Source organism: Sinohyriopsis cumingii, unplaced genomic scaffold (assembly GCF_028554795.1).
Source record: "Sinohyriopsis cumingii isolate HCF-2022 unplaced genomic scaffold, ASM2855479v2 utg000958l, whole genome shotgun sequence".
In the NCBI taxonomy this organism is placed as follows: Eukaryota; Metazoa; Mollusca; class Bivalvia; order Unionida; family Unionidae; genus Sinohyriopsis; species Sinohyriopsis cumingii.
In genome coordinates this window covers 30946-175124 of record NW_028315948.1, presented here as the reverse complement: position 1 = coordinate 175124, position 144179 = coordinate 30946, and the positions used below count along the sequence as shown (strand labels likewise).

The window sequence follows — 144179 nt, the reverse complement described above, 5'->3', positions numbered from 1 at the left end:
CAAGTAGCTTATTATCGCACTAGTGATAGGAACACTTGCCATATTTCCATGACAGAAATATCAGTTTTCAAGAAAGTCACGAATTAGAAAATTTGCACTTCGTTAAAACTGTACCCAGTAGGCCTGCACTATACTGCACAGTATCGTACCAGAACGTTTTCCAAATTATAACTGATGAAAGTTACAATTTAAGCGTATACAAGTTATTAATTACTTATTTTACATTTTATATGGCATTTGTCGATTAAATGTGATAATACAGTCATAATATAAAATGTTTCTATGTTTCTATGTTCTCATGCGTAGAATTTGTGTGCTTAGGGTCGACAGGTCACCCCATTGCCGCTCATTAACACATTTATATTAATGGGCGGTATTTATGTAAACAATAGCACGTGGCTCCAATCCGCTCGTTGTGCAATACTTCCAATACATAACAACTGTATTTTTTCCTTTATTTTTTTATTTTCTAAGAGTGGCATATATAGCTAGATTCTACTTAGATAATTATTCATGTTTTCATACAAGAGAATAAGACCCGATGACCTTGATAAAGTGAGAGGCAATAACAGTAGCTCATTAATACGATATGTGTTGAATTTGTTAACTATATATGCATGGTTATTTTAATTTAAATGGAAAACAACTGTATGAGAAAAATAGTCTATGTCAGTGTTTCTCTCAAGACAAGGAAATCCCAGTCGCGGGGTAACATTATTTGTCTCCATAAGAAGCATTAGCGTGTGCCTTTAAATTATTGCGATTGACTGGAGACGTGGAATTGCGACAAAGATAGATTGCCTGGGTGATATATTTCACTCGATCACCGCGGTGATATAACATCTTACACAAAATTGTTGGATCTGACAGAGTACTGCAACCGTACACTTTATCCAAACCAGTATTGATATCAGTCTAACAACACCTTGAGAGAGCCCGAATGTTACAGTATGCTATTTGAACAGTGGCACAACTGTCCTTCTTCTCCAACTTTTTTTACATCACTAACATTTACCGATGTTTCGTGACACGCATATATTTGCAGATCTCTGGCGCGCTACGTGTGCATCTGCATATCGTTTTACAGGGTATTATTTTGTACATCTATCGGCAATACGGTTATACTCAGGTTCAAAGGAACAAAAATGTTATAATAAAATATTCGGAACTTTTAAAATACCACTCGTAAAATACCCCTCCATATATATTCTAGAAAATTGGGGGAGGGGGCGCTTACATAGTACTAACTATACATGCATAGTGTCTAGCGAGATATACATCTGAAAAGGTGAATACTTATATGGACAGACACGTAGAATGGTAAACAAATATTAAATCCCCACTGGGAGACAGAAAGGATGATTGAATATTAGATATATGTATGTGTACATACGTGTCCTTGTATACAAAAATGTCAGAGACAGGAAACATTAGCGTCAAGAGTGATTAAAATCTAGTATTAAGGAGAGAGAGGGGGAGTAGTACTGTGTTATAATTTAATTTATTATATACACATTTAAAATCTCAGAGCTAAAGAGTAAGCACATATATGAAAGCAATGAGACTGGTGTCTCAACTGTACAATATAAAAATACATCAAGGCTTTACCCGGCTTACGTGCATGGCAATTTTTTATAGGGTTGTACAATATATTTCATAAAATGCCAAATGCCAAATCCATTTTTTAAGTATACATTAAAGAATTAGAAATGAGTGTGTGCATAAAAGGGGATATTGATATGTATATCTATATTGTGTATTTAACTTTTATTCATGAGTGTAGATTGTAACGATCATCTGTAAACACCATATTACATAGCTAATTATTTCCATGATTGCAGATTATATTTTAAGATAATGATCATATGTGAGCAACTTGTTTCCATGGATGTGAATTGAGGACATTGAATTATCCCTTGGAAAAAAATGGTCTAATTGATCTTTGTGAAGTTATTTCTTCAAATTTAAATAAACACGTGCAGTTTTGCCTATATACATTTTAAATTATTTAAAATGTTAACACGCGTTTGTAATGTAAAGAAATGCTGTCATACTGGGTGAAAACGGCTTTTTTGCCGCTAGGAATAATGGGTAAGTACAGTAAGTAGCGACGAGAAGTGTATGGGCATTTCACGGTGTCTACCGCCAAGAAATTAGAGTTAGTTGGGGTTGACAACAATATTTAGAGCAGAATATTTGACCAATGAGTTCTCAGATGAAGCTGGTGTGCACAGAGAGAGAGAGAGAGAGAGAGAGTACTTTGCCGCTGAAATCTTGTATTGTTAGTTTAAAAACTCATGACGAAGATAGAAAAACTAAGACAGCCAGGTCAAGGTTCAAGGCATGGTTAGAAATTCTCCACTTTCAGAACAAAATTTACCGCGTGTTTAACTAGACAAATTGGTGCCTGTCAGGTTATTCTAAAGAAATCGAATTGTTTGTACATAAACAAAATAGTGATATCACATATATAAACAGATAACTAAGGGACACGCTCTACGGCTACAATATTCGATCTATAAATAAATTTACTAAATGTCACAAAGTGGTGAATTCTTGCTGCAACGATCATACACAAAAAAGGTCTAACACATTGTAGAACAATACTTCTAAACCGTGCATGTTTTTTTATGTTTTAAATTTTTGGGACGGTTCAAGTAGAAAATAAAAAGAAGAACACAGAACAATATTGTTTAGAATTTTCTTTTAAAAATATCCAAGCGATTGTTAACAATTTTGACCACATGTTTAATCTTCGTTTGTTAAAGTATATGCTTCAGTTGTTACCGTTAAGTTTAATACATCAATACTGGCAGACCCATTCCATGCTGGTCCGTTCCAGGTGCAACACGCACACGCACTTCCAGCCAATTGCCATTTTTTTACTGGCACAACCGTTGTGCGTTCTGGTGGCCTAGTACCCTTTCCATTTAAAATCATATCGATTACACCTCTAGCTAATGTCTGAAACCATTGTTCTCGTCTTCGCTCAATAATTGTTACATAGACAAGTGCATCCTTGGTCAAGAACAGTTTAGATCTTTCTTTTCCCAAATGAGTCAATGTTAGTGTAAAATATTCGTTGTTGAATTAATGCAACCGGGGTGGATACAGTGGTGAATTCCACACTGACATTTTAGAAACACTTCCTGAGTCTTTTCGCACTTTGTGGTACATATTTTTGTTTGGCGTTTTCAAGTGCTAATGCGACGATTCCAAGTCTGCACAAATTTGATAGTTTTTCATTAGGATGGTCCCAACGGTCAATATATATTTTAATTTCATCAAGGTTATATTTCAGTGTAAAAGAAAGTGCTATCGATGTTAGCATTTTTTTTTAGTTCATCAATCTCTTGGTCACTAAATTCTGTAATCTCTTCACCGCGGTCAGATTTCATCACGTATATAATTAAACATTTTAATCTTAAGTCAAACATAAAAGATAGTTAAGTCCCCTTTCATATAGGTGTTGAGTCACTGGAACTAAATTTCAGATCTGCCTACTAATAACAATGATACCGTATATATGAAACTTCTTTAGTGTTTTCTTCTGATAGACGTGCCAGAATTGTACGGTGGTGACAGCAAATTCACTTTGATACCATTACATTCACAAGTACACGTTAATTCAGAACTGCTTTCAGCAGCACAAAGCAGTCTCAGCACGACAAGCAAAATGCATTTGGTGTCCATTCATTGAGGATAAAATAATTATCTGAGACAGTGCTTGCGGAATTGTACGATTATTAAACTATTGTCAAAGCACCAGTGATGAAAAGGAGCCAACCATTTATAATAATATTTTTCAGATCCTTTTTTGATTAATATTCCACTAAGTTTACACCACGAATTTACTACGTGTGGTGGGTAGGGCACTTTAGAGATTTGTTCATCTACATATTGTTTTGTTGGTGCATAAATATCATCAACATACTCTTTGATATAAGCAACCAAAATACGACAGCATATCTAATTCCACCGTTTTCAATTTGAGAATAATATAATGAATGACAATATTCGACGTTTTAAGTTTCACAGTTAGATCTTCAAAAAAACAAGCTCAGATGAATTATTACCAACAACGACATATAAACTCAGACAAATCCGCTTTGGTGACAAACCTGCTCAGATTCTCAACAGCACCGTGTCGACGGGCTGAGTAACGTCCGTAAATGTTAATAGACATATGTATAATATTAAACATACTTTTATGTGAAATCAATAAGTGCATGTGGGGTTGGTGAACGTTCGAAAGCACGTAACTAGATCACCGAATATTGGTCCATCCAACCGAGTTTGTACCGGTATAATCAAATAAATCAGTGGTTGTCGTTCGCGTAGTGCGCTAATGTTCTTCGCTAAATAATTAATAACTTCAGCTGGTGGTGCAAGTCCATACGAGTCAAAATAAAAAAGATATTGAACTGTCACCACATATGCAACCCAATGAATGCCAGGTCCTGTTGTCGAATCCAGGTTGACAATACCGGTTTCTAGTTTGTGTGGTCCAATCGATGTAAGTTCATTTCACATAAGACACCACGAGCATGTTTATTGGGTTTGCCACCGCAAGTAAATCAAGATTGATCAACGGCGTGATCTTGTGAGACCGAGTAGTCGAAGACCTCTGCCCGATTGTACTCGAGGACTTGTTCCTGGTAAGTTTAATTGCGCTTTTATTTTCACAAGTTAATGTTCGCTAAGACCGACCTTCACTTCGTGATAGGTCATTGTTATTTCAATACGTAACACGTTCAATTAGGAATTTTCCACAGGTGCGTCAATGGCCCTCATTCGGCCACCAGCACTATCGGATAACAGAGCATTGTCGGAAAGAATCACAGCATATCATCAATAACCCTATCTGCGTTACATACAAACAATAAATGGAGTACAGTGTCATGAAGTTATGTAAGCAAATCTGTAGACTAGTGTCATTGTTTTGATTCCGGTTCATATACAGCCACAGATTGTGATAAGCACGTACAATATGATTGGTTTCAAAGTTTAGCCGCACTTCATCAGCGTTTCGTAAATGATGTTAAGGTCGCCTAATTGTATATGGTTGGTAATCCCAATTATTAGATGCATCCTTGATAAACATCATAGTTGGACCAGCGGTTCTCGTTTAAATATCACTATATCTGGCAAGTCCAATAATCGTCGTGGCTACGTCTACATTGTCAAGAATTTATTCAACTTCGCTTCCATCAATGGAATAACGTTGATAACAAATTCATCTATGGTATTGACAGGGTAATCAGCCAGCTTCATGTTTGTACAAGTTTCCTTCAATTTCCAAGAATGTCTCACATGCAAGAAAGAACGAAGATGTTTCCTGCACTTGCAATTCTTTTTTTAATTGATTGGGGTCTCTGCCTGGGTAATTGTTACTGAAAATCTAGTTTGCTTCGATCCACAAACGCAGGAGTTCCGGTGTCAAATGCAGGATCAGATATACCTTTGAAATGAGCTATTGTTTATACCTTATTGATTTTGTCTAATACCTTTATAGAAAGTTCCGCTTTCCGAATCCACTTCCCATTAATAGATTTCCAATTAGTGAATCAGACAATCGTTGCCGAGCGGCTTCATTAATGAGTTTACCAACCGCAACCGGCATAGTTTCTGTCGATGGTAGCGTAATCGCATTTTGTGGTGCTAAAGTCACTAATTGTTGTGGTCTATCTGGAAGCGATGGAGCCGCTTGTAGTTTCAGTTGTTTTATCAGATCCACAGCAGCTTTTTTAATGATATCAACCAACTGCATTGCACTTTGTTTAGCGATTGGTTCAGCGCTCAAATCCAGAGCCCAAAGCACTTTTGGTGCACCTGTGAACAGTCCATCAACAACAATGAAACCAGTTCTGTAATATGTCGCATTTTTTCGCGTTAGAAACATGTATGAGTTTCATGTTTCCATGTACGACTGACATTTATACATTTATATTTAAATATCAGATCGGTCTCTAAAAACCATTTGTAACGTTAATTTTTTATCTCGCAGATCAATCACGTACCCGTGTTGATCCACAAGGTTAAAACGAATATGTGAGAACCGATTATTACGACATGAAAAATTCACAACTCGAGTTCAAACTGGTAATGGACGAGAAACGGTTACTCGAACTTGTGTTCAATATGGTGCAAAGAAGTTCACGTTTATTAGACCTTCCAGATATATAGATGGACGCAAACGTGCTGGGTCTGGCTTTAAAAAAAAAACAACGGTGGTATCGCTGCTGCATTAACAAAATTACCAGGAACACCGTGGAGTAAATACCCTGGTGAAAAAGCACATCCCGGGATACAAATAATGTGGACACGGTACAAAGTTGGGCATAAGGCTTGATTCTAGCAAGGTGCCAAAGTCTGGTGAAGCACCTGTAAATCGTGTAGATGTTGCATGTTATCGACACGACGCGCCGATGTCCATCTTATCCAAACTTAAATGCAATTACGGGACCAGGTGCTGAAGAACGAATCACAAGATGGATCGTCAAAGGACGAATGATGGCGAAAATTGCACTCGGTGGACAGAGTCCACTTATTAAAAGTAAATTATTTTAAGACAAACAAACAATCAAATAGACATAAAAACCGTACATTAACAAAAATATTCTACAGTTCGAGTGGGTATTGGAAAGGTGAAGCCGCCCTGGAACAGTTAGCATGTACGGAAAAGGTCTCCCATGGCGTTGCTCGAACATAGTTGTTCAAACAAGCGTTGTGGCAAATTTACCTACAAGTACCAATAAATATTTCACGTGGTTGGTTTGATATCTAAGCACCTAATGAGGTCCATCAATAGGTCGATCTCTTATTTCTTCCAAGTGTACGTAATCGTTTTGCACAAGTGCGGGTATACAAGTGTGCGATAACCATGGTCGATGTTGACCGCAGATGCAAAGAAGATGAGCCGTTGACGTCAAAAGATTATACAGATGAACTTGAACACAGTTATGCACACGGGGTATTAACGTGGCAAAGATTGTTACTAGTGGGTCCTAGTAAAGAATTTATCTGATCTGTTGCTGCGTTGTTCATCAAACATCGAGTACGAATTTGTATTGTACATATAAACATTCATTGCGACCAAACCATTGTGATGCGATTTAATCGCACATATGCAGAACGGCTATTCGGTCATCAGCGTGCTCAAAAATTGTTGATGAGGTTTAGGAGTCCTAGCACTCCAAAGCAGGGAACTAGCCTCTCGAGTGCTCGACGATACGATTGGGCAGCATGTCTTCCATTAGTCATAGCAGCATTAAACAATGAACTCTCACGCACGATTGGATTAAAAGCAGCTAATGCAATTCTCCAAAAGACTGTCATTATAGGAGATAATCTCAGAGACAGCATCGTTAAAACCACTCGGAGAAAAATTTGTTCCGTGTCTGTATGCACCTGGAGAGTTAAAATTTGGCATCTTTGTGTTACTGACCCGGTGTAGTGCGTGGATGTATTTTCTATTTCGGATCGGATTGATACTCCTAGACAACCTGTTTGGGGCCGTCACCGGGTGGATCATAGCCACCACACCTGCGAGAGGAATTGCATTTAATTCCAGCAAATATGGAACTACCACCAAGATTTGTGCTAACACGTTCATGCACAACAGCATGATGACCAAACGCATAGGTTGTGATCCCGTCGGGAAGTATCCATCGCTTGGTATTAGACTGTGACAAACTAACTTTAGTGCGCCGGTAAACATGCATGCGATGTCCTGACCGCATCATATATGCCGTGTGTGCTAATTCATGTCGGTCTCGAAGACATTCCACGTACAGTTCGTGTTTGAGATCTTTCTGCACAATAACTCATGGAACACATTTTGCTATCATTTTTTTCGGAGGCGTGAGGTCCAACGGCAGTCGAGTACAATTTAGGTCGCAGTCCCACATATTCTTCGACTGATTTGCCACAGGATTCGTCTTTGAACTTACCAACAACATTTTTTATAGGTGTTACTAAACAATATATGATCTTTCGGATAGTCGCTAGTATTAAATTCTTTTACCAAAACCATGGCTGTACCATGTCAGCGTACATATCGTTGATTGTGTTATGCATCAGCAGCGAGTTAGTGTAGGTGTACAGCAACTTGACCCGAATACTGGTAAAACGGTTTGATCTTGTCACAGTAAAACTCGTAAATGAGCAACATCGATAAGTCTATGACCGATGAACAACATTAACCGGTTTTGACGTTTACTGAGAACGGCAACAAGCTTCAAAGATCTTCCGAAATTCAATGGCTGGGTTAGTTCGTCTTGCTCTTTATCGCGATTCTCCATTCTACGTTTTAGTACGGAATTGTTCATGAGCTTGAAATAGTCCTTCTCAAAATCATTTGTGGTCTTTGTTCTCATATCCATATTCATCTGGGTATACCATGCCACTGAAGCGTGCTACGAAATTTAAACACTCGATGGATCTTGGTTATACGCATAAACAATCGTCGATACGGCTGGAGGTTTCGCACGTGCAGTACATAATTGTTTTTCGTCCTAAGACTTTTTACGAGTTTGGTGCATTTGTGTATTTACATCCGGATTCATTGACTATCGAGAACTGATAAGGCTACAACACGTACCAGGCACCGACAAAGCTTCTGGTGCAAACGGATACTCGTGTGTACACATGTAAATGTTCAGGATGTTCTAGATCAACTTCAAATAATTATCCACGGTCGCTGTTGATGTTGTGATCGCTTACGTGTTTCGTACCTCAATGTATCTAGAATCAGCCCACCGAAATCCACTAACAGGCAACAGTTGCATCATTGCCTGACCATAGAGTTTATTTGTATATAGATACATGATGTAACTGTTGGGCCCAGCGGTGTCATGCCCGTCCACATTTGGGTTGTTGGCTCGCGCATATAAGTGACTCGCCATAGATATTCCACCACATAGTGATCACTCGTTGATTTCGGCAAGCAATTCCAACTCGATTTTGGTTTTGGACAACAACGCATCCCAAGCAATTCCCGGTGATGAGAAATAACGTTCTGGATCGAGATAGTACACGTGCATGGCAGTGTCATGAAATTTCTCAAACACATCAGCGAGCATAAGGACATCACTGCACAGAGACAGATCCTGATAGTCACCCATGTGTTTGCACTCGAATGCGGACCAAACCTTGTTTGCGTGCTCGTAATCTTTTTCTGAGATACATTCGTGATTCAGTGACTTATAAAACGCTTTGATCGGTGGCAACTGAGATTCAGCAAATTTGTCTAAGTCACTCATGTACTCGTGCGGATACAAAATTTTTCGCATCAGTAGGTTTGTGTTAGTCTGACAATAGGAGTTATTGCGAAGTTCTTCCCTACTAGATTGTTCACTAACTTGTTCAAGGACGAAAGCATAAACTGTAACGAATCGACGAACTGCAGTTGGCCCGACCGAAACGTTATGTATTTTTCCATGTGTTTTGGAGACCATGCTTATCGATGAGTTTGATGTCGTGGCCGCTGCTTGCATTAGTAAGTGGATATCATACCCACACATATTGTGAATCAATACAGGGATGTTTGTTTAGTTTGGTTTAGTTTGGTTCACTTCTCAGCTGTAGATTGCATGCTTTGTGTGTGGCTTCTCTGCATGCACCTGTGATGCGAGAAAAATCACGAACTTTGGAAATTCCAGAGGAAGGGCCTTACCCTTTAGTGGAGCTGAATGCTCCTTCACAGATCCAGCAATGTGTGTCTGCGGAAAACGAATATTATCGTGAGTCATAATCATGTCTGCTGGTGAATAAAGCTGTTGTCGAATCCATTTCTCTGTAACCTCGAGCGAATTAAGAAATACCTCAACCGAGTCCTTGCCACGATGCAACAATGTTGGCTCAGTGCTCAGTTTGCCCATCTCACCTATCTGTTTTGTAACAAAATCCGCATGGTGGATGGTCGGCAACTTGTTTGGTCGTTGTTGGACGCGTTCGCGTCTTTGAAAGTAGATCTTAAATTGGAGTGGTGACACATTCAAACTCCTCGCAGATGATATAAGGGATTTTCATATTTCGTTGCGCTGTAGTGAATTTGGGAACGGTTTGCCTGGTTCTGGCATTATTGTTCGCTGATGTTTTTTTTTTTTTTATACTAATTTCACTATAGTAAAAGTCATAGTCGGTAAGCAGTTGTCGGGTGTTAAATACATGCATGCAACATCTGCAAGGGCATTTCTTACTTGTGTTCTTACTGTGTCGGTTAAGCAACATAGCAAGAGTCTTGATCCATACATAGTGCGATACCGATTCTGATTCTTTTGTTTTACTCAGCAACAGCAAATCAGTCTGGACTCGTTCATGTTGTCCATGTGGGAATAGCACCAGCGGAGAAAAGCCTTTATCGTAAGTGAACAAATTAACAGCGATAACAGGGTACAGTGTTTCAAATTTGTTCAGAGTGGCCTTAGCAACCTGCATGGAAAATTCAATATTGCCAAATCTGAGTTATCCAACGCGCTTCCGGTATTTTAGAGGCTTTAATTTCATGAAATGAGTTCAAATGATGCATCTCTGAGTACTGCATCAACTCCATACAGCCGTTTTGAGCATCAAAACCTATGATTCTAAACGTATTGTAGCGTTGCATATTTCAGATATGGTTATTCTTTTCTGGACTTAGAAAGGGGTTCATAAAATCCCGAACATGGGTCATTGGATATCACTGATTATTTCAGTCGCCAGCGTTGTATATTGTTATAATTCTGCATTGGTATTTTGTACAAAAACCCGTTGAATTCCTCAAGCAGTGACACTAAGTTACAAATCAGCCCTGATCAAATAATTAAGTATAGCTGTTTTAGGGTTTTCGTGGCGAAATTCCTTTGCGGCGCTAGATAAAATACCTTTCAGAAAGAATTCCACGTAAATAACCTCAAATGACCCACAAATGAATACAATGCCAGCAAGAATTTTGTCAGACTGTCGTACGTACCCAATATTGTCAAATGTCTTGTAAATATCATGAAAACGTTTGGATGGTTTATGTTCGACAACTGACATTGTTAATCTCCTCTTATGCTTGCGCTGCTCCTCGTCTGCATCGTGGTATATTATTTTATAAAACAGTTCATTAGTGAGTGTAGATTTTATTCCTATACACCCCCATCAAAAAATAAACACATCAGTTTAATCGACCTACTCTGGGATGTATTCGTCATTATAGCTAAAACATTCGCTAAAATCATCAAACGTTTCAGACGCTTCAGACGTAGTGGACGATTAGTCAGCGACTATACTTTTTCCTACACAATATTACTTAAATTTTTCTTCTTGCTTTCTTCAAAAGTCTGGCCGAGTCTATTCCGTTCCATCTAACGTTACCCCCAACTTAATCAATTTATCAATCTGCTCCAGCGTCTACGTAAACTGATACAACATCTGTTGTGCCTCTTTAATAAGTCGATATGATGCATTCAAACAATACAGCGATTTAATTGTCTCTACTTTATATCTCAGTCGTTTGGTAGTTTAATACCATTTTTAGAGATCTCCCGAGAGTAAATCTCTTCAAAATATTTGGAGAGTCAATCTGATTTTTTTGCCGTGGTATACCACAGTTATTCTTTAATAGAAAAGGAGAATTCTCCCTCCAAGCTGTGCTTTTCAATTAGTTCTTTAAAATTTTGGCACACCACTAATTGTAAGCCGTTTATGTGAGATTTTACAGTCAGCTAATGTGCGCAGTTCAAATCAGTTTCAGTTATGATTCAAATATTATGTGTACCACATATCCATTACTGAAATCGACTTTACAGCATCAAATTGACTCTCACTTTCACATTTATTTCCCAAGCTAGACCCGGTAGTTTCCTACATATTCAAGAAAACTGGTGTCCAAAACATGGATTTTAACCAGCCTTCTTTTGTCTGATAGTATGGCGCATTAGCTGTAAGGGATATGGCCTGTGTTGAGAGTGTCAATGAAAACCACTTATTTAGTGTAAAGAAACCGTCTGGAAAACACATGATGGGCACCTCCCTTTGCCAGCTAATATCGAAAAAATACGCCATTGCTATATATGCTTCGTGTAATATTAAGCATAGCTAGTAATTGTAGGCCAGCCGGATATTTCTAGCTCTTTCAGCTTAAATATTTCAGTTAGTTTTAAATATTAGCAAAGCAGATTAAATCAAAATACCATATCTCTCTCTGAATTTAAGGCACGTAAAATCTACCGCTTTGATAAAATATGCGTCTGTTGTGGATGATGTAATCACGCCGCTAGCTTATACAGAATGGGAAATGTTGATCCAGCACTTTCTTCCTAGCATCCGTATACAGCTACTTTCGTGAATTAAACCATCCATGGTTGCACGTTATATGTATCTTGCTTATTAAATATGGGGGATAGAGGCTGTGACTTTGGGTCACGACCCAAAGGGGGAAAAGGCATAATAAAATATGCATATGACACTACTCAGGTTTATAATATATACTTATCTTTTACAGATATAACTTTAAGGATTATACAGCAAACGTGTAGTAGTAAGTAACTGATTCTCAGACTCATTCTTTGCGAGCATGCTTCATTTGTTAAGCTTTTGTTCTCTTTTTGCTTAAAAGTATTCGTTGAATGTTTATTTTCTGCCTTGTATAAATTCAGTTGCTTTTAAAGAATTATATTTCTTTTGAAATATTTATGTTATTTTGTTATAGCTTGACATTTTCAATTTGCTGAATGCAGCCATTTATTAAACTTCATATCATTATGAACTTCAATCTTTATATATTAGAGTTCGATTTAACTGGCTGATCCATGAATATGATAACGATGAAATAAGTTGTATATTGATTATACCTTTAGTATGAGTATTTTACCACGTTGTTTATGACCTCATCATATTGTTCGTCACATTTGTACAGCTGATTTTTTTTTCTTTTCTGCGTAGCCGTAAATTCTTGTATCTTGAAATTATGAACTATAATAGTGATTGGGTTACTACATAAATTATGTTTATTATTGCGGGGTGGGTTGGGGTGGCTTCTTTCTTTATTAATACCTTCACATTGACAAAGGAAAATATCCGCCTCTTTTAAAAAAAAAACAACTTTGTCTGTATCTGAGCAAATGATGTTTTTTGACATTTTTTGTTTTTTCTTGTTTTCTCTTTTCGTTCTTTTATTCAAGTGGTAGAAGGAGAGAGATGAAAGTAGTGAAAGGGGTGAGATTAGCGTCAATGGGAATTAGCATTACAAACACCCCCTGGGCGAGATTAGCGTCAATGGAAATTTAATATTAACCACCCTGGGCGAGATTAGCGTCAATGGAAATTTAACATGGGCAAAAAACCCTGGGAAAGATTAGCGTCAATGGAATTTAACATTGGAGAAAGGAAAAAAAGGAAATATTGAGATTAGCGTCAAAGGCATTCGAACAATGGAAAAAAAAAATATCGATTCTAGGGACAAAGGCAATTGAACATGGGGAATAGAGTTTGGGTCTGTCTAGGGACAAGGGGAATTGAACATGGGAATAGAGTTTGGGTTTGTCTAGGGACAAAGGGGAATTGAACATGTTAGAAAAAAAAAACTACTTTAGGGACAAGGGGAATTGAACATGGGATTTTTTTTTAAAAACTTTTTTATAAAGGGGTAGGCAATCGAAAGGCTATCTCTTTTCGAGAAATGTGGGTGGCCCTGAAAAGGGCCTTTGGGTTTATGTTAATATTAATATTAACATAGACGGCATCTGTCATATCTCCTTCTTCTTCTTAAACTCCTTCTAACTGCAGGTCCATACACAAGTACCCTCTTGAGGCATCCTTGTCTTTCTATGTAAACTCTTCTTATCCATAGACTAGTATCTGTCCTATCAACAATAGTCCACTTGGACCGGACATACATGAGCATGTCCGTCCTAAACATCATGGAAGACACAAGGGTGGATGATTCAACTGTGGTCCACATCGTGAGGCGACGAGAACAGGTGAATCAATGCAGTGAACTGCGCTTATTTATAGGTAGAGGAAGGATTGAAACGGATTGAGTTCATTCACCAATCCGAACACGCGTTACAAAATTCAGTCAGTCCGCATCCAATCCGAAGAGAGCAGTCTGTGACGTCATGTGGTCTATATAGATTCGCTAGCGCCTGTGTGCTGTCAATCTATGCGACAGTGATTCAACATGACGGAAACTCAGAAAACGATCCATTGGGGTGCACCAGCAGTGGAGACCACCCAAGGGAACCCGGACTTACTTTCAGAAGAGGTACATTGGGATTTTGTGGATTTTCTTACCTCGCAAGAATTTGTTCCGGAACCTTCGTTACCTTCTTCATTACCGCAAGTGGAGAATTTTAGACAGAGACAGAAAGAAGAATTGGAGAAATTTATGCAACGACAAAAGGAAGCGGAACAAGCTTTTCTCCTACAGCAACAGCAACAGCAACAAGAAGAGGTAAGAAAAAAACAACAACAAGAAGAAGTAGCAGCAAAGAAACAAGAGGGTGAAAATCAAACGGCTACGGTACTGTTGGACATTTTAGCGGAGTTAAGAAGTCTGAAACAGATGTATCAGACTTCTTTATCACGACCGAAGAGAATACGACCTTCCCGAGCTAAACATGCCAACCCTGTGACTAAGCCTATCGTACCACCCTTAGTGATTTCAACCCAATCATCAGAAGTAGGCCTCGGCCGTGGCAAAGGCTTAAGGCAGTTAAAGTTGATTGCTTAAACTCACCCCCTACACCAAAATAAAAAGGCCCTTTTCAGGGCCACCCACTTCTCTCGAAAAGAGATAGCCTTTCAATTTGCCAATAACTCAAAAATCAACAACAAAAAAAAAAACATTTTACCCTTATAGTACATGTCTGTGTATGAGTGCGTGAGTGTAGCTTCTTATTTTAAAATCAAAACTCTAAGACACTTACCTTATATAATTAATGTATTCTTTTCTCCATAGTTACAATCCAATTCACAATTCACAACAGAACACTTTATAAATTGCATTCACTTCTTCTGTTTCTTTCTTTTTTACTCTCTCTTTTTTTCAATTTCTTCACAGTCACAGTCTTTTCCTCCTCTTTCTCCTCACTTTCTTCCCTTCTTCTTTTCTTCTCCTGTTTCTTTTTCTTCACCTGGCTGCTTTCTTCCTCTGAAGAATCTCTCTCTCTTCTTCTGAAGATTCCCTCTTTTCTTCCGACTCCTCTTGTTTCTTTTTTGAGCAATCTGGAGACCAATGTCCTTTTTCTTGACAATAATAACAGGTATCTTGACTTTTGTCTTTTCTAGCCCCTTTTTTTCTTTTTTGACGGTCTGGACACTCTGAAGACCAATGCCCTTTCTTCTGACAGATATAGCAAGTATCTTGACTTTTATCTCGAAAGGAAGGAGAGTAGTCCGTCGGCTGGTCTGAAGAGAATTTTCTAATGACCCCTCGCAAAGCTCTGATGAAACGTTCCATCTGGGTAGTCTCTTCCATCGTTGTGCTCGGTTTGAGAGTGAAATGAATAGTGAAAGGACAAGACACACACCCTTTTTATATACGCTGGTTTGTCATGACTATAAAGTAGTCTATGGTGTTTAAACTTGAGTCATTTGACGTTTTGCACTCAAGATGAAACGATCCTATTCATTCGAGAAGAAAGAAGAAGAAGAAAGTAAGAGGCAGAAACGTGATCTATCGCCTCGTACCAGAGCTGAAGTCTTGGCACAAATTCATGCCAGTGATTTTGAAGAGGACATGAGTGAACCAGAATCCGAACCCTCTAAACAAAGTTCACCACCCTTAGTTAACCCTGAAAAGTACTATTCCATTCGAGAGACGGAAAAGCGCTCCTCTAGAAAATTTAGAACCACGGCTTACAAATACACAGTGAAGTTTAAAGATTTCAAGTCCGACGTACCATTGGAGAAAGCAGAAGGGTTTATCACCGATATGTGGGATTCTTTGCTCACCACACTCAAGCGACAATGTCAACCCAAAGAAGACGATCGCTTTACACTATCCATAGATCACGACAGCTTGAAATCCCCTGTTTGGATCGAGTTTAGCAGACCCGCAGAACTAACCCCTTCCAAAGTCATGGACAAGATTCAACACGTACAACAATCTAATGACCAGTTTGACATCACCGATGGTAAAGCCACACTGAAAATGGCCCACGTCTCTCCTCCTCAAGGGACCGGACAACGCAATAAGGTGTTATTGGTGAACGACCTTAGCAGCACCAAAAAGAGTCTCGTCCAAATTAACAACCCTCAAGACCAGATATGCTTAGCCCGAGCCATCGTGGTGGGACGAACCTATGCCAACAAGAACGACACGGCAGAATGGAAAAGAACCTGGAAAACTATTCAACAATCGGACCGAGCCAAACAACGAAACGAAGCAGAACTCCTGTTACAACAAGCTGGCCTGTCCAAAGACACACCCTGTGGCATTCCTGAAATGCAAAAATTGCAAGATGTCCTAGCTCCACGCTACACCTTGAAAGTGCACCCTCAAGAAGTGCGTGGGCCTCTGTTGTTTCGAGGGAAAGACTTTAAGGACGGAAAATACATTCATGTCTATTATCACGATGCAAGAGACTGGCATTCACATTCCTAATTTCTGCGTGGCTCATCGAGCGTGCGAGAAGTGCATTCAAGAACCTATCTTCAGTCATTGCCCTCACTGCAGCAAGATTCCCGGAGGGCGTGAAAAAATCTTTCGAGGACCGAACACGTTAGCCGATTTTGCCCAATGGGTCTTAGATCCCATCGACAAGACGTGGAGCCAAGAGGACATCGAACGTTACGGAGATTGTCATCGTCATGCCACAGTGATGGCTCACAATTTCTCCGGATACGATGGACAGTTTCTTCTCAGATACTATACGGAACAAGGCACCGAACGTCCTAAAGTCACTTTGAACGGAGCCAAAATCATTTTCATGCAAGTGGGACAAGTGCAGTTTAAAGATTCGATGAGCTATTTGGCCATGCCTTTGAGTCGAATGCCTAAAACGTTTGGAATGACAGAAATGGCTAAAGGGTACTTTCCACACTTTTTCAATACGGAAGCCAATCAACACGCCGTTCTACCCCATTTGCCTGAGGCTCACTATTACGACCCCGACAACATGCGTACCGAACAACGAGAAGCTTTCTACGCTTGGCACCAGACTCACGCCTCCGACCCTTTCGACTTTCAGGAAGAAATGCTAAAGTATTGTCGTTCCGACGTGGACATTTTACGGCGTTGCTGTGGAAAATTTCGAGAACTGTTCATGGAACACGGAGGGGTCGATCCTTTGAAAGAAGCTTGCACCATTGCCAAAGCGTGTTCCTTAGTGTATCGACAACGATTCATGCCTGAAAATACCGTGGCTGTCATCAGCCCTCAAACGACCAACTTTGTCAAACGTCAATACTCGGTCAAAGCCCTACGTTGGTTACATTACTTGTGCGACAAGGAAGACAAGTGGATTCAGCATGCCCGCAACGGAGGGGGTGAAAAGACCATCGGAACGTATTCGGTCGATGGCTGGGACTTAGAAAACCCCAAGATCGTGTACGAGTTTAACGGTTGCTTATTTCACGGATGTCCCGTCTGTTACCCTGATCGTAGCACTAAAAATCAGTTTTTACAACGAACCATGGAAGACTTGTACCAGGACACTTGTCAGCGACGCCTAAAGTTAGAACAGCAAGGATACCAAGTGGTGGAAATGTGGGAACACGAGTACGATCACCGTATGAAAACCGATCCCGAGTTTAAACGTGCCGTGGAAAGTTACAAGCTGATGGACCCCCTAAACCCGAGGGATAGTTTGTACGGAGGAAGGACCAATGCCACCTGTTTGCTGTACCAAGCCGACGAAGAGAAAGGAGAAGAAATCAAATACTTGGAAGTGTGTTCGTTGTATCCTTACGTGTGCAAATATTGTCCCTTTCCTGCAGGGCACCCACAATTGTTCACGGAACACATCGACCTGAAAAACATTCGACAATACGAAGGCTTGATCAAGTGTAAAGTTTTGCCTCCCACGAACCTATACCATCCCGTCTTACCTCACCATTGTCAAGGCAAACTGATGTTTCCATTGTGTCGTACTTGTGCCGAAACGTGCAACCAAGACCAACCTTGTCAGCACACCCAGGAAGAACGTGCCTTGACGGGAACCTGGGTCAGCGTAGAATTGTTCAAAGCTCTGGACATGGGATACCAACTGTTAGAAGTGTACGAAATTTGCCACTTTCCCAAGACACAACAATACCACAAGGGTGACCCCAGTCAGAAAGGCATTTTCGCCGACTACGTGGATGCCTTTTTGAAACTGAAGCAATAAGCCAGCGGCTATCCTTCGTGGTGTCACACTTCCGAAGACGAAAAGACATTCAAAGAGAAATACTATGAACAAGAAGGCATCTCTTTAGACCACATCGAGAAAAACGAAGGCAGGCGGTCGTTTGCCAAAGTGATGTTAAATTGCTTGTGGGGCAAAATGGCACAACGACCGTGTTTACCCAAGACGGAATATTTGACAGAACCTTCCCGCTACTTTCAGATGATTCACGACAAAACCAAATACATGAAACACGTGGACGTCGTTCGCGAGGATTTGATCTTGGTCAATTACGAAGAAGATCTGGACTTTGTACAAGACGACCCTTTTGGAGATGTCATCATTGCGGCTTAAGTGACAGCTCATGCTTGATTAAAATTGTACGAAGCTTTAGAACTGTTAGGGGAACGTGTCCTGTACTTTGACACGGACAGTTGCATTTACATCCATCACCCGAGTCAACATCACCCTGACATCGAAGGAGACCGTTAGGAGCCTGGACAGACGAACATCCCGACGACAAGATTCTAAGTTTCGTCAGTGGTGGTCCCAAAAATTACGGCTACGAATACCGGGACCCACAAGGAGAATTGCACACGACGTGTAAAGTGAAAGGATTGACTCTGAATTATCGTACCAGTCGTGTGGTGAACTTTGCGGTATTGAAAGAAGCCTTGCAATCGGGAGAGGATGCAAACTTTAAAGTGACCACCTATTAACCGAACAAAATTGTACGTTTACCCACTCACCACATCGTCAGTCGACCCTTGGAAAAAGTCTATCAAATCGTGTACCAGAAGCGAGTGCGACTTCCCAATCATTTCACCTTACCGTATGGACACGTCGGTATTGGTCTGTATATGAAAGGGAACCCTAGGCAAGATCGATAGTTCATTGTGACTACCAAGACCGAGCGAACAAGATGAATACTTTCAGAGAGACACAAAACAAGTTTAGACAGGCACAATTCAAGTGTGGGGCTTCTGAAGTGGAATGCGATTGTGAGCCTTGCTACTTTTCAACCTGTGTTAGTGACGGTGCCAGAAGAACCCGTCACCCAGGACGGGACTGTCGTGGACAGGCCTGAAAAACCCTTTCGGGAGGACACTTGTGTGACCTTACCCCCTACTATAGAACTGGTTAGAACATTACCCAAAACATGTTGTACAGACACTTGTGTTTATTCCACGTTGATGGTTATCATGTGCCTTTTATCCTTATACTTAAGCCTTTGACTTTTATGTATTTTTGTCTTTCGTATTCATGTTTGAAACATTCAATAAACGTGTTCTGAAAAAAAGTATATAAACTCTTGTCTTGTTTGTTTTCGTGTCACAAGTGACATTTCTCACACTATGGCTACCTCTGCTGTCTGTGCTCCCTCTTCCTCCACTGTCAAAGTCATCGACGAACACTTAGATCGTGCCAGTTGGGAGGCTTTATATCTTCGCCATCCCTTTACCATGCTCATTGCTGGACCTAGCGGTTCAGGCAAAACCGAATTTGTCAAACGTTTGATCGAACATAAACATCATTTGATCGATCGACCACCTCAACGGATCGTGTGGTGTTACAACGAGTGGCAATCGGCGTACAGCCTCTTGCGAGAAAGTCAAGGCGATTCCATCGTGTTTGTGGAAGGCATTCCTAAAGAAGACGACGGCATCGTCTCTGACTCCCGTCAAATCCATTTGGTCATTTTCGACGACATGTTAGGAGAAGACGAAGAAGAAATTAAACTGTGGTTTACACGCAAAGGGCATCACCGTAATGCCAGTGTCGTTTACATCACCCAAAATTTGTTTCAACAAAGTAAAGCCCATCGCACCATCAGTCTCAATGCGCATTACGTGGTCTTGTTTAAAAGCCCTCGAGATAAATCGCAAGTGCAAGTCTTAGCCAAACAGTTAGGAACGCCTTGGCTGACTCAGGCGTACGACGATGCCACTCAAACTCCACACGCCTATTTACTCGTCGATTTGAAACCTACGACCCCCGAGGATTTGCGATTTCGTACCCACTTGTTTCACCACTGGTGCCAAGACGGAGGGCCTGTCCTGTACACGTCTCTGTCCTCGACTTCATTTCAGTCCACATCAAAAAATCTATAAAAACCTCAGACTCTTTTTCATCTGTCTCACTCACAGTGCGAACATGACGTCCCTTCAGTCGCATCTTCCCGTCAAATTGATTCGTGCCTTGTATGGCATCAGTCGAGAAAAAAATCCACAAATACGAGCTCATGTCTTAGAAGCTAGTCTCAAAGAAGTCTTACGATGGTTCACGGTGACGGCACGTCAAATACTCCAAGGAATCATTCAGACTCCTCATCAAACCAAACGCTTTTTCGATCGAAACAAAGTCGCTTTGGTCCAACTGGCCGATCCCCGCATCGACACTCAAACCAAAAAACAAATCATTTTGAAACCTGGAATGACTGGTACTCTAGGAGGGGTCATCATTCGCTCACTCTTAAGATGGGATCCTAATGCCCCCAAAGTTATCCCCAAGAAAAAAGTCCAACGAAGCCCCAAGAAGAAAAAGAAAAAGACCAGGTCCCCAAGAAGAACTTCTCCAGTGGCGGGACCCTCCTCTTACCAGACACCACCCCGGGAAAAGAAAAGAAGCCCCCAGGAAAAGAAAAGTCCACAGAAGAAAACTAGTCGCAAGAGAGGCACTTCGGCCAGGACGCAACCTTACACCCGCAAACCACGAACTGCCACGGCGGTGACCGCATCTCCGGCAGCCTCACGTTCATCCACTTCTCCGTTGATGACACCAAGAACTCAAGAGTACTTGGAGACGTTGATCACACCAAGAACTTCTCCGTTGATGACCCCAAAAAGAACTTCCCCAGTGGCAGGACCCTCCAATTTAGTGGCAGTGGCTGCTGCTCACAAAGTACCTTCTCCCAAAATCAAAGTCCATGAAAGATCGGGTATGTTACAAAGTTTACTGGATTTGTCCAAGCAAGAACTGGCTCGATTTAGTCCGTTGCGTACCCCTCCACGACGTGTCATGCCTGTCCTCAAACTGATACGCCGTAAAGACAATCAGTGGAGACGCGTTCCAGTATAAAAAAGACCTGTGACCAAGTCGAGGGTATCAGTGTTTTTTTGGTGCTCCTGAAGACTCAAAGATGTCACCCTCCAGAAAACCCCAAGGAAAGAAAAGGAAAGGACTACCACCACGTTTAGTCAAACATGGGGACATATTATCTGTCGTCTCCAAAGCTTCTTCACCTCTACGAAAAAAACTCATTCAATCGGCCTCCAAAGAGGTCATCGATACCGTGTGCGAATGTTGTTTGAACGTTTTGAAAGGCACGATCCCTTTGTCCAAACACCAGAAACAATGCTTAAGCAAACATCGTCACGTTCTTCGCCAAATGGTTCGAAAGAAAATTCCCATTCGTCAAAAAAAGAAGATGTTGGTCCAACGTGGAGGCATTTTGCCTCTCTTGTTAGGCCCCATACTGAAAGGAGTCTTGGGAACCATGTTGGGAGGACTGGTGGGAGCAAGATAAAAAGGCCCTCGGAAGTCCCAAGATCTCAGAATTGACCCCTGACAACCCTATGGAAGGACGAAAACTAGCTTTAGTGCCTTACAAACGATGGATGGAATACCATCGGTGGCAAGAACAACGCACCCCGCATTTACCTCCCAATCCCCATTTGAGCGAGATGTCCCAGTTACAATACGAACTGCAGTCCTTAATGGATCGCCAAGATTTGTCCGAAACAGAAAAATCGCAAAAGTACGGTCAACTCTTGCAACGACTGCAACTCTTTCACCAGAAAGCTTGAGACGAAACAGCTCTACCCACTCTGAAAGATTTTAAGACCTTGATGAAAAGTCCAGCACCATCACCAGTACCAGTACCAGTACCACCACTACCAGTGACCAAGACAGAAAAAGGAGAAGAAGAAGAAGAAGGTTTTCAAACGCCACCAGAAAAAGTACGCAAGTTAACAACACCACCTACCTCCAGAATTGGATGGATTAAAAAGATGATGGCCACCTCTTCTTCATCACAAGAGAAAAAGAAAGTGAAGACAGAAGTGAAGACAGAAGTGAAACAAGAACCGATATCCCCCGCTCAGATATCCTCCTCTTCAACACCTATTGCTGGTCGCACACGCAAAGCATTGCAATCCAAAAAAGTACCCCAAGAGAAAAAGAGTAGCATCTTCCAAGAGTGGGTGCCTTATTAACACACCAACCAACACAAAAAATGGAAAAAGTCTTAGCCAGCATTTACTACGATCCCTCGCATCCTGCAGGTTACGCAGGAGTTCAAAAATTGTATCGTGCTGCCAAAACTCGACTGAAAAGTCTCCGTTTACCTCAAGTGCAACGATGGTTACAAGAACAAGCTACCTACACTTTACACAAACCCATTCGACGCAAGTTTGCCAGAAGTCGCACCCGAGTGGAAGGCATCGATCATCAATGGCAAGCCGATTTAGCCGATGTCTCTCATTTGGCCAGCTACAATCGTGGCTACAAATATTTGTTTTGTGTCATCGACGTCTTTTCCAAATTTGCCTGGGTCGTGCCCTTGACTTCCAAAATCGAGCAGCGAGTTAGTGCGAGCCCTGCAACGGGTGTTGAAACAAAGCGGTCGTCACCCTCTTCGATGGCAAACGGACAAAGGCACCGAATTTCTGAACCAAGCTTTCCAAAAAGAATTAAAGAAACCTGACATTCATTTTTTTACCACCGAGAATCCCGAAACCAAAGCCAGCATCGTGGAACGTTTTCAACGCACTTTGAAAGAACGCATGTGGAAATATTTTACGCATCACCACACTCTGAAGTACATCGACATCTTACCGCACCTGGTGCAGGCGTACAACCAATCTTACCATCGAAGCATCGGACGTGCCCCGCAAGACGTGACTCCCGACAACGAAGTGCTGGTGTTTGAGCGTCTGTTTGGTACGTCCCCGACGAGGGCTGTCCCCAAGAAAAGTGGAATGTTGGCCGTAGGAGATTGGGTGCGCATTGGCAAAACCAAACGCACTTTCGACAAAGGTTACTTACCTAACTGGACGACCGAATTGTTTCGCGTCACTGGACGAGTGCATGGCCGTCATCCTGCCGTCTATAAATTGGAAGACATGAACGGAGAAGTGCTCAAAGGAACGTTTTATTTGCCCGAGTTACAACGTGTCACCAAAAAAGAAGACGACGTGTACGACATCGAAAGCATTCTCGAACGCAGAACCCGTAAAGTGGGCAAACGACGTGTCAGAGAAGTCAAAGTACGTTGGAAAGGATATCCGCCCAGTTTTGATTCTTGGATCGACGCTTCGCAAGTCATCGACTATAAAAAGAAGTGACCATCATGCCCTTTCACACAGACGCAGCTACGTCGACCACTCCTCCTTCACCTAGTTCTTCTGTGCAAGATTTACAAAAACAACCCTTGTGGGTGTGGTGTGGAGAACGTGTGCCTAAAACGCAAATCGTCTTTTTCTGCCAAATCTTCGTGGTGTATTGTGTCATCGGGGCAGCCATTGCCAATTTGAGTTTGCAACAAGGAGACAAACAATTGTGGACCATTTTATTGAGCAGTTGCATCGGTTACCTGCTTCCCAATCCGTCCCTGAAATTCTCCTCGAACGGGAACCACGGGAACCTTGTATCCAGTGCCAGTGCCAGTCACCACTCCAACAACAACCACAACCAGAACCCCATTTTGGGCGGAGACACGCCTCTGACATCCACTAACCCCTCGGACAGCCACAGAACTCTGGAATTATGAGTCACGAAAACCAATTTTACTTAACCTTACCCAGTGACAGTTCCATGGAGGTGTTTCCCCACAACACGTTGTGCTGTTACACGGCTAAATTAGTAGAAATGATTCACCCTACACAAATCCAAAACATCACCGAAAAGCAAAACACTTTTGAGGTCGAAATCATGAACCAACAATTACAAGAAGCCATGAATGACATCGGGTTTTCAGGGGACACAAGACCATCCAACAATTCACCCTTCAATATCTACACCTTGAAAATTCCGGCAGGTTTTTATTTTAGTGGCCAACATTTGGTGGACACCATTACTTCCAGGTTCGAGTTCGCCTTTGGCAAAGCCCTGAACAGAGTCAAAAAAGTGTCACCCTGGAGTACCATAAAGTGGCTGGTCGCTTACTGATGAAATTTCAGGATACCCAAACGTTGTCCATCAGCTTTAATCGTGACTTGTTTGATATTTTAGGTGGAGACACAAAAATGGCTCCAAATTTTAAACCGAAGATCAACAGCAATACGGAATTTTACAAGTTTTTTCGATTCCCTGTAGAACTGAACCAAGGACTGAATTTGATGTTCGTGTACTCCGATGTGGTGGAGTATAACGTGGTGGGACACACCTCTGTACCGTTACTGTGTGTCATTCCTTTCAAAGTGGGTAGTACCACGACCAGTGACCAGGAAGGTGGAAACACCTATCACGTCCACCGGGAATTTGTGCATCCTCATTATTTGCCTGTCAGCAAGTCGTATTTGGACACGGTCAACATTGCTATAAAAGGAGATTTGGGACAAAATATTCCATTCACCAAAGGAAAAGTCACGGTGAAACTCCATTTTCGAAAACGGTTCTCTCACGACTCGTAAGTCATGTATCCAGTGTATCGAGGGGTTGCACGACAGCGAGGACACGGTTTAGGAGATATGTTAAAATCGGCCTTTCGTTCGGTGGCCCCGGTGTTGAAACCGATGGTGACACGCGGATTGCACGCCTTGAAAGATGCGGCACTGACACAAGGCAAAGAATTTCTCCAAAATGTCATCATCGACAAACAAAACCCTAAAGAAGCCTTCATGAGGGCAGGCAAAAATGTCTTGCTGCAACGGGTAAAGACCTTTTGGGCCGACAAGACACACCTATAAATGCCCTGCACGCTACCGAGTCAAGCATTCAGCAAGGACAAGGCAGAAAGAGACGACGAAGAAAACACCCTTTCACCAAACTTCAAGCTAGAAAGGCCAAGAAAAGAAGAACCGTTCGAGACTTAGACGTTTTCGATTATTGAGACACTGCAACAAAATAATGATGCACCGAGAGTCTTGCGCCTGTTCCAAGACGGAACTGGATCTGTTTGCCATGCCCCCCACCATGATGACCATGCAAGAATCCCAATGGGTGGAATTTCATCCCGTCTCCTCATTGACCGATTCCGCTCCCATCGAGTTTGAAATCAAGGGACAGCCCGAAGATTACATCGATCTGAATAGCAGTTACTTGTACCTGAAAGTCAAAGTTCTAGATAAGGATGGAAATGCTATAGACACTGAGCCAGTAGCTCCCGTCAACAATTTCATGCATTCCTTGTTCAGCTCAGTGGACTTGTACTTGAACAACAAACTGGTTAGCAGCAGCATGGATACTTACCCTTACCGTGCCTACCTGGAAAATCTCTTGACGTACGGAATAGACGCCAAGAACACTCATCTCAATGCCTGCGTGCTATGGGAACCTGACGAAGCGGGCGAATTTGATAAAACAGGTCTTGAAGCTGACCCCAAATCAAAAACAACCACCAATGAGGGATTTGTAGAACGAAGAAAGAGAATCATAGGACCCAACCAAAGTTTAGAACTGATGGATCGTTTGCATTTGGACATGTGGTTGCAAGAAAAATATTTGCTGAACGGGGTGGATGTCCGCCTGAGACTGAATCGGAACAGTACCGCTTTCCATTTATTGGCTGATGCTGGCGAGTACAAAACCAAAATCCAAGAAGCCAGACTCTACGTACGTCGTGTGGAAGTGTTACCTAAAGTAGGTAACGACATCAGTCAGACGTTGAGCAGAACGACCGCCAAGTATCCGGTCCGACGCGTAGAAGTGAAAACTTTCACCATTCCTAGGGGACAGCGATCCATGATCGAAGATCATCTGTTCCAAGGACAGCTACCCAAACGTTTGATCCTTGGTATGGTCTCGAATGAAGCCTTCAACGGAGCTATCACTAAAAATCCTTTCAACTTTCATCACTTCAACGTGTCCAAGATTGAAGTCAGTCGCGATGGCAAGACCTTGTGTACCCGACCTTTCGAACCTGACTTTGAGAAGAAGAATTACTTGAGATCGTACTTGTCCTTGTACGAAGCCACGGGACAGTTAGGAACCAACACCAGTCACGGCATTACGTACGACGATTATGACGGAGGCTATGCTTTGTGGGCTTTTGATTTCACTCCAGACCAAGGCAGCGACGAGGGACATTTCCACCCTATAAAATCCGACCAGATTCGTGTGGAAATTCAGTTCGGAAACAGAATCGGTGATGATGATGTAACGTTGAACGTCATCCTGTATGCAGAATTCGATAATACCATAGAAATCAACAGTTTGAGAGAAGTCATTCTAGATTACTAGAAGCCATGGAAGACTGTTATCCCTCTTTACCTAGTGGAGAAGCTTTGAAGATGGAATGTGAGGAGACCGTGGAAGGAGAATCCCAACACAAAGACGAAAAGGACATCGTGATCAAGTCAAGATGGCCAGAACAAGAACAGCAATTGGATGAAACATGATTACTATGGATGTCAAAACATCAGTCAAGAAGAAAAATTCAATGAATATCTGGACGAAGCTTGGAGTCTGTTTAAAAAAGACGTGTTACGTTGGTGGTATAAAGACTTGCGTGAACATTTCTGTCCTCCATTAACGACTCGAGACATCCATTACATCAAAACCCTCTTTGACAAATTCAAAGAGAAAGTCGAGATCTAAATTGATCACTTATTATCAGCAAAAGAACATTTAGTGACTTATTTTGATCGTGATTTTTCTAGAAACGATGAGAAAGTAAATCGTTTATTTTTTTACTAGTATGCTTATTTTGTTGTCTTAAGCTCAATGACTTGCAACAGTGGAAATAACAATTTCATTCACAACTTTGCCAACCCTGTTTAAAGTAGAGTGTAAATTGAAAAAAAAATGTTTGATGTTATATTGTTGGATTATTGTTAAAAAATGTTAGAGTTGTTGGTTAGTGTTAAGTGATTTTTTAATAAAAAATGATGTGTTTTGAAAAAAATGCCTTTGTGATTTGTTTGGCTATAAGAATGTTTGATTCATGCTCTTTGACTTCTTACTATCCCTCTCATGACACTCATTGAACATTGCGGCTCGAAAACCGTGGAGGGATGTTTTCCTTCACGTCCGCGCTTTGACTTTAAGAACCGGGTTGTTTCCAGTCTAACCATCCATTGTCGACTCATCCTCCTACGAAGATGTGCTCCAAACTAGCTAAGCTAAACGAAGCCTACGTGAATTTGCATAGGGTCAGACACAGTATGACACCGAAGCCAGAAGAGATAGAGAATGTGAGAATGCTAAAAGTCACTGAAGACCTGATAGAAGAGCTCTTCAGAGAAGAAGTGAACAGGGAGAAAGAAGAATGGACAGAGAAGTACAGACTTCAGAGACAGCAGCAACAACAACAACAGCAGCAGCAACATCAGCAGGAACCTGAACCTGAGAGAGGCTTTGTCGATTGTCGTATCGACACCAAAGAGTTCTTCTTCTCTTTCCGAAGAAGCAGACCTATCGCCAGAAAGTCTATCCTCAGAGGACATCGCATTCTTAGAAACTAAAAGATTGCCATAGCAAACAAAAAAAAACAACAGCCCTTTTCAGGGCTACCCCAATACTCTAGAAAAGAAATAACAATCAATTTGCCAATGTGTGTAGGTAGAGTAGTGTGAATATAAACACTAACTCTTTTTTATAGTGTGAGGGTATGTGTTTGTGTGTTTGTGTTTGTAACATCTCACGTACGTTGGTGTGCATAGTAGATTAAGATCATGTTTTTTTGGCTGTTTGAGGTGTGGGGAGAGTAGATTTGGGGGGTTTGATTGAATTGCTTTGCGTATGTGAATAGTATATTGGAGTGATTAATGAAAAAAAATTTTAGAATAGGAATGGGTAGTATAAAAAAGTGAGTGAGTGTTTCTTTTAGGTCCGCGCGTTGTTTTTTGGTCATGATCGCGGTAAGATCAATTTTATGTTTTTTAGGGGATGTTTTCCTTCACGTCCGCAGTTTTAGTATAAATTGAAACTCGTTCGGCAGTCCAGCTACTCTTGTTGATTGATAACACCAGAATGAACACGAGACTGGCGAAACTGTTGGAACTTCATGTTCATCTGGAATATGCCAGGCGCCTGTTGAACGAACTGGCCGCGGAGGCCATTGTGGAAGAAGGAAGGATGAGAGAGGAGGAGGAAAGAAGAAGTAAAGAAGAGGAGGAGAGAAGATACAAAGAAGAGGAGGAAAGAAGACACAAAGAAGAGGAGAGAAGATACAAAGAAGAGGAGGAGAGAAGATACAAAGAAGAGGAGGAGGAAAAGGAGAAAAGAAGAAGAAATTTCAGAATCCCAGAAACCGAAAATTGGGATTCTGAAGCCACATATCCTGCCTCTGCTCTCTCCCCCAAAAAAGTAAAAAGCAACTGGGGAACAAGATGTGTATGTGGCGCCAGGCCTGGAAGGTGCCACCATTAACCAGGTGTCCATGAAGTTCCAAAAAAAACAGCCCTTTTCAGGGCTACCCAATACTCTAGAAAAGAAATAACCATCAATTTGCCAATGTGTGTGTGTGTGTGTGTGTGTGTGTGTGTGTGTGTGTGTGTGTGTGTGTAGGTAGAGTAGTGTGAATATAAACACTAACTCTTTTTTCATAGTGCGAGGGTATGTGTTTGTGTGTTTGTGTTTGTAACTGCTCACGTAAGTTTGTGTGAATGGTAGATTATGGGTTTCTTTATTGTTTCTTAGCGTATGTGAAGAGTATAGTTTGGGTTTTGTAACCCCTCACGTACGATTGTGTGGATAGTAGATTATGGATTTTGTTTATTGTTTCTTAGCGTATGTGGAGAGTATAGTTTGGGTTTTGTAACCGCTCACGTACGATTGTGTGGATAGTAGATTATGGATTTTGTTTATTGTTTCTTAGCGTATGTGGAGAGTATAGTTTGGGTTTTGTAACCGCTCACGTACGATTGTGTGGATAGTAGATTATGGATTTTGTTTATTGTTTCTTAGCGTATGTGGAGAGTATAGTTTGGGTTTTGTAACCGCTCACGTACGATTGTGTGGATAGTAGATTATGGATTTTGTTTATTGTTTCTTAGCGTATGTGGAGAGTATAGTTTGGGTTTTGTAACCGCTCACGTACGATTGTGTGGATAGTAGATTATGGATTTTGTTTTAATGATTTGCGTGTGTAAATAGTAGATTTGTGGTTTGTTTATTGTTGCCTCACTTATGTGGATAGTATATTATATGAAATGAGAAAAGTAGGGGATGTTTTCTTTCACGTCCGCACGATGTTAGGTCATGATCTAGGTAATATCAATTTTATGTTTTAGGGGGATGTTTTCCTTCACGTCCACGCTTTTCGCATAAGAACCCACAGTATTCGTCGTTCAAACCATTCTACAGAGAAGATGGCTTCGAACCACCTCGATAAATTTCAAACATTGCAAGACGTCCTTGACAATCTGGGCATGATAGAACAAATGCTAGTACGACTCAATGAAGACCACTATTCTTATAGTCCGCATAGAGTAAAAATGGAGATTAACAACTTAAGAAAAGCAAAGGACATGATAAGTGGTGGAGAAGAAGGAGGATGAAGAGGAAAGGATAAGAATACGAAAATGGAATGAAAAAATTGAAAAAGAAGAAGAAAATGAGAAGAGGAAGAAAGAAGAGGAGGAAGAGAAGAAAGAAGAGGAGGAGAAAAAAAAGAAGAAAAAGAGTGTAGGTGAGAAAATAAGAAGTTGGTGGAGAAAAAGAAGAAATTAGAAGCAGAAGAAGAAGAAGAAGAAGAAACCAAAGGCCCTTTTCAGGGCCAGCCATATTTCTCGAAAAGAGAATGACTTTTCAATTGCCTACCCCTTTATAAAAAATTTAAAAAAAAAAAAAATCCCATGTTCAATTCCCCTTGTCCCTAAAGTAATTTTTTTTTCTAACATGTTCAATTCCCCTTTGTCCCTAGACAAACCCAAACTCTATTCCCATGTTCAATTCCCCTTGTCCCTAGACAGACCCAAACTCTATTCCCCATGTTCAATTGCCTTTGTCCCTAGAATCGATATTTTTTTTTCCATTGTTCGAATGCCTTTGACGCTAATCTCAATATTTCCTTTTTTTTCCTTTCTCCAATGTTAAATTCCATTGACGCTAATCTTACCCAGGGTTTTTTGCCCATGTTAAATTTCCATTGACGCTAATCTCGCCCAGGGTGGTTAATGTTAAATTTCCATTGACGCTAATCTCGCCAAGGGGGTGTTTGTAATGCTAATTCCCATTGACGTTAATCTCACCCCTTTCACTACTGATGAAGTTGTTTCTTTTGTTTATGTATAGAATCGATGTAATTTTGTGTACATTTGAAAAATTTGGTTTTGTTTCAAAGTATTTTAAAAAGTCATGAGTGTAGTATTGTGTATGGTAAGACACGACTATATAGACTTTACTTTGTCCGGAGTTTACACCGTTTTAAATTAAGAAATGGAAAACACAAATATTAAAATATTATCTGCAAACAGCGAGACTGGGAAAAGTGCAAGGATATGTTTGACTACCTTACTAGAAAACAGTGTCATGTATATTGTTTACAGGAAACACATTTCACCAAAAACTAAAATATATGTGAGTGCTCAAAGGGTTTTTAAATGTTTCTTTATCAGTTTTGGTTCAATTCGAGAGGAGTGTACACTTTATTTTAGTAATAATTTTGAATACGATATAAAAGATTGTAAAAGGATTCTGATGGTAATTCGATTGCACTCGACTTAAAAATAAATGAAAAACATTTTCTCTAATTAATATATATCGGCCAAGTAACGATTGTACAGAGTTTTGCAATATGATATATGATATTATAAATGTAAATGAAAATGATTCCATTATCGCTTGTAGACCAATTTAGAGACCTAAACCCTAATCTAAAGACAAATACATGGCGGAGAAGAAAGCCTTTAAAAAAAATAGATTACATTTTTTAATTACAGTATCTCTCATGCCAACTGTGGAAAAATTAGCTGTATGTTAATGTGTTTCAGTTTGTACTTGATTAAAGTGTGAGTTCTCTCGATAAAGGAAATTTTAATAAAAACTACTTGACTAGAAATTTTGAGTCTGTTTTAAGTCAGACGGTAGGAGTTTTGTCCCTTTGAATAACTAGTGATTTCTCCCCCTCCCGACCCACCCACCCCCGCGTTTCCACTCCAGTCGGTCTCAGTGATGTTGAATAGTCCCGATAAGCCCTCCAGCATGTCCAAAGCGGTTATCATTCGAAGTAAGACCCATGCTAACGTGTCGGATTCGTTATCGAAAGAGTACAAGACGCACTCACACACACACACACACACACACGCACGCACACAAACATGTGTGTGTGTGTGTGTGTGTGTGTGTGTGTGTGTGATGACGCTAAATGTTGCAAACAGGTAAGCACTCCATGAATATGATGAAGAATAAGCTAAAGAATATGAACATCTGGCAAACGTCAGGAAAGAGATTACACATTGTGTCTTCTCTTGGTTATTTGTAAAGAGTGATATTTAACTCTTGTTTTCTAAGTGATTACCTTATTACATAATACATGTTTCATAAAACTTAGTATTTTTCTCCATGAGCGCGAAATTCAGCATATATAAATTTACACATCTACAACGCAATATCAGACCCAAAAGCCACACTAAAAGTAAATCATATTTTGATCTCTTATTTACAGCTGAATGCTAAAAATGGAATACTAAAAGCCAAGACATATGTTATGCTATATCACCCGACTGAGCTTTTACATGTATGGTAACGATCCCGACTATCAAACAATCCGGCAGTCACCCATTCAGATATATATTCAGTGGCCAGTTCATATGCACTCCAAGATAAATTGGCACACCACAGTCCTCTTTTTATACTCCATGTTACATTTGGGGTATATAACACGATCCCACTGAAGATAACTGTCTTTGCTAAACCTTGACTATATAGCACGATCCCAATGAAGATTACTGTCAGTGCTACATTTTGTGTATATAACACGATCCCACTGAGGATTACTGTACTTCATTTTGTGTATATAGCACGATCCCACTGAGGATTACCGTCTGTGCTACACATTGGCTATATAGAACGATCCCAGTGAAGATTACTGTCAGTGCTACATTTTGTGTATATAACACGATCCCACTGAGCATTACTGTTTGTACTACATTTTATGTATATATAGCACGATTCTATTGGGGATTACTGTCTGTGCTACACCTTGCCTATATAGCACTATCCCACGGAAGACTACTATCAGTGTTACATTTTGGGTATATAGCACGATCCCACTGAAGATTACTGTCTGTATTATACCTTGGGTATATAACACGATCCCTCTGAGGACTACTGCCAGGTACGTCCTTGTATTTGGTTTGCATCAACTTTTCACATAAATGAGAAGAAAATTTGCAGCATGGCCTACGCAACTGAAGAAACCACATAACTTGTCGCAACCCGCCAACTCTGGAAGGAAATCAATACTCTATCAGCACGAACTCTTTGATGGAGCAATATTTGCACTGATCAAAACACAAATTCTAAGGAGCAGATGAACTTGTTTTGTTATTCGGTCATTCATGCCACGTTTTCCCATCAGGCTTTGAAGCACTTTTTTGTCACGCCAGGTTGATACAGAAAATTTCAGCACGTCTTTCCCATTCGTAGCATATATTTTAGCACCTGAATTGAACTTGCACTAAAATTTATAAATGGAAAATATAGGCTTTCTTCTGCACAAAGCTATGTGGTTTAACTTTTTGCTTACTGGTCATGATATACGTTCCTCGAATGGCTTCTTATAATCATAAATGTATATTTACCAATCTTCTTTATTGAAAAAATTGATCTCAAAGAAGTGGGGTTGTTTCTGATGGATCTATATTCACCTGCATTCTTGGCAATGCCAGCAAAAGGCGTGACAAATACCTGTTCTCTGACGTCTTGATGAAATTATTTGTTCTGAGATATGATTTTAGTGTTCCTTGAATAAGCGTTTTATCCAGTTTCTCTTCTAGTATCAAAACTATGAGATGGCGTTCTCTTTCTTTCAGTGCTTTGTCATAGGCTTGCTGGAATTCGAACTTGCACCAATCACTCTCAAGGAATCTATTGGACAAGACTATTAAGGTAGTAAAACTTGAATCTATTCCGTGCAATATATTTTCGACAATAGGTACTCCGGGTACAAAATTGTCTTGCGTAAAAAGTCGAAATTCGTGCTTTTCTAGATTGGGGATGAGCACTTCTTGAACATAGATTTCGTCATGGCTACTGTAGGAGATGAAGATATCGAAAGGGAGATTGGTGGCAACCTTTCTACGAAGACATTGGCAGCAAGAGTAGTTTGCAATCAAGAAAACTTGAATCGGCTCTCGAAATATGTATATTGTAAACACGAATATCACTAGAGCACTGGCTCCTCCAAAACTTATCGCCAAAATAAGAGAAATATTTATGCCATCACAGACAAAGTCGGCATCTGATGCATCAACAATGGGCTTGCCTTTTGGCCCAGTATCACAAAGGACTTGGTCCAGGTCGGGAATCTTGCCCCCGTTCTTTTTAAGCCAGGATTTTATCCATCGTGTATGACAGTCGCATACATATGGATTGCTATGTAGATACAAAGAGGTAAGGTTTTCTAGGTTCACGGTCTGAATACTTTCGGGAAGTGTGGTGAGGGAATTGTCGGTAATTGTGATGGTACTCATGGTTTCGAAGTTATGTAGGAAGTTCTCATTTATTGATGTGATGGAACAGGAGGAAACATCTAAATCTGTAACGTTTTTAAAGTACGGCCTATCGGACAATTCACGGACATACCTATTGTGAACGAACATCTGGATTCGTCTTCCCTTGGGAATAACATATGGAATAGATACCAAAGTACCCTTGTCACAAACAACAGTTATCAAATCCAAAGAAACAGTTCTGGTGCAACGACATTGGGGTGGGCAATCGTTCTGAACTGAGCAATTGAAGTCTTGCGCAGGAACATCAAACACTCGTCGTCCTAGCAAAATAGATGGATCGTTACAGGTAAATTCAAATAAGTAATTATACCTGTCCATGAATCGGAAAAAATTTATGTAAAACGAAAATGGAAAAAGTCGACAATCACACACAAGAGGGTTAAAGCGTATATCGATCCCGGAACTACCTAGATTATATAAATCTGTAAGAGTCTCTAAATGTATCATTTGAAGAAAGTACTTGACGTCTACTGTTTCTATTTTGTTTACTCTGAGATCAAGGTAGAAGCTGTTGTTTATGCTGATATTTGAAAACCTAAACCCTTTATTGTTTGTACCATTCGATATAAGATTGTTTGACACATTAAGTGTTACAACAGTGCGCTCGTAAAATTTAGGAATGAACAATAAACCCAGGTCTATCGATTTCATTTGGTTGTATGAAAATTGCATATTGTATAGTGACTCTAACTTTGAATTTATCGCATCTAGTTCTATCTCTTCAAGGCAATTATACTCCATGACGATCTCTTTAAGATGTGCAAGCTTATCAAGGGTCCCATTTCTTAACACTGACACGTTGTTGTGGTTCATGATCAAAGCCTGAAGCGTGCCTCCAATAGAATTGAGTGTATAATTGTCTATCTCTTGTATATAGTTATGAGACAGGTCAAGACGCTGGACGCTGGTTAGAACATAAATAGATGACGGGATGCTTGTAAGGCCGCTTTTGATAATGGAGACATCGATGGCGTCTGTGTTGTTTTCCAGACATTGGCGAATATCCTGTTGGTCGGATTGTTTGCATTCTATATGCAGGTACTGGTTAGACCTTTGGCAAGAGCAACTGGCGCACAAACATAAACTGAAGTTGAAAAGAACAATGATATATGATAGTAATGTAATCTGGAGGGTCATTTTTGCTTCAATATGGCTCCTTCTGATGATCTTCTGGATTTACAAAGCTTTGTGTCGAATATTGTTCCAATATTCGTTGCACGTTCTTCCTTGGTTTACCACGTCTGTAAAACACATTTGTACAGCGTGCAAAGTTCAGGTCAAACGTTTTCTGAAAATCCAGAAATGTTGTTTATATTACTGAATCATCATAGTCACCCTAGGAAAATAAATTAATAATGCTGAAAAGGCGCATAACTGACCAGTGTCACACAATAATAAAGCGGTAGGTTGGTTAGCTGGTTTAACGCCATTTTTCAGTATAAGGTAGACTAAAAGAGGCAAAAATCTTGTAAATATTTCACATACAGTCCATTCAGAATATCTCAAATGTTTATGTAACTAATATGTCATGTATAACAGTCATTTATAACATGGAGCTCAATATTCATGGGGGTATTTTAGATTCGGCGGTAATACGTAAAAGTTTGTCTCTAATTGTCTTATGTTTCTTTACAGCAACATTTTATATCATCCAATAGGTTTATCAAATGCAGATGTTTACACATTCTATAAACTTCGATACAGCATCGTCTCGTTTTACGAATATTCCATGTCCTAGAAGTTCATTTCCAACTCAGGAATCTGCAATTAGAGATGAAACATTAGTTACAACACGGTTTTACCTACAACGCGGTGAATTAATCTAATTGTGTTCTGCACTAAATCTTCCTTGAATGATCCTTGCTTAAATATCGTCGACATTTATTATTACATTAAACGTATGAAAGATTTTTAGGGGCCGTTTCTGTCAGAACGATTGACTTTCAATTTTACAAAGTCTTACACATTTCAGAAACGAAATTTATGCAGGTCTTTTACTGCTGTATTTTTCTGAAAGAACATTTTCTTGAACAAATTTTGAAAGAGGAAATCATTATAGGACTCTCCTGATAAAATATGCTCATAAAATATATATTAAAAAATTAACTTCACCATAAAAATTGAGAAAACCTATCAGAACAGACTTTTCCATCATATGATCTCTGTAATGAGCGAAACCGAACCCTCCATTGCGCCCAGTAGAGTTCTCCATCTCACAAAACGAAACTTCCACTTCGCGTAATCTAACTACCTGACCAGCATCGGACCAATAACGTAAAACAAAAAAATCATTTTTAAAAAATAGTTTGTTTTTTTTAAAATTCAGACACGCATATTCAGAGCTCAAATACACGATCTTGAGAGATCTAACTAGAATGGTCATTTAAAGCACATGGTCAAGTAAAGCTCTATTTAGCAATCTCAAAAGACATATAGTTTTGTAACCATATGATTTTTCTCCTTATGGCGTATTTGAAGGGCGGCTCGCGCTTTCGACACTCGAAGTCCATTAAAGTTAATAACCGAGTTGTATATTCGCATATACGATCCTCGTGAATGCACATTCTTGTTGTCTCCCATATGTAATCCACGTGATCACGGCTTCAAAGAACTTCTTAGATATGGTCTCTCGAGATCAGGAATTTGAGATTTCAGTGTTTGTATTCAAGCTTCGAAAACGCGAAATGGTTTGCGCTATGGCCCTGTTATCTTGCAGGTAAATCGATTGCACGATCAAAGATAATATATTTGTTAAGTACTTTGTGATTGGCCTTCTCGAGTTTGCGTAATCTATCTTCGACGTCGCTAAGCAATTCAGCAATATGGCTCCAACGGTTTATCACAGTAGCTTATTGTTTATTAAAAGCGAGGGGTATCCCTTGCTCAGGAAGTGCCTGTCCCCACACTACACAGGACGACCAATTAGAACCCCCATGCAAGGACCAAGACGATTCCCGAAGACGATTTAAATGGAGGTTTTAGGTTACACTTGATTATGAACCTAGTACCATTGGCACATGTGACTAGTGTGCTACTACCCTTCTTCACAATATAGTCTCATCAAGTATTTTCAATTGAGAACATATATATATATATATATATATATATATATATATATATATATATATATATATATATATATATATATATATATATATATAATAAAGGTATACCAATATTTGAAATTATGTAATTACTTCAGTAAAATCCATTCAAGTAAATCACCACATTATGTATTCGGATATTTTTATTTCAACGCAAAAATGTGAACACATTTGTGTCGAAGGTTGCATGTCACTTGATTCACTTTGTTGTATGCATTCTCTTATTAAATATGACACAATGGCTCATCCTTGCAGCAAGAAGGGTTAGGGTTCAGGTTATACACTCAGATCAGCCAGAGGAGTCTACAGGCTGTGTCCTTGGGCAAAGCATTTTTTCTCTGATTGCCTCGTCAGTGAAGAATCCTCGAGTGATGCTGCGCCGTTAAACACCAAATCGAAACAGAAGCAACGTATTCTCTTCTTCTCTAGTTTACATGAGCACAAGATTACTTGATTCTACCATTCTCCCTTACCATAAGGACACATAGCTCTTCCGATAATGTCAATTAAGCTTTTGTTTCCAGAATATGAATCAGAAGATCTTACAGGATTGCCCATTTCTTTCTCTCATTCGGGTATGAAGTTATTACCTTTGGCACATGTGGCAAGCGTGTTTGACGAGCCAAAGATTGCTGTTATTCGACCAATTTCATTAATTTTATCTGAAATGAGCACCGTAACATTGTATTTATTGCATGACGAATATGAATGCTTATATTTGTCTACGCCGCAGACTAATGGGGAACAAACTGAAATTCATTCGGATGGCTTGCTCACTAAGCCTATGACGACAGTGGTCCATAAGGTGTTCTAGATTATAGCGTTCGCGTTGTTGGATATTTTTTGTTTGCGAGACCGAAGTACAACGGGACGAGGAGTGCGTGCACCGTGTACTTCAGGCGAGGCCACCATCATTATTGTTCAGTTTTGTTATATTATATTGTTATGTATATTTGATTTAATTTATATTTGATTTAATTTAATTGTTTGTAAGTTTTAAAATCATTTTATTTTTATTTCATTACATGTTAAGTAATGTAATTTTGTTTACTGGAATTTGATAATTTCCAGAAATTAGTTTGACCTGACTCTTTTCATAAACACCTTATAATAAACACCTTTTACTTAGTTCCCGACCTTGATCCACAAATCACTGAGAAAAGTAAACAACTTTCTATTTTCATTTTATTCTTGGAATAAAATGATTGGTTATCAAGTTCATACGTTACATTATATATGTAAACAGCCATTATTTTGTAATTCTGGGTTTTCCGAAATTGCGCATTAATTAGATTTAATAGTGATGTTTCCAGAGATATTTCTCTGTTGGGCCTTTACACTGGAAAGTGTTTGTTTGTGACCAGTTTGGAGTTACATTTTAAATTTTATTCAAATTATTTGGATTCTAAAAGCTTAATTATTTTTCCTGGAAATATTTGAGTGCTCATACAGAATTCTTGGACAAAGACATTTCTTGAAATTTTATTCGGAAATTCAAACACCGGAATATTGTATGTGAAATAACAAAGAACTGTAGACATAACAGCACAATACTTTCTACAGTATACGTCATCGCCTTCCATTTTGTAATTTTCATCGGGACTCGAACTTGAATTCATTAGAACATTTGATTATTAGGACTTCTAAAATTTAATTCGTGGATTATTCTTGGATTATTTTTGGATTTGATTCTTAAAACTGTAAGTTCTTAGTTTTTCATTTTTACATTATTTTTCCTGGGAAATAAATTATTTGTTAAATTTTTCAAAGTTTGTTGTTTTCACTCTTTCTTTGTTACTGTTTATTAAAGCCTAAACATGTAACATAAGAATATACTGATGACTTGAAAACTATATCTTTTCTCATTACTATTTCAGAATAGAAAATTATACATATTAACATAAATGTTATTTTAATGAAGAATACAGAACAAATCTTCGAGCGTATCGGAAATGAATAAGCCCCTAATAGTAAGAACAGTGTATCGGTTCTTGTCCGAGTTTGTTCATATTAAATCAAAACATTATAATATTAAATGATCAACACTTGATGTAATTTAATAAATAACAATAATAATCACCAATAAAGAAAAAAACTGCGGTGTTTTTGTCCGTGTACAGGTATATGTACACTGCTCACCTTCGAGTTAAAAGTACAGCATGTATATTTTCATTCTGGATCAATGTATAAACGGATGTATCTAGACTGATACAGTATGCATCATCCAAGATAAGTAGTTTTACTTATTTTGAAGTTATATTGAAACTGAAAGTGCAATTATTGATAAAAAGTACCGCTGAAAAGACGTCTAAAATTCAGTGTGGGGCACATTCTGTGTTGTCTGTTTGTTTTTTTAATTTGACCAAGATGGTACTCGTTGCTTTTAATTGAGGCGGCGCTCTCATTTAACGTTGATATGCAGAAATTCGTCTTGCTGAAGTAACACGTTATATGGCTATATAAATCCCTAAATTAGCGCCACCTCCATTCACTGTTAATTCTGATACAAGCTTTTATCACATCTTATGACGAAGGAAGCACATTTTGCACCACTATTTATAAGTTGGGCACAATAGCCTTAGTCGGGGTACACGATGGTGTTTGAGCATTTTTCATATTTCTTTCAAATGCTAATTTTATATTTCTTTTCCGGATTTTAATTATCTCATTGAGATAGATTAGCCTCACAGGAACATTGTCTTTAGAGGGCTAATTGGCAGCAATAGTGACATAGCTGAGCCAATTCGCGTGTCCTAGATGAAAATCATTCATGAAAATACTGCGTGTTTTCATTCACTGTCTAAACAAAGGTCTGATAAAAACTGTGTCAATTTCTTAAGGAGGTCAATTTGATAACCAATCCATCGAATCATCTGCATTGTCAACGAGCAATTTCATCGCGTCCACATTAGGGATGGCCGTCATTTTAAAATTACCGTCAAAAGTGGTTCATTTTTTTACGGTGAACGTGCCGGATTAAGTAGCAACGGTCTTACTGGGTCACGTGTTTGCCTGACATCATCCAAAATGTGCTTCAGTAAATTACAAATTTACTGGATGATCATACCACGCAACAGATTTGAGTAGAAAGTCAAGAAATGGGTGTAGAAATAGTGCCTGATATGGATATATTAAAATAAAGAGCACATTAGTCATGTGATAAACCCGTATATGCATGTAAAACGTTTCTTCGAGGGAAGATGACTTCATGTACTTCATGTATTCTCTTACTAATTTTATCAATAGTAATAACCAGTCTAAGTGATTCTGTTTGAATTAGTCCTGCTCAAATGTGAGTTACATGCAATTAGAATAAATAAAGTTTATCATATCGCACCAACAAACCTTGGTGCGAAGATGTATTCAACATAGGAATTCAAATAATATTTGCCACACTGATATGATTTCCGTAAAATCATACAAATCCCTGAAACACAAAGTCTTCAAAATATTTTATTGTCCTTTCTCGAACCGCTGCTATTTAGGGAGGCGTCCGAATATACACGACGTAATACAAAACGATTATTAACCCAAACGATGGAATGATGACTTCAAATTCCAAATAAGGTCATATTACATTAAATGATTTGAAAAACAAAAATGAAAGATGATTGCTGATTTCAAATGACTTGGTATTTACTGAACTGATTTGAAGACCAAAGCGGAATAATGAAAATTCCATATTCTCCCAACTCATTTCATGCTACGTCATTTGATTAACATAATTTTGGCGGTGACGGATGTCCATTGTTAGTAGTGAATGGGGATACCCTAGCGTCAATGGGAATTAGCATTACAAAACCCCCTGGGACACTCTAGCGTCAATGGAAAATTAACATGGAGAAAAATCGTGGGACAATCTAGCGTCAAGGGAAATTAACATGGAGAAAAATCGTGGGACGGTTTAGCGTCAAAGGAATTTAAACAGGGTGGGACTTTATAGCGTCAAGGGAAATTGAACATGGGATTTTTTTTTTTTAAATTTTTTTAAAAAAGGGGTAGGCAATTGAAAGGCTATCTCTTTTCGAGAAATATGGCTGGCCCTGAAAAGGGCCTTTGGGTTTTCTTCTTCTTCTGCTTCTAGTTTCTTCTTTTTCTCCACCAAGTTCTTATTTTATCTCCAACACTCTTTCTCTTCTTTTCTTTCTTTTTTTTCTCCTGCTCTTCTTTCTTCTTCTCTTCCTCCTCTTCTTTCTTCCTCTTTTCATTTTCTTCTTCTTTTTCAATTTTTTCATTCCATGCTCTCATCCTTATCCTTTCCTCTTCATCCTCCTTCTCCTCCTTTATTTCTTTCAACAGATCACTGATGATTACCTTCAGTTTTCGTAAATTGTTTATCTCCATCTTCACTCGATGGGGACTATAAGAATAGTGATCCTCGTTTAGGTTAACCAACATTTGCTCTATCATTCCTAAATTGTCGAGGACGCTTTGCAATTTTTCCATTTTGCCCATTTGGTTAGAAGCCATCTTCTTTTTTTATTCTTTGCAGAATGGTTTGAACGACGAATACTGTGGGTTCTTATACGAAAAGCGCGGACGTGAAGGAAAACATCCCCCCTACTTTTTCATTTCATATAATAAAACCCAAACTATACTCTCCACATACGCTAAGAAACAATAAACAAAATCCATAATCTACTATCTACACAATCGTACGTGAGCGCTTACAAAACCCTAACTATACTCTTCACCTACGCTAAGAAACAATAAAGAAACCCATAATCTACTATTCACACAAACATACCTTAGCTCTTACAAGCACCAACACACAAACACATACCCTCACACTATCTTAAAAAAGAGTTAGTGTTTATATTCACACTACTCTACCTACACATTGGCAAATTGATGGTTATTTCTTTTCTAGAGTATTGGGTAGCCCTGAAAAGGGCTGTTTTTTTGTTTGGAACTTCATGGACACCTGGTTAATGGTGGCACCTTCCAGGCCTGGCGCCGCATACACATCTTATCCCCCAGTTACTTTTTACCTTTTGGGGGGAGAGAGCAGAGGCAGGATATGTCGCTTCAGAATCCCAATTTTCGCTCTCTGGGATTCTGAAATTTCTTCTTCTTCTCTCCTTTTCCTCCTCCTCCTCTTCTTTGTATCTTCTCTCCTCCTTTTTGTATCTTCTTTCCTCCTTTTCTTTGTATCTTCTCTCCTCCTCTTTGTATCTTCTTTCCTCTTCTTCTTTATATCTTCTCTCCTCCTCTTCTTTGTTTCTTCTTTCCTCCTCCTCTCTTATCCTTCCCTCCTCCACAATGGCTTCCGCGGCCAGTTCATTTAATATGCGCCTGGCATATTCCAGATGCACATGAAGTTCCAACAGTTTCTACAGTCTCGTGTTCATTTTTGGTGTTGATCAATCAACAAGGGTAGCTGGACTGCCGAACGAGTTTCAATTTACAGTGAAAGCGCGGACGTGAACGAAAACATCCCCTAAAAACATAAAGTTGATCTTACCTAGATCATGACCATAAAACAACGCGCCGACCTAAAAGAAACACTCACTCACTTTTTTATGCTACCCATCACTATTTTAAAATTTTTTATAAATCACTTCAATAGACTATCCACATACGCAAAGCAATCCAATCTAACTCCAAATATACACCTCAAACACCAAAAAAAGACATCATTTTAATCTACTATCCATACCAACTTACTTAACCACTTACAAACACAAACACACAAACACATACCCTCACATTTTTTTAAAAAAGAGTTAGTGTTTATTTTCACACTACTCTACCTACACACATTGGCAAATTGATTGTTATTTCTTTTCTAGAGTATTGGGTAGCCCTGAAAAGGGCTGTTTTTTTTTTGTTTGCTATGGCATTCTTTTTAGTTTCTAAGAATGCGATGTCCTCTGAGGATAGACTTTCTGGCGATAGGTCTGCTTCTTCGGAAAGAGAAGAAGAACTCTTTGGTGTCGATACGACAATCGACAAAGCCTCTGTCAGCTTCAGGTTGCTGCTGCTGCTCTTGTTGTTGTTGTTGCTGCTGTCTCTGAAGTATGTACTTCTCTGTCCATTCTTCTTTTTCCCTGTTCATTTCTTCTCTGAAGAGCTCTTCTATCAGGTCTTCAGTGATTTTTAACATTCTCACATTCTCTATTTCTTCTGGCTTCGGTATCAGACTGTGTCTGATCCTATGCAAATACACGTAGGCTTCGTTGAGTTTAGCTAGTTTGGAGCACATCTTCTTAGGAGGATGAGTCGACAATGGATGGTTAGACTGGAAACAACCCGGTTCTTAAAGTCAAAGCGCGGACGTGAAGGAAAACATCCCCCACACGGTTTTTGAGTCGCAACGTTTAGTGAGTGTCATGAGAGGGATAGTAAGAAATGAAAGAGCATCAATCCAACATTCTTATAGCTAAACAAAAGACAAAGGCATTTTTTTCAAAACACAACATTTTTTATTCAAAAATCACTTAACACTAGACAACAACTCTAACATTTTTAACAATAATCCAACAATATAACATCAAACAATTTTTTTCAAAACACAACATTTTTTATTCAAAAATCACTTAACACTAAACAACAACAACTCTAACATTTTTTAACAATAATCCAACACTAAAAGTTTCTCCACTAGGTAAAGAGGGATAACAGTCTTCCATGGTTTCTAGTAATCTAGGATGACTTCTCTCAAACTGTTGATTTCTATGGTATTATCGAATTCTGTATACAGGATGACGTTCACCGTTTCATCAGGGTCTCGGTCTTTAAACTGAATTTCCACACGAATCTGGCCGGATTTTATAGGGTGGAAATGTCCCTCGTCGCTGCCTTGGTCTGGAGTGAAATCGAAAGCCCACAAAGCGTAGCCTCCTGCATAATCCTCGTACGTAATACCGTGACTGGTATTGGTTCCTAACTGTCCGGTGGCTTCGTACAGGGACAAGAACGATCTCAAGTAATTCTTCTTGGTAAAGTCAGGTTCGAAAGGTCGGGTACACAAGGTCTTGCCATCGCGACTGACTTCGATTTTGGACACGCCAAAGTGTTGAAAGTAGAAAGGATTTTTTTCGGCAGCTCCGTCGAAGGCTGTATTCTCGACGATACCAACGATCAAACGTTTGGGTAACTGTCCTTGGAACAGATGATCTTCGATCATGGATCGCTGTCCCTTGGGAATGGTGAAGGTTTTCACTTCCACGCGTCGTATGGGATACTTGGCAGTCGTTCTGCTCAACGTCTGACTGATGTCGTTTCCCACTTTAGGTAACACTTCCACACGGCGTACGTAGAGTCTGGCTTCTAGGATTTTGGTTTTGTAACCGTCACTATCAGCCATCAAATGGAAAGCGGCACTGCTACGATTCAGTCTCAGGCGGACATCCACCCCGTTCAGCAAATACTTTTCTTGCAACCACATGTCCAAATGCAAACGATCCATCAGTTCTAAACTTGTGTCGGCTCCCGTGATTCTCTTTCTTCGTTCTACAAATCCATCATTGTTGTCTTTCTTTTCATCAGTTTCCAATATTTCAAACTTGGTAGGTTCGTCAGCTTCCCATACCACACAGGCATTGAGATGAGTGTTCTTGGCGTCTATTCCGTACGTCAAGAGATTTTCCAGGTAGGCACGATAAGGGTAAGTATCCATGCTGCCACTGACCAGTTTGTTATTCAAGTACAAGTCCACTCCACTGAACAAGGAATGCATGAAATTGTTGACGGGAGCTACTGCTTCATCGTCTATAGCACCTCCAGTCTTATCTAGAATTTTGACTTTCAGGTACAAGTAACTGCTATTCAGATCGATGTAATCTTCGGGCTGTCCTTTGATTTCAAACTCGATGGGAGCGGAATCGGTCAGTGAGGAGACGGGGTGAAATTCCACCCACTGGGATTCTTGCATCGCCATCATCGTGGGGGGCATGGCAAACAGGTCCAGTTCCGTCTTGGAACAAGCGCAAGATTCTCGGTGTATCATTTTTTTTGTCTCTTTTCTCAATAATCGAAAACGTCTAAGTCTCGAACGGTTCTTCTTTTCTTGGCCTTTCTAGCTTGAAGTCTGGTGAAAGGGTGTTTTCTTCGTCGTCTCTTTCTGCCTTGTCCTTGCTGAATGCCTGACTCGGTAGCGTGCAGGGCATTTATAGGTGTCTCTCGTTGGCCTAAAATGTCTTTGCCCGTTTGCAGCAAGACATTTTTGCCTGCCCTCACGAAGGCTTCTTTAGGGTTTTGTTTGTCGATGATGACATTTTGGAGAAATTCTTTGCCTTGCGTCAGTGCCGCATCTTTCAAGGCGTGCAATCCGCGTGTCACCATCGGTTTCAACACCGGGGCCACCGAACGAAAGGCCGATTTTAACATATCTCCTAAACCGTGTCCTCGCTGTCGAGCAACCCCTCGGTACACTGGATACATGACTTAAGAGTCGTGAGAGAACCGTTTTCGAAAATGGAGTTTCACCGTGACTTTTCCTTTGGTGAATGAAATATTTTGTCCCAAATCTCCTTTTATAGCAATGTTGACCGTGTCCAAATACGACTTGCTGACCGGCAAATAGTGAGGATGGACAAATTCGCGGTGGACGTGGTAAGTGTTTCCACCTTCCTCGTCAGTGTTCGTGGCAGAATCCACTTTGAAAGGAATGACACGCAGTAACGGTACGGAGGTGTGTCCCACCACGTTGTACTCCACCACATCGGAATACACGAACATCAAATTCAGTCCTTGGTTCAGTTCTACCGGGGCACGAAATAACTTGCTAAAAGACTCGTTGTCGTAAACGATGGGTAATTCGTTTTTCTTGATCATGGTCTTTCTCATGTCCATATCTCCGCCCAACATGTCAAACAATTCAGGACAAAATAAAATGGACAGGATTTTACTCCGTTCAAATTTCATCAAGAAGCGACGAGCTGCTTTGTGGTACTCCATGGTGACATTTTTGTTGACATGCTCCAAAGCTTTCAGAAACACGACATTAAACCTGGAGGTTATGGTGCTGACCAAATGTTGACCACTAAAATAATAGCCTGGGGGAATGAACAAGTGATAGGTGGTGTACTTTTGTGTACGGGTTTTCTTGTCATATTTGACATTGCTATCCATCCACTGTTGCATTTGCTCGTCATGAACTTCCATATCAAAAAAATTTTGATTGGGAAGGACATTGAGGACTTGGGTCGGGTGAATCATTTCTACTAAAGCCACTTCCCAATGGGCTTCGTGATCTAACTGGATGGCCTGAGGTAATTTGGCCGTGTAACAGCACAACGTGTTCTTGGGAAACACCTCCATGGAACTGTCACTGGGTAAAGTTAAGTAAAATTGGTTTTGGTGACTCATAATTCCAGAGTTCTGTGGCTGTCCGAGGGGTTACTGGACGTCAGAGGCGTGTCTCCGTCTAAAATGGGGTTCTGGTTGTGATTGAAGTGGTGACTGGCACTGGCACTGGACACAAGGTTCCCGGGGTTCCCGTTCGAGGTGAATTTCAGGGAGGGATTAGGAAGCAGGTAACCGATGCAACTGCTCAATAAAATGGTCCACAATTGTTTGTCTCCTTGTTGCAAACTCAAATTGGCGATGCCTGCCCCGATGACACAATACACCACGAAGATTTGGCAGAAAAAGACGATTTGCGTTTTAGTCACACGTTCTCCACACCACACCCACAAGGGTTGTTTTTGTAAATCTTGCACAGAAGAACTAGGTGAAGGAGGAGTGGTCGACGTAGCTGCGTCTGCTGTGTGAAAGGGCATGATGGTCACTTCTTTTTATAGTCGATGACTTGCGAAGCGTCGATCCAAGAATCAAAACTGGGTGGATATCCTTTCCAACGTACTTTGACTTCTCTGACACGTCGTTTGCCCACTTTACGGGTTCTGCGTTCGAGAATGCTTTCGATGTCGTACACGTCGTCTTCTTTTTTGGTCACACGTTGTAACTCGGGCAAATAAAACGTTCCTTTGAGCACTTCTCCGTTCATGTCTTCCAATTTATAGACGGCAGGATGACGGCCATGCACTCGTCCAGTGACGCGAAACAATTCGGTCGTCCAGTTAGGTAAGTAACCTTTGTCGAAAGTGCGTTTGGTTTTGCCAATTCGAACCCAATCTCCTACGGCCAACTCTCCACTTTTCTTGGGGACAGCCCTCGTCGGGGACGTACCAAACAGGCGCTCAAACACCAACACTTCGTTGTCGGGAGTCACGTCTTGCGGGGCACGTCCGATGCTTCGATGGTAAGATTGGTTGTACGCTTGCACCAGGTGCGGTAAGATGTCGATGTACTTCAGAGTGTGGTGATGCGTAAAATATTTCCACATGCGTTCTTTCAAAGTGCGTTGAAAACGTTCCACGATGCTGGCTTTGGTTTCGGGATTCTCGGTGGTAAAAAAATGAATGTCACGGCAATAGGTGTCGAAGACGAGGAGGATGTCTGAGCGGGGGATATCGGTTCTTGTTTCACTTCTGTCTTCACTTCTGTCTTCACTTTCTTTTTCTCTTGTGATGAAGAAGGGGTGGCCATCATCTTTTTAATCCATCCAATTCTGGAGGTAGGTGGTGTTGTTAACTTGCGTACTTTTTCTGGAGGAGTTTGAAACCCTTCTTCTTCTTCTTTTTCTGTCTTGGTCACTGGTACTGGTCGTACTGGTACTGGTACTGGTACTGGTGATGGTGCTGGACTTTTCATCAAGGTCTTAAAATCTTTCAGAGTGGGTAGAGCTGTTTCGTCTCAAGCTTTCTGGTGAAAGAGTTGCAGTCGTTGCAAGAGTTGACCGTACTTTTGCGATTTTTCTGTTTCGGACAAATCTTGGCGATCCATCAAGGACTGCAATTCGTGTTGTAACTGGGACATCTCGCTCAAATGGGGATTGGGAGGTAAATGCGGGGTGCGTTGTTCTTGCCACCGATGGTATTCCATCCATCGTTTGTAAGGCACTAAAGCTAGTTTTCGTCCTTCCATGGGGTTGTCAGGGGTCAATTCTGAGATCTTGGGACTTCCGAGGGCCTTTTTATGTTGCTCCCACCAGTCCTCCCAACATGGTTCCCAAGACTCCTTTCAGTATGGGACCTAACAAGAGAGGCAAAATGCCTCCACGTTGGACCAACATCTTCTTTTTTTGACGAATGGGAATTTTCTTTCGAACCATTTGGCGAAGAACGTGACGATGTTTGCTTAAGCATTGTTTCTGGTGTTTGGACAAAGGGATCGTGCCTTTCAAAACGTTCAAACAACATTCGCACACGGTATCGATGACCTCTTTGGAGGCCGATTGAATGAGTTTTTTTCGTAGGGGTGGAGAAGCTTTGCACAGGACAGATAACATGTCCCCATGTTTGGCTAAACGTGGTGGCAGTCCTCTCCTTTTCTTTCCTTGGGGTTTTCTGGAGGGTGACATCTTTGAGTCTTCAGGAGCACCAAAAAAACACGGATACCCTACTTGGTCACAGGCCTTTTTTATACTGGAACGCGTCGCCACTGATTGTCTTGACGTCGTATCAGTTTGAGGACAGGCATGACACGTCGTGCAGGGGTACGCAACGGACTAAATCGAGCCAGTTCTTGCTTGGACAAATCCAGTAAACTTTGTAACATGCCCGATCTTTCATGGACTTTGATTTTGGGAGAAGGTACTTTGTGAGCAGCAGCCACTGCCACTAAATTGGAGGGTCCTGCCACTGGGGAAGTTCTTTTGGGGGTCATTAACGGAGAAGTTCTTGGTGTGATCAACGTCTCCAAGTACTCTTCAGTTCCTGGTGTCATCAACGGAGAAGTGGATAAACGTGAGGATGCCGGAGACGCAGTCACTGTCGTGGCAGATCGTGGTTTGCGAGTGTAAGGTTGCGTCCTGGCCGAAGTGCCTCTCTTGCGACTAGTTTTCTTCTGTGGACTTTTCTTTTTCTGGGGACTTTTTCTCTGTTTCTTTTTCTGGGGGCTTCTTTTCTTTTTCCGGGGTTGTGGTGTCTGGTCAGAGGAGGGTCCTGCCACTGGAGAAGTTCTCCTTGGGGACCTGGTCTTTTTCTTCTTGGGGCTTCGTTGGACTTTTGTCTTGGGGATAACTTTGGGGGCATTAGGACCCCATCTTAAGAGTGAGCGAATGATGACCCCTCCTAGAGTACCGCTCCCTCCAGGTTTCAAAATGATTTGTTTTTTGGTTTGAGTGTCGATGCGGGGATCGGCCAGTTGGACCAAAGCGACTTTGTTTCAATCGAAAATGCGTTTGGTTTGATGAGGAATCTGAATGATTCCTTGGAGTAATTGACGTGCCGTCACCGTGAACCATCGTAAGACTTCTTTGAGACTAGCTTCTAAGACACGAGCTCGTGTTTGTGGATCTTTTTCTCGACTGATGCCATACAAGGCACGAATCAATTTGACGGGAAGATGCGACTGAAGGGATGTCATGTTCACACTGTGTGAGACAGACGAAAAAGGGTCTGAGGTTTTTATAGATTTTTTTATGGGGAGTGAAATGAAGTCGAGGACGGAGACGTGTACAGGACAGGCCCTCCGTCTTGGCACCAGTGGTGAAACAAGTGGGTACGAAATCGCAAATCCTCGGGAGTCGTAGGTTTCAAATCGACGAGTAAATAGGCGTGTGGCGTTTGAGTGGCATCTTCGTACGCCTGAGTCAGCCAAGGCGTTCCTAACTGTTTGGCTAAGACTTGCACTTGCGATTTATCTCGAGGGCTTTTAAACAAGACCACGTAATGCGCATTGAGACTGATGGTGCGATGGGCTTTACTTTGTTGAAACAAATTTTGGGTGATGTAAACGACACTGGCATTACGGTGATGCCCTTTGCGCGTGAACCACAGTTTAATTTCTTCTTCGTCTTCTCCTAACATGTCGTCGAAAATGACCAAATGGGTTTGACGGGAGTCAGAGACGATGCCGTCGTCTTCTTTAGGAATGCCTTCCACAAACACGATGGAATCGCCTTGACTTTCTCGCAAGAGGTTGTACGCCGATTGCCACTCTTTGTAACACCACACGATCCGTTGAGGTGGCCGATCGATCAAATGATGTTTATGTTCGATCAAACGTTTGACGAATTCGGTTTTGCCTGAACCGCTAGGTCCAGCAATGAGCATGTTAAAGAGATGGCGAAGATACAAAGCCTCCTAACTGGCACGATCTAAGTGTTCGTCGATGACTTTGACAGTAGAGGAAGAGGGAGCAGAGACAGCAGAGGTAGCCATGGTGTGAGAAATGTCACTTGTGACACGAAAACAAACAAGACAAGAGTTTATATACTTTTTCAGAACACGTTTATTGAATGTTTTTTTCAAACATGAATACGAAAGACAAAAATACATAAAAGCCAAAGGCTTAAGGACAAGAATAAAAGGCACATGATAACCATGAACGTGGAATAAAAACAAGTGTCTGTACAACAACCACATGTTTTGGGTAAAGTTCTAACCAGTTCTATAGTAGGGGGTAAGGTCACACAAGTGTCCTCCCGAAAGGGTCTTTCAGGCCTGTCCACGACAGTCCCGTCCTGGGTGACGGGTTCTTCTGGCACCGTCACTAACACGGGTTGAAAAGTAACTTTTTTCCTTGAATAACTCTCGTGCATACTGGGCCACCTCTTGTGTCCAAGCCTCAAAACCCTGGTCTCGGTGATGTCCAACATTTGACTCCTAACCAATCTGGTTTCTTCTTCGTCAACGACATGGTAAGTTACTTCAATGAACAATGAACTATCGATCTTGCCTAGGGTTCCTTTTTATATACAGACCAATACCGGCGTGACCCTACGGTAAGGTGAAGTGATTGGGAAGTCGAACTCGCTTCTGGTATACAATTTGATAGACTTTTTCCAAGGGTCGACTGACGATGTGATGAGTGGGTAAACGTACAATCTTGTTCGGTTGATAGGTGGTCACTTTAAAGTTTCCATCCTCTCCCGATTGCAAGGCTTCTTTCAATACCCTAAAGTTGACCACTCGACTGGTACGATGATTCAGAGTCAGTCCTTTCACTTTGCACGTCGTGTGCACTTCTCCTTGTTTGTCCCGGTATTCGTAGCCGTAATTTTTGGGGCCGCCACTGACGAAACTTAGAATCTTGTCGTCGGGATGCTCGTCTGTCCAGGCTCCTAAACGGTCTCCTTCGATGTCAGGGTGATGTTGACTCGGGTGATGGATGTAAATGCAACTGTCCGTGTCAAAGTACAGGACGCGTTCTTCTAACAGTTCTTAAGCTTCGTACAATTTTAAGCGAGCATGAGCTGTCACGTAAGCCGCAATGATGACATCTCCAAAAGGGTCGTCTTGTACAAAGTCCAGATCTTCTTCGTAATTGACCAAGATCAAATCCTCTCGAACGACGTCCACGTGTTTCATGTATTTGGTTTTGTCGTGAATCATCTGGAAGTAGCGGGAAGGTTCGGTCAAATATTCCGTCTTGGGTAAACACGGTCGTTGTGCCATTTCACCCCACAAGCAATTTAACATCACTTTGGCAAACGATCGCCTGCCTTCGTTTTTTTCGATGTGGTCTAAAGAGATGCCTTCTTGTTCGTAGTATTTCTCTTTGAATTGTATTTGGTCTTCGGGAGTGTGACACCAGGAAGGATAGCCGCTGGCTTCTTGTTTCAGTTTCAAAAAGGCATCCACGTAGTCGGCGAAAATGCCTTTCTGAGTAGGGTCACCCTTGTGGTACTGTTGTGTCTTGGGAAAGTGGCAAATTTCGTACACTTCTAACAGTTGGTATCCCATGTCCAGAGCTTTGAACAATTCCACGCTGACCCAGGTTTCCGTCAAGGCACGTTCTTCCTGGCTGTGATGGCAAGGTTGGTCCTGGTTGCACGTTTCGGCACAAGTACGGCACAAGGGAAACATCAGTTTGCCTTGACAATGGTGAGGTAAGACGGGATGGTATAGGTTCGTGGGAGGCAAAACTTTGCACTTGATCAAGCCTTCGTATTGTCGAATGTTTTTCAGGTCGATGTGTTCCGTCAGCAATTGCGGGTGCCCTGCAGGAAAGCGACAATATTTGCACACGTAGGGATACAGCGAACACACGTCCAAGTATTTGATTTCTTCTCCTTTCTCTTCGTCGGCTTGGTACAGCAAACAGGTGGCATTGGTCCTTCCTCCGTACAAACTATCCCTCGGGTTCAACGGGTCCATGAACTGGTAACTTTCCACGAGGCGTTTAAACTCGGGATCGGTTTTCATACGGTGATCGTACTCGTGTTCCCACATTTCCACCACTTGGTATCCTTCCTGTTCTAACTTTAGGCGCCACTGACAAGTGTCCTGGTACAAGTCTTCCATGGTTCGTTGTAAAAACTGATTTTTAGTGTCACGGTCAGGGCAACAGACGGGACATCCATGAAATAAGCAACCGTTAAACTCGTACACGATCTTGGGGTTTTCTAAGTCCCAGCCATCGACCGAATACGTTCCGATGGTCTTTTCACCCCCTCCGTTGCGGGCATGCTGAATCCATTTGTCTTCCTTGTCGCACAAGTAATGTAACCAGCGTAGGGCTTTGACCGAGTATTGACGTTTGACAAAGTGGGTCGTTTGAGGACTGATGACAGCCACGGTGTTTTCAGGCATGAATCGTTGTCGATACACTAAGGAACACGCTTTGGCAATGGTGCAAGCTTCTTTCAAAGGATCGACCCCTCCGTGTTCCATGAACAGTTCTCGAAATTTTCCACAGCAACGCCGTAAAATGTCCACGTCGGAACGACAATACTTTAGCATTTCTTCCTGAAAGTCGAAAGGGTCCGAGGCGTGAGCTTGGTACCAAGCGTAGAAAGCTTCTCGTTGTTCGGTACGCATGTTGTCGGGGTCGTAATAGTGAGCCTCAGGTAAATGGGGTAGAACGGCATGTTGATTGGCTTCCGTATTGAAAAAGTGAGGAAAGTACCCTTTAGCCATTTCTGTCATTCCAAACGTTTTAGGCATTCGACTCAAAGGCATGGCCAAATAGCTCATCGAATCTTTAAACTGTACTTGCCCCACTTGCATGAAAATGATTTTGGCTCCGTTCAAAGTCACTTTAGGACGCTCGGTGCCTTGTTCCGTATAGTACCTCAAAAGAAACTGTCCATCGTATCCGGAGAAATTGTGAGCCATCACCGTGGCATGACGATGACAATCTCCGTAACGTTCGATGTCCTCTTGGCTCCACGTCTTGTCGATGGGGTCTAAGACCCATCGGGCAAAATCGGCTAACGTGTTCGGTCCCCGAAAGATTTTTTCACGCCCTCCAGGAATCTTGCTGCAGTGAGGGCAATGACTGAAGATAGGTTCTTGAATGCACTTCTCGCACGCTCGATGAGCCACGCAGAAATTAGGAATGTGAATGCCAGTCTCTTGCATGCATTCGAAATCGAAAAAGATGAAATTGCCTTTCTTCTTGTGACCGTCCTCTTTCTCTGGTGGGGGTTGGTATTTTTGCACGTAGCATTGGTGTTCCAAGTCCACGATGTGGTGACAAATGTGACATTTTTTCTTTCCTGAACATACGTGTGCCTTGGTACTATTGGTACGTATGCCTTGTCTACACGCAGGGCACAATCTCAGCAGTTGACAAGCGCATTTCTTCTGTGAACCTTGTGTTTTCAAGTGTTGTTGGTAACAGGTAGGGGTGACAAACGTGCGCAGACAAGTTGAACAAGGCACTGGTTCTTCGCTCAGACAGGGTGGAGAGGCCAAACATCCTGAGCATTTCCATCCACAATGTTTGTGTTGCTCTCGATTGTTATAACCATAGTCACATTTCTCACAATAATAACCGTATGCCAGGAATCCAGTGATACTGGTAATGGTATCGAAATGGTCATCGTGATAATAGACATGAATGTATTTTCCGTCCTTAAAATCTTGGCCTCGAAACAACAGAGTTCCACGCATTTCTTGAGGGTGCACTTTCAAGGTGTAGCGTGGAGCTAGGGCATCTTGCAATTTTTGCATCTCAGGAATGCCACAGGGTGTGTCTTTGGACAGTCCGGCTTGTTGTAACAGGAGTTCTGCTTCATTTCGTTGTTTGGCTCGGTCGGATTGTTGAATAGTTTTCCAGGTTCTTTTCCATTCTACCGTGTCGTTCTTGTTGGCATAGGTTCGTCCCACCACAATGGCACGGGCTAAACACATCTGGTCTTGAGGGTTCTTAATTCGGACGAGACTTGTTTTGGTGTTGCGAAGGTCGTCCACCAATAACATCTTTTTGCGTCCAGTCCCTTGAGGAGGAGAGACGTGAGCCATTTTCAGTGTGGCTTTACCATCGGTGATGTCAAACTGGTCATTAGATTGTTGTACGTGTTGAATCTTGTCCATGACTTTGGAAGGGGTTAGTTCTGCGGGTCTGCTAAACTCGATCCAAACAGGGGATTTCAAACGTCGTGATCTATGGATAGTGTAAAGCGATCGTCTTCTTTGGGTTGACATTGTCGCTTGAGTGAGGTGAGCAAAGAATCCCACATCTCGGTGATAAACCCTTCTGCTTTCTCCAAGGGTACGTCGGCCTTGAAATCTTTAAACTTCACCGTGTAGGTGTAAGCCGTGGTTCTAAATTTTCTAGAGGAGCGCTTTTCCGTCTCTCGAATGGAATAGTACTTTTCAGGGTTGACTAAGGGTGGTGAACTTGGTTTAGAGGGTTCGGATTCTGGTTCACTCATGTCCTCTTCAAATTCACTGGCATGAATTTGTGCCAAGATTTCAGCTCTGGTACGAGGCGATAGATCACGTTTCTGCCTCTTACTTTCTTCTTCTTCTTTCTTCTCGAATGAATAGGATCGTTTCATCTTGAGTGCAAAACGTCAAATGACTCAAGTTCAAACACCATAGACTAATTTATAGTCATGGCAAACCAGCGTATATAAAAAGGGTGTGTCTTGTCCTTTCACTATTCATTTCACTCTCAAACCGAGCACAACGATGGAAGAGACTACCCAGATGGAACGTTTCGTCAGAGCTTTGCGAGGGGTCATTAGAAAATTCTCTTCAGACCAGCCGACGGACTACTCTCCTTCCTTTCGAGATAAGAGTCAGGATACTTGCTATATCTGTCAGAAGAAACGGCATTGGTCTTCAGAGTGTCCAGACCGTCAAAAAAGAAAAAAACAGGGGCTAAAAAAGACAAAAGTCAAGATACCTGTTATTATTGTAAAGAAAAAGGACATTGGTCTCCAGATTGCCCAAAAAAGAAACAAGAGGAGTCAGAAGAAAAGAAGGATTCTTCAGAAGAAGAGAGGGATTCTTCGGAAGAAGAGAGGGATTCTTCGAAAGAAGAGAGGGATTCTTCAGAGGAAGAAGAGGAAGAAAGAAGACAATTCTATTTAAAAGAGGCAAAGAAACAGGAGAAGAAAAGAAGAAGGGAAGAAAATGAGGAAAAAACGGTGAAGAAATTCAAAAAACAGTGAGACTAAACAAGGAGAAAGAAGAAGTCAATGAACTTTTAATTAAATTGTTCTGTGGTGAATTGTGAATTGGATTGTAAAAAATGGATAAAAGAATACATGAATGATATAAGGTAAGTGTCTTTGAGTTTTGATTTTAAAATAAGAAGCTACACTCACGCACTCATACACAGACACGTACTATAAGGGTAAAATGGGTGGGGTTTATTTTTGAGTTATTGGCAAATTGAAATTGTATTTCTTTTCGAGAAATGTGGGTGGCCCTGAAAAGGGCCTTTTTTCTTTATGGTGTAGGAGTGAGTTTAACCAATCAACTTTAACTGCCTTAAGCCTTTGCCACGGCCAAGGCCTACTTCTGACGATTGGGTTGAAATCACTAAGGGTGGTACGACAGGCTTAGTCACAGGGTTGGCGTGTTTAGCTCGGGAAGGTCGTATTCTTTTCGGTCGTGATAAAGAAGTCTGATACATTTGTTTCAGACTTCTTAACTCCGCTAAAATGTCCAACAGTACCGTAGCCGTTTGATTTTCACCCTCTTGTTTCTTTGCTGCTACTTCTTCTTGCTGTTGTTGCTGTTGTTTTTTTCTTACCTCTTCTTGTTGCTGTTGCTGTTGCTGTAGGAGAAAAGCTTGTTCCGCTTCCTTTTGTCGTTGCATAAATTTCTCCAATTCTTCTTTCTGTCTCTGTCTAAAATTCTCCACTTGCGGTAATGAAGAAGGTAACGAAGGTTCCGGAACAAATTCTTGCGAGGTAAGAAAATCCACAAAATCCCAATGTACCTCTTCTGAAAGTAAGTCCGGGTTCCCTTGGGCAGTCTCCCCTGCTGGTGCACCCCAATGGATCGTTTTCTGAGTTTCCGTCATGTTGAATCACTGTCGCATAGATTGACTGCACACAAGCGCTAACGAATCTATATAGACCACGTGACGTCACAGACTGCTCTCTTCGGATTGGATGCGAGCTGACTGAATTTTGAAACGCGTGTTCGGATTGGTGAATGAATTAAATCCGTTTCAATCCTTCCTGTACCTATAAATAAGCGCAGTTCACTGCATTGATTCACCTATTCTCGTCGCTTCAAGATGTGGACCACAGTTGAGTCATCCACCCTTGTGTCTTCCATGATGTTTAGGACGGACATGCTCATGTATGTCAGGTCCAAGTGGACTGTTGTTGATAGGACAAATACTAGTCAATGGATGAGGAGAGTTTACATAGAAAGACAAGGATGTCTGAAGAGGGTACTTGTGTATGGACCGGCAGTTAGAAGGAGTTTAAGAAGAAGAAGAAGATGTGACAGATGCCATCTATGTTAATATTAATATTAACATAAACCCAAAGGCCCTTTTCAGGGCCAGCCATATTTCTCGAAAAGAGATAGCCTTTCAATTGCCTACCCCTTTTTTAAAAAAATTTATAAAAAAAAATCCCATGTTCAATTTCCCTTGACGCTATAAAGTCCCACCCTGTTTAAATTCCTTTGACGCTAAACCGTCCCACGATTTTTCTCCATGTTAATTTCCCTTGACGCTAGATTGTCCCACGATTTTTCTCCATGTTAATTTTCCATTGACGCTGGAGTGTCCCAGGGGGTTTTGTAATGCTAATTCCCATTGACGCTAGGGTATCCCCATTCACTACTATTGTTGCTTACACTTCATGATCGTGTGCTGTTCCTATGGTTTTGATTTAATGTTCAAGCATTGACAATTTAATAAACTCGTATGGGTGGTGTGTAAATTCATTTCTTCAAATATAAAAAAAAACGGATGCCTCGAGCACTCGAAACTGAATCCAATGTCCCAAGCTCTTTTAATTAAAAATAATTCATCCACACTTCTACAACCTGCATTGGTACTGGAGCTGCGCAAATTTATAAGCTGTTGATAATACCTATTCAGTTAACTTCAATTACTTATCTATGAAGTAGTGTCTATGAAGCTATTTATTCAAAGAATTGTGCAGTTATGTCAAACTTATACGCTAGTACATACGACACTTGAAGAGTGTGTGCGTGTTTGTGTCTGTGTGTGTGTGATTTGGATTTTTAACGTAGCTCTTACAATTGTTCAGTCATATCGCTAAGATGTCTGCAGTGTGGCAGTTTATAGTGATGTCTAGCACTGGGGCATCATGCCACAGACATGTAACATGATGTCCCACCCAGTCACAATATCCCGACACCAGGCCGACCAGTCCTAACACTAACCTCTTAATGTTGATCGCCAAGCGAGGCAGCTCTTAGTACCATTTTTATAAGTCTTTGGTAGGACTCGGCCGGGGATCGAACCCACGACCTCCCGCATCCGAGGCGGACGCTCTAACCACTAGGCCAGCGGAGCGGTTGGGTACTTGAAGTAATAGAATATAGTTTTTACAGCTGTTACTGTTATGAGAAAACGCATATTACGCAGATAAATACGCATGTGACCAAGTTACCATAAAACCCCAAGCGACCATGATGCTAGCGGCAAGCAATGAAGACAAAAAGATGGCAATGAATAAAATATATAAACATATATAGATGGACACAACATGCAACATAGTATTCTCACAGTTACATATTCTTTCTAGTTTGATCTTTCCCACAAATTTGGGATAAAAAAATACATTATTATTTCAACGTGATAACTACCTTGTCATTTCGTTTCCACATCCCAGAAGTCGGAAGTCCAAAGTAGTTTCTTTCATAAAATATTGTAATTTACAACCAACTCTCTTCCTCGCAACAGCGGCAAAGAAAGTATCAACGTCTAAGGGCACGATCAAACCTACCAACCTACTAGCAGCTAGCTGGTTTTCTTCTATTTGCGTTTATCAAGGACGAGTGTTTGTTTCCGAGTATGAGAAATGTAGCAAACTATTGATTTTAAGAATGAGCCACTTAAAGGACTCATTGTGTCTTTTTCATAAACGGCATTAACAATGCATCGTCACGCGCTGATCATGAGGTAAACTCCCTCTACTTTCTTTTTCCCCGTCTTAGTGAATTTAACAAACTTATGGCCCTGAATAAATTGGCCTCAACTGTTGTTTCCATAAAGTACGTGTCCTCACAGGTTACAGTCTACGCATGTGTAAGTGATAACGAATTTGTAATTGCATTACAAAATGTTTTTATTATTTGATGTGGTTCATACTCCTTCAACTTCTTCGCCTCCTCTTTTTCATCATCATCGTCTTCTTCACAACGGTAGCTTTTCGATATACATTTAATAGCTCTCAAAGTCCTTTTTAATCAGTACTTAAAGACGCCCTTGAAATTTGTTAAAGTAACTACATATTTGTATTTTACAGAACGGAACGGAACCAAAATCGAGGTTATTTTATTTCTTAAAAGTGTTATTTACTATTCATCTATAAAGAGCATTTTCTATGTGCTCCCAATCTGAGTTATAACTGAATATTGATGTCTGAATGCTTATTCGATAGCAATTGCATAACATTAAAGATCATTTTAGGAATTTCATACTTTACATTAAATATTTGTAAGTATTCTGTTCCGCTCCACAAAACACAATTACTCTGAGGAATATTGATATTCAGTGTAAGTGAACGCCACAATGTACAACGAGGCGTTCGAACCCCGGCCAAGTCATACCAAAGACTTATAAAAATGGTACTAGCAGGTGCCTCGTTTGTCGCTGAACATTAAGAGGTTAGCGTTAGGACTGGTAGGCCTGGTGTCAGGATAATGTGACTGGGTGGGACACGATGCTACATGTCTTCGGTATGATACCCCATTGCTAGTCATCACTGTAAACTGTTACACTGCTGACATCTTAGCGATATAACTGAAAAATTGTTAAAACTACGTAAAACATCCAAACCACACACACACACACAAACGCAGGTACAACGAGCGGTTTTCATGTTAGTGTTCGCACCACTATACACTTTGTTTCTCTACACCCAACATAACAAATAGTTTATAAGTGTTAATACATTTTCCATGGAAATTATGTGATTCAGTTCTGTTCCAATGTTCATTGGTAGTTTGCGGAGCGGAACGGAATCATTTTAACAATAACATCTACGTCATGATATATTTATGTAAATGCATGTCTGATGCTCTGTCTGTATGAATTTGGAACAAATGATCAGTGGTACAAGTAGATTTTAACTCTTACAGATACTGTAAACCACCCACCCTAATCTAGTCTTAGCAGTACGGCCGTACCGGCAATAAATTACCGGACAACCCGGGTCTGTAAGAAAGATTACCAGTATTGTCAGTAGCATCCCGTGGGGCGGTGGCTCTCTCTTGGTTTCGTACACAACCAGGTATAGACGTCTGGCACTTCCAGTCAGCAAAATACCAATATCCAGGGAATACTGTTATTGAGGTGAACGAAACCAGTTTATACAGTGACAGTAAAGTTCTGTTATTTATGACAGCATGTATGTCTGTCAATTTATATAAACCGCCCTGGTTATAAAAATCGTTTAACTGTTGTACAAAAAATAAAAAACTTTCTAATTTCCATCCGTTACCTCAAACTATAAGTATCATCAACACCAATATTAAATTCACACAGTCAGTACGAAGCCTACTCTTTACAGCATCCTCTCATTACACCAACATGTCATGAACTTGCAAGGCTTCATATCCCTAGCTGAGACGTATGAGCTCCATTTGCAATTGACCTTAAGCGAGATGATAGATCGTTCCGCCTACCAAATCCCGTGACATGACGCCCTGCTAACATGCGGTATTTGGCAAAGAATATGTTTGTTTCAGCTTCAGTGAAATGTTTATTGAAATGATTTGTATAATTCTTAAAAATGTAAAATTTCAAAATTACAAAAATTATATTGCAGTAGACAATATTTATATTGGTAGTTCAAGTTCAAATAATAATCCAAATGTATTAATTCAGTAAATAATAAAAATCAATTTTAAAACTGCTCGAGAACTTATTCATGTACAAGGAAATTCACTCCAAAAGATGCTAATGTATTTAGCATATAATCTTATCCTTATTAATCTTATCTGGTTTATGTTCATGCTGCCTTGGAAGTAAATGAATTAAAACTTAATAACAAAATCGTAATTAATTACTGTTTAGAAGTATACTGTTGGAGATAATCATTTTAAAGTTCTACAATGTTCGTCAAATGGAATTTTGATTAATGATGTATGTTAATGTAAACATGCAAATGCATGCTTAATATATGGGACGATATTTATCTGAAAACATTGTTTTTGTATTTTTTTATATTATAGTTTTCTATCCCCACCCCTCCTTCAGCCCATTGAGAAAGCAGAGTCACTCAAGTATTTGAAACATTGAGACCATAAATCATTGCTTTTGGGACAAGCCAACATTAAAGTGTAAATTTTCAAACTTTAAAATAACGCAGTCAAGGGTTCAGTGCTTCCTATACAAGAAAAATAATATACATCAAAGCCCGAAAATTGGGGGGTTCTCCAACCATATTCTAGAATCGTTTATTTTTATATATATTTTTAAATTTCAATTTTTTTCTTCAAGCCATCGACGGGACATGTTTTTCTTTATACTTTTATGCAAACAAACATGTTATAATAGACATCAATTGTTTCTATATTCAGCTGATCGTACACTCTACCACATAAAAGTCTTTATCCATCTAAGTTTTGTCTATGTTTCTGGAAAGGAATATTCTAATTCCTCCATTTAGAAGATCTGGATATCGATAGTCAGAATTACATGGCTCACAGTGAATTCTTTTTTTACCCTTATTAATGGATAAATCACCAAATCATTTCAAAAACTTTAAATACTTATCATAATCAATTCATTATTGCCACAAGCAACTTGTCGGAGGAAAATTTGCTAACAATTCCTGCTTCATGCTTACACATGTCTTCTGACAGAATTCGTAATTTAAAGTACTTTGGGTAATGTCAATACGTGTTATATAATATTACGACTTTAGACCGATTCTGAAACAAAAATACTAACTGTCCGTGACTTAGCTATTGCGTCACAGTCACGTTCGCGGTTAATTCAAAGAGAACCTTGCCGCGGTGGTTTGAAACTCTGTTTGTTTTCCCATCAGCCAGTGATGTCACTGTTCGGCTTAGGCTTAGAGACCGGAAAACCCGACATTATAGCATAGCAGTTTTCAAAGAGACCACCGGTATCCAATCAGAACAAAGATAGTCAAATTTTGGGCGTGTTCCTCAAGGAGCTAGACATTATCATGTTACATTCCTTTTGGAATAATCAGTACAGGTTTTCATTTGACTAAAGAAACACCATGTACTCCGAGAGCAAATGGTGCACTCGTAAAAACAAAACAGAAGAAGTTCTAGGAAATTCGGACGAGATTTCGAACAAAGGCTTCTGAGGTAAGATATCTTAGCCGTATCTGTCTCACTTTCCTAACTAGGTGTTGTACGATTTATACCTTATTATGTGCATTTAAAATTTAGTAGAAATTTAAAATTTATATATATATATAGCTGAATTATCAACATGTCGTAATTTAGCGTATAGCGAATTAATAATATTCAAGATAAATATATGTAGTTGTTAGGATAGAATCGAAGTGGATCGTGTAATCTGCTACGATGTTGCATCGTGGTGCATAACTGAATTTAATAGTGAGTAGTGATAGAACTTGTACTTGTTTGTATTTGAATATATAGTTGTGGATTATTTAGAGTTAGGCATTGTTGGCCTTGTGCACGTATCATTAGGCACTTTTATATCTGTATGTGTCTTTTATAATTTGTAAGGTAGGAAATGTGTAGGAATGGTGTTGATCTTGATAGTTTACTATATCAAGAAGTAGGGACATGTGTGTATGTATCAGAAGCCGTGATATTATTGTTGTTGTTATAGCCTTTATTAGAGAACCAGCGTGTTTGGAATATTTGGATGTGGGTCTATGAGTTGACATAATGCTTTAATTTCCATTATGCTGATGAAAGGTCCGTGAGAGTGTATTAATTCTTGTGGCATTGAGTAGGGAGACAAAATTGTACGTTCCTTCTAATCCACAAGAAGCTTTCCGGGTGCGATAGGACGCCACCCGAAGATTAGAGAGAGGAGAAGACGGAGAGGGCACCTGAGAATATGCAGTTGTGTGAAGGAACAGGGCCGAGAGAATAGGCAGTTGTGCGAAGACGCAGGGCCGGAGAACGGAAACAAGGGTACCGGAGGTACGGAACCGGGATTCAAGGCGGAAGTTGCAGATGAGTATCATAGGAGGGATACGGGAAGGAAACTCTCCCTTTTAATTTCGCGTGATGAAAATAACTGGCAATTTGAATAGGTCTTTGTATTGATTGAGAGAAACTGCGTTGAAAACTTATTATGTAATTGTTGAATACCGGATATAGTTTATTAAATTTTTATACCTTATTATTTTTATATTTTATACATCTAGACCGTCGGCCTTGTTGACTGGTGTCTCGGAGCTATTTAATCTTTTAATTGTCCGTCCTTCTCCTCTGTCAGTAATGATACCGTAGGGGCCACGTGACACACTCATTGTCTCATAATACCCTCCTATCAAAACGAAGCCATACGAACTACGTTCTTTTGTGTTCCAGGACCCAGCCGGAACGAATTTCTTTTTGAACTTAGACACAACGACGCTGTGATATCATTCAAGAGTTTTATTTCGACTGCAAGAACAGGCATACGATTTACCATATGCAGTATATTAAATGAATAATTTAATGCCATGAAAAATGGCACCAAATGAAGATAATGTTTCTATTCCTACCGTATCTGGACATGATATGACTGTTGATATCTACATCTAGAAACCTGATTAGTACCTTAAGTACGAAAATAATGATGAAAACCTTTTAAAAAATTCCATCAGTTAAATTTTGAAATAATTTTTTTTTTCAAATTCATTTTGATTTTGACAAATAATTACAACGAATGGGAATTCCCATCATTTTTCAAAACTGCCATTGTAAAGCCTCTGCTGAAGAAACCAACACTAGACCATAACGATTTAAAGAACTACCGCCCAGTTTCTAATCTCCCATTGATATAAAAAAATCATAGAAAAGGTTCTATCCCAGCTTGTATCTCATCTAAATTCAAACAGTCTTTTTAGCAATGTATAATCTGCATATCGCCCTTGCCACAGTACTGAAACTGCTCTTCTAAAAGTAGTTAATGACATTCTCTCTGCGTTGGATAGCGGAAAGATTACAGTCCTCACCCTCCTTGATTTGTCTGCAGCATTTGACACAATAGACCATGATATACTACTTCACCGTCTCCAGCATGTATTTGGCATTCATGATACAGCCTTACTGTGGTTCAAGTCCTACTTGGTCAACAGGACACAAATTGTATCTGCAAATGGAATACACTCCAGCCCAGTTGATCTATGTTGTGGTGTTCCACAGGGGTCTGTTCTTGGACCTGTTCTCTTCATTCTCTCCACAGGGGTCTGTTCTTGGACCTGTTCTCTTCATTCTGTACACTCAGTCGCTCTCAAGTGTCATAGATCATCATCCAGTGTCTCACCAATTGTACGCTGATGACACCCAAATATACAAATCTATCCACCCAACTGAAGTTGTTGCTACCATCCAAGGTGTAGAGAGGTGCATTTCTGATGTGAAATCATGGATGACATGTAACAAGCTGCAGATGAATGATGATAAAACTGAGGCCATTTTGATCACAACACAAAGACTTTCTCATTCACATCAGTAGTGTATAGGGGCACCCTAGGGACAATGGGAATTACCATTACAGACACCCTTGGGTCACTCTGGGGACTATGTAAATTTAACATGGAGAAAAATCGTGGGTCACTCTAGGGACAAGGGGAATTAGCATTACATGGGAATAGAGTTTGGGTCTGTCTAGGGACAAGGGGAATTGAATATGGTATTTTTGTTTTTTTAAATTTTTTTTTTAAAAAAGGGGTAGGCAATTGAAAGTCATTCTCTTTTCGAGAAATATGGGTGGCCCTGAAAAGGGCCTTTGGGTTTTTTCTTCTTCTTCTTCTAACTCCTTAACTTCTTCCACCATCCTCTTATTTTTTCCATCATTCCTTTCTTCTTCTTCTTTTCTGTTTCCGGTATCCAATCCGGGTGACCCATGGCTCGGAACTTCTCTTGGATTTTTATCCAGTTAGCGTTTAGTTTCTCTAGTTCTTCCTTTTTCTTTCTATTTTCTTCTTCTTTTCTTTCCTTTGACCACTTTTCTTTGATCTTCTTGACCTCTTCGGTCAGCACATTCCTCATTACTTCTTCCGCTTTTTTAAGGTTGTCTAAGCCCCACTTCACAAAAGACCAATCTGTCCATTCTACAATGTCTTCTAAAAAACACCTTACACTCGTCACATAAACTATCGCTTCTTTCAACTTACCCACTTTCACATACGGTGGGTTAATTAAACCTCTGATTCTCTTCTCCTCATCCTCTATCATTTCTTTTACAATATCGATGGCTAAGTGGAGGCTGGTTACTTGTCTTGAGACGAAGTCTTTTGTCACTGCATGCCTCCATTCCTGTTCAAGCCTTTCTGCTACATTCAATCCATCCACCATCCAATACCAACTTCCCATAAGGTTGTTGTACAAAGCTGAAGCTGCTGGCATCTTCTTGTTTGCTTATTCCGTAGAATGGGCTCCAATGGCAAACATTGTTAGTTTTATGCTTAAAGCGCGGACGTGATTGAAAATATCCCCCTAAGACATAAAATTGATATTACCTAGATCATGACCAAACAACGCGCGGACGTGAAGGAAAACATCCCCCTACTTTCTCATTTCGTATAATAAAACCCAGACTATACTCTTCACATACGCTAAGAAACAATAAATAAACCCATAATCTACTATTCACACAAACTTACGTGAGCAGTTACAAACACAAACACACATACACTCACACTATGAAAAAAAGAGTGTTTATATTCACACTACTCTACCTACACACATTGGCAAATTGATGGTTATTTCTTTTCTAGAGTATTGGGGTAGCCCTGAAAAGGGCTGTTTGTTTTTAACTTCAGAGGCCCTGGTTAATGGTGGCACCTTCCGGGTCTGGCACCACAGACACAACGTCTACTCCAATCATTAGTCCAATTCACATGACTCGTTTGAAGAGCAGACGGGGGGTGAGTGGCTTCACTATCCCACTCCTCCGTTTGTGGAATAGTGAACACTTCTTCTTCCCTCTGTCTTCTTTGTCTTTGTCTTCGTTGTGATTGTGGTTCAGCTACAGGCTGGCGAGATGTCCTTGCCTCAGGTGTCACCTTGCACACAGGGTTCATCATAGGGTGACACCTGATCTCTCTCTTTCTTTCATTCTCTTCTTTCATTTTTCTCTCCTCCTCCTCCTGTTCTATTCTCACTTCTTCCACAAGGGCCTCCGCAGTCAGCTCGTTCAGTAGGTATCTGGCATACTCCAGATGCATCTGAAGTTCCATCAATTTAGTCAGTCTGCTGCTCATTCTACTCCTTTTTACTGTTGACCAATCAACAAGGGTAGCTAGACTGTCCAGCGAGTTTCAATTTATACTGAAAGCGCGGACGTGATGGAAAACATCCCCCTAAAAACATAAAATTGATCTTACCTAGATCATGACCAAAAAACAACGCGCGGACCTAAAAGAAACACTCACTCACTTTTTATGCTACCCATTACTATTCTAAAAAATATTTGTTATTAACCACTTCAATAGACTATCCACATACGCAAAGCAATCCAATCTAACCCCAAATATACACCTCAAACACCAAAAAAAGACATCATTTTAATCTACTATCCATACCAACGTACGTGAGAAATTACAAACACAAACACACAAACACACAAACACATACCCTCACATTTTTTTAAAAAAGAGTCAGTGTTTATATTCACACTACTCTACCTACACACATTGGCAAATTGATGGTTATTTCTTTTCTAGAGTATTGGGGTAGCCCTGAAAAGGGCTGGTTTTTTTTTTTTGTTTTTTTGTTTGCTATGGCAATCTTTTTTAGTTTCTAAGAAAGCGATGTCCTCTGAGGATAGACTTTCTGGCGATAGGTCTGCTTCTTCGGAAAGAGAAGAAGAACTCTTTGAAGTCGATACGGCAATCGACAAAGCCTCTGCAAGGTTCAGGTTGCTGCTGCTGCTGCTGTTGTTGTTGTTGTTGCTGTTGCTGTTGCTGCTGTCTCTGAAGTCTGTACTTCTCTGTCCATTCTTCTTTCTCCCTGTTCACTTCTTCTCTGAAGAGCTCTTCTATCAGGTCTTCAGTGACTTTTAGCATTCTCACATTCTCTATCTCTTCTGGCTTCGGTATCAGACTGTGTCTGACCCTATGCAAATTTACGTAGGCTTCGTTTAGCTTAGCTAGTTTGGAGCACATCTTCGTAGGAGGATGAGTCGACAATGGATGGTTAGACTGGAAACAACCCGGTTCTTAAAGTCAAAGCGCGGACGTGAAGGAAAACATCCCTTCCACGGTTTTCGAGCCGCAACGTTCAATGAGTGTCATGAGAGGGATAGAGAGAAGTCAAAGAGCATCAATCAAACATTCTTATAGCTAAACAAAAGACAAAGGCATTTTTTTCAAAACACAACATTTTTTATTCAAAAATCACTTAACACTAACCAACAACAACTCTAACATATTTTAACAATAATCCAACATTATAACATCAAACATTTTTTCTTCAAAAATGACAAACATTTTTTCAATTCACACTCTACTTTAAACAGGGCTGGCAACGTTGTGAATGAAATTGTGATTTCCACTGTTGGAAATTGTTAGGCCATTGATGGACACTACGTTTCCTAGCTTGAGACAAAAGATAAGCATAATGGTCACAAAACCATCGATCTACTTTCACATCGTTTCTAGAAGAAGAACGAGGATCAAAATGAGTCACTAAATGTTCTAAGGAATAGCCCAGGCTGCGATGATGCAGAAAATACACACAATATTGTCCACACACCAAGGAATCTGTGCCTTGTAATTTCACATTATTGAATCGGGTGGTTTGAGCATTTCTTCTCATAAAGTCAATAATATCGTCTTCCAAAGGGGGCAATCCGTACGAATCAAAATATTCCACACATCCTTCTTGAGGAAAGTAAACGGCTACCCAGTGGGTTCCTGGGAGATGACTGTCGTCCGTGTTGATCACGTAAGCTAGATGGTCTTGAGGTTTGCGATGAGGGAGTTCATCTTTAGCACAGACGACAGGATTCCAAGAAGCCGTATACGAACTGTGGTTCAAAAGGTAATGAAGTTCCCAGGTATCCATTTGTGTGTTGTTTTTATTTCTTCTTCACAGGTAATATTAAGTCGTCAATTCGATCCTGACTTTTTGCTTGAAAATGTCTGACAAATAACCGTTTCTTCGTTTCGTCTCCTCACTTTGATTCAGGAGAGCTTCGATACGATCGATCTCTTGAGGGGTTAATGGTGGACAAGAATGTTCAGGCAAGTCTTTATACCACTGGTGCAATACGTCTTCGTCCGAGATGAGACTCCAAGCCTCGTCCAGATACTCGTCCAATTTTTCTTCTTGACTCAACATCAGGCATTTATCGTGTTGAATTTGACTGGGATGATCGTTTTGACATCCATAGCAATTTTTCTTGATCAATTCCGTCATTTTTTCGACCAAGTGTTTGGCAAAACAGCAGACTAAATGGGCTTCTTGTTCTGGCCATCTTGACTTCATCATGATATCTTCTTCGTCTTCGTCTTTGTCTTGGGATTCTTCTTTTTCCACGGTCTCCTCACATTCCATCTCCAAAGTTTCTCCACTAGGTAAAGAGGGATAACAGTCTTCCATGACTTCTAATAGTCTAGAACGACTTCTCTCAAACTGTTGATTTCTATCGTATTATCGAATTCGGCATACAGAATGACGTTCACCGTTTCATCAGGGTCTCGGTCTTTAAACTGAATTTCCACACGAATCTGGTCGGATGTTATAGGGTGGAAATGTCCCTCGTCGCTGCCTTGGTCTGGAGTGAAATCGAAAGCCCACAAAGCGTAGCCTCCTGCATAATCGTCGTACGTAATGCCGTGACTGGTATTGGTTCCTAACTGTCCGGTGGCTTCGTACAAGGACAAGTACGATCTCAAGTAATTCTTCTTGGTAAAGTCAGGTTCAAAAGGTCGGGTACACAAGGTTTTGCCATCGCGACTGACTTCGATTTTGGACACGTCAAAGTGTTGAAAGTAGAAAGGATTTTTTTCGGCAGCTCCGTTGAAGGCTGTATTCTCGACGATACCAACGATCAAACGTTTGGGTAACTGTCCTTGGAACAGATGATCTTCGATCATGTTCCAACGTCTGACTGATTTCGTTTCCCACTTTAGGTAACACTTCCACACGGCGTACGTAGAGTCTGGCTTCTTGGATTTTGGTTTTGTAACCGTCACTATCAGCCATTAAATGGAAAGCGGTACTGCTACGATTCAGTCTCAGGCGGACATCCACCCCGTTCAGCAAATACTTTTCTTGCAACCACATGTCCAAATGCAAACGATCCATCAGTTCTAAACTTTGGTTGGGTCCTATGATTCTCTTTCTTCGTTCTACAAATCCCTCATTGGTGGTTCTTTTTGATTTGGGGTCAGCTTCAAGACCTGTTTTATCAAATTCGCCCGCTTCATCAGGTTCCCATAGCACGCAGGCATTGAGATGAGTGTTCTTGGCGTCTATTCCGTACGTCAAGAGATTTTCCAGGTAGGCACGGTAAGGGTAAGTATCCATGCTGCTGCTAACCAGTTTGTTGTTCAAGTACAAGTCCACTGAGCTGAACAAGGAATACATGAAATTGTTGACGGGAGCTACTGGCTCAGTGTCTATAGCATTTCCATCCTTATCTAGAACTTTGACTTTCAGGTACAAGTAACTGCTATTCAGATCGATGTAATCTTCGGGCTGTCCCTTGATTTCAAACTCAATGGGAGCGGAATCGGTCAATGAGGAGACGGGATGAAATTCCACCCAAAGCGTCGATCCAAGAATCAAAACTGGGCGGATATCTTTTCCAACGTACTTTGACTTCTTTGACACGTCGTTTGCCCACTTTACGGGTTCTGCGTTCGAGAATGCTTTCGATGTCGTACACGTCGTCTTCTTTTTTGGTCACACGTTGTAACTCGGGCAAATGAAACGTTCCTTTGAGCACTTCTCCGTTCATGTCTTCCAATTTATAGACGGCAGGATGACGGCCATGCACTCGTCCAGTGACGCGAAACAATTCGGTCGTCCAGTTAGGTAAGTAACCTTTGTCGAAAGTGCGTTTGGTTTTGCCAATGCGCACCCAATCTCCTACGGCCAACATTCCACTTTTCTTGGGGACAGCCCTCGTCGGGGACGTACCAAACAGACGCTCAAACACCAGCACTTCGTTGTCGGGAGTCACGTCTTGCGGAGCACGTCCGATGCTTCGATGGTAAGATTGGTTGTACGCTTGCACCAGGTGCGGTAAGATGTCGATGTACTTCAGAGTGTGGTGATGCGTAAAATATTTCCACATGCGTTCTTTCAAAGTGCGTTGAAAACGTTCCACGATGCTGGCTTTGGTTTCTGGATTCTCGGTGGTAAAAAAATGAATGTCAGGTTTCTTTAATTCTTTTTGGAAAGCTTGGTTCAGAAATTCGGTGCCTTTGTCCGTTTGCCATCGAAGAGGGTGACGACCGCTTTGTTTCAACACCCGTTGCAGGGCTCGCACTAACTCGCTGCTCGATTTGGAAGTCAAGGGCACGACCCAGGCAAATTTGGAAAAGACGTCGATGACACAAAACAAATATTTGTAGCCACGATTGTAGCTGGCCAAATGAGAGACATCGGCTAAATCGGCTTGCCATTGATGATCGATGCCTTCCACTCGGGTGCGACTTCTGGCAAACTTGCGTCGAATGGGTTTGTGTAAAGTGTAGGTAGCTTGTTCTTGTAACCATCGTTGCACTTGAGGTAAACGGAGACTTTTCAGTCGAGTTTTGGCAGCACGATACAGTTTTTGAACTCCTGCGTAACCTGCAGGATGCGAGGGATCGTAGTAAATGCTGGCTAAGACTTTTTCCATTTTTTTGTGTTGGTTGGTGTGTTAATAAGGCACCCACTCTTGGAGGATGCTACTCTTCTTCTCTTGGGGTATTTTCTTGGATTGCAATGCTTTGCGTGTGCGACCGGCAATGGGTGTTGAAGAGGAGGATGTCTGAGCGGGGGATATCGGTTCTTGTTTCACTTCTGTCTTCACTTCTGTCTTCACCTTCTTTTTCTCTTGTGATGAAGAAGAGGTGGCCATCATCTTTTTAATCCATCCAATTCTGGAGGTAGGTGGTGTTGTTAACTTGCGTACTTTTTCTGGTGGAGTTTGAAACCCTTCTTCTTCTTCTTCTTCTCCTTTTTCTGTCTTGGTCACGGGTAGTGGTGGTACTGGTACTGGTACTGGTACTGGTGATGGTGCTGGACTTTTCATCAAGGTCTTAAAATCTTTCAGAGTGGGTAGAGCTGTTTCGTCTAAAGCTTTCTGGTGAAAGAGTTGCAGTCGTTGCAAGAGTTGACCGTACTTTTGCGATTTTTCTGTTTCGGACAAATCTTGGCGATCCATCAAGGACTGCAATTCGTGTTGTAACTGGGACATCTCGCTCAAATTGGGATTGGGAGGTAAATGCGGGGTGCGTTGTTCTTGCCACCGATGGTATTCCATCCATCGTTTGTAAGGTACTAAAGCTAGTTTTCGTCCTTCCATGGGGTTGTCAGGGGTCGATTCTGAGATCTTGGGACTTCCGAAGGCCTTTTTATCTTGCTCCCACCAGTCCTCCCAACATGGTTCCCAAGACTCCTTTCAGTATGGGGCCTAACAAGAGAGGCAAAATCCCTCCACGTTGGGCCAACATCTTCTTCTTTTGACGAATGGGAATTTTCTTTTGAACCATTTGGCGAAGAACGTGACGATGTTTGCTTAAGCATTGTTTCTGGTGTTTGGACAAAGGGATCGTGCCTTTCAAGACGTTCAAACAGCATTCGCACACGGTATTGATGACCTCTTTGGAGGTCGATTGAATGAGTTTTTTTCGTAGAGGTGGAGAAGCTTTGGACAGGATAGATAACATGTCCCCATGTTTGACTAAACGTGGTGGTAGTCCTTTCCTTTTCTTTCCTTGGGGTTTTTTCTGGAGGGTGACATCTTTGAGTCTTCAGGAGCACCAAAAAACACTGATACCCCGACTTGGTCACAGGCTTTTTTTATACTGGAACGCGTCGCCACTGATTGTCTTGACGTCGTATCAGTTTGAGGACAGGCATGACACGTCGTGCAGGGGTACGTAACGGACTAAATCGAGCCAGTTCTTGCTTGGACAAATCCAGTAAACTTTGTAACATGCCCGATCTTTCTTGGACTTTGATTTTGGGAGAAGGTACTTTGTGAGCAGCAGCCACTGCCACTAAATTGGAGGGTCCTGCTACTTGGGAAGTTCTTTTTGGGGTCATCAACGGAGAAGTTCTTGGTGTGATCAACGTCTCCAAGTACTCTTCAGTTCTTGGTATCATCAACGGAGAAGTGGATGAACGTGAGGCTGCCAGAAACGCAGTCACCGCCGTGGCAGGTCGTGGTTTGCGAGTGTAAAGTTGCGTCCTGGCCGAAGTGCCTCTCTTGCGACTAGTTTTCTTCTGTGGACTTTTCTTTTTCTGGGGACTTTTTCTCTGTTTCTTTTTCTGGGGGCTTCTTTTCTTTTTCCGGGGTGGTGTCTGGTAAGAGGAGGGTCCTGCCACTGGAGAAGTTCTCCTTGGGGACCTGGTCTTTTTCTTTTTCTTCTTGGGGCTTCGTTGGACTTTTTTCTTGGGTATAACTTTGGGGGCATTAGGATCCCATCTTAAGAGAGAGCGAATGATGACCCCTCCTAGAGTACCGCTCCCTCCAGGTTTCAAAATGATTTGTTGTTTGGTTTGAGTGTCGATGCGAGGATCAGCCAGTTGGGTCAAAGCGACATTGTTTCGATCAAAAAAGCGTTTAGTTTGATGAGGAATCTGAATGATCCCTTGTAGTAATAGACGTGCTGTCACCGTCAACCATCGTAAGACTTCTTTGAGACTAGCTTCTAAGACACAAGCTCGTATTTGTGGATTTTTTTCTCGACTGATGCCATACAAGGCACGAATCAATTTGACGGGAAGATGCGACTGAAGGGACGTCATGTTGACGTTGTGTGAGACAGACGAAAAAGGGTCTGAGGTTTTTATAGATTTTTTATGTGGAGTGAAATTAAGTCGAGGACGGAGACGTGTACAGGACAGGCCCTCCGTCTTGGCACCAGTGGTGAAACAAGTGGGTACGAAATCGCAAATCCTCGGGGGTTGTAGGTTTCAAATCGACGAGTAAATAGGCGTGTGGAGTTTGAGTGGCATCGTCGTACGCCTGAGTCAGCCAAGGCGTTCCTAACTGTTTGGCTAAGACTTGCACTTGCGATTTATCTCGAGGGCTTTTAAACAAGACCACGTAATGCGCATTGAGACTGGTGGTGCGATGGGCTTTACTTTGTTGAAACAAATTTTGGGTGATGTAAACGACACTGGCATTACGGTGATGCCCTTTGCGCGTGAACCACAGTTTAATTTCTTCTTCGTCTTCTCTTAACATGTCGTCGAAAATGACCAAATGGGTTTGATGGGAGTCAGAGACGATGCCGTCGTCTTCTTTAGGAATGCCTTCCACAAACACGATGGAATCGCCTTGACTTTCTCGCAAGAGGCTGTACGCCGATTGCCACTCTTTGTAACACCACACGATCCGCTGAGGTGGCCGATCGATCAAATGATGTTTATGTTCGATCAAACGTTTGACGAATTCGGTTTTGCCTGAACCGCTAGGTCCAGCAATGAGCATGTTAAAGGGATGGCGAAGATACAAAGCCTCCTAACTGGCACGATCTAAGTGTTCGTCGATGACTTTGACAGTAGAGGACGAGGGAGCAGAGACAGCAGAGGTAGCCATAGTGTGAGAAATGTCACTTGTGACACGAAAACAAACAAGACAAGAGTTTATATACTTTTTTTCAGAACACGTTTATTGAATGTTTCAAACATGAATACGAAAGACAAAAATACATAAAAGCCAAAGGCTTAAGTACAAGGATAAAAGGCACATGATAACCATTAACGTGGAATAAACACAAGTGTCTGTACAACAACATGTTTTGGGTAATGTTCTAACCAGTTCTATAGTAGGGGGTAAGGTCACACAAGTGTCCTCCCGAAAGGGTCTTTCAGGCCTGTCCACGACAGTCCCGTCCTGGGTGACGGGTTCTTCTGGCACCGTCACTAACACAGGTTGAAAAGTAACTTTTTTCCTTGAACAAGTCTCGTGCATACTGGGCCACTTCTTGGGTCCAAGCCTCAAAATCCCATTCTTTCCAGGCACGGACATCTGTCCAATGGGGATGTAAGTCAAAAGCTACACACACATCGTCATACACGTCTTGGGTAGCTAAAAGTTGACGAATCTTTTTTTCCTGTTGAGGTCGAGAAGTATCCAGATGAAACCGCAAGACTTTGAGCAAAAGGAGTTTTTCGTGACCATTTAAGGCCATTGAGGTGGTAAGTACTGATCGTAAAGAGTCCACAAGGAATCGGCTGGTAAACGAAATCCCAGAAAACAAGTCACTAAGACACACACCACTTGTCGACCCAAATTGAATGGATACAGTTCTTGTAATAATCGATGGTAATGATCCACAGTTTGAATATGGTCATTGAGTTCCTTCCACGGAATCTGTTCAATGACATGTGACATAAGTCGTGGCATGGCAGCCTGTTTTTATATTCTCTTTTTTTAGGATGCAATACACGTACTTTCTAGCCAGAGATCTTCGTTCTCCAGTAGGGAATTTAAATGTTACATACTGTAACCGAAACGTCAGAGTTCGTGTAGAAGTTTCGTCTTCCGCTAAGCAGATTCCACGTAACAAATGTTGGTAATCCTTTAACTCGTCTTCCTCAATGCGTTGCAGTAGGTGAATCTCGAAGTAACCAAAATTATGAACATGTACATCATTGGCGACCTCAAAGTTTTGAACAATGTCTGACCATTGAAACAACTTCTGACGAATCAGTTTTCTTATACCATTCAGGTACCAGTGGTTAAAGATCTGGTGACGTAACGGATGCAATTGTTCTTTACGTTTGACTTGTATTTTCACCAGCTCTCGGTAAATCCTTTCTCTCAACTCCTCAGGCAAGCCCAAAATGTTCTCTTGTATAGTATCCATAAGTATATACACTGTTTTTGGAATCCTTGGGTGGTGGCCAATAGCCTCGTTTACCTTTGTGCCTGATGTAATATCCACTCATAATCAGTTTTCTTGTACTTTGGAACAGAGCATAATTTAAAAACGGTTGAATAACTTTGCGTTTGCGTTTCACTTGTATTTTGATCAGTTCTCGGTAAATGCGTTCTCTCAACTCCACATGCAAAGCACGAATGTTCTCTTGTAAAGTATCCATGAATAGGTCATACTAAATCCTCTTTGGTCTGACACAAGACATGTACTGTTTGCACAGACATGGTTTTCATTCATTGTCGAATCTAAATCGTTTAGTTACTAATTTACACGTTACAATTCGTTCAGAAGTTTCCTCTTTCACCAAGTCGACATTGCGTAAAAGATGTTGGTAATTCGTTAACTCTTCCTCTGGAATTCGATGCAGAACGTTTACAATGTAGTAGATAGAATCATCCAGAGCAAACCATTCCTTTTTAAAACCAGGGGTCGTTGATCAATGTCTGTCCAATGGAACACTTTCAACTCAATCAGTCCTTGTATAGCCTGAAGGTACCAGTGGTTCAAACACCGGCGACGTAACGGATGCAATTGTTCTTTACGTTTCACTTGTATTTTCACCAGCTCTCGGTAAATGCGTTCACTCAACTCCACAGGCAAAGCACGAATGTTCTCGTGTAAAGTATCCATGAACAGATTATGGTAAGTTACTTCAATGTCTCGGTCCCACTAAGGGTAAGTAATGACAATTCGGTGACCATCGAGCATGTTCTACGTAGGCCGAATCTTGCGGTTCCCAGTGGTGAAGTGACACACCGGAACTGAAGCACTTGACTTTATCTCCTTCGCCCAAGTAGAAAAATCCGGCTCTGGCTAATTCTTCGGGGGTCGGTCCTCCCAGATACTTAGGCCATTTTCCTTTGAACGATTGAAGACGATTTTCAAAGTCGCAGTATTCCGACAAACGCACAGGGAACGAATATTCGTCTTTCACAGGTTCGTTTCGATGAGGGTTGAGTGACATGGGCAGGAGTTTGCTCAGGGCTGGATGACATCCGTAGGGGGGTAGACGTGAAGGTGAACATTCCCCTTTAAAACGAAACCCAGTAAAATGTCCAAGAGGACGAGCGTCATCACTTTCGCATCCCTCAGGTTTGACACGCACAGCATCACTTTTCATGATAGGGGTCGTGAGAACAAAGTTCCCATGATGCTTTACGGCATCGCTTAGGTCACAACGTACAGCATCGTACCCATCGCAAGGCTCACAATCGCATTCCACTTCAGAAGCCTCACACTTGAATTGTGCCTTTCTAAACAACTTGTTCTGTGTTTCTCTGAAAGTATTCATCTTGTTCGCTCGGTCTTGGTAGTCACAATGAACTATCGATCTTGACCATAGCCCCCTTTTTATACTAGTCGCAATGCAGTCTCAAGCTTGTACATCGTTCCTTTTTTACGTTTTTTATGTCTTGTTCTGGAAGGTACCGTCTCTAAGGTACCGCCATAATTGTACCGTAGTGTGATGGGTGGAAAGGCCATAGAAAGGTAAGGGCAGTGCGGAGACCATTGAGTATGTTGCAGAATAGCTGAATCTTTATAGATACATAGATCCATTCGTAACTTCAGTCCGCAAGCGAAACCCTGTACCTCGTATCCCAATCCTGACTCAGGTCCCAAGTAGACAAATCCTGTTCTAGCTAAAACATGCGAAGAAGGTAATCCTTCCCTATCAGTAGGCCATTTCTGAAATGTGTCCAATCGACGGGCACAATCACAATAGTCAGGTAAGAAGACTGGAAAATGGTAGGGTTTGAACTTGGAGTTCTCATTGAGTTTCTCACTCGATTCTTGCTGTGGCGAAGTCATCCTTCTAGCGGGTGACTATCCTCTTACAACCAATGTTTTATACCAACGTGTCCATACGGTAAGGTGAAATGATTGGGAAGTCGCACTCGCTTCTGGTACACGATTTGATAGACTTTTTCCAAGGGCCGACTGACGATGTGGTGAGTGGGTAAACGTACAATCTTCTTCGGCTGATAGGTGGTCACTTTAAAGTTTCCATCCTCTCCCGATTGCAAGGCTTCTTTCAATACCCCAAAGTTGACCACTCGACTGGTACGATAATTCAGAGTCAGTCCTTTCACTTTGCACGTCGTGTGCACTTCTCCTTGTTTGTCCCGGTATTCGTAGCCGTAATTTTTGGGACCGCCACTGACGAAACTTAGAATCTTGTCGTCGGGATGCTCGTCTGTCCAGGCTCCTAAACGGTCTCCTTCGATGTCAGGGTGATGTTGACTCGGGTGATGGATGTAAATGCAACTGGCCGTGTCAAAGTACAGGACGCGTTCTCCTAACAGTTCTAAAGCTTCGTACAATTTTAAGCGAGCATGAGCTGTCACGTAAGCCGCAATGATGACATTCCCAAAAGGGTCGTCTTGTACAAAGTCCAGATCTTCTTCGTAATTGACCAAGATCAAATCCTCGCGAACGACGTCCACGTGTTTCATGTATTTGGTTTTGTCGTGAATCATCTGGAAGTAGCGGGAAGGTTCGGTCAAATATTCCGTCTTGGGTAAACACGGTCGTTGTGCCATTTTACCCTACAAGCAATTTAACATCACTTTGGCAAACGATCGCCTGCCTTCGTTTTTCTCGATGTGGTCTAAAGAGATGCCTTCTTGTTCATAGTATTTCTCTTTGAATTGTATTTGGTCCTCGGGAGTGTGACACCAGGACGGATAGCCGCTGGCTTCTTGCTTCAGTTTCAAAAAGGCATCCACATAGTCGGCGAAAATGCCTTTCTGACTGGGGTCACCCTTGTGGTATTGTTGTGTCTTGGGAAAGTGGCAAATTTCGTACACTTCTAACAGTTGGTATCCCATGTCCAGAGCTTTGAACAATTCTACGCTGACCCAGGTTCCCGTCAAGGCACGTTCTTCCTGGGTGTGCTGACAAGGTTGGTCTTGGTTGCACGTTTCGGCACAAGTACGGCACAAGGGAAACATCAGTTTGCCTTGACAATGGTGAGGTAAGACGGGATGGTATAGGTTCGTGGGAGGCAAAACTTTACACTTGATCAAGCCTTCGTATTGTCGAATGTTTTTCAGGTCGATGTGTTCCGTCAGCAATTGTGGGTGCCCTACAGGAAAGCGACAATATTTGCACACGTAGGGATACAGCGAACACACATCCAAGTATTTGATTTCTTCTCCTTTCTCTTCGTCGGCTTGGTACAGCAAACAGGTGGCATTGGTCCTTCCTCCGTACAAACTATCCCTCGGGTTCAGCAGGTCCATGAACTGGTAACTTTCCACGAGGCGTTTAAACTCGGGATCGGTTTTCATACGGTGATCGTACTCGTGTTCCCACATTTCCACCACTTGGTATCCTTGCTGTTCCAACTTTAAGCGCCGCTGACATGTGTCCTGGTACAAGTCTTCCATGGTTCGTTGTAAAAACTGATTTTTAGTGCTACGGCCAGGGTAACAGACGGGACATCCGTGAAATAAGCAACCGTTAAACTCGTACACGATCTTGGGGTTTTCTAAGTCCCAGCCATCGACCGAATACGTTCCGATGGTCTTTTCACCCCCTCCGTTGCGGGCATGCTGAATCCACTTGTCTTCCTTGTCGCACAAGTAATGTAACCAACGTAGGGCTTTGACCGAGTATTGACGTTTGACAAAGTGGGTCGTTTGAGGGCTGATGACAGCCACGGTGTTTTCAGGCATGAATCGTTGTCGATACACTAAGGAACACGCTTTGGCAATGGTGCAAGCTTCTTTCAAAGGATCGACCCCTCCGTGTTCCATGAACAGTTCTCGAAATTTTCCACAGCAACGCCGTAAAATGTCCACGTCGGAACGACAATACTTTAGCATTTCTTCCTGAAAGTCGAAAGGGTCCGAGGCGTGAGCCTGGTACCAAGCGTAGAAATCTTCTCGTTGTTCGGTACGCATGTTGTCGGGGTCGTAATAGTGAGCCTCAGGTAAATGGTGTAGAACGCCGTGTTGATTGGCTTCCGTATTGAAAAAGTGTGGAAAGTACCCTTTAGCCATTTCTGTCATTCCAAACGTTTTAGGCATTCGACTCAAAGGCATGGCCAAATAGCTCATCGAATCTTTAAACTGTACTTGCCCCACTTGCATGAAAATGATTTTGGCTCCGTTCAAAGTCACTTTAGGACGCTCGGTGCCTTGTTCCGTATAGTACCTCAAAAGAAACTGTCCATCGTATCCGGAGAAATTGTGAGCCATCACCGTGGCATGACGATGACAATCTCCGTAACGTTCGATGTCCTCTTGGCTCCACGTCTTGTCGATGGGGTCTAAGACCCATTGTGCAAAATCGGCTAACGTGTTCGGTCCCCGAAAGATTTTTTCACCCCCTCCAGGAATCTTGCTGCAGTGAGGGCAATGACTGAAGATAGGTTCTTGAATGCACTTCTCGCACGCTCGATGAGCCACGCAGAAATTAGGAATGTGAATGCCGGTCTCTTGCATGCATTCGAAATCGAAAAAGATGAAATTGCCTTTCTTCTTGTGACCGTCCTCTTTCTCTGGTGGGGGTTGGTATTTTTGCACGTAGCATAGGTGTTCCAAGTCCACGATGTGGTGACAAATGTGACATTTTTTTCTTTCCTCGACATACGTGTGCCTTGGCAGCATTGGTACATATGCCTTGTCCACACGTAGGGCACAATCTTAACAGTTGACAAGCGCATTTCTTCTGTGAACCTTGCGTCTTCAAATGCTGTTGGTAACAGGCAGGGCTGACAAAAGTGCGCAGACAAGTTGAACAAGGCACTGGTCCTTCGCTCAGACAGGGTAGAGAGGCCAAACATCCTGGGCATTTCCATCCACAATGCTTGTGTTGCTCTCGATTGTTATAACCATAGTCACATTTCTCACAGTAATAAACATATCCCATGAATGCAGTGATACTGGTAATGGTATCGAAATGTTCATCGTGATGATAGACGTGAATGTATTTTCCATCCTTAAAGTCTTGGCCTCGAAACAACAGAGGCCCACGCATTTCTTGAGGGTGCACTTTCAAGGTGTATCGTGGAGCTAGGGCATCTTGCAATTTTTGCATCTCAGGAATGCTACAGGGTGTGTCTTTGGACAGTCCGGCTTGTTGTAACAGGAGTTCTGCTTCATTTCGTTGTTTGGCTCGGTTCGATTTTCGAATGTTCTCCCAGGTTCTTTTCCATTCTACCGTGTCGTTCTTGTTGGCATAGGTTCGTCCCACCACGATGGCACGGGCTAAGCACATCTGGTCTTGAGGGTTGTTAATTCGTACGAGACTTGTTTTGGTGTTGCGAAGGTCGTCCACCAATAACATCTTTTTGCGTCCAGTCCCTTGAGGAGGAGAGACGTGGGTCATGTCCAGTGTGGCTTTTCCATCGGTGATGTCAAACTGGTCATTAGATTGTTGTACGTGTTGAATCTTGTCCATGACTTTGGAAGCAGTCAATTCTGCAGGGGTGCTAAACTCGATCCAAACAGGGGATTTCAAACCGTCATGTTGTATGGAAAGTCTCAAGCGATCGTCTTCTTTGGGTTGACATTGTCGCTTTAGTGCGGTGAGCAAAGAATCCCACACCCCAGTGATAAACACTTCTGCTTTCTCTAACGGCACTTCAGCCTTGAAATCTTTAAACTTCACTGTGCATTTGTAAGCCGTGGTTCTAAATTTTCTAGAGGAGCGAATGGAATAGTATTTTTCAGGGTTGACTAAGGGTGGTGAACTTGGTTTAGAGGGTTCGGATTCTGGTTCACTCATGTCCTCTTCAAAATCACTGGCATGAATTTGTGCCAAGATTTCAGCCCTGGTACGAGGGATAGATCACGTTTCTGCCTCTTACTTTCTTCTTCTTTCTTCTCAAATGAATAGGATCGTTTCATCTTGAGTGAAAAACGTCAAATGACTCAAGTTTAATCACCATAGACTAATTTATAGTCATGGCAGACCAGCGTACTTCAGAGTGTCCAGACCGTCAAAAAAGAAAAAAAACAGGGACTAAAAAAGACAAAAGTCAAGATACCTGTTATTATTGTCAAGAAAAAGGACATTGGTCTCCAGATTGCCCAAAAAAGAAACAAGAGGAGTCAGAAGAAAAGAGGAATTCTTCAGAAGAAGAGAGGGATTCTTCAGAGGAAGAAAGCAGACAGGTGAAGAAAAAGAAACAGGAGAAGAAAAGAAGAAGGGAAGAAAGCGAGGAGGAAGAAGAAGAAAAGAGTGTGACGGTGAAGAAATTCAAAAAAAAGAGAGACTAAACAAGGAGAAAGAAGAAGTCAATGAACTTTTAATTAAAGTGTTCTGTTGTGAATTGTGAATTGGATTGTAACAATGGATACAAGAATAAATTAATTACATAAGGTAAGTGTCTTTGAGTTTTGATTTTAAAATAAGAACGTTCTCTCACGCACTCATACACAGACACGTACTATAGGGGGTTTTGAGTTATTGGCAAATTGAAAGGCTATCTCTTTTCGAGAAATGTGGGTGGCCCTGAAAAGGGCCTTTTTGGTGTAGGGGTGAGTTTAAGCAATCAAATTTAACTGCCTTAAGCCTTTGCCACGGCCAAGGCCTACTTCTGGACTGCGTAATGTTGATGATGATTGGGTTGAAATCACTAAGGGTGGAACGGTAGGTTTGGTCACAGGGCTAACGTGTTTAGCTCGGGAAGGTCGTATTCTCTTCGGTCGTAATAAAGAAGTCTGATACATTTGTTTCAGACTTCTTAACTCCGCTAAAATGTCCAGCAGTACCGTGACCGTTTGATTTTCACCCTCTTGTTTCTTTGCTACTTCTTCTTGCTGTTGTTGCTGTTGTTTTTTTCTTACCTCTTCTTCTTGCTGCTGTTGCTGTAGGAGAAAAGCTTGTTCCGCTTCCTTTTGTCGTTGTATAAATTTCTCCAATTCTTCTTTCTGTCTCTGTCTAAAATTCTCCACTTGTAATGAAGAAGGTAACGAAGGTTCCGGAACAAATTCTTGCGAGGTAAGAAAATCCACAAAATCCCAATGTACCTCTTCTGAAAGTAAGTCCGGGTTCCCTTAGGCAGTCTCCCCTGCTGGTGCACACCAATGGATCGTTTTCTGAGTTTCCGTCATGTTGAATCACTGTCGCATAGATTGACTGCACACAAGCGCTAGCGAATCTATATAGACCACGTGACGTCACAGACTGCTCTCTTCGGATTGGATGCGGGCTGACTGAATTTTGTAACGCGTGTTCGGATTGGTGAATGAACTCAATCCGTTTCAATCCTTCCTGTACCTATAAATAAGCGCAGTTCACTGCATTGATTCACCTGTTCTCGTCGCTTCAAGATGTGGACCACAGTCGAATCATCCACCCTTGTGTCTTCCATGATGTTTAGGACGGACATGCTCATGTATGTCCGGTCCAAGTGGACCATTGTCGGCAAGTCAGACACCAGTCTGTGGATACGAAGAGTGTACGTAGAAAGACAAGGTTGCCTCAAGAGGACACTGATTTATGGCCCTCGAGTAAGACGCAGCTTGAGGACAAGAAGATGCCGCAGATGCCCTTTATGTTAATGGACACATTAACATAAACCCAAAGGCCCTTTACAGGGCCACCCATATTTCTCGAAAAGAGAATGACTTTCAATTGCCTACCCCTTTTTTTAAAAAAAATTTAAAAAAAAAAAAAAAAATCCCATATTCAATTCCCCTTGTCCCTAGACAGACCCAAACTCTATTGACCATGTTCAATTTCCCTTGTCCCTAGACAGACCCAAACTCTATTCCCATGTAATGCTAATTCCCCTTGTCCCTAGAGTGACCCACGATTTTTCTCCATGTTAAATTTACATAGTCCCCAGAGTGACCCAGGGGTGTCTGTAATGGTAATTCCCATTGTCCCTAGGATGTCCCTATACACTACTCACATCCTTTACCTCAAACAATAAATATCAGCAACGCCAACATTAAATTCACACAATCAGTACGAAACCTAGGTGTTACTCTCACATTGCACCAACATGTCATGAACATATGCAAGGCTGCATATCTTGAGCTGAGACGCATCAGCTCAATTCGCAAATATCTTTCAGTTGATGCTTCTAAAACACTTGTGTGTTCATTAGTACTTTCAAGACTGGACTACTGTAACTCAATTCTGTCTGGTTCATCTCAATATCTACTCCAGAAACTTAAAAAAGTTCAAAACACAGCTGCTCGGATCATACTTAGAGTACCACGATCAGAGCACACCTCCCCGCTGCTCTGTACCCTACACTGGCTATCCATTCGATCCAGAATCAAACACAAAATTTGTTCTCTGTGCTAGTTTCACTGTCGGACTCTAGTCCAACATACCTATCCGATCTCACCCATGTGTACACATCAGCAAGATACTTACGTTCCTCTTCTGACAATCGTATACTCATTATTCCCACTATAGAAACAAAGTCATATGGACAGAGTTCTTTTGCATACCAGGGCCCAGCAACGTGGAATGAATTGCCCACTTAACTTAGACACAAAGACACAGTGATCCCATTCAAGAGTGCTCTCAAAACTCACTTATTTCGACTGCAAGAACAAACTTAAAGACCTAATAATGTTTCCTACCTGAAATATTCTAAGCATGTATTTTATTTTTTAGTGTTTTTCTAATTTCATGGTGTTTGCTAAACACTTGACAAGCTTAACTCATTTAGTGTGTAAATCTGCTAAACATTTGACAACCATAGCTCATTTAGTGTTTAAATCTGCTAAACACTTGACAACCTTAACTCATTTAGTGTTTAAATATGCTAAACACTTGACAAGCTTAACTCATTTAATACTTAAATCTGATAAACATATCTTTCCCTCCTATTATTATTTATGGTTATGTACATCTGTTCATTTTCGGTCAATTTTATTTCATGATTGTGTTCCTTATGGATATACGTATAAGGCAACATATGTAATAGTTATCTATTCTTTTTGTAACTACATTTTCACTTATTCTTCAGCATCTGCCATACACTTTTTTATGCGATTATAAAACTTTCTGGTATCTTCTGCCAAATATGAAACTTTTCTGGCATATACCAAACAGCATGATCACTTCATATACAAAACAACGTGCTCACAAATACCATTGAAAACAAAGCGTGCAACAAATAATACTCTGCAACCGATAAACTTGCCTTCCTTTTCACATACTTTATACACATTAGCTATAACTTTATTACATGTCATTACTCTTGCGTTCTTTCTTGCTACTTTTCTAAAGTACCAACCTTATTATTTTAAAGTTGATTTTTGACTATTGTGTTTCGTTCAATAGTGTTGTGTATTGGTGATATATATGTTTGCATTTTTGTAAACTTTCAGTTGCTACTTTGTTTCTTTTACGTTAGCTTAATAAGTTTGATTTTTGTTTGTTTCATTTAAAATACCGTTTATTTCGTTTGGCGCTTGATTTATATCTTCGTATTTTGCTTGTTTCTTTGACATTTGTGTTCTATTAATATTTTCTTTTGTATGCGATTATTTCACCTTTTTTCATTCCATTCTATTCATTTCATTTGACACTTGTCTGCCTTTTGTGAGTGTTGTTGGGTTCATTGGCTGTCATATTTTTAATTTGACTTTCGTCTGTTACAGTCTTCACTAGCTTGTTATGCTTGTCCATGATTCGCTTACTTCCTCTATTTACATCTTTCAGCGTTTGTCAGTTTCAATTCTGTCTCATTTTTTATATTTTAATAGCATCTTGTTTTATTTGAACTTTTCTTGCTTTATTTGAAATTTACTTATTTTGTTTTAATTTTATATTTTTGGCGGCGATGGCCGTTCATAAACAAAGCTGCAGTTGCCTATAGAGACGAACGGTAATTTTCTTGGCATACACATACACATATGAGATGATTGCTTGTTTTGTTTGCTGTTTATTTTAAACCAATACTAGGGTTTTAAAACAGATCAGTTTTAAATATTACAATGTATACATGTTTCTCTCCATCTATCTTTCTCTCTCGGTCTGTGTAGGTTGTTCAGTCAGTTTTACCTCAGTTCACACAGATATATCTCGATCGATATATGACGGCATTGAGACAGACTAATTGACAGAGAAAGATAGAAATGGACGATAAAACAATATTATAGGAAGCCGCACTATCTCTGTTGATCAGTCAGCATGTAAGTTTTACCGACGTGCTAGTACAACTGGCAGACAAAACGACCAACAGAGCGAGAGAGAGAGAGAGAGAGAGAGAGAGAGAGAGAGAGAGAGAATAAAATAGCTAACTTCAAATCCTGAATCACATTCTGTTAATTCGTCATGTAGAAGATAGTCATCTTGTGTTGATCTAATACTTACAAATGCTAGTAAACACAGATAATGCATGAATATGTTCACTGTGTCTATGTGAAATTATGATTTTCATAAAATGGCTTTTACTCATCTAAGAGCGGTTACATTCTACAAACAGCATTTTAAAATAATATTATAAAAGATCCAAAGACTTTGATGTGAAGGACTTTGTAAATGATTCACAAAATGCTCTATTTACCAATCTGTTTAAAATAAGATCTCCGCCGTCCTACGCGCAGGACATTTTAGATCTGATTTTATTCAGATTGCTCCATTTACTATCATGTCTTAAAGTACTGACTCAGAATCTGTCAACTCTGATTACGTTAACATTAGAAAAAATTAAGTTAATTATACATAGGCAGACATATTCCAGTAAAAAATACATATCCACACAGAAAACCATTACCTTATATGAAAAGAGAAGTAAGGAAAGCTATATTTGCTAAAGATATGGTGTTTACAAAATACACTCTGTACAGAACACGCAAAACCTGGAAAAAAGTATATGAAGTTGAGAATTTTGGTAAACAAATTTGAAAAAAAGTCTGATAGCATACTCTTTTGAAAGATGTGTTGGGGGTATTTTTTCTAGTCCTATTTAAGTCCTATTTTTCTAATAAATGTTCAAATGGTCAAGATAAAATTATTCTTGTCGAAGGTACAAACTTTTTAAACAATTCCAGGAAGGACAATAGTAACATAGATACAATTATTGAATTTAACCATGAAGAATGTATAAAATGACAATAAGTTTAAATTCGAGAAAAGCCACCAGGGAAAGGGATTGGGCAAATTTCAGTTAAATTGTTAAAAGTTGGGGCACCAGTTCTTGTTGACACTGTTATATATCAAAGTAATTAAAACAACAAATATTTGTCTTGATCGTTTGAATGAGGCTCAAGTAATTCCGATTTTCTAAAGAACAGTCAACTCGATATTAGTAGGTAGGGCTCTTACTAAACTATCTGTTAAATGGAAAGCAGCAAATTATAATGCAGCGTGTCTTCATTGACTGAACTGAAAATCCAATCTCTACTCATTAATATTTTTATCAGTCATAATTTTCCTTTCATTAGATATGGCTCTTTATATAATTATGCTGATGATAACGCTTTGTTGTTCCTCTCATCGTACACTGATGCTCTGATTGACACACTTGAAACAGAGTCCGACTCTGGTTGTTTATTATTATTATTCACACACACACACACAAACAAACTGCATAGACCCTAAGTGTGAGAGGGTCTGGAGTTGCCAAGTTTATAATGTTAAATTGTTTTACAATTTTTAATGTTGTTTTTTTTTTTACATTGCTACAATTTTTAATATTTACGGTACAATTTTTAACATTTACGATCTTTTAAACTTCATATGTCTGTACAATTTTTAATATTTTTGTACAATTTCATTTGTCTTGTTTTAGTTTATTTTGCTTATGGTTTCAATTTGGTGCTCCGGTTTTCACCTATTATTCAGTTCCCATCAGTGATTAATGTTTGTTTGTATATATGTAGGAGTGTGTATTTGTGTTAGTACTTGCGCCTATCCTTCCTTCATCCCGTATTTATGTATGTATGTATGTATGTATGTGCACATTATCAGCAAAATAGTCCGCCACACATTGTTTGTTTTGTATGTAAGGGTGTTTATTTATTTGCTAATAAACGTGTGTGCTTGCTTGTATATAAATATGTGTGGATATGTTTGTTATTAAGAGTAGCAGCAGAGAGGGTGAACAGACCATAGAATTCCGACAAAACAAATAAAACAAACAAATAAATCATCTCGTAGAAAGGTCCAGATTTTACAAATGAACTTTCCTTGAGATGTTTATTTTTGCAATGACCGATTGTACTAATAAAACCTCAGTTTGAAATAGTATCTGAAAAAATAAAGTACTCTACGTGTTTATTTATTTCTTGTTTATTTTTTGACGACCAACGTTGGTAGGTACCCTCTCTGCTGCTATTAATTTACCACCATACCAAGTTTGATGAATATTTTTCAACGCGTTCTCGCTGTCGTTTTTCCTCATCTGTTTCATCTTCATCTGAATCTTCGGAATTTGTTCTATGTTTCAAGTAATATTCAAGTTCTGATGGTGGTTTTTCTATTTTTGGATTTATGTTCTTTCTTTTTCTGTAATAGTTCATCAAACTTCGATATCGATCTCCACCGCAATTTTTGCAAATCTGATATAATCCTCTAACACCGTTGTTACATCCAACACATCTTCGTGGACCAGCATGAGGGTTTTTCTTTATAAGATAATTATGTTTCTTGCAATATTCTCCACGGCATTTTTTATTACAATTGTTAGTGGTTCCTTGACGTAACCACGCACAGTTGTTCATTATATTAATGATATCTGTTTAATTCAATTTAATTTTATCATCACCCCTGTTACCCAAATATTTTATCAATACCCACACGATATCTTGTTCTTGGATCATGTAAATTTATTGTTATAAATCCATGCGGGGTAGCTTGCGCTCGTGAGAAGAAATTTTTGAATTTAATTATATCCATGTCACCACCACACCAAGTTTGATGAATATTTCGCAACGTGTGTGTGTCTACGCCATTAAACACAACTAAAATGTTGCAGTTGTCTCTGATCACTTTTGGTATTTGTGTATATCGTTGAGTAACATAGATCACGTCTGTATTTTTATGTCTCCCTCGGGAAAATATTCTGGCTGGATTTGATTGTTTATCTAGCATCACATCGTCGTATACAACTAAATTATTAATAAATCCGTCTATGGAATCTACGGATGGTGCTTCATCAATATCGGTTATAAACTCTATAACATCATTATCTTCATCCAGTAATCGCGCGTTTTCATTGAAATCTTTAAGTACATCATAACATCGTTGATCATCAACGGATGGTGCTACTAAATACAACTTATCCCATTTCAACCATCTCATTATCAGATTAAGTAATAATTGCGTCTTACCCGATCCAGATGGTCCTATGATAATCATTCTGATGGAGTTCGGTAGCGCAGGATGATGCTTAACTGGCTCTCGCTGCCGAGTTGCTGAGAAATCAATTATATCCATATATGTTATAACATGAATTTATATTGTTTACGCTGTAGAGTTAAAACTCCAACTATTGATTTAGCTACAGTTACAACAAAAAACAAAAAAATAGCGTACGGTGGAAAATGTTCTATGTGCTGTAGAAAGAAATTTTCGTTTTTACCTAATAAGCGCGGTGGTGATATTGCTAATTTGATGTCAAAGTTTCCAGGTGCTCCATGGGCTAAATATAGTGGAGAAAAACATCTACCAGGATATAATTATTGCGGTCCTGGTACTCGACTCGATATCAGGCTCGATAATCAAGATCAACCAAAACCAGGCGAGGAACCAATAAATGCTATTGATCGAGCTTGTCATGCTCATGATGTAGCTTATAAAAGTCAAAATCTACAAGATAGGCATATTGCAGATGTAAAATTAATTCATTCATTAAATTCTATAAAAAATAAAAATATTAGAGAATCATTAGCTAATTGGTTAGTAAGATCCTCGATAAAAGGTAAATTAGCGATTGGGGCTGGTAATTAATAATGGAATCAATTTATTATTCGCCGAGAGGATACTGGAGAGGCAAAGCAGCAATTGGTAAACTCGCTGATGCAGCATCGGTTAAACATTCTACTGCTAGCGCGTGGTTGTCCAGGCAGGCAATATGGCAAATTTATCTACCACGTCCTAAACAAATTCAGTACGCGTATTTCGATGTCAGTGTTCCTAATAAAGTTCATCAAGCTGATATTCTGTTTTTACCGCATGATACTGTGCGTGGAAAAACGTACAAGTACGCGCTAACCGTAGTTGATGTTGCAAGTAGATATAAAGAAGCAGAGCCGCTATCGGCGAAAACATCATCTGAAGTAGCCGATGCGTTTGAACGAATTTATCAACGAGGACTCGGACCACGAGGTGGTCTGCGATGGCCACAGCTACTACAGGTTGATCCTGGTAAGGAATTTCTTGGTCCAGTATCATCGCTGATGAAACAACATAATACCAAAATACGACGAGGTCATACTGCAATTCACCGTGATCAAGCAATTGTTGAGCGATTTAATCGAACACTTGCTGAACGGTTATTTGGATATCAATACGCGAGGGAATTTATTCAGGATAAAAGATCTCGCGAATGGGTTGCAAGATTACCAAACGTGATAGCTGCATTAAATAATGAGATCACACGAACAACCAACATGAAACCCATTAGCGCGGTCACAAAAAAAAAATATACCAACACAACGGAAAGATGCTGGAAAACAAAAAATATTAGGTGATGTCACAGTCAGATATTTATATGAGCCTGGTGAACTTGAAGGTGGTAAAGCGAGAGCAACTGATCCTATTTGGAGTGTTACCACACACAAAATATCTACCGTGACAAGATCCACTGGAAGAAACGTAGGCGTTTCCAGACCTGCAATCTACAGATTAGATTCGGCCGCTCCTCAACGTGGATTTACACGTGAACAACTACAAATAATTCCCGCGGATACACAACTACCGCCGCGATCACTTCGGTGATTTCGATCACTTAACTAGCACTAGTGCCAGCACCCCGACGTCGATTACACTCAAGACAGGTTAACATGGTATTTTCTCGTGTATGACCGCGACTATTATCTTTTCTATCTACGGTAAATTGTCTTGAATCATTACTCGAATACCGCCATAACATTATACAATTACAACATGCGCAATGATTGTTCTGCTGATGTTTTAACTCAATAATAAATTCAACATCAAGATCAAAGTCACGTTTATTTTTTTTGTCAGATTGTTTGTATCCGATTAATTTTTTTCTTATTATATCATCATCGATGATGTTAAATTTATCAACGATTTCAGGAATTATGATTCTACGTAATTGAGATATATTTCTGACCCTCGATACCGCTAAATAAACTAAATTTGACCACTCGATGCGATCGTCTACAATCCAGACTCGTGTGTCAGAAATAGTTAATCCCTGAGACGAGTGGATAGTCATAGCGTATCCCAACACCCATGGAGATTTGTCAGCGTGTATTGCATCTTCGACCACACTGATATCAACGGCGACAATATCATTTAATACGAGAATCTGTTTCCTTGACTCTGTCTGTCCTGGAATATCAACATTAATATTCTGTTTTCGTGTATCTGATGGTCTATAACACAACGGAACGGGTAGTTCTGAATATTGTTCTTTATGTAGTTGAAATAACTGTTGTTGTAAAGCGTCTCTGATTATCTTTCTACTTGCTACGATCAAATCGTTGGGTCTCCATGAGTTCAAAAAATCACTCATTGAGGTCTCTGAGATCACTCCACGTATTATTTCACACTGAATTTTGTTTGATTGTAATCTGATTAATTTTTTAAACTCCTTCAAATTTGCATCAAGAGCTCTATGATCATCATCTATTTCTTCGTAATAATCAACGAAATTTTTTAACCAATCATGTGGAGATGGTCCAACAAAAGGCGGCGGTTGACCATGATCGCCACACATTATTATGGCGGTATTTTTCGTCAACAACCAATCAAGAAACATTTTTAATGTATCCAATGACACCGTGCATATCTCGTTTCAAATAATTATTTTAGGTATATATTTTTCTCCCATCCGTTCAGGAGTCCATGTATCTCCGCGCCACCGAAAGAAACTATGATACGTGCACGATTGTACTTGCCGCTGTTTCGTCTCACGTGCAAGTCTATGTGTGGGTGTCAGCACGATTATATCTGAATTTCTAAAAACATTAATCGTTCGAGTTGTTTTGCCGCATCCACCAGGTCCATTGAGATATACTGTCTTATATCTCGTTATTGGTTCACTCAACGATGGTGCCTTCGACATTTCTGATATTTTATTACCCTCACGATAAAAATCTCTCATTGGAACATCTGCTGATTCTACATAATTGTGTAATAGTTCCTTTTTTATTCTCCACGAACCCCATCGTTCATCATTACTTGTAAATTTCATAACAGATTCTAAATATTTACTCGAAATATAAAACGAATCTGTTGCGACTCTGACTGCGGTCTCAGGAAATCTATTAATCATCGATAATAAATTTATAGAAACATAAGCCAACATGGAAGATCTTAGATGAGTATATTGCGGGGATACGTCATTTATGTAACTAACGATCGTACCTAATTTTGTTCCGTCGGATAAATAAACACTCTCTCGATTTACAAATGTATTTTTCGCCGTTGTATCAGCGATTATAAAATCGTACTCGGCATCATCTAGAATTAATCGTGCGTGATGTCTTTTATAATCATATGCACCACCTTGAGTAAATTTTCCTATAATTTTTCTACCGAGATCTTTTGCGGTTTTGAGTTTATTAGGAATATTATCCTTAAACTCGCTAATAACTTCAGAATCTGACATGGGCAACCAAACTTTGGTCTGTGCATGATATGATATAATTGCCTCACTGACCACCAACGATGTCAGTATCGCACAATCTAGCATATATCGCAACAAAACTATAGGTGCCCAACGTTTTTCACAAAAATGTCTACCAAGCCAAACATAACAAATCTTGTGAAGATTTTCGTTAAACTCGAACGATTCAATACAGGCGAATCCAGTCAGATCAAAATCAGGTAATGGTCCATTAATTGCCACTCGCGTCATCTCGTTTGTAGGATGACCAAATCTTTCAAAGTACGTAGAACAATCTCCGTATCCCAGAAAACTTCCTGGATAACATGCAACCATATCAACCGAAATAACATCATTGTAATTGTATTTGGTATTCCATAATCCACCATGTCCATATTCGACGCAACTTGCGCGTACATCCTCGAGTAAATCAAATCGTGTTGGTTTCCATGAATTTCGTTCTCTGGCGAAATGAGCCGCAACAGATGGAACGGTAAAACAATTAGTTAGTAATTTGTCAGTATTTTCCGCGTGCTTGCACTGTAAAAACGTCGCAAGATTTTTCATCTCGTCATGGAGGGATTCTGTGCGATATATTTCACCGTTCGGTTTGACAAACTGATCAAATTCACCCTCCTCATTACTTTTAAATAACCATACCGATACAGGATCGGTTTTACTTATTTCGTTGATAAAATCAAACATACTATCTACCCTAGAATTATCTGTGGGGTAAAATCTAAGAGTTCGATCACGTGGAAATATTGTTACTGCGTTAGTCCATGCGTGCGCGTTATGATCGATAATATTTATTGGAGCTCCTTTCGATTTATATTTCGACTGGTACAGTACTTCTCCCGTTATTGTCGCTACGGCTATTGGAAATTTTAATATTTTTCCTAACTCAGCAACATCTTTTATTGTAGCACCGGTGTCCTTAACTGAATCAGCCCACGAGTTTATTTTTTCACGCCTTAAATCGGTTAATCCATTTCCACGCATCGCGTTTGTAAAGTGTTCTATTACTCGTTCGGCCACACAATTTAACCTTGAAAATTTCATCGGCGCTAGTTTATCAACGTTAGGTTTTTTATTTATCTCATAGATTCCATAAATAACTGCTGTTACAGGATATGCTCGCTCATAATACGGTTTATCAATACCAGTCAATAGACCCGGTCTGGAATTTTTACTTAATATGATAGTTTTATTATTACCAAGGACAGGATCATATTTGTCACGGATAATCCAACTATCTGTTTCTGTTAATACAATAAATTTTACTCTGAAGAAATATTTTTGATTGCCCTCGTATTCAGCGATGTAGTTAATGATAGTTGCCGCTCGCTTGTCGTTCATTGTGGCGTCCGTGACAGTGTTGCGTATAATCTTGAACGTTGACCATGTATGAGATGCACCATCCGTGTAAAATTCTTTCTTGGCGTCGTGAATTTTCGAGATCAAACTTTTATTTTTCGGATCAACCAGATCTCGCACTGGCAAGTCAGAAGATAATCTGTCAAGGTTGAATTTATACTTAACAGGCCTAGTTTGGGATAATCTCTCAAACTCGTTCATATAATTAAAACAAATATTTAAATAAAGAAAATTATATATATATATATATATACAATGTCCCAATGCAGATGGTTGATGATCGGCTCAGTAAATCGATGCAACAAATCCTGTAGAAAGGAATTTTGTTGGATGCACTCACAAAACATACGACGAGGAAGTCTAGGACCAATACCATGTCTACGGTGTGGTATTGGAGTGCGAGGAAAGACAGAATTATGTGGGAAGTGCGGCGGGAAACGGTTCAGAGAGCTTAAAAGATATTATGACAAAAAAAATAATAGCGGTGAAAACGCTATAAAATCCGTGAGGGATTATATATCAAGATTTCAGACAAACAATGATTTAAACATATAATATTATTATAATGGAACAAAATATATTTGTCCCACATCCTGTCATAACAAACTATGAATCAAATATTAATGGTATCATCAGACACTGCAAGTTGAAGAGACCAGTTGGCGTTGTTTCTAATACTGGCTATCTAAGGTTCACTTTCTTGGGGGGGAAGAAACATTATTTGTGTCATAGATTTACGTATGAATGTTTCTTCGGAGTGATCAATGATGGTCTTGTTATTGATCATATTGACGGGGACACTCAAAACAATAATTTATCCAACCTTCGTGTTGTCACAGCGAGAATAATACACGTGGAAATACAGGAAGATATAAGACAATCGGAAAGAGGGCGGTAATTTCTACAAACATAGAAACCGGTAAAGAAATTATGTTTCAGTCTATGAACGCGGCTGCGACATATTTTGATATTAACTCGCGTGTGGTAAAATACGTCGCAGATAATATAACCAGATCTACTTTCTCGAAAAAATATAAACAGAAAATTATCTTTAAGTATCAATAACTATCATCACCACATTATTAACTATCATCACCACATTATTAACTATCATCACCACATTGAATTAATTTTTTTAATTTATGTCACAGTAGGTCCTCCATACACTACTGAATTTTTGATTACATAAGGTGAGATTACTTTGTAATATATAGTTTTCTTCGTAGATGGTTGGTTTTTTATGATCATAATTAGTCAGTTTAACTAATTACATCGTAACTAATTACTCGTAGAAGTATTATTTATGTTTTTTAAATATTTCCCCATCATACAACACATGATAATGTTATTGATCCGTAGGAAGCTGTGTGTGAAACAGAAACCGTTGCTCATTGTAATCGACCTGCAGTTGTGTGTTCACTGAACTTACATTCTGGAAAGTTCTTTGACTGGTGCATTAATGCCACTGTTATTATTGATTCTCAGTCTACTTAGGAAAACCGCTACAAATACAGAAACTGTTGTTTATTGATTCTCAGTCTACTTGGGAAACCCGCTACAAATACAGAAACTATTATTCAGAAACTGTTATAAATACAGAAACTGTTATTATTCAGAAACCGCTACAAATACAGAAACTGTTATTATTCAGAAACTGTTATAAATACAGAAACTGTTATTATTCAGAAACCGCTGTTTAGTGTAAATATTGGTTCCTTAGCTATATATTAACTTCCGAAACATATGTTCGTAACAATGTTTGATAGCTCGATCAGTATGGTATTGGACTGTGGCGCTCGCGGTCCAGGATCGAATCCCCATGGCTGACAATTTGTCGGTGGTGCGCATAATTGCGATTTTTATAATAGTGGGGGGAACCGCAAGAACCTCCCCGCTCAGCAAATTCCCAACCACAATATTGACTTGTGGTTGATACATATTTTCGTATCACCCACTGGATTAATTATTGTGGGTGGGATTTTGCTGAGCGTACATGTTTGTACTGTCCTTAGTTAGTGCCGTTTCATTCATAATCTGAGCTCGCTAATACACTCGATAGGGGCTCTTCATTCATTGTATATATGTTATATGTATATCCTCTAAGCTTGGTAGATTGCGGTGGCAAGCTACGAGTTTAATGAGGACTGTGCTGTCCTTGTGCTGTCCTTAGTTAGTGCCGTTTCATTCATAATCTGAGCTCGCTAATACACTCGATAGGGGCTCTTCATTCATTGTATATAACCATTTCATTGTATATATGTTATATGTATATCCGATAAACTTGGTAGATTGCGGTGGCAAGCTACGAGTTTAACGAGGACTGTGCTGTCCTTGTGCTGTCCTTAGTTAGTTATATGTATATCCGATAAACTTGGTAGATTGCGGTGGCAAGCTACGAGTTTATGCTGTCCTTAGTTAGTTATATGTTATGTGTATATCCTCTAAACTTGGTAGATTGCGGTGGCAAGCTACGAGTTTAATGAGGACTGTGCTGTCCTTGTGCTGTCCTTAGTTAGTTATATGTTATATGTATATCCTATAAACTTGGTAGATTGCGGTGGCAAGCTACGAGTTTAATGAGGGTTGTGCTGTCCTCCCTCTTGGGCCTCTAGACCGTTGTTTGGCGGGTTAGGGGCTCTCGTAGAGGGAATATTTGCCTAATGAACTTGGTAGATTGCGGTGGCAAGCTACGAGTTCTTGGTTGTGCCGTCCCTGAAACATCCCGACGAACTCGCTAATACACTCGATAGGTGTTCTAGGGATATTTTTTTTATTTTAAAGATTTGTATATTATATAATGAACCAAGAAAATATCAATGATGTAATTGTCGCTATTAAAAAATTAAAAAAAGATGGAATTAATATATCTGATGAACTTAATCCTGAAAAAATAGTTTCTGATTTTGAGATTTTACAAGAACGTAAAACCATGGGGACACACACACTATCATCTGAATACAGGCTCATGAAACGGATTCAATCGGCAATGTTTCAGTCGCTAGCTACCGTAGAAGATGATCATGTGAAGGAGTTCGTTCCTCTTTCTACCGCCGTAGAAAGAATTAAGTCGTTATTATCCCACGAGTATGAGGCAAAGAAAACGATTAGTACTCGCATAAGACTATTAAGAAAAATAATGTCAGAGAGTAACTTCGTTACTGGTGAAACGATCCAAGGTAACTTCGTTACTGGTGAAACGATCCAGAGTAGTAATTTTGAAGATGACTGAGATCTTTGATCAGAAATATTATTTCTGAATTTGATGGGTTAGTAATTTGTTTTTTTTTACTGAAATTTAACAAATTTGTACAAATTTCTTAATTTTGACTACCATTTACCCCATCAAAAGCATAAAATTGTACAAATTTCTTAATTTGACTACCATTTACCCCATCAAAAGCATAAAATTGTACAAATTTCTTAATTTGAGTACCATTTACCCCATCAAAAACATAAAATTGTACAAATTTCTTAATTTTGACTACAATTTACCCCATCAAAAGCATAAAATTGTACAAATTTCTTAATTTTACAAATTATTTATTTCTGAATTAATTTATTTATTTACTGAATTAATTTATTTTTTTTTACTAAAATCAAGAAAAATGCACGAACTACTTGATTCTGACGGGGTAGTTGGTAGTCAAAATCAAAGAAAAATGCACGAACTACTTGATTTCTGACGGGGTAGTTGGTAGTCAAAATCAGGAAAATTGAGCAATTTCGTTGTATTTTAGTAAAAAAAAAATAAAAATCTCAGTAAAAATAATATTATTAATAAATAAAATTAATTTATAATAAATAAAATTTGTTAGGAACAATTTGACAAGGTTAGAACTTTCTTGATTTTGACGGGGTAGTTGGTAGTCAAAATCAAGTAGTTCGTGCATTTTTATGTTTCTGAGGGGGTAGTTGGTAGTCAAAATCAAGTAGTTCGTGCATTTTTATGTTTCTGAGGGGGGAGTTGGTAGTCAAAATCAAGTAATTTGTACAATTTCAGTAAAAATCAGGAAAATTAATAAATATTATTTTTTTTTGAGATAGAAATTTTAATTTTACTTTCATCGACTAGCTTTTTTAGTTGCCTGGGCCGATTAATTTGTACCAAACACAAATTTGTGCCAGTAATAATAAAATATTTTTTTAAGTTGATCGAATTTGATTCTGAAGATCTACAACAAAAGTCCTTAGACAGAAATCCTTACGACGGAAGTCCTTAGACAGAAATCCTTAAGACGGAAGTCTTTACGACAAAAGTCTTACGACTTTACATACAGATTTATTACAAGCTCTTCTTCACGTATGTCAATCAAGCGATTAAGGTGGTCTGTGAGTTTAAAATTGATTCGTGTTAACATATTATTGTGACACCGCAAATACACGGGATTAGTTGGTTCTTGCACGATTAAACTTCCAGGGGGAACTTGTGGTGTGAACGTGTACAGGATGTATCCTTGTTGAGCCTGATTTGATCTTCCGAGATCTATTTGATAGCTGCCATCGATTACGTCACAAACCAGATTGACCGCGACAGTCGGTGTTATATTAACGATCCGCGGGGATACGTGTCTTCCGCCACCATGTGGATCATTATCATATCTGAGAACAGCTGCTAATGGTGCTAGTTTTTTCCATGCATCGAGTATTTTAGGAAAGTTTTCGTTGATAATTCTGTCTATTTCATCCTTTTTATATTTTGATAATATAAATACGAGATTACCCCCCCCCCCCCCCGTATACTCTTTTTCTGATATTGTATAATGATCAAGAAATGGTCTTCTAGGACGGGGGAAGGGGAGAGCATGTTTATATGCTGCTTCAGAAAAAACATCATTAATATAATTAAGATCTGATCCTACTTGATTTAGATGCTGTATTGACTCAATAATTTGTTGTTTTATATCCTCAGAATAATTTTGCGATAACGATGAAAACAGATTTTGTATTTTGCCGATTGATTGCTGGATCTCAAAATCAATGGGATTAGTATACAGTCTAAAAACATTCATGTAGATTATATCATCACTGAAATTATAAACCCGGTACGCATCACCGGCTCTATTCCATGGAAATTTTTCTCTATATTCTGGAGTTGTTGTAAATTTTGCTTCGTTTGTGAGAAAATCATTTAATTTTGGTTCTGGTGGTCCTTCATGCACCGGGGGAATTTCAGGCCAACCTAGCACTGATCTGATTGAAGATTGATAAATATCAACGGCATAATCAGGCGAGTTTATTTCAATCGTCGAGGACAACGTCGGCTCATGAACTTTTTTTGATATTTTTGATTCTTTTCCTGTTATTGATTTTATTCTACGCGCAAATTCCTCACTGATCTCTTCAATCTCATAACTGCCGGTTGGTATTCCAACAACAACCCAGGGGGGTGTTCCATCGGGTTTGTTCTTGTTAGTAAATACAAGCGAATTATTTGCTGGTGTACCATTAAATGATTTTGATCTGATATTTGGCCAGCTGTAATATACTCGTAATTGTGCTAGTGCTATTTCTTTTACTGGAATTGCAGTAGGAAAATTAACACTAAATTCAGGATTAATTGAACTTACCGAGATCATCGTTATCTTTGGCGGAGTTGTGTTGGTCACGATCTGCTGGAGTAATTCTGTCATTATTGATACTTGTATCTTTAATACCGATACCTTCGTCGTATATTTTGGTTATCATTGAAAATTCGAAATCAGATATAATTCCATCACTGAGACTCGCTGATAACAACGAGGATAATTTCGAGTATGCTACCGTCGCTGTATGTAATTTTATTGTGTAATCGGATAATTTTTCGTTAGTACAAGTACATATTTTTTTTGTGATGATACCAAGCACACCTGCAATAGTTGTTGCTGCTGAAATACAGATAGTTACAGCTACTGGTGCCATCGTTGTCAACGCTGATAATATTACACCGGTTCCAGCAACAACAGCGGATACTGAATAAACAATCACATCAACGATAACCAATCGTCGTCGATATTTTTTTACTTTTACTGTATATTGATCGACTTGATCTTTTAGCGCCGCCTGCCATTCACGCGCTTGATTGTATCTGTATTGTGCACCGTCCATATATATTTTTATACAGTAACCAATTGATGTGCTTCAGCTACAAATTCCAAACACCACCAGTAAGATGTTGCGGTTAATGTCCTATCAGCTGCTTCCAGAATAAATATTTCCTCGGCTCCGATATTTAATATAACAGATACAACCCCGGAAAACCTGTCGGTGGAATGACGCCATGGAAACGTTGTAAATATTTCAAATTTTGCAGCACTAAACACAGATAGCCTGTACACGCCAGTGCTTGTTGCGGTATATTTGATGGTATTATTTTGTTTTGACCATGTTGCAAATCCCGATGATACCGTGCATACGATGTTTGTGATATGCCCGGGAGTTATTTCAGCTGGAATTTTAATCAGATTGGTTTTATTGATAATCTCAGGAATTCCCGCTACGATGTCTAGCTGTGTTCGTTTGATCGTGTCTAGGTTACTTTTGATATCAACGAGTTTCATGTCAATGACGGAAGGAGTTCCAAAGAACTTATTTATGGCATCATCGGTTTTCTGAAAATTTCTTCGAAGCCTTGTAAACGCGCCCGTGTGAACATCATATTCGGCCCGTAGCGTGGATAGTTTTCCATCCACGTCGTCGACGTATAGTTTGTTTGCGACGTCGTTGTCAGATTTTGGAGCTGTTACAGCTACTATTTTGTTCCCGTTCATGCTAAGTTCACCTGTCATCGTGTCACCGGTGTTTCTCACGCGATTAGCAACACTTTTTGCAATTTCATCTCTGATGGTTTTAAGTGACATACTTGAATCTCTGATTCTACCACCGTCAGTAAACACGGGAATATTATCCGTAACTGCACCAAGTACTCGCCGGACTATATCATTCCATCTGATATTGCTAGTTTTTAGTTTACCATATCGATCTTGAAAAATAACAACTTCATCTGGGTCAACTCCAGCAAGGTTCATAATATCAGCGAGGTCATCTTTAGTCGCATACTTTGACAGATCAACGTCGGATTTTATTTTCTTACTAGTAGAAGATCTTCCGTAAATATCAACCATTATAATAAGATCCGTTGTTTAAAATGCTTTACGCGCAACATATCGGTTGCTTGTATAATCGTGCACGACTTTATGTGGCGGCCTGGATGATTTTGATATAGCGTCGAGTACATTAATTACTTCACGGCCGCATATTGGCGGATCTGTCATTGTTTGTGTGGGTAGCGTTGAATACCAAACTTTGTAACCAGAGGTTGTTGCGTGAAGTGGTGCGACATACTTGATAAATTCAACAGGTGGAGCTAACCCGTACGAATCAAAATAAACAATTCCACGCGGATCAACCGCGTATGATACCCAATGAGTACCGGGTCCGGAACGTTTGTCAAGATTAATAATACCTGTTTCTAGTTTGTTTGGTTGTTTCGGTAATTGATCTCGCATAAAAACACCTCTAAAGGCAGATATTTTTAATTTTTTAGCAGCATCAAGTAAATCAAAATTTGATGCTGGAACGTCTAACGAAATGATCCTGGAAGCCTTAGGCCTCTCCCCCAACGAAATCCCGGTAATCTTAGACCGCGTCCCTTTTTTTTGTATCCTCGCCCTGTTGCTTTCTTTAGTGCCATTCCAGCGGCTGTTCCAACAGCACCTAACGCGGCCGCTTTTGCTACGGCTGGAGCAGCTGCAGCTATTAATGCCGGAATGGCCGCAAGTAGTGGAAATATACCACCTGTTTTAACCATGTCTTTGATGGCGCTCGGGGAGAGATGGAATTGAACTCCAGTTTTTGATTCTAGGGCTTTATTGAAATGTTTAATCTGATTATTTGTCAACGATAATTTGTTTGGACCACCACCAATCTGATCTCGTTTTAGTGATATTTTAGTTCCGCATTTGTTGGCGGTTTTTGATTGAAGCTTTTTTACCTGACCCGGGGTCAGAGTAACATTAACATGACCATACGACATTTTTATATAAAATATATTTTTCTAAATAACACGATTAAAGATTTTCCACCGGTGCATCAACGACCCTCATTCGACCACTGCCACCTTCAAGTAACATGGCCTTGTCGCTAAGTATGACCGCGATCGCTCTGTAAAAGGCACCACCAGCTGGTGGGTTAGTAACATGAGCTCGAAAGTGTATATCAACAACAGATTGTTTGGATAAATCAAGATGTTCTAGTGAAAAATAATAAATCGGATATAGACCTGTAAAATCTAGTTGTGATATTTGCAAACCAGTATCTATATTTTGATCACGTCCCATAAATGACATCAAACGATGATATGCGCGCGCTACATGATTTTGTGCATAATTTAACAATATATCCTCGGATGGTTCTTGATGTCCATTTATCCGTAAGGATACTTCACTAACTCCAAGGTTATCAAATATCATATGTGATTGTTCTTGATCATTTATCCGGTTAATATTTTGCAATGCAATAAAAATATGTCGTGGTGCAGAAACACCCTGTTGTGATGCTATATGCCATGTAAATAAACCATTAATATTGCTTTGAGCAGCATCTGTGGTTACTGTTAACCATGATAGCAATGATTTACCTCCTTGATCCATAAAAGATAGTAATTTTTGTTCCTCAGTAATAGATGGAGTCATTACTGGCATCCACAATGAAAGTTTTGTTATATCTACTTTACCAGCATCAGCAACACCAGCACCTCGCCAGATTGCATCATTATCATCACCTTTTCTTACGAGCACAATTGTGTGTTTAGCTCCAAAGATGACTTTTCTAACATTTCTGCAAAATCCAAAGATGTGAGATAATGGAATTGCACACGAAAAATTTCTATTATCTCCTGACAGCGCTGCTTGGCGTGTTGCAAATCCTAAGTTGAAAGTCGCGCTATCACCCTTTACAATATCAAAAGCAGCAGCTGGTCTGGCTGCGTATTCAGGACCATCAGCAACCGGTTGTGGATCAGATGCAGTATCTCGAGGTGTCCGTATTTTAGCATACCTGATATGATCAGCGTTGTTGGTAATATCCTTAGCAAACATCATTGTTGGACCAGCTGATCTTGTAAAGTCGTCAGAATATCTCGCTAGACCAATTATTGTTGTAGCAACATCAACATCCTTCTGAACTGATTCAATATTTTTTCCATCAATCATGTATGTGGCGCTATCAAACAACGCCATAATCCCGTTGTTGACAAAACCAACACGTAAATTAGCAGCATATGGCGTATTAGCTACAACATTCGTTACAAGTCTACCTTCTACTTCAATAAACGCCTCAGCGGGCAAGAAATATCTACTTGTATCATGAACCTGTAATTCGATTCTCCCCCGCTGATTTGGTAGTCTTGCGTCATAAGAATAAAATTGATAATCACGTACTGACTCGTACTTAAGGACGGGTGCCTCCATATCAAATGCTGGGTCTGATTCGCGCCTGAACATTTTTATTATAGTTACCATTTTTCCAAATGATGATCATCGTCGACGAAGACCACTTCCTGCTATTAAATTTGATGTTATATTTTTTTCTGCTTCTTCAGATATCGCCGCTAGTTTTTGATTTGCAGCCTGATTTATTATTTTACTGACATCTGCAGGCATCACCTCAGTACTTGGTAATTTTACTAGTGGTTGTTGTTTTCGTCGCAATAATCGTGCTAGTCTTTCTTTGATCGCCGAGAACGCCTTACCAGCAACATTGACAATTGCACCAGGAGCTTTATCACGAACAATATCAATAGCCTTCATCGATAATTGTTTTGCAACAGGTGCTACTTTTGGAGCTATCCTCGTGAATAATCCCCGAATGACATCACCAAGTCCATCTCCGTAAATAACACTATAGATTGGTAATCGTGAGTTTACCGCTCTAACCTGTGTGGGTTTACGATGATTATCATGCACAATCATCTTATTTTATTTACCATTTATCTAACAACTAGTCATCAACGAGCTCATCAATAAGTTCTCGGTAAACGCCAATATCCATGATACCACCTTGAAATAGTCGCCGACAAATATCAGCTGCTTCATTGGTTATTTCTGGTGAATTATTTCCGGCACGTTTTCCTGCTATGAGAACTTCTAACCGTGATACGTCATTGATGATATTATCAGGACATAAACCAGATCCTGTTTTAGGTTCATCTTGAGGTGTTTTAAATACTGGTGGTTGCATTACCGGAGTAAGTACTTCAGCGGTGGCCGGGGGTGAACCTTCTCGAAATCCATGTGGTGAACCTGTCGGTGTAAATGTCATTTTCGGTGCAGGAATTTTCTTCGAGGAGGATGATTTAAGTGACTCTTTAGTCTTTTTAATTTCCGACATCAACTTTTGCTGTGGCGAAGAAGATTGTTGTTGTTCTATTTGTTGCAGAGGTGGAGGAAGGTGATACTGGGAGGACTCTCCTTGTTTTGGTTGTTCCCGTCTCCCTCTAAGTCTATTTACTTCTTCATTAAATCTTTTAAATTCTTGACCTCTAGCTTGTTTTTTATTGTAATATACGCGATATATCCATTTAATGAAATCATCATCAGTTGTTTTTCCATAAAAGGGTTTTAAAAAATTAGATTTATTAGATATATTTTTTGATATCATCTCAGGTAATCTCTCTCTTTCAGTGTTTCTAATTTCCTCAACAACTCCTTCGTTAAATCTTGCAATTAATTTTAAGCTCTCTCCTGCTGATTTGGATTTAGATGCAAGTTTTTTTCTCACATCGGCGACTTCAGTACGAAGTTCTCCAATACATTCAAGTATTTCCTCACCAACAGGTGGAGGCTGAGCTGCGGCTATGTCAGTTGGAAGGTCTCGTAAAATCTTCTTTGCCTGTTTAGTTCTTCTTGCTATTTTTTCTGATACCGGAAGAAGATCTTCTTTGATGACAGTTGCAACTTTCTCAGTAGCTGCAGTGACGGGCTTAAACAGTTTTTTAGTGTCCTCTTCATACTCAACTTTTGCTTCTTGCTGCGCTTGTAGATTTTTTCTAAATGAGTCTTTGACAGGAAGAAATTTTTTAATTGCTTCTAATCGTTCTCGAGCTGTTCTTGCACTATGAGATTCTGGATGTACCATTTTTATTATAACATAATAATTTAATTAATATCAGCAAAAGAGGAATACAGAAGTTTGATGATATATTATAAACACAGAAAGAACGTAAATCCAAAAATAGAAAAACCACCATCAGAACTTGAATATTACTTGAAACATAGAACAAATTCCGAAGATTCAGATGAAGATGAAACAGATGAGGAAAAACGACAGCGAGAACGCGTTGAAAAATATTCATCAAACTTGGTATGGTGGTAAATTAATAGCAGCAGAGAGGGTACCTACCAACGTTGGTCGTCAAAAAATAAACAAGAAATAAATAAACACGTAGAGTACTTTATTTTTTCAGATACTATTTCAAACTGAGGTTTTATTAGTACAATCGGTCATTGCAAAAATAAACATCTCAAGGAAAGTTCATTTGTAAAATCTGGACCTTTCTACGAGATGATTTATTTATTTGTTTTATTTGTTTTGTCGGAATTCTATGGTCTGTTCACCCTCTCTGCTGCTAGAGTGTTAGTTTGTTAATAAGGCTGTGTTGGTTTTTTTTCCCCCAAAGTAGGTGCGAGTAGCCCTCATTCATTCCCGTTCTCTTCTTTGTTTTGTTTGTGAGGATAGGTGTTGTATTGTACTTATGTTATTAGTGATCATCACATAACTCCATTTTCCCTCATCCGTTTTGTTTGTATGTGTGGGTGTTGAATGGAAAATAGGTGTGCTAGTGACCATTACCTATCCCCTACCTTACTTCATCCTATTTGTTTGTAAGGATGTTGGGTTCCGATTATATTTGTGAAAGTGACCATGACATAACTCCCCTTTCCCTCGTCCGTTTGGTTTGGAAGCTGGTAAAGGTGGGTGTAGGACTTTAATCACGTGTCAGTGACCATGACATAACCCTCCTTTTCCTCAACTGCTTGTTTGCATGTGTGAGTTTTTGTTTTTAAGAACGTGTGTTGGTTTGCAAGAATAGGTCTATTCCTCATAACTCAGTAGATACTTCAATTCTCCCATAAACATGAGTTTGTATATGTGTGTGAGGGTTGTTCAGTAATGTTTGTTGGTCAGTAAGGATGTGTGTTGGTCTCTTCCTCCACCATTAATACTGGCCGCCATGTATAGCCTGTCGTGTGCTGAAAAATGGCGTTAAAGCCCACAACAACAACAACAACAACCACATAACAATACTACTGAGGAAGCTGTATTTAATCTTGACTGTGCTCCTGTTTTTACAGAGTCAAGATTTAAGTTTACTAATTTACTTGTTTAAGCCTACACAAATGAGTGTATGATCTCTCTCTCTCTCTCTCTCTGCGGTACGCCTCGCGCAATGTCGTCTGCATTTCGCTCTATTGCCTCTAAGTAATGGCCTCGGATATCCGCTAATTTATTATTCAATTTTGGACATTATCCCTAAGCTAGCTGGGTCAGAGGATACGTTCTCAAGTTAATAATAAGAAAATAGTTCTAAACACTTGTTTAAATAATCTAGCTTATATTAAAGACTTGATAAGGTCAATCCAAAATAAGGCTTGATTGTAATTTAAACTATCTAAATTTTTTTGTAAAATATTTGTTAACACGTACTTTTGCAAAACATAAAGTTGTGGATACTTACTGGAGCACATCAGTTGTTCTATATTCAGTTTCAGAGGTGATTAAATCTTGCATGTAGTTTGCAATCCCATAATTCCTTAATAGCAATGCTCGGTTTAGGAAAACACCGGAACTGATGAAGTTCGTATGTTGTGTTGTCATCTTTTAATATTGATCCGCATACTCATTCTGGTTACGGCGAAAAAAGAACAGAAGCCAATATACTGCATTACAGCATTCGGGTAAATGTATAAATGCATTCGTAATATGCTTTTGGATTAATTGTATTTAATTCCAATATAGTCTGTGTATGTCCAAATTTAAGAATTTCAACACCAAGTACTTTGGCGTGACCTAATTTCGAGTTTATGTTAAATTCGATATAAGATATTTCACATGGGTCTACAATATAAGACGCCAACCCTTATATTTGTATGCAATTTATGTTGACGTCTTAACAGTGTAGGACTTCGATTTCACGTAGGAATTTTAGCTTGGCTGAACAGATCTTGCTGCGAATTAGTCATACAATGTAAGACACCTCCCCCCTAGTCCTACAAAGTAAGACATAGCACATGTTGTTTTTGTTTTAGTTTTCACCACCCCACCCCCCGAACAAAAATATCGGGTGATGTGTCTTACGTTGTAGGACTAGCCATCAGACATATTTTGCTCAGCCAGAAGCAGTAAAGGTGAAGAAACATCCTTATGCCAGCATCACTTCCAGAAGTGCAGAGATGGATAGTGCTGCATTGTATCCTTGGTTTGTGTAGCCCGGAGCGCTTTATTATCGCGGTATTTAATGTTCTTATTGGTACAGATTAAAACGGTTTTGCTATTGCTGCTTACTTCTAATTTGTAAAGTTTCACTGACTTTCCCTCATTCTGTTCATATAAAATTCTTTGTCAATCGAAGCGAGTAAATGTAAATAAAACCACATATGGAGGATGACCCAGATTAATGTACCATGGGGGAACAACTCTGTATTATCACAGAATTTGCCAAACTTATGTATGGTAGCATGCAGGTATTATAATAAACAAATTGCAACTTACCTATGTGAAGGAATGTCCATGCTTGTACTGGAAAAATATTTCCACAATAAACAAAAGGATCCAAGATTAAATCAAGCACACAAATGTAATTAGAGTGGAAATCCATGAATAAGAATATTACAAAATGAAAACAATCATTATTTAACTTGATTTGAATTTTAAATGCAATATGGTCAAAGAAATATAAATATATTTAAAAAAACTAAGTTTAGCTGTTACTGTATTCTTGTTTACATACCAAAAGTATAATCATAAGCAACTTTTTGTCAATTGTGGTCCATATTTGCTGCCATGGAATGAAATTCCAAGCTTAACCTTGTAAGGACATGTTTGTCACCATCAGTATATGACCTATAATCATCCAACATCAGATGATACACTGAATATATTTCGTAATCAAAGCCAATGCAGGTATAGCAAGTTCGACCGGAGTTTTGTATATGATGATCAATGTAATTGCATGCACTTTACAAAAAAGTGATGTTCATTCTTTTTGATTGTAAACTTATAAAAAAAAATGTAGACATTTTAGAAAAAATTGTGCTATTAGATATTTGCATCCGTACTGGCTACAGCTTTATATCTGTAAACAACTGCTAGACGGCTAGTGTCCAAAAATAATCAGAAAATCCAGTTTGCCACGATAATACAGAGCCTTTGATAATACAGTGTTGGAGTATACATGCTGTTAGCAAAACATAGTCACAGTGGTGACCAGCTGTGTTGTGTTTTTATTATTTCCCCAAAAATGCACAACAGTGTAGTAAACTGGCTGAAGTACATTCAGATGCATCAATCATTACTCCTTTTCTTTGCATGCCATTGTGATGTCTTGAGGTATTATTACATGTATTTTATATGGATATAACAGTGTAGATAAGTCACTTGTGATTTCCTGTTCTTATAACTTTATAAATTTGCATGCCAAAAAAACAAAAATGAATTTTGATAACTAGCTAAATCTCACACATTTCAGTTGTTTATCTGTCGAATAGATATTATCAGGAGTCTACATATCTGTTTAAACTGGAATATCCACATAGTGGTCTCCTTGCTATTACAGTCTAGTACATGGTTCAGTATGGAGATGGTTTTTCATTGACATATTTCTTGCGTACATGTAGCATGGAACATTTCGAATCATAAAAGTGCTTTGCTGAAAGTAATTCTTTGTTCTAGCCATTTCTGCCATACAAGCATTGAAAAATAACTGATTCAACCTTAATTATTATTTCTCCTTCTCAGGATTTGCCATATATTTCATGGTATAGTTGCAAACAACAGAATAATGCCACTGGGATCCAAGAAGAATATTGGCCTTAGAGCTTTTTTCCCTGAACTACCACACAACATGAGCAACTTGGACAAAGCAAAGATTTGGGTAAAACGTCATAACAACAATTACTTCATCAACTGGAACCAGGAACAACTTCAGAGTGTGGACACCCTTCTCAGACCATTGACTATCATAACCCCAGAGCTTTATAAGAGGCATATGAACAGGTATGGCTGATTGGCAGATGATTGTGATGATATTTAAAACATTCTAGATAATTGGTGAAAAAAATGTTGAGTGTCTGTTAATTTAAATTATGAACATGTTATGCAGTATCTTGCAATCTTTCCTAATACACTTTATATATAATAAATAGATAGTGAGTGAGTAAAAAAGACAGATAGAGAAATATAATTATACATCTAACAGAGTGGAAAGGGTTGTCCTTCTGCAGGAGAATATTTGTCATTACAAATTTTTTAATATGAATAAAAGTATTCTCATCAGTAGTGTACTTAAAGGGGTGGTAGGGTTGGTACTGACTTTTAAAAAGTTGTCGCCCCAAAAATCGTCGGCTTCAATATTTTGTCACCAATTATCAAGAATTGTCGCCATTTTCATTATACAGTACTATCCATTTATCTCAACACCCTCAGGGCCAAGGTAATGTTGTCAGCATATGTGGATGTTTGGATTGGCGGGCGGGGGGCACAAAAGAATGTAAATTTTGCATACAAGTGAAATTTTTTAGGTGATCAGTGACTAAGATTTACACAGAGAGAAAAGAAAAAGAAAAAAACAATGGAAATTTTGAATAAATGAAGACAACAAGTATATTGACAACTTACATTTGTGTAGTACACTCCACAATGTGTTAAATAATGTACATGCATATGAAAAATCCCTGAATTAGAGTATTCGCTCATGTTAGAAAATTCATTTATCCATGAATTCAGGTATTAGATCATGTTATAAAATTCATTTGTGAGTCAAATCCTGTTAGAAAATACAACTAACACATATGTATAAAAAAATGGTAGCCCTCGTTTGATCTGTATCCCCTTGTCATCAAACATGTTTCACGAAACAATTCACTCTGATATTCATTATCCTAGTAGCACATGGCTGTATAGTTATTTATATGCTACATGTACATGTACTTAAATTGGCCTTGATTTTGGTCAGCTAGAGACAACTACCTATGATGCTGAGGTTACCAAGGGGATGAGGCTATTCATAGAGAAATGAAAATATGTGAAGATATTGAAAAGTTTAGTAAACATTCTTGCGATATGTCCCCCCTTCATTTAATTTGACAGCCAGATATTTATTGTTTCAAAATATTATAACAATAATCTGGGTTTTACACCGCCATTGGTAGCGATTGTAAAGCATGAACTTTTTTGTTGAAAACAGGAAACTTTCATATAGATGAAGGGCAATAACTCTTGCCCATGCCCCCCCCAACAGCCACCAGATGTGGATAGTTTTTAAGCTTCATTGTCATAAATTCAACATTGTACGAGACAACTAAAATGCTTAATCATCTACCCTTAATCAAGACTTTTTTTTACTTTTTAAAAGTTCACAATAATGGCACTTGAAAGATTTCTAAACGCGTTTGAAACAACCCCTGTACCATGTACATGAGAGCAAATGCACACTTTTGTTTAGCTCATACTATATTCCTTAATTTCTTTGTTGCAGATAAAACAATACCATTACTATTCTAACATAACACACTGAAATGCATAAAATTATAGACATGGCTCCTTTATAGTTGGTGTAATATATGAACTAAACCCTTCTTTCCAACCAAATCAACAGACATGAGTGATTCTATTTTCAGAAGGATGGGTTTTTGTAATGTAACCAGTCACTTTATATAGCTTTTTATAGTCCATTGATAGGATTGCAAATGTATGGTGTTATTATTTGTCTACATGCTTGTAGTAATTTTAGGTATTGGTTAAATGTTACTTGCTTCGCTTCTTTTTTTTTTGTATTTTCACAAATACGAGTTATGTCAGTAAACAACCTTGACAGTGCTTCTGGTGAATTCCACAATATAGCATTGTCTCATACATTTCTGACCTACATAATTGCATTTTAAAGCTAAATCTTCAATAACATAATACCTAGGCTTTGCTTTTCATGAATTGTACATTTTTCTGAATATATCTGCCCAATGGTTTATGAAAATAGACAGTCAGATAAACTGGTACTTCCCAGATACAATGATGTGTGCCATTATTTTCCAATTACTGGTTCACTTGCAGTTACAAAATAATTGCATAACGAAATAGTGTACAAGAGGTAGTTAAAACAACCAGATCGATGATTCTGCTCTTAAAACACAGATTGCTATTTACATACTACTGTTAAAGTTTTCAAACACAAGTTTGTTTTTATCATCAAAGGATAAGTGGAAATCGGGCAGTGATAGTTGGTAACTTGCTCGGCAAAGGCTTAATGTCAATCAGCTATCAAAACACATGCCTATGAATGGGCTAGAGTTTGTCGGTATAATTGGTATCATCACTAGCTACTGGATGGCTTGATGAATACATTTCATTATAACACAACACTAGAACTAACCCGACTAGGCGAGGAGGCATCTCAGAAGCTAAGGTTAGACAATGTACTTATAAAAAAAACAGGGCGAGGTCATTTTTGCTTTCCTAACAGAGGAAGGGGAAGTTTACGTTATTTAGGCGACTGTGTCGCCCACTTTGCCTGGTAGCGTGACTGCTGCTAATCATTCCTCTACAGGTGGTATACATTACTATATTATTACATTCTCCAAAATTTCATGAATTTGTAACATTTATGGACTTAGTCTATTTACAGTGCATGGTATGACATGCTGTAATTGATGCATATTGTAATTCACAATTTAGCATGCACTGCCTAATTTGCTCCTGCAGTTACTATTGGAGTTTGTTTTAGCAATGCATTAGTATGCTGTATTGTTGATTTATCAATTTTTAATTGTTTTGTTGTTTCAGTGAAACAATTCAGTGCATTAAATACAAGAAATTCATTTTCAGGGCAGACATAAATGAGTCATGTCTGCAGTGTACAAAATGTACTTCATCCTCATCTTGCAGCGTATAGCATATTAACCACCCCTTACCACTACACATGTCAAACCTAACCAGTTTTGGAGGCAATCTTAAAAGGGAGGAGAAAAACTCAGTTTCTCTTCTCCAAGTCTCCTAACTCTTGATGCAGACCTACCACACCCATCACCTGCCAACAGCCTACTGGTGGGTGCCAGACTCCTGTAATTTCAATCTCATTGGGTCAGCCTTTTTCTTCCGCTTTTCCCAGTTTCATTTTGGTGGATGCGCCATCAGCTCAAGAGAAGGATGATAGTCTACAATGTAGACATGGTTGCTTACCAACCAACAGGCAACAGATTGTGTAAAGATCCACAATCTCCAGGGGTTTTCTCAAGGCTTTTTCTTGTACAAAAAGGGCATTGGCATGTTGAGGCCAATCATCAACCTGAGTTGCCTTGATCAATTCATTCTTCTGCTAAAGTTCAAGATTGAGAAAGCAAAATCAGTGCAACTTTCCATCAGAAGGGGTGAGTATGCTGTTGGTCTAGATCTAACATATGCATACTCTCATGTCCTTATCCATCCGGCATCTCAAAAATTTCTTTGCCTTGGTTATGGACTGCATTATCACCCTGTTCAACTTGATTTACAATGATAGTGCAGTATCTGTATAACTTCCTCCACACAAACAGGATTAAAACAACTCTGCTTTCTTTCAGGTGAGGATTAAAGAGTGGTGTTAAAATGTGTGCAATGAAAACATTTTTTTGCAACTTTGTGCTGCTATTTTAGGAAAATTTACTTGAAATAGTTTTAACAATTAGTGGTGTTAACAATTATGTTAAAGACTAGTGACAACGTCCAAGTTGACTCCATGTTTTCATTTGCCACAAATGAATCTCTCACCAGGATTATCAAACTATACATTATTCTCAATACACACCAAAATAGCGACAGTGAATTTAATTGTATATAAAGGTCAAACATCACGATTTTAATTAATTGAACATGCATAACATCGGTACACCTGAGACACACATTTGTCTACCTATAATGCAGACATGGTATAATCCCAATTCAATCATTCGCTTTATCGTTGAACCCGCGCTACACGTTTCTATTCATTCACACGTAGTATAACGTTACCTAGATTATCCATTTGAAATGATAACTCGAACGACACGTACATCCCCAGTTGTACAGATATCTATCACGTTATTTCAGTTTTATGCTGTATATAATAAACAGAACCACATATGTGTCCCCTGATCATGCAGATTTGTTATAACATTAACTAGGTGATCTCTGTTATAGTTAACATTCCATATGCAACATCCCTATCCTGCAGACTTTAGAATAAGAGAATAAGAGAACTGCTGTTTCCCGAATTTCCGAATATCAAAAAGATTTTCCTGCCATTATGAATCCGATACGCAATTCTTAATGGCAGTAGTGTTATTACCGCTCAAAACCTATGTGACAAATATTGAGTTATTGTCCCGACTGAGATAGTTGGAGGAAAATTAACAGAGAAAGAAGGAATATTTGTAAATTCATTCTTGTTTTGCTGGTGTCTTGTCTGAAAATGTATTCATGAAAATCGTTAGATTTTGAACTGGTGAAATTATCATGTATCACATGTTTTTTTAACTAGAGATGTAGCTGTTAAAGTCAGAAAATCTGTGCAAATTCTGTTTACGAATAATGCTGACTTGGTTTTACCATGTTGCTATTTAATGTTGTTTCCAAGGATCAAATATTAGACAGATAACGTTTACTTCTCTTTCAGTTAGCTGCACTCCATCGTCAGCGAATGCAGTTCAGTAGCAAAGACACACTTAGCTAATAATTGACTTATTATTCGGTTTAATATAATTCTTCCCAACACAGATTTATCATAACCAATCAAACCAACATGAACCTAAGAAATGTATAAACGGAGACGTATATACAAATAACAGATATCTTAGGTTCTTACGGTAGGTATTGCTTCCATTATGGCTATTTACTTTTAGTTACGGCTTTTTATATTACTGAAGTTCTGCAACCGTTTGTCATGACTTTTCTAGTGTTTTCAGTAGGTTACATATCAATAGCATGATTCATTACGAAAATGGCTTTAATATAATAAATTATGTAAGTGCAATCAGAAAGTTTCATTTGTACTGCCATATTGTGCACACCTAATTCGATGATTCCTTTTAACACAAACCCCAAACCGTGCATGGTGCAAACCCCAACCTAAGCATTCGTTCACAGGAACCGTATGTAAATTTCCCTAACCTGCAGATGAAACGCTGAATCAGTTTAATCATTTGACCAACCACATCTATGCCCCTTTGATCGAGTAGACTGATCACAACCCCAGTTCATCATAAATCTGTATATTAACCTGGACCACAATTGTTTTCCATTATCTTGCATTTATTTATTTTGTTAGGAATAGAAATAGAAATCAAGGAAATAGTTGAAAACCTTTGCGACAAATTAGGGAAGAAAGTTAACAAGCTAAATACTTGACAGAGAAGGATGACCATTCAAATATTAAGAGGATACAAATATATATATGACAAAACGAAGACTAAAAATGAGTTTGGTGCTAAATTAACCACATATAAAAAGTAATAAATGTAAAATCCGTTTAAGAAAATTGGTTTGCAGTACTATGAACAGGTTCAAAATTTACTCGATAAAATTATGAAATATTTTTGAGAATTAAAAGTATCTTTTGTTCCAGACTAAGTTATTTGCATAATTGGAAGTTGCCCATTTCATGTCTAAAGCATACTGCGGACAAAACCACAAAAGTTCGTGCACTGAAGCTAGTTTGCCACGCTGTTCCATACCATTTTGTTTTCACCGCAGACAGATCCAAATTAGAATCGTACCTGAAATTAAATTCCAAGTTTCTGGAGATTACATTAAGCTGTCCTATGCATGTGTTCATGCAATGTAAGTTAGGGAATTCTTACTATGGCGGTTTGGGATTCGTATTACTTTATTTCTAGGTCAAAGCCTATATCACTCGTGACATTTTCTTATTTAGCACATAAGTCACATAGTTTCAGCAATAGTTTCAGCAACTCGTGGAATTATTAGCAGTAATAGTCTATGAAAGTGAAGTGACCTAAGCATGCAGCCAGAGCCAAATAGTGTCTTTGACAAATTGTTTTTATTTTACTCGACTTGTATTGTCTGTAAATCCGCAACCGAATGGTTCTTTATCTGTGCTCCGAGTTGTCGATGATTTTACATATCCGCTAATACTGTCCCAAATTTGGCTTCAATACTTATTTTATCTTTGATGGCCACCAAACAGAGTTGACTGGTAATGTCGAAACTACTGTGTGCCACTGCAAACATGTGTAAATAGACACATATTTGTGAATGTAATCTTACTGAAATTAATTTGCTAGACAGAGATAATGGTTAGTGCCAATATAGCCAGGACTATAATTCCGTTTGGTACACCTATGATGGTTGCTGTTACACCATGACCAACAGTTGTTGCCGCCGCAACCCCAAAAATAGAATCTACCACTAAACACGCTCGATGGTATTTCATTATGAACGCTCTTCTCTTTGTGATTGCAAGTCGCTGCTGTTTCTCCGTTTTAATTTTTTTCGCACATCGTACGATTGATGGTCCTGTTATGCAATCATAGAAAATATCTTCCAGGGGAATATTACAATTTCAGGAACCAGCACAAGCGTACCCGTGAATAAAAATGCATCTCGGCAACACATCTCCTAAACAACTGCAGATATTTAAATAAAAAGTAAGAAATTCGGTACAGATAATTGTGTTGGGAAATCTGCAAACGAGTGTGCATTTTTTCAAGCTGGTCCATACCAGTATATAAGGTTCAGGAGCCCACCAGTTGCCACCTTCAGTATGGTTACTGGCATGTGATGTCAGAAGAACTGCCTCTCCACATCAACCTTCTTGAACTGAAGGCTATCATCAATGCCTCTCAGTTTTGGAAGGACCAGCTGTCTGGGATAACAGTACTAATTACATCAGATAATTCTGTACCTCCTGAAATGGGCAACAAATCAATTGCCATGTATATTCTGGTTTGGCAGTTTTTAACTCCATATCAGTGTACAAATGAGGCACATTCACAGCAGACTCAATGTTCTGGACAACACTCTGTCCAGAAAGGGTCAGGCCATTCATTAGGAATGATCTCTCCATCAATCAGTTTTTATCAAAATTTTGCATATTGGAGGTGTCTGATTGATCATTTTGTGACAAGGTGGAATCACAAGCTGCCCACCTTGTTTTCTCATGTTCTGGACCCAGAAGCTTATGTTGTGAATGCAGTTGTGAATGCACTGTCAATCAGTTTGGAGGGGTTGTGGGATTTTACCTACTCACACATGGTCTTGGTACCGAAGATAATACAGAAGTTGAGTATCAGACTTGCAAGATGATTCTGATTGCTCTTCTCAGTCCTGGGTCAATAATCTACTTGATCTAGTAATAGATCTGCCCAGGAAAATTCTGGCCAACCTAATCTTCTCAACCAATCGTAGCCACCTGTGCCCATACCGTCTTCTTCTTCATGTCTGGCTCTTGTCAAGACAGCCTCGTGAAAGAAAGTATTTTGGCCATTCGACATTGAGAGAATCTCACAGGCAAGAAGGCCCTTCACTCTTAAGCTTTCAGAGGGAAGGTGGCATGTTTTCAGGAACTGGTGTCGAATCAATAACACAATTCCTTTGAGTCCCTCTATCCCTCAACTGGCCAACCTTTTCTCTGGATTGAAGTTGAGAAAAAGTTCCTTTTGAATGGGAAGGTCCAAGGGTCTGAACCTAGATGACCATGAGACCCAATTAAACATGCATCCTAGCTTCACTGGATTTGCTGGGGGAGTTTTGTCAGTAAGAAGAATTCAGTAATCTTCTAACCAGATATGGGGCTCATAGATCATGTGACCATAGGCTGTATTGCTTTCTCAGAGAGCTGGTTATCATTCATATATGGAAGGGATATTAGACTCATTTACAATGATAGGCCAGATTAGATATAAATTTACTTCACTTGTGCCATACGTATAATGAACTATGATAGGCGTACAGTTTTCATGCTAACCTGAGGCCTGGTCTGCAGGCTGAAGTAATGAGTCTGGCGGGCTGTATCTGGCCTGCAAGCTGTATGTTTGACACCCATGGCATAGGGAATGTGGCCTTTTTATTTCTTAGAAGGATACCAGTAGTATAAGTAGTGCAGTCAGTATTCCCCCCCCATTACCTATTCTCTTAATGTGATCATGAACATAATATTGAAATTTTTCAGTAAATTATGTTTCTCCAAGAATACTTACCCAATCACATTACTTAACTGTCCCAGCCACTCTGCCATGAGAACATCCTCATTAGTATTTCGCTCAGCTTAAATACTGGTGACACCTGGTGGCAGTAGAGGGAGGTAAGAAGCAGGAGTTGTTGCCTTTTGTCTATATGATAAGTCAGAAAAGATAAATTTTCATCTTTTAGTAGGACTGGATTCTGGAGGTAGCAGGTTTTTATTCCTGCTGTTAATGTGATGGGTAAGTGTCCAGCATCATAAGTAACAGAACTCCTCATGGTGGAAATAATCTCATTACTACATTAAGGGTATAGCTGTTTGTATGTCCAGACACAAAGACAAGCACTTATTATTTGCTCATAAAATCTGGAAAAGTATTTTAAACTGTTGGCTGCCTAGTCGCACTGGTGTTAAGGGCAATGAAAAAAAACTCCAAAGCTGCCAAGCAGTTCCCCCTTTCTATATTGAAGATTCCACATAGTGGCTTTAAATGCTATACAAATCAGCATGTTCAGTCAGCTTGGCAAAATATGTAGAATAAAAACTCCAGAAACAGTGTTCAGAAAATCAGAACCATTATTGAAGAGTGGCACCCCTTGTATACAATAAATTGCAGAGATGTGATGGTACTGTGTGGATTGCATACAGGACACACTACCTGACCCATACATACCTTCAGAAGAGTGAACCTTAGCCAGAGTACATGCTTTGGCAGTGTCCACTGGCAGTAGAACATATTTTTGTTGAGTGTGTCAGCTTCCCTGTTGTGATGATATGGGTTTTTGATGCTAACTGAATTATGGGACTTTGTGATGATAAACCACCAAAGGAAATCTTAGACATTTTAAGCAAATGAGGTTTGTGTAACAGATTATGATGCCATAATTGAAACATTTTACCATCATCTTTTATGGTTTTACCTTTGAAAAATATTTGAAATCTTTTGTTGTGTAGGAGTAAATACTTATTTTTGTTTGAAAGGTTTGTCTTCCTCTAGATTTTAATAATTTGTTCCTTTTTTATTGCATAACCCATTTTTTAATTGGCCCTGTATGGCTTGGATTGTGTTGGTGTGCATTTGAATTACGTGTGTGTGTGTGTGTGTGTGTGTGTGATTTGAATTTTTAACATAACTTTAACAATTTTTCACTCATATCACTATGATATCTGCATTTGGCAGATTATAGTGTCTAGCACTGGGGCATCATGCTGCAGATGTGGCATCAAGTCCCACCCAGTCACAATATTCTGACACCAGGCCGACCAGTCCTAACACTAACCTCTTAATGAATTACATGTGTAACAGCAATATTTATTGATGTGAGATGTGAACTGGATTTAGTAGCATTGGGAATCACATGGAATATAGTGCTGAGTGCTGTGTTTCCTCCAGCAGAGTGATGATCAGTTAATAATTTATCAATAGGATTTATGCCCAAAAGTGGGATGGGTGGTTGATAATGGATTCTATTTCCAAAGAAATCTAAATAAAATTAAAAGAGCATTATAAGATGAACAATTGTGCCTCGTATTTAAGATTCCAGTTTTCTTTTTATATTAAAAACAAGATTAATATGAATGAAGCAAACAGTCTTATTAAAATTGGAACAGGGTTAGAAGCAGACCTCAGAAAACTTGAAAAACCGAAAATTTCATTCTGACATTAGAAACCTAATTAAAGCCTTTAAAAACTGAAAGAAACATAAATAAAAAAATAAAAAAAATTTGAAACAAATCGGAACTGCTCTACCCCTATCTCTCAAAAATTCTTTTCTTTGCCATGTTTTTCATTAGGCTAGCCTAGCAGTCACAAATTATTAGCACATGAAGGTATTGTTTTTTTAATTATGAATTTTATTAATTTTCACAATTTCATTTTATTTTGAAATAAACTCAAAATAAACTTTATCAAAATTTTATAAATGTTATGCTCACTATGGAAATAACCCTGTAACTGCTTTGTGTCTTGAACCTCAAATTTTTTTTAAACCTTCAGAAAAACCTTTAAAAAAGACCTCAAAATTTAAAATTTAATTTCACTTCCAACCCTGTTGCAACAATCCCAGCCACAGGGCTCAAAATGAATGCTAGTCAACTATCCCCATGGTTAGAGTAATTTTGCAAACACATTGCTAAAACACAGCCATCACAAATCTGTTGGGGCAGTGGAAATTACTGCCTGTCACTATCATAAAAGTTAGGAAGTGGTGGTGAGTCTGCATTCAATTTAAAGGTTAATTAATCCATTTGTTGTGTCAGTTGAGTACCTACCAACATCCTGTACTTGACAAAGTACAGTAAATTCTCAGGGTATGCAAGGACATGTGTTCAACCAATCTTCCACTTATAAAGTAAATCAAAGTGATTATTGTCAAAATAGTCTTCTCTTATGTGGAACTAATCAACTATACTACCCCCAGACATTGATTGATTATTGATGATAACAAAAAGCATAGGTCTCAGGCAATTATTAACCAGTTGGAAAAAGGTTGCATTTATCTACTCAAAGAATAATCCAGAAATATACTGAATAATGTGTTTTAATATTTAACAGGGTTCATCCTGGGCTTTGCTGATGTCACAAATTGTGAATTTTTTTTTTTGCAACAAAATATACCATCTGGCAATTATTTTGCGACAGCCTTTTTGGCTGTTTAATTGGTACATACAGTCATGGATTTGGAGTGGAGAAATTCAAAGGGACCTCAAAAGGAAGCCACAAACTTGGATACACAATGCACTGGAATCTATCTATTACATAAATCCTTTGTTCGTATTGACAAACCCATCTTTACAATGCATTGTTACATCATAATCTCATAATCCGCCTATGTTGACATCTGGCCTGAGTACTGTATGCTTTGATACGTTCGATCATGCTACAGGACTATACCTACAATTGACTGACCTCTGAATGCGCGAACAGAAACAGCTACAATTAATTGAACGATGGCTAATCCTTCTGTTCTTTTAAATATACCAATAAAATAGTTTGCCTAAACTATAGAGAAAACTGATTACCTTAGAAGTACTGATTGCTGTGTATAAATACAAAGTAAATGTAAAAAATCTCAATCAGAATTATATACTGTCGACAGCACAACATTATCATAAGTAAACTTAAGTTAGATGTTGCATGTTCATCATCTCATCCTCAAAGTAAGTTAATACAGTTAGCAGCATTTGGATTTAATGCAAATTCATCAGACAACACAGTCACTGAACCTGATGTTATACCTAGCAGTCCAACATCATATACATGTAGTGAGGGTAGTAATACTTCAAGTGCAACACCACATCATGATGAACAGGTCGAAAGCTCCCAAAAATTTCTCGACTGCTGGAAACTTGAGCATATATAGCTGAGATATAATACAAAATTAAAGCAGATACTCTGTGATATATGTATCAAGGTACAGGTCGTCAATTCATTTACAACTGGCTGTGATAGTTTGAAGGAGTATGTCAACAAACATGAATCCAGGCAGGGTAGGTAATATATGTTAATTTTGCTCATTGATCTTTTACTTTTGCCGTCAATCCTGTGTTACGACTGCAGGGACTTTATGTAATAAGAAATAGCAAAGCAAACAAGTTTTGCATAATTGAAAATAATTTATTTTTCAGAATACAGGAGTGAAAGAATTAAATTAACTTAAAGCATGGTGAATGAATTCCTATTTCCTAAAAGTCCTATCAATTCCAATAGTTCCAAGAAATCCAAATACATTCCAATGAAAAATGCCCCTTCTGTGTTGAAGTTTCAAATGTACAGAAAGAATTAATTAATTTTAAAAGAATTAAAAGAGTCGTTGAATAAATTTAGTTAATACCGTACAATTATTCTAGTGTGTCATGCAAAAAAATAAATCTTTTCAAAAGCCATGTCAGGAGATTGAATCCAAAAACACGCAGATTGGGACCTACCATTAGGAAGTTATTTGTGGCATATTTAAGCATCGTTTTCACTAAATATTCTCCAATTTGTTTGGTCCAATACATGTGAAATTCTCAAAAAGGACACGCTGTTTCTCCTTGTGGAGTGCGTTATTTGCTCTCCCCCCAACGTACCCCCATTTCATATTCTAAACAATAGCTGAAGGTTAGACTTAAGCCTCTTTCACATACTTCAGAGAAACCACCTGTTCTACAGTGAGTGAAAGCACTAGCAATTGATTGACAAATAAATCATGCCCTTTTTTGTTATAACTAACAATAATAATAAGGAAATAAGGTGGGATATAAAATGTGGGAAATAGTAATCACATGTATGGTAGCTTGAGACAACATTTGAACTGTTAACATAAATTCACACCCATTTAGGCGAAGTAGATATTTTACATTTGATAATGCATTTTTTTCAAGTGACAACAGTCATACCTTTGCACTAATGGTGATGCGGGTTGCAAAGACCATGGAAGTAGAGAAGATCACTGCTATTAGTTAAAGTAAAAATGCGATTATCAGTGTCATGAGGAACACTTTCTTTGCGGCTTCTACAATTGTGATGGATCATCATGTGACATTCTATAACATTTTAATAGTGCAAAACAGTCATGTACTGACTTGATTTGTAATATTATTGCTGTATTGCTTGTTGTCAGTAAGGTAATAACTATCCCATCTTTTTCAATTTTATATTAATAGGCTTGGAAAAATATTCACTGCTTGTTCAGGTGATTTTTTGTGCTTTTTAATAGCCAGGACCATCCCTGTATTTATCATTTTATTGTTGAATATTTAATGCACTGTGTGGTAACATTTGTAAATATGTAGAAGTATTTGCAAGGTGTTTAGCTGTTACTGAAACATCAGAAATTAAATAATGATGAGAGAGCATATTGCAAATATGATCAAGAGAAGATACCAAGTAAGTACCTAGAAATGCTGGGAAAATGAACACAAATGCCTGAAATATGTTTCAGGAGAGGTTGTGAAGTTGTGCTCTTTCTATGCAGAGTATTCACAAAACTGATTTATAATTCAGTTATTAAAGTAAAAATTACCCATACTTGGTGATGTTGATTCGGGATTTAGTGCCTAATGCCATGAGTCCTGAGTTTAAGGCAGCATTTTCTCCCCAATCCAGTTTTTAACTAATATTATGAACTTTTTTTTATAGCTTTTGTCTTACCTAAAAAAAAAAACTCCAATCAACCCAGTTCGCAACCTTGAAAAAGATGGTCTTACCTCAGAAATCCACTCCAATCCACCCAGTTCACAACCATGTAAAAAGATGGTCTTACCTCAAAAACCCATTCCAATCAACCCAGTTCACAACCATGTAAGAAGATGGTCTTACCTAAAAAAAAACACTCCAATCAACCCAGTTCACAACCATGTAAAAAGATGGTCTTACCTCCAAGTTCCACTCAGATCGACCAGTTCAGCTGATTTAGATTTTGCAGATTGGAATTAAATAATAATAATAATAATAATGAGGACTTTGTATAGTGCCTCATCTTTAGAAGCTCTAAGTGCTTTACAACATTAGACAACACCTATAAGACAAAAAACATATAATGATTACAAAAACAAACACCATGAAATTAGAAAACATGAAAAAACATGTTGAGAATATTTAAGTTTGGTCTCACTAGAGCGCATCCCATTTTAGTGCCGCTCAGTGAGGCACTGAAAAATTTCTTTTTCTCATTAGGGCTAATCCCATTAGGGCATACAAAAATCTCACTAGAGCGCATTCACAATAGGGCGCGGAGAAAAAAATTAAGTTCAAACTAGAGAACCATCAATACACATAATTTTATACAACTATTATACCTTACACCGGTTTATTCTTTTTTGTACGCAAATAAACAAGTAGATAAAAAATGTAATGCAAATTAAAATATATAAAGTGGTCATTCCTAGCACAAACACGATATTACATGAATTAAACAATATAGATACATATATAACACAAACACAATACTGTATTTGATTGATCCTTGGTCAAGATCACTATAATTTAGGGGCCATGATATAGAAACCAGTTGCAAGACCTAGTGTCTGAAGAAGGAGGTATATGTCATAAAGAAATATACCGGGAAGGAAAACAAAGAGACCAGCTCCAGGGACAGTATGAGTACAACACATTGTAAAATAATAAAATGCAAAGATCAATGAGCAACCCACGAACGAGAATAATAAATACTTTGTTTCTTCAAAAAAAATTTGACTAGTTCGCTCTCTAGTGATACTAGTTCTTTGCGCTCTAATGGGATGTGCCCTAATAAGATTAGCTCTAGTAGGACAAAAATATTTTTTGCACTCTAGTGTGATAAGCTCTAATGGTTTGCGCTCTAATGAGACGTTACTGAATATTTAAGGTAGGAAATATTATTAGGTCTTTAAGTTTGTTCTTGCAGTTGAAATAAGTGAGTTATGAGAGCACTCTTGAATGGGATCACTGTGTCTTTGTGTCTAAGTTAAGTGGGCAATTCATTCCACGTTGCTGGGCCCTGGTATGCAAAAGGACACTGTCCATATGACTTTGTTTTCATAGTGGGAATAATGAGTATACGATTGTCAGAAGAGGAGCGTAAGTATCTTGTTGGTGTGTACACATGGGTGAGGTCGGATAGGTATGTTGGACTAGAGTCCGACAGTGAAATGTAGCACAGAGAACAAATTTTGTGTTTGATTCTGGATCGAATGGATAGCCAGTGTAGGGTACAGAGCAGCGGGGAGGTGTGCTCTGATCGTGGTACTCTAAGTATGATCCGAGCAGCTGTGTTTTGAAGTTTCTGGAGCAGATATTGAGATGAACCAGACAGAATTGAGTTACAATAGTCCAATCTTGAAAGTACTAATTATATTCACAGACTTAAGGTTTTGAAGTTCGACACACTTTATCCAGATTGTAAACTTGCACTGCGTTCAGACCATTTTCATTATTAATTGCCTGTAACACACTTTTGAGGTATAACAGGTTTTAGGTCAACACAGATTGTCAGTTAGTGACACTGGGAGAGTGAGAACATGTTCCCACACTTAGCCATATCAACCCACAAGCTATTTATGCATGGACTATATAAAGCTGCATTTGCCATTCTGATCTTTTCACTGGTTAGTTTGAGTGTATGTTACAAACACATTAGAAAACTTAAAAAGTTATTTTCATATGTTGTCATCTGCCAGTCAGGTATGGGTACCTACTGGATTTCCCAACTGACAATGTTTTGCATTGAATGCAACAGTCATAAACTTGAGCGTCAATAATTAACATTGTCACCCATGGGTGTAGTCGCTACAAGTTTTTGCATACTATATCAAGACAGATAAAAATGACAATTTTTTTTATAGCACCAGATTGGTATTTTGATATTCCATCCTTACTGCTTCGGTGGCCATGGGGTTAGAGTGTTTGCCTTGGATGTGTTAGGTTGCAGGTTTAAACCCCAGCCAAGTCTTGCCAAAGACTTATGAAAATGGTACTAACAGCTGCCTCACTAGGTTCTCAGCATTAAAGAGGTTAGTGTTAGGACTGGTCAGCCTGGTGTCAGGACCGAGTGGGACATGAAGCTACATGTCTGCAGCATGATGCCCAGTGCTAGACATCACTATAAACTGCTGCACTGTAGAAATGATGTCATCCTAAGACACTTGATGCCTGCAAGATAAATAGTTCATCTCATAAGGGCATTAGTGCAACACACAAGGGCAATAATTCATCACATAAGGGCATTATTGCAGCATACACAGGTAATAGTTTAACACATAAATGCATTAGTGCAGCACATAAGGGCAACAGTTCATCACACATGGGCAGTAGTCAAACGTAGTGGCATTAGTGCAGCACACTACAACAGTAATCTGTCACGTAAGGGAAATAGTTTGTTGCCAATACATCTGGTCAAATTTACACGAAAGAATTACATGGTATGAAATCTCAACATTCATTGGTTCATATGACAAGAGGCATGCTATTCAGTTTTATTCCACTTACCTTAACTTAACCTAATTTTAATCTTTCCTAATCAAATCTGTTTGCTTTCAGGAGTGAGTACTGTCGATTGGTGAAGCTAAAATACTGCATGGAATCAGATGCTGACTGGGCAAAGGACTTCCGACAGAGGCTGGCTATTAAACCATCAGAAGGAGGTTTCAGAAGTAATCACCCTTTCATCTTTGTTGACTTGCTGAATTTGTCTTCCCATGTTTACTGGCAGCACATCTGTCATGCATGTTAACTTTACAGCAGTAAAATTGCTAATCAAGACTTGCATAGGCATAATCCTATTGTGATAGCTTTCAACTGTCATCCATAGTATAATGTGGCTTGAAGTACATTGAAGTTTACAGACCACAGTTTTTCATAATAAACACCCTGCAAATACTTCTACATAATTACAAACGTCACCACACATTTCATTTATAAAAGCCTATTTCCTGCTTTTACAAAAGTTTTGAAGATTTTCATTAAATAAACTTTTTCCTTTAAAAGTACCAGCCCTGACTTTAAAGTTGTGCCTCCTGGATTGTATTTACAGTATACAAACCTAATAGAGTAACTTTTGTGAGGACTTGTATTAGGAGATTTGCAGTATACAAACTTAACTGGGTAACCATTGCAAGGACTTGTATTAGGAGATTTGCAGTATACAAACTTAACTGGGTAACCATTGCAAGGACTTGTATTAGGATATTTGCAGTATACAAACCTAACTGGGTAACCATTGTGAGGACTTATATTAGGAGATTTGCAGCATAATAACCTAACTGAATAACCATTGTGAGAACTTGTATTAGGAGATTTGCAGTTTACAAACCTAACTGAGTAACTGTTGTGAGGACTTGTAAAAGGAGGTTTGCAGTATACAAACCTTACTGGGTAACCATTGTGAGGACTTGTATTAGGAGATTTGCAGTATACAGACCTAACTGAATAACTATTGTGAGGACTTGTATGAGGAGATTTGCTGCAGACAAACTGCTCCAGTGGCCTAGTGGTTAGAGCGTCTGCCTCGGATGCAGGAGGTCGTGGGTTTGATCCCCAGCCAAGTCATACCAAAGACTTATAAAAATGGTACTAACAGCTGCCTTGCGTGGTACTCAGCATTAAGAGCTTAGTGTTAGGACTTTTCGGCCTAGTGTCAGGATAATGTGACTGGGTGGGACATCATGCTACATGTCTGTGGCATGATGCCCCAGTGCTAGACATCACTATAAACTGCCACACTGCAGACATTGTAGCGATATGACTGAAAAAGTGTTAAAACTACATTAAAAATCCAAACCACACACACACACACCACATGCATACAAACCTAGCTGGGTAACCATTGTGGGGACTTGTATGAAGTGATTTGCAGTATACAGACCAAATTAGGTTATGATTGTGGGACAAGTTTTGTTCACATCTCTATAACATTTGTGTTTTTGTCATATGACACTAGGAAAGTAGGGGATGTCTACAGCAGGCTAAATCAGTCAATATGAATTAGTGTAGATGCTGTTAAGCAGAAAGAGCTGAGATAAAATAATAAAAATCATAACTCTTAGCCCTCAGCCTTCATAAAATTTGATAACCAGGATTGTGGCAAAATTTATGGTATCAGGGTAGAGTCAATACAGTGGGTACACAGTCAAACGTGTCAGTTGTAGCCGCCCACACCCATGGGAATAGGCAAATTTGGCTTTTTGTGCACAGATGACCTCTGTACAATGATTCCATGGCAGCCATCTTAAAAATCTTGTTATTGCAACTCTGCTTGAAGACTTCTTATGATCTCCAGTTGGTCTTAAATGAAAATCATGCCACTTTGAAACCCAATATGGCCTCTACAACTGCCATCTTGAAAGTCTTGTTATTGCCACTCTGTCTAAATGGAAATTCAAAGCTTGAATATCTCCTCTCTTCTAAATGGGTGGCTGTTTCAGTATGGGTTTTTTAGTAAGAGATTTCTTATGATGCCATTTTTGGTCCAAAATGAAAAAAGTGCTAGTCATACATCCAATATGGTTGCTACAATGACAGTCTTAAAAATGTCATTGTTACTACTCCTGGCATGTGGTTTTTACCAAAAGACTTCACTTCTAATGATGTCTACTTTGTCCTAAATAAAAATGGTATTTAGTGGAAATCCACTATGTGTATCATTGCAGCTTATTTTGAATTCCTGGAAATTGTTTTTACTCATTAGAGCATTAGGACCCTTTAAGGGACTCTTGCTTAGAAATCAGAACATTTTGGTCTTGTGAATGTTACTATATTACTGATCTGCATTGGTTAACATGTGAGTTGCACTACAGTAAAACCTGTCTTGTTTGACCACCCATTTTGCCAACCAAATGTGGTCTCTCAGTTGGTGCAAGATTCCTGTTTTTCAAGGTCAAAATGCAGCAGGTTTAAGAAGACAGTATATTCACAATTGCTGTACACGCATTTTATAAGTTTTTCTTAGTTCTTATCAAAATATTGCAATCAAATTTTCTCCTTCAAATACGTTCCCCAATCACATTACATTAGGAATATTAGCCTGCTACCTCACAAATCCTGCTCTACTTAAAGATGAAAATCATCTTATCCTGTCTGTCAACTACAAAGGGAAGTAAATCTTGTCTAATACCTCCCCTTGACACCACCAGGTGTGACTAGGTTTTAGCTTTGCTGTTGTACAGGGCACGCATTGTACAGTTCTTCCTCCAACAATCAAGCCATTTTTGTGTTCCTATTGGCCCTTTTGGATTTATTGTACAGATTTAGCGATCTGCTACAGGTTGTATGCATTATTTTACAATTTCTGCTCATTCTGAATGATTTTGTCACCTTTCAGGACTTCTTATTTCAACATCCACTCGTGTCACCACTATATCATTGACCTTATACAAGGTCATTCTGAGTTAGCATGTTTTTGACTTTGTTCGCTTACTCCATACTTTATGGAGCCCTTATTATTGAAATTTTAATGTGCTGCTTTATATTTATGCTTTGTTTATTTGTATTTAATGATATTTTGATAGAATTTTGGTTTAGTCAATAAACTTAGAATTGTGGTTTAATTTATTAGTTAGTTTATAACAGGGCTATAGGTTTCTGGTGCAATACTTTCACTTATGTGTTAGTTATGACAGCGTTTTAGCAACTTAGTAATTTCTACTACTAGTTTCAACTTTAATTTTTTGTTTCTGTGTCATTTCATTAGAATGTAATTTAAATGCTATATATGCAGCTTCAGAGCATGGAAGTCTACCATGACTCTTGTTTTGTTTATATTAAGTATACACAGTTTTTGGTATGCAGTATCTGGAATACATGGTCAGTGGAAGTCTGGGCTACCATTTTACTGGTTAGTCACATCCTAATTACATAATCTTTGCTTTGTTTTCTCGTGCCATTTCAGAAGAAATACTTACTAAATGCATGAAATGCACGTTCAAAGCAATTGTAAATTAGGAATTGAAAGGAAGAAAAGATGAAATAAATCAAGGAAAACAACCTATTGTTCTTTGTTGGTGATACTGACTTATTGGGGAATTTTTCCCAATTTTAGGCAGCTCAGTGGGTGTAAGTCTGCCAGCAATGTCCAGGCATGGCCTTCAGGCCCATAAATCGGGGTGCATGGCTTTCATGCCAGATCCATTGGATCCAACTCTTATTAATGTTATACTGTTACCAGCTGTCCCTACACCGGCAGTCCAGCCATCTCAGCAGGGGGACCTTTTCTTTGAAATGGTCCAGCCAAATAGATCATACAGAGATCTTAGTGATTGATCCATCCATCTAGCTGTGCCGTTGGCATCGCAGCACTAATATACCAGAGATTTCAATCAGAAATCTCTCTGTTCAGCCAGGCCTTTGGAGTGGGCAGTACCATTGATTGCCAGATCGTCATATATGCCATCAGCAGCCAGACCGACCACACACCATTTACATTAGCCAGTAGTGATGGCTATGTTGGACTTTCAATTAATCACTGCCTACCCTGAAGGGAATGCTCGTGACATTGCTAAACATGACTGACCAGAGTCATCAGTGCCTGGCATGACTTATGCAGAGCTACAAGCTGACCCAGACAAGGATCTGGACAATCCAACAATAGCCACGTGAGGGACCTGACAGCCAGGATCACATGAGTTGTTGACCAAACAGCTCACCATACTATGGCCAATGCCTTGATGGCTGTGGCCAATTTAGGCCTAATCTGATGGGACTGTGTCACCTCCCTGTTCAGTTGACATCATCTACATCAATGGCAGCATACCTGGATGACATTCTACAGAAACACATGGTAAGTTCTATCCTACTCCAAGGCAGGAACAATCTACTTTCTCTTTTAGAGTATCTAGGCATTTTAGTGAACTGGGAAGAAGTCAGACCTCTGACCATCCCAGAACTTTGATCATTTGTATGCGGCTTCCTCGTGTTTGCATAACCAGAATTATTGAACTTGTGGAGTCCATTTCCAACAGGATTTGGATTCTAGTGAGAGAGAGTTCTTGGCACTCAGTGGTGTGGCAGCAGACCTGATTGTACTCAGCCTTCTTTTTATGCACCCCTTACAGCTGACATTTTTGCATAGTGGTACCCATTTTCAAGTCCCCTTGATAAATAATCATGATAACACATGAGATTTGATAATTCCTGCATCAGTGGAGCATTCCAGGTTGGTTGACTATGGAAATCCCACCGGAGAATCCCCAAGCAGAAATCACAGTATGAACCGATGCCAGTGCATAGGATTGGGGTGCCCACCTGATGCCGGATTTCACTACTGTCAGCAGCACATGGGCCTTTGCACATCAACAGCCTTGATATGAAGGCTGTCATCAAAGCCTTTCACTTAAGGGAAGATCTGCTCTCAGGAAAAACTGTTCTCCTTATGTCCAACAACTCGGTTGTGGTGTCCTATCTCTTCAAACGGGGGCACCAAATCACCTGACCTGTGTGTTCTGATTTTGCAGTTTATACATTGGTGCAACAATCTCAACATCAACATACAAATCAGACACATTCCAAGCAGAATCAATGTCTTGGCTGACACTCTATGCATGCTAGGTCAAGACTTTCACACGGAATGGTCTCTCCGTCAGTCAGTCCACCCCACCATGCAAGCATAATCATTAGCATCTCACCCAGCTAAAAACTAGCGACACCAGGTGGTGCTAAGGAGAGGTATTGGGCAAGAGTTACTGCCAAATTTGTCAATTTGAAATAGGCAGGATAAGACAATTGTCTTTTAATAGGGCTGGATTTGCAAGGTAGCAGGCTAATATTCCTAACATAATGTGATCGGTTAAGTGTTCTTGAAGAAAGATAATTTACTTAAAAATTTACTTTCTCAAAGTACGTTTGTTTAGCAATAAAGATATATATGTGAAACATTTAAAGTTGTCCATGAAGATCATGTGTACATGTATAGTAGCATATGAATTTCAAAACTAATAAGGTAATATTTATCTTGTCTATAAGTTAACTTTGTATAAATTTCAGACTTGCTTGAATTGTAACATAAAAGCTGGACAATTAATTTATTCATGAGGCTTTAGGTAAATATGGAATATTTACCAATGAATTGAATCAAAGACAGAATTAACCCATCCAGAAACAAAATAAATTTATTAAAGTCCAAACCAAGATGCTCAATTCGCAGATGATGTAAAGAGATTAACTTGATATAAAGACATTAATTCAATAATAAGCGGCTTAAGAGGCCTACAACACTGAAAATGTCTTGGATTTTAATAACATTAAAAAAATTCAACAAAAAAATCATTTACAGTCAAGTCTGGATTAAATAATCACTTACTGTGGACAAGGATGAAGACCTTCTCATCAGACATTCATGATTGACTCCAAAGACAAACAATATATTTGACTGATACAGTGAAGCCCTCTCAAAGGAGTGCTCATAGGTGGCATATCAGGGTTTTGTGGTTCTTCACAAAAATATAGGGGTCCCGAGTGGCTGAGCGGTCTAAAGCACTCACTGTTACGAATTACTGCTATCTCACCTCTGTCTGTGTAAGTTCGAGTCTCGGGCTTGGCCAGTGTGGATATGTGAGAAAGCTTGCCAGTAGTTTCTTGTGGGTCAGTGGTTCTTTCCAGGGTTTTCCCCGGTTCTTCCTCCACCAGTTATGCTGGCCACCATATATAACCTATCTTGTGCTGGAAAATGGCGTTAAACCTTACAACAACAACAACATAAAGATAAATGGGCAGTACAGACCTTTGGATAGACCATGTACACCTGTGATGGCGCCTTCTAAATAAGCAATGGTTAATCATAATAGGGATTTACAAGACTTTGGCACCACAGTGGCAGTTAGTGACATGTACTTTTGTTTGGTTTATGCTTTGTGGGCTGTATCATGCAATGGATACCGGCATCACATATAAATTCTAGAAACCAGTAGCCAGACTTGACTTTTTTATATACATATAGCAAAAACACATACTTATAAACAGTTGTGGCTTCAGAGGATTATATACGGGCCAGTGGTATTCATTTCTTTTGTGATGCGGTCATGCATAGCAGTTGTTGTTGTACAATAATCCGCACCTGGCAGATACTCCTTAGTGGTCATGGGAGATGGTAGACTGGTTTCAACAGCTTAAATATACTTCAGAAGTGGTCATTTGTTTTTGTGAAATGGTCATTCATAGTAATGTTGAAATGCAGCTTTTGCCAGAAAATCATGGATGCTGGTCATGTTTTGCATGTTGTCAGTGATGACAGTGCATTTATATAATAAAAGCGATCCAGGTATGACAATTGTGGGTCATAAATGACAGGTGGTCGCTCGTAGCATAGGCATCCCAATACAGGTTTTACTGTTTCTTCAGACAACTTTTGTCTGTGACATTGAATGTTTAAATGAGATTTGGCATTTTATTACTTTCATTCAAGCAGTCGTATTTTAGATATGTTTACGTATGCCGTATGATAAAATTTTGACATGATTTGACTGTAACCGCTTATGTTTGTTAAAATTTTGCCTTATTACAGGTTTGGGTGAAGCCAAGCTGCATGCTACGGAACTGTGGCGGACATACAGTGAGTTGTATGATGCTCAGAGAGCTCGTTTGTACAGTGCAAAAATATCAACAGCAAAATCTTTAGCCGTCAGGAGAGTCAAAAGTGCTCATGGAATCAGTAGACGACGGACCTTTAGCTATCCTCAACCTACTGCTACAGAAACTTACAGCATTTTATCAGTACCAGAGTCATCTTCAACCACAGGCTCTGAGTTGGGTCTAGTTTCTCTAGATAATAATGTACCTGTGGTAGATCCAGACCGTGGAGATATAACAGCAAATGATTTCCTGATGATCAAGATTGAAGAAGATGATGAAGACTTTAGTATTGCATCAGGGCATAACCACAGAGATCCATCGTTGTTAATTTTTCCAGAACTTGATTCATTGAATATGTCCATCAGTGATAAAGTAGCAATTATTCGTGACCGAAAAAGATGTGGCTATTTTCTGAATTGGACAGTAGAGCAGCTAGCAGTGATTGATCCAATAGTTCGACCTTATTGTTTGATTGACGATGAAACTTACAAAAAATATATTTTTAGTGAGGAGGGGCAACTATCTTCAGCAATTTCAACAATATTTGAGAGAACCGATGGCTGGGCAGTAGAACTGAGACTTAAAATATTTGCTTCACCTGAACAAGGGGGTTTTAAAAGTTTTCTTGATTTCAAAATGGCAGTAGCTAACCTGCTTCGAAAACATCTTAAGAAGCACAACGATGAAGAGACAGTAACCACAGGTAGTAGAGGTGAGAGTTCCCTTGAACCTGTAACCAGTCAAGAAGAAAAATCAAGAAACAAAAGTGATATAAGTAACATTCTGACAAACTATGCACTTAATTTTAATGAAAACAGAAACTCTGGTGGTGCAACTGATTCACAAAGAGCAAGGGAGGTTGAAAATTCTCAGGATAGACAAATTAGTCAACAAATGAACATAGATCCTTGTGGTTCTCTGGAAATTACTGCTGTTAGTCTTGATGATTCAGATAGTAACCACTCAGACTTAATACCTGACAGTTTTTCACAAAGAGCTAGTGAACAGAACCAGTCTGGTTTTACTGTAATGTCAGCAAGAGATCACTTTCATCAAGATGCTTGGAACAGAGAGGAAAATAGTGCAGTATCAGTACAGTTATGTCAAGGGAGACAACTTGGATCAGACATGAAACGATTCTCCAGTCTGGGACCTGTTCAGAGTCCCAGGCTATCTAAACACAGAAGGCCTTTGACTCATGATAGGCAAACCAGTGATTTTAATAGAATTAGCCCAAATGTAGGAACAGACAGCAAAAACTGTATCAGGGAAAGCAGATTGGGAAAAAAGCCAAGAACAGATATACCTAATCATCAGCATGAATCCGCAAGCAGTGGTGAAGTTTTGCCAGTAACAGCCAACATTCATACCAGTAATTCAAATAATTTTGACACATTCATTTCTCTTATATGGAAAATGAGGTCTGAATTGACTGCCAAATGTCAGGATACACCAGCTGTCAGCTGGCATGACAAGCTCCGTCCCCATTTGCCACTCATTCGGTCGCAGCTTGGAGAAACCTACACTTTGCCAACCACTATGTCAGAATGCATAACAGACCTGGTCCTTGTGACATTGCATCATAGACTAAAGAGTGAAAGCAAGGCTATGAACAACAAAGAAGACCTGGTAGCATAGATACATTTTGTGTAAGGAGGATATTTTTCTAACATGCTTCTGCATGATGAGATGTAGTAATCACTTTTCTGCCTGTGGTGGTGAGGGACATCTTATTGTCAACAAAGTTAAAGTTTTGCATTAACAGTTTTAAAAAGTTAAGTATCATGGGTATTATTTGCTGTACCAGTGAACATTTTTTGATAATATAACTAAAGGCTATAGAACATGATGTGTAATGAGTTCCTGTAACGCTATTCTCCTTTGCCAAATCATCATGGTGGACAATGTTTTAAGTTTTGCATTGATATTATTGAAAATCACCTTAATCTTCTAAATTTGATGCTGAATTCAGTTGAGACTATGGGACAGTATGTTTTAACCACTGGTATGTTAGGATTTCCCCTTGAACCTCTTTAAACAGAAAATTTGTTGTATGACTGTAAAAATTGTAGAAAGTCACATATTTTTTATATCTGTTGGTTTATTCAACTGAAACATTGGGATAATCTTACTGTTGAGTGGGGGGGGCATGCACCATTATGTGACAAGTTTTTATCTTGCCTACTCATGCATCATGGTAGGTAATGTTGTGTAAGTCAGATACAGAGGATATACTTACAAGCATATGGGTGCAAGTGAGACAAAAGATTCCAGGGAACACTCATTGTAGTCACATCACCAAAGTCATAGGCTGATAAGTTGCAAAATTAACAAAAATAGATCTAGCTTACATTTATTCATTTTGGATCTTCATATGAGCAGTTGTTTCTCTCGTTAAACCAAATTTCTGGGAAAATTAGTGATTTTATATAGCCTTAAAGTTTTCCATCTTTAATTTTAATAAGGGGCCTGTGTGAATTTGTTTCTTGGTTTGGCCAGCATGGGTATGTAAGAAAGCTTGCCAGTAGCTTTCTTTGGGTCGCAGTTCTTTCTTTGGTTCTTCCTCCACCAAATATACTGGCAGCTATGTATAACCATTAATGTCCTGAAAAATGGTGTGAAACCCCACAAAACAAAAAAATTAGTTTCAATAAACTTTAATTCAGTAAACAGAAACCCCTCTTTAGAAACCAAACAAAACTTCTGGTCCCAAATGCCACTTTTACACTAAAATGAATCTAGAACTTAATCAGAGCATGAGTGGAAAGGATTTTGAAGAGTCTAAAGCCACAATGAATAAAATAAGTCCAACATAAAAACACATACAAGTGTTATAAAATCCTAACCATGTAAGATGTGTTTTAAAAACTGATTTGTTTCAAATGTTTTGTAAACCCATATAAACACATGTTTTTATATGAAAGGGCACCTGTTCACATCACATTCTTATGTGAAAACTGAACTGCCATGAAATAAAAAGCCCTCAAAACCAACAGAATTAGATTTGATCCTGAGGGAACTTGGTCTTGAAAGGTTTCACTCCATTTAAGGCAGAACAGAGGGGTCACAGTATCTGTCAGCTCATTTATTGGTCTGTCATGTTGCATGGGACTTGTGTTAATTTTCAAAAGTACATTGCAGATCTGTTGGTGAGATTCTTTTCAGTGTTGTTGAACTTTGTGTTTACTTGAGAGATTCATCAAGGGGTAATAAATATCTCTTAGGATCCTTAGGACAAGTTGGATAATGAGCAAGATCTGTGAATATTAACGAGATAATCTTGCATCAGATTGGCTGATCTTTACAACCCTAGAGGCCCAATTTCTGATCAAACAAAGAATATAGTGTACGTGGATATATATATCTTTGTGGATATTGATAAGATCCCAGATGACCTATGTCTGCGTGGGTTCAAGTCTAGGATTCGGCCAATGTGGGTACGTGAGAAAGCTTGCCAGTAGCTTCTTGTGGGTCGGTGGTTCTTCCCAGGTTCTTCCTTCACCCTTAATACTGGCTGCCATGCATAGTCTATCATGTGCTGAAAAATGGTGTTAAACCCCACAACAACAACAACAAGATCCCAGATGAGTTTGATAATGTGTGAGATCCATGCATATTATTGAGATAATCTTGCATCTGATTGGCTGACCTAGTTACCATTTTGGAGGCCAGATTTCTGATCCAGTTTTGATTTTATCAAAATATACTATGTGTGGATATATATATCTTTGTGGATATTGATAAGATCTCAGATGAGTTTGATAATGTGTGAGATCCACTCATATTAATGGGATAAACTTTCATCAGATTGGCAAGGCTTATTACCACTTTGAAGGCTGTATTTCTTATCCAGATTAGATCATAATTGGAATATATGCTTATATCATTAAGATCTTGGATGAGTTCATTAATGATTTGGATCCACTTTAATGAGATGACCTTACATCCAATTTGCTGAGCTTGTAACCCACACTGGATGCCATTTTTTAAATCCAGAGACTTCATATTAATTTTGCATTTTTTTAGAAAGAATTTTTAGCAGGATATAGAAATACAAGTAAAATCAACATGATATAAAAAGTTTGGGAGATAGTTTACAATACAATGTGTTGTTACACTACTATACCTGCAATTGCATATCCTAGAATAGATGTGATGCAAACAGAGGAGACTTAATATTTTTTTAGCTTTGATTTTCCTTATCGCTTGTTTTGTTTCAGCAACATAATGTAGATGAACTCCGGGTACATATATATTTGATTTTGTGGATTTTGAGCTTTAAGTGGAATTTAAATTTTGTACTTAAACATATTCAACCCTTTTAATTTACCTTTATACAGTAACAGTACAGCTCTCCCTCTCAGTAATGGTTTTCATTGGAGTCATATAAGTGGTGTATCCTGAGCCACTTACACCTAACACAGAAGGATCTTCCAGCAAGATTGTATGATAATGAGGGATATTCCAGCAAGATTGTCATAATGAGGGATGTTCCAACAAGATTGTTTCATAATGAGGGATGTTCCAAGAAGACTGCCATAATGAGGGATGTTCCAAGATGGCTGTGTGATAATGAGGGATGTTCCAACAAGGCTGTGTCATAATGAGGGATGTTTCAACAAGGCTGTATCACAGTGAGGCATGTTTAAACAAGGTGTGCCATAATGAGGGATGTTTCAGCAAGGTTGTGTCGTAATGAGGGATGTTTCAGCAAGGTTGTGTCGTAATGAGGGGTGTTCTAAGAAGACTGTCATAATGAGGGATATTCCAAGAAGGCTGTGTGATAATGAGGAATGTTCCAACAATATTGTGTCATAATGAGGGGTGTTCCAAGAAGACTGTGATGATTAGGGATGTTCCAAGAACACTTTCATAATGAGGGTTGTTCCAAGACTGTCATAATGAGGGATGTTTCAAGAAGACTGTCATAATGAGGGATGTTTCAACAAGGCTGTGTCACAATGAGGGATCTTTCAATAATCTGTGTCACATTGAGGGATGTTTCAACAAGGCTGTGTCATAATGAGGGATGTTTCAACAAGGCTTTGTCATAATGAGTGATGTTCCAACAAGATTGTATCATAATGAGTAATGTTTCAACAAGGCTGTGTCCAATTGAGGGGTGTTTCAAGAAGGCTTACTCACAGTGAGTGATGTTCCAACAAGGCTGTGTCATAATGAGGGATGTTCCAACAAGATTGTATGATAATGAGTAATGTTTCAACAAGGCTGTGTCACATTGAGGGATGTTTCAAGAAGGCTGTGTAACAGTGAGGGATGTTCCAATAAGGCTGTGTCATAATGTGGGATGTTCCATCAAGATTGTATCATAATGAGTAATGTTTCAACAAGGCTGTATCACATTGAGGGTAGTTTCAAGAAGGCTGTGTAAAAGTGAGGGATGTTTTAAAAAGGCTATGTCACAATTAGGCATGTTTCAACAAGGCTGTGTCATAATGAGGGATGTTCCAACAAGGTTGTCATAGTGAAACATGTTTCAAGAATGAGGGATGTTTCAAGAAGTCTATATCTGAATGAGGGATGTTCCAAGAAGGCTGTCAAAATGAGGGATATTCCAAGAAGGTTGTGTCACAAGAGGGATGTTTCAACAAGGCTGTCATAATAAATGATGTTCCATCAAGACAGTCATAATGTTGTACAAAATACAAGGGAAGTATAAAAGTGATGTGTGCCCTGAAAAATATAAGTGAGGTCATCTTGTACTGAGAGATGTTCTCACAAGGCTGTGTCATAATGATATACAATACTGAAAACTTTGAGTATATTGTGATGTTGGTTCTTCAGTTCCAGGAACAAGGATCAGGTGAAACAAAATCAGTAATAATTGAATAAATGGTAAATGTTTAGCATTACTTTTTGGCCAGGTTGCAAATCAAATTCACTTGTGCATTTATGGATTCATGCCATTTATCACCAAGTCTGTTTTCCATCAATCTATCCATATGTCTGTCTGGCACTATTACTATGGTTAGGGTTTGCATTTAGGTAATTTCCTCAGATACTACAGCTTGCAGAGTCACATGACATGGTACATAAATGTTTTATGAGGAGTGTTACAGCCATCAGTGAAAATAAGGTCAGTGTGACCTGGTTTTATGTGGTTTAGGTATCAGCTGTTTTTGTTAAGCTCAGTTTCTCAGGGCCACAATTTTCTCATATGCAGTTGTTTTTAGAGTTGTAGGTCTCTTTGTAAATGTTTCATGAAGAGTATTACACCCTTCATTTAAAACTTGATCAAAGTGACCTATATTTCACAATCTAGTGAACTGCATTAACCTTTGCATTTAGCTTTCTCAGACACTATTGCCTGCAGAACCATGCAACTTCATATGTTAATGCATCATGAAGAGGGTTATGCCTTCAGACAGAACTAAGTCACAGTAACCTACATTTCATGCTTCTTTGAGTTCAGTTTCTTGGACACTACTGAATGCAGAACAGTGTAACGTGGTGCATTTTTTATAATAGGTTTTAAACGTGTGATTAGACATCTCATAGGGTCAAAATATGCAGCATATTCATCACTAGGGCCCATAAGGCACACACAGATCCTATTATAAGTCATTAGTAATTGGTCACATTTGCATCTGTTCTAATGACAATCAGTAATTAAAATCATAGCACATTACATAATTTCTGATACATGTACTTTGCATGTGTCATTTTATGAGGTAAAGTAGCTATATAAAACAGATTTAATTGGAGTGGAATATCACTGATCGTAATTGGTTTAATCCAAAAACGAGGCAATGAAATGTACCACAGAAATTACCAGACATTTGCACAAGTATCTTTAGGGTCACCTTCAAATAAAGCAACTTTATTTCTTGATTAGGATGAACAGAATATAGAGGTTTTGACATGGAGACTCTTGAGAAACCTACAAGGAAATAAATAAGGAACAAATATATATATTTACTATTTGCAAAGCTGTGATAAAAATCCTGCTGTTAAATATTCTCTGAAATGATTATATATTGTTTTGATTACCACTATTTGGAATAGACTTTTATTTGATGATGGTCAAATGGGCATTTTGTTAAAACATTATACAATAAATGTGCAGCATTAGAATCTTTAATTTCTAACGACGACACGAGCATAATGATGCAGTTCATACAAAAACATTTGTACAGCAGAGATTTATTGACATTTTAAAGCAGTATACATATGTGAATGAATAGTTTTTTTTACTTCACTTCAACCCTCCTTCACCTTCATACTGTCACACTTCTTAATTTTTCACTTGTTCATTTTTGTTTCTGTCCGGAGTACTGTAAGACTTTTTAAGCAAGATTAAACTATGCAATCCAGGCATACTGTTGCTGGTGGGTTTAGCTCAATGGTCTTTGACCAAAAGAGCTTATGAGATGGTCTGTTGTCCATTGTCGTTCATCTGTTACTCATCCTAACTTACTTAGAGGATTGCCATGAAACTTTACAGGCACATTCATCCCATAGTTTAGTTGGTCCTACATGAAAATCTTGCTGCTTGGACATTCAATATGGCCACCATAGTGGCCATCTTGAAAATGTGGTTATTGCTGCTCCTGCAGCATGGATGAACATGTCAACATAGAGTTTTCACTAAAAGATTTCTTATGAGGTCTGGTTGATCCTAAATAAAAATGGCATCAAGCTGACATCTGGTACCACAGCAGCTAATTTGAAAATCTTGTTAATGCTGAAGATTATTAGAGATGGTTTTAACACTTGACAGTTAAAAGAAAGAAATAGGTTAGACACCAGGACATTATGCACTCATGTACAAATTCAGTGTTTAATAATGTCATTATTTTTCATCTGAATCGTATGAAATTTTCATAATATATTTCTAATAAAGTGGTACAATTTTCCTATGAAAATGTTTGGAAAAGGCTACAAAGTAAACAGCTCCGGCAAATTGTCATTAGAATGCACTTATGTACATATACTTAGGCAATATAAATTGCTAGTGGTGTGACCAAATTAATGAGATTAATATAATGTTAATTTGGGAAAATAAAACTACCAAGCTTTTGAATTATGATTTCCTTTGTTGTTTGTCATTCAATTTCAAAGATGACCTTGGCATCACTGACTGATCAATATTCCAGTGCCTTATATGCCAATGATTTTCTATTATCATAAATAATTGAAATATTCTTCTTTGGAATATTTTGTTTTTATACCTTTCATTTTAATGTTTTAACTATTGCAAGTCAGTGTTCTTACTTGGTGAGTGATAGGTCTTTCCAGTCAACAGAACTACCAGTTTTTTTCAAGGTTACTGAGTAATATTGATAATTGTGTGAACTAAAGGACACTTAGAAATGATTCAAAGTATGCAAAAACAGCATTTCCCATTCAAAGCAGTATTCCCAGCTGATAAAAAATTGATGGTTGATCAGCATTTAAAATGGTTCTGAGCGAAGTAAATGGATGGAATAATAATAATAATAATAAGTTTTTAATGACCACAGGTAGCTAAAATCTACAATCCCTTGAAGTTTTCTGATTAATAAACAAACGATCTTTGTACATACATTTTGATCAAAATTATGAATTTTGGGAAGATGTTCCAATTCAGGCTTAAACAGTCAATAAGTTACAAATGGAGCTGCATACATCATTCTTGAAGCATACTTAGATACTTCTGCTGAAAATGCCATGTTGTTGCTATCATCTTTTCTTGATGGTCTATATTAGGATGGTGTTGGCTATAGAAATTCATCTCCAGATACATTACTGTGGCCTAGTGATTAGAGTATCTGCCTCGGATGCGGGAGGTCGTGTGTTCGATCCCCGGCCGAGTCATACCAAAGACTTACAAAAATGGTACTAACAGCTGCCTCGCTTGGTACTCAGCATTAAGAGGTTGGTGTTAGGACTGGTAGGCATCAGGATAATGTGACTGGGTGGGACATCATGCTACATGTCTGCGGCATGATGACCCAGTGCTAGACATCACTATAAATTGCCACACTGCAGACATCATAGTGATATGACTGAAAAATTGTTAAAGCTACGTTAAAAATAGTCCAAGTCCAGATAAAGGACTCCTGATCTCATCAGAATAGTCCAAAGGCTGAAAATTTTACTGCAAAAAGCAGGGCCTGTCCAATAATTTACATACAACTGATCAGTATTCCCGTAATAGATTCATTACAAAGTATTGGGAATGTTTGTATATGCAGGCTAAGAAAATATAATTCCCTGTACAGTTTAATATGCCTACTTCCCTCTTGGAGCAGTGAAATGGTAACCCTACTCTGTAATCTTTCTGAATTATTTTGAAAGTGACCCATGTGCAGATAAATGGTCATGACATGATTTAAACCATACTAAGAGTGATTGGTGTTTGGAGGATAAGGGGGTTTTGTATTTTAATCCCTGTGGTTAAACATTAACCTCCACTCAGCCACCAATTCTTCCTGTGTAATCCAGATCCCTGTGACTAAACACATACATTCCCTTGCCCTACATTCCTTCAATAATTCCACATCTTATGGCCCAAATCCCTGTGCTCATGAGTACTATTTGGATTGACCTTTATTCTACAAATTCAGGACCCTCTAATGCAGTATAATCATAGGTTGCATTATCCCTTAGGACATGACCCTCTCAAGTATTATAAGCACAGCCAGTATACTCACTGAGTTAGGACATGGACCCCCTCAAGTGTTATTAGCATGAACAGTATAATCACTTAATTGAGACATGGACCCTCTCAAGCATTATAATCATGAGCAGTATAATCACTTACTTGATAAACGGACCCTCTCAAGTATTATTAGCACAGGTAGTACAACCAGTGAGTTAGAACACCCACTCTCTCAAGTATTATTAGCATGGGCGTGTCCATGCTAATTAGTGTTAGGACTGGTAGGCCTGGTGTCAGGATAATGTGACTGGGTGGGACATCATGTCTGTGGCATGATGTCCCAGGAAGGAATTAGGAAGGACACTGACCTTCTGAAGTATTATAGTCACGAGCAGTATAACCACTTACTTGATACACAGACCCTGGCAAGTATCATTAGCACGGGTAGTACAACTCGTGAGTTAGAACACCCACCCTCTCAAGTATTATTACCATTGGCATTATAATCAGTTAGGACATGGACCCTCTCAAGTATTACTAGCATGGGCATTATAATCACTGAATTGGGACACAGGCCCTCTCAAGTATTATTAGCATGGGCATTATAATCACTGAATTGGGGCATAGATCCTCTCGGGTATTATTAGCATGGGCATTATAATCAATGAGTTAGGACACAGACCCTCTTAAGTATTATTAGCATGGGCATTATAATCACTGACTAAGGACACAGACCCTCTCATGTATTATTAGCATGGGCATTATAATCACTGAGCTAGGACAAGGACCCTTTCAAGTATTATTAGCATGGGCATTATAATCACTGAGTTAGGACACAGACCTTCTCAAATATTATTAGCATGGGCATTATATTCACTGAGCTAGGACAAGGACCGTCTCAAATATTATTATCATGGGCATTATAATCACTGAATTTGGACACAGACCCTCTCAAGTATTACTAGCTTGGGCATTATAATCACTGAGTTAGGACACAGACCCTCTCGAGTATTATTAGCATGGGTATTATGATAACTAAATTGGGGCACAAACCCTCTCAAGTATTATTAGCATGGGCATTATAATCACTGAGCTAGGACAACGACCCTCTCAAGTATTATTAGCATAGGCATTATAATCAGTTAAGACACAGAATCTCTCAAGTATCATTAGCATGGGGATTATAATCACTGAGTTATGACACAGACCCTCTCAAGTATTATTAGCATGTGCATTATAATCACTGAATTGGGACACAGACCCTCTCAAGTATTACTAGCTTCGGCATTATAATCACTGTGTTATGACACAGACCCTCTCAAGTATTATTAGCATGGGCATTATAATCACTGAACTGGGACACAGACACTCTCAAGTATTATTAGCACGGGCATCATAATCACTGAATTGGGACACGGGCCCTCTCAAGTATTCTTAGCATGGGCATTCTAATCACTCAATTGGTACATAGACCCTTTCAGGTATTATTAGCATGGGCATTATAATCACTGACTTAGAACACACACCATCTTAAGTATTATTTGCATGGCCATTATAATCACTGAGCTAGGACGAGGACACTCAAGTATTATTAGCATGGGCATTATAATCACTGAATTGGGACACAGACACTCTCAAGCATTTTTAGCATGGGCATTATAATCACTTAATTAGGACACAGTTCCTCTCAAGTATTATTAGCATGTGCATTATGATCACTGAGTTAAGATACAAACGCTCTCAAACATTACTAGCATGGGCATTATAATCAGGTAGGACATGGACCCTCTCAAGTATTATTAGCATCGGCAGTATAATCACTGAATTGGGACACAGGTCCTGTCAAGTATTATTAGCATGGGCATTATAATCACTGAATTGGGACATAGAGCCTCTCGGGTATTATTGGCATGCCCATTTTAACGAATGAGTTAGAACACACACCCTCTTAAGTATTACTAGAATGGGCATTATAATCACTGAGCTAGGACAAGGACACTCAAGTATTATTAGAATGGGCATTAGAATCACTGAGTTAGGACACAGACCCTCTCAAGAATTATTAGCATGGGGATTATAATCACTCGGCTAAGACAAGGACCCTTTCAAGTATTATTAGCATGGGCATTATGATCACTGAGCGAGGACAGCGACCCTTTCAAGTATTATTAGCATTGGCATTATAATCACTGAGTTTGGACACAGAACCTCTCAAGTATTATTAGCATGGGCATTATAATCATTGAGTTAGAACACAGACTCTCTCGAGTATTATTAGCATGGGCATTATACTCACTGAGCTAGGACAAGGACACTCTCAAATATTATTAGCATGGGCATTATAATCAGTAAGACCCAGACCCTCTCAAGTATTATTACATCTGCATTATAATCATTGAGTTAGGACAAAGACCCTCTCAAGTATTATAAGCATGGACATTCTAATCACTGAATTCGGAAACAGACCCTCTCAAGCATTACTAGCTTGGGCATTATAATCACTGAGTTATGACACAGACCGCCCGAAGTATTATTAGCATGGGCATTATATTCAGTGAGCAAGGAGAAGGACCCTTTCAAGTATTATTAGCATGGGCATTAGAATCACTGAGTTAGGACACAGACCCTCTTAGTTATTATTAGCATGGGCATTATAATCACTGAATTGGGGCAGAAACCCTCTCAAGTATTATTAGCATGGACATTATAATCACTGAACTAGGACAAGGACCCTCTCAAGTATTATTCACATAGGCATTATTATCAGCTAGGACACAGAATCTCTCAAGTATTATTAGGACACCAACCCTCTCAAGTATTATTAGCATGGGCATTATAATCACTGAATTGGGACACAGACCCTCTCAAGTATTATTAGCATGGACATTATAAACACTGAATTGGGTCCCAGACCCTCTCAAGTATTACTAGCTTGGGCATTATAATCACTGAGTTAGGACACAGACCCGGTCAAGTGTTATTAGCATGGGCATTATAATCACTGTGTTAGGACACAGACCCTCTCAAGTATTATTAGCATGTGCATTATAATCACTGAGTTAGGACACAGACCCTCTCAAGTATTATTAGCATGGGCATTATAATCACTGAATTGGGACACAGAAACTATCAAGTATTATTAGTATGGGCATGATAATCACTGAATTGGGACATGGGCCCTCT

The 144179-nt window shown here is 39.3% G+C and overlaps 2 protein-coding genes across 4 annotated transcripts; one reads left to right on the top strand and one right to left on the bottom strand.

Annotated features, from left to right (window-relative positions):
* Positions 1 to 31026: 31026 nt before the first annotated feature.
* Positions 31027 to 105752, bottom strand: LOC149772936 (protein toll-like). Of its 3 annotated transcripts, none has more exons than XM_089947084.1 (2): positions 105685 to 105752; positions 31027 to 35896 (listed from the first exon to the last, which is right to left on the bottom strand). In XM_089947084.1, the coding sequence occupies exon 2, from the start codon at positions 35270 to 35272 to the stop codon at positions 33230 to 33232; it is 2043 nt and encodes a 680-aa protein (XP_089803210.1). In that variant the 5' UTR covers positions 35273 to 35896; positions 105685 to 105752; the 3' UTR covers positions 31027 to 33229. The 3 variants fall into 3 exon arrangements, with proteins under 3 accessions (XP_089803210.1, XP_089803211.1, XP_089803209.1); XM_089947085.1 differs by lacking the exon at positions 105685 to 105752 and adding an exon at positions 59819 to 60152; XM_089947083.1 differs by lacking the exon at positions 105685 to 105752 and adding an exon at positions 58230 to 58442.
* A 43-nt stretch (positions 105753 to 105795) lies between these two features.
* LOC149772935 (uncharacterized) lies at positions 105796 to 139436 on the top strand. The gene is made up of 5 exons (XM_089947086.1): positions 105796 to 105904; positions 107964 to 108221; positions 124373 to 124485; positions 131325 to 133041; positions 135733 to 139436. The coding sequence occupies exons 1-4, from the start codon at positions 105810 to 105812 to the stop codon at positions 133028 to 133030; spliced, it is 2172 nt and encodes a 723-aa protein (XP_089803212.1). The 5' UTR covers positions 105796 to 105809; the 3' UTR covers positions 133031 to 133041; positions 135733 to 139436.
* Positions 139437 to 144179: the final 4743 nt, after the last annotated feature.

What these genes read in the sequence shown, in the direction of transcription:
- LOC149772936 (XM_089947084.1), bottom strand. Translation starts at nt 35,272, where the DNA reads ATGACCCTCCAGATTACATTACTATCATATATCATTGTTCTTTTCAAC.
- LOC149772935 (XM_089947086.1), top strand. Translation starts at nt 105,810, where the DNA reads ATGTTGTGTTGTCATCTTTTAATATTGATCCGCATACTCATTCTGGTT. An exon ending in TACTGCATTACAGCATTCGG is followed by an intron (nt 105,905 to 107,963) that starts GTAAATGTATAA and finishes TCTCCTTCTCAG; the next exon opens with GATTTGCCATATATTTCATG. An exon ending in TATAAGAGGCATATGAACAG is followed by an intron (nt 108,222 to 124,372) that starts GTATGGCTGATT and finishes GTTTGCTTTCAG; the next exon opens with GAGTGAGTACTGTCGATTGG.